Genomic DNA, 144,179 nt, shown 5'->3' with positions numbered 1-144,179 from the left:
TAATATATCTTGCCTTTGTGAGGAATAGAACTTTATGGCCTATTTCAGGTCAGCCAACACCAATTCCATTTTTCACAGCCTGACAACTTTCACCTTCACCCACACTCCAGATGGGTATTAAAAACTACTTTCCAAACAAAACTGAGGTTTGACTATATCCATGTTTTACACCTGGGGAGAACCCTTTGATACTTAAAATCTACAAAATTCAATTCAATACAATGCAATACAATGCAATACAATAAAATAAAATAAAATAAAATAAAATAAAATAAAATAAAATAAAATAAAATAAAATAAAATAAAATAAAATAAAATAAAATAAAATAAAATAAAATAAAAATGGGCAGCCCACAACAGCCACGTGTCACTGGCTTCCGTGGTGAACCTCCCAGTTATTCAAAGAGCAAAGAAAAGCTGCTCAGGTCCTGCAGGAGGGGCCATAAGGGAATTTCTGCAACTGCAACACTTGCATGTTCAACTTCTGCAGCAAGGATATGGCGTTAGTAAAAATCTAGCTCCTGGTTTGTGGAAAATGTCAGGTGTGTGCTAGGAGAACCACAGCAGCTCAATATAGCACCACCAAGAAGATTCATTCACCTGTTCAGGCCACCAGCACTTTTCTGAACACAGATCCAGATGTGTGGTAGTACACATGTAATGGCTTGTGTGAGAAGCTCCCTCCCTGAGCTGACTGCACCCTGAGTTGGTCTGTAAGTGTTGTTCCTGAATATATCTATGTATTTTTAAAAAATTACAACAAAGGAAAAGAGAAAAAAGGCACTGGGTGACTAAAGTGCATTCTCACCCATATATGTGCATGTTGTCTATATTGCAGTGCTTTCCCCCAACGTCCTCAGCTTCACCGCATAGGTACAAGGCCACTGATACAGAAAGCACCCATATCAGGGCCAACACAGCTTAAGGCTGTTTTAAGCAGCTCCTTTTCTTCTCAGAAATTTGTCTTCCAGCCTTTCAAAGGTAAAGGAATCTCATCCTCTGAGTGGCTCTGTACTCTGCTTTATCTGGCCTATCCCTTGGACTGTCTCACTCATCCCTAACTATTGCAGCTTGAGAGCTGCCAGTACTCAGGAAGTCTGTCTCTCATTTTGGAAAGATGACAAAGACCAAGCTAGGTAAGGGAGCATCCCCACTGGAGAAGGAAACTCTCCCTGCCTGCCGCAGTGGAATCTGAAATGTTCCCAAAGGGTGAAGTTCCAGAGATAAATGAGGGGAGCAAATCACACAGCACACTTTGAATCACTGCACACTCTTGTACATGCCTTGTCTCTTTGAGACTCTGCACTGCGTATGAAATTAATAACAGAGTGTATCTTGAAATTTGGGAATGGGGTGAGGGTTGGAGATGTAATGCAATTTCATCAATGTCATGGTGCGGTGTCAGGATATGGTGGATGTTATAGATAACATCTCTCTGGAGCTAAACATATTGGACTCACTTGTCTTTCTACAGGAGTAAGATAAACTTTCCAGCCTTTTAGTCAAGTATGAGAAGAAGTTCTCTCCCATCTTGAGCAGGAAGAAGTTCTCTCCCATGTTGAGCAGCGCCTTGACTGTAAACATGCCCTCTTTTTATACATGGATGAGACACATCAGATAGATAGGGTGCGATGAGTTAATTTCCTTTGCTGTTCACTTAAGACACTGGAGAGACATTTATCTCCTCACTTTACCACTGTCCTCATTTTCATGCTCATAGAAGACACTGAAGACCAAATTACACTCTTCATCTTAGCACGACAGAAATTCTAAAAACTTACCAGAAATTAATTTTCAGTTGGCCTGAGTCTCTGCAGGAATCCCTGTGCCTGAACCTTTTCCAAGGATGTTGTCAAAAAAAGAGGCCTGCAGCTGATATATCCCCACATGGCACAGATATTCCCAACAGAAGTGTCATCTTCCACTCCCTTTTTTTCTGCTTAAGGAGCGTGCAGGAAGAGGGATGCAGCAGACAGAAACACTGAATCCCCTGAGGAAAGGGGACAAAATCATTGCAAGAAGAAAGGCTCAAGTTCATAAATCTCCAGAAAAACTCAAACATATGCTGAATTTCAATTTTCTCATGCTCATTTCCACTTCTGAGAAGGCCAGCTAATAAACAAAGTCACCTATTACAGTTGTACAAATGTTGCATCCCCACTGTTTTATATTGTCAGGAAATAAAGCGAAACTAGTAAAAATTCAGTATCCCTGGCAAATATCTGAAACTCTTTTATGTGGAACAAGGATACAGCCAGGGCTGAAAGAACATGTGTTTTCAGTCCCACTGAAAATTTCACTGTCTTCATATTTGCTTTTATCCCAATTTGGAACAGAAAGTTAAACATTGACTACTGAAACTTCTGAAAATCACAAAGTTCAGAAATGTCAAAACATGCCACTTTAGTATTTCTGATCTAAAGGAAATGCTGAATATAACAAAACTGCAACAGTGAATAACATTTTCTGAATGAACCCAAAGCATTTCTTTTTAGCTCTGTTCAGTACCAATGTATGTCTCCCTGACATGATCTTGATACCTCACAAAAGCTGGAGATTAGATGGTTTGCATTATTAATTTTTGCTATGGACAGGTTTTCTAAGTGTGCCACAAGGTACACATCACCCATCATACAAATGCCCAGGTAAGACATCCAGTTGCATCTTATGAAATGTAATCCACTGAAGAGATGTTTCTATATGGATCTTGGTCATCAGGCTGTTAGGTAAAACAGCACTGCAGACCAGTACCAAAAAATGTCCAATAGAGCTGATATCAAATATTTAGCAAAGTTGAAGAAGGCAAATGCTTTGGGATTGTGTTGATCCAATCCCAAGCAAGACACACTTCTCCAGACTTATAAAAAGACATTCATGTAATTGTTAAATATTATACTGAATTACATTACATACTGTACTGTCTCTGTACAGTGATCATTCATAAAGATACTCTGGATTCCATTGGGGTAAAATAATGTGCATTATTGAGTAGTTCTACAGATGACTGGTGCCATTTTTTCGTTAGAGATTAAAATACTGTGAGGTTTTTGACTGAGATAAAGTTAGATAAGATAATGACAAGTTTTCTGACCACTATAAATACATTTTGCTGTCACATTTATAGCAGTAGATAATTAATGCAGAGCCAGCTGCTACTAATATACAGTACTAAAACTTGTTAATACAAGGCTATAATAAAGCTGTTAATACTGATAATATCATACAGCATTTTAAAATACAGCAAAATATTCCTTAGAATTGTTTCCTTGCTATGGAAGGGTTTATTACATTTTTGATTTCTTTTCCTAATTAATCTCCAACAGCATATATCATGTTATCTGTCATAAATAAAGTCAGCCCTTGCCTCAAGGGCCCTGCAGTTTAACAGGCAACAACAAGAAAGTCGAGATATGTTAGAAATCTAAACCAAGTAGGATTCGTTATTTGCCTTATAACAGAAGCTGGATACCCCATCAAGCACAGGACTTCATTGTTTGCATGTGCATTGCAGACAGATGAGGAAAGATAGTCTTCGTCCTGATGAACTTGACTTAAAATATAAATTTAGAGGAAAGTACAGCCTAAAAATTTGCTTTTTGCCTTTAAGAGACTCTCTTCTTTCTGCTTTTCACTTAAACCCAAGAAAACCTGGAGAGGGAATGGGTATTCAAAGATACAATCAAAACCTCTTGAAATCTATGAAAGTTTTGAAGTATTCTTTTAAAAATTGAACTCCAGTTGTCTAGATGTCTGAGAAATATCCTACTGTAAATGAAAGGAAGGCATTCGCTACTAATTCTCTCACTTTTACAATAAAGCTAACTGAAAATGTGAATAGTTCTGATCACCAGAGTCCGAAATTGGTATTCCAAGAGTTTCATAACAGAAATTGGTTTGCCTCCATTTTACTAAATTATACTGTTCAGTAGTTAGAAAGTCATTTTATGAGCAAATACATACTTACCTATTTTTTAAGGCTCTGACCCACTGATCATCTTAATGGCTTATAACTACGAGTGTTCCAACTGGTTGATACCATCTGTCTGAATCTGCTAGACAAAAGGGTAGTGGACTAGATCTGAGGCTTTAGCTCATTTAGTTTGTATTCAAGAAAATGTGACATTAGTCTTTGGTATGGAACACTGTTGAAATATTATGAAAGCCAAATGATTGTTCTTCTTTAACAGAAAAAGAAAAAGGCAGTGACTAATTAAACAGCAATAAAAAAGAATGACACGGCAGCTGTGGACTGTTATTCTCTGGTCCCTAGATACAGATAGGCACTAAAATAGCATGTCTTCTGGGAATGCAGTAAGAGACACAGAAAGGAAAAAGTAGGTTTCCAAGTGCTCAAAGTTAAAACTGTCTCACTAAAATAAAGGCAAGAAGGAAGAGGAGTAGATAGCTGCACTGAATTGTGTCTGGGGACCAAATCTGTGGGCTTGTGTATCATAGCTGCGGATGGTCCTGTGGTTGATTCCCATGTGAATTCAAGGAATACAATCACCTCCAATAAGCGGAAAAGAATGTCAGTGATAGATGGAAAAATCCTCTCTGCCTCAGGAGGTGTCAGAGGAGTGCTCAGCACATGGATGTTAACTGCCTTCAGGCATAAGCAAAAGGCAAGTTTCTGTCAGTGACCAACATAGTTTCTGACATGAAATGCCTATGACATTGAATATTAAGGGTAAGAGAGATCAATGCCTCATTTTATCGAACTCAAGGTCTATATTCTACAAGCGTGTTTGGATCAGGCTTGGTTATGGTTTTCCCCGTAACAGTTAAAGACAGACTAGAACCTTTTGAACATAAAGGGTTCAATTTGCTAATGATCTGTATCCATGTACAAATAAACTTAATAGCACTATTTCTGGAAATATTACAAGCAGAGAGATAAATTTCACATTTGTCAAAGCTGTTCAAAACCATTAAACCATTTGGAGTCTTTTTTTTTTTTTTTTTGGGAAGCATTAAAAAAATTTGCAGTTTAAGGAGAGATCAAGGCTGTTTTCAGGCAATTATTTGAAATTGTTAAATCTGCCTCTGCTTTTTCTAAAATGCACATTGTGACCCCATTAGGGCATCTCTTAAAGGAGTTTAGACAATTAATATTTTTTCCTCTTCCTTTTTTTTTCAATATTGTTTGGAGTTGCACTAAGGACTCTGACCATTTGGATCCACATCTGTCTTGTTCCCTCGAGAATTATTAGTAGCAATTCGTGAAGAATCAGAGATTCATTTGTCTTTTGATACTGATGAGTATACTTACAGTCCAAAATCTTTCCAACTGAAATGTTGTCTTTAAAAAGACTTGGTGTTAGCAGGAATTTTTTTCTCTTCAGCAGGAGGAATGTTCACAAAATTTAGATCAGGGTAAAGCTAAAAAATTCTTTTTCACCAAAATTAATTTAATGTATACTCAGCTTGGTGTATAATATAGTTTGCCTAGGTTTTATAGAGCTTATCAATCCCTGCGGCAGTTCTGAGCACCTTTGCTCAAAACTTATACAATAATGTTTTTCCCCAAATCTAATTTGTCCTGAATCAGGGAACGTAGTTAAAATACAATGAACAAAGTTTCCAGTAATTACATCAAAATTAAAATTTCCTTTTCCTCCAATCTAATTAAAATTAATTGAAAGCACAAGCTTTAAACCAGCTTGCCATACTGTCAATGTGATCAGTTTGTCTTATTGTAGATAAAGCCATACCTGCTTGCTAAAAGTACACACGTACTGACTTCTTCTCCTACCTTTGAATATTAATAAACTACCCAGAAGGCAGGTGAGAACAGTTTTCTCAGTCACTACTTTGACATTTGGTGAAAAATACTTTCAGAAAGTAAAACAGAAGTCATACTATCCAGAGACCTCAGCCAGGTCATGAAATGAAGCTGAAATGGTCTTTCAAGGGACTCTTCCTTCAGTGTCTTGAGAGATACATGGTAAGTGTGATTTTAAAAAGTGAGTTTTTAGGGAAAGGGAAGGGGAAGACAGACTCGAGGATGAGGAAAGGACAGTGGAAATGTTTAGTTTGCATAGAAAAACAACCAACATCTAATGTCTTCATAAATCACACGGCAGAACTCCTTTCCTCATCTGGCACCAGGACTGCCAGTTAAAACCACAGAATTCTGATTGTACATAATATATGCCTGCTTATTGAATGAAATGAGAGAGTTAAAAATAATAATCTGATAAATCTATCTAAAGGATTCAAAAAGGCAAGGAGCTGCCTTCTTTTCCTACACCTCCAATCTTTTCCCTTCCCTTCTTTCAATTGACAAACACAGCTCTCTAAGTGAGGTACAGACAAAAGTACGCACACGCACACACAGAAATACACACATGCATCCATGCATGCACACGTGTTTTAGCTTGATATTTGTTTTAAAGGCTCCTGTGCAAAGTCTGGTGGACTAATAATATGCATCTTCAGGACAAACACACACTTACAGTGTGTTTTGGAGGCACCACTTTGACCCAGAAACAAACCCACTTTTCCCAGCCTCAAGTAAACACGGTAACTAGGGGGAAAAAAATTTAAAAAAGAAAGAAAGAAAAGAAAAGAAAAAAAAAAAAAAAAGTGATTTAAAAATCAAAAGACAGAATTTCCTGGCACTGCCAGCTAGAGAAGGTATGTAGGTAAAACAAAAATTTCAACTTCTCCTATGTTCTTTTCTTTATGTTTTGTTTCCTTTTGTAAAAATGGATTGATTCTTTTGTTAACAGTTACTTGCTTTGCACTTTTTGCAATCAGCAGTGAGTGTGTAGAATCAGTCCACTAATGCTCTTCATCTCTACTGTCACTTTCATCTAAAGTTATCAGAGGATGCCACTACAATATGTAATCCCCACAATGCTAGAGTATGAGCCACTCTTTTTTACAAGTAAAATCACAACTGCTTTTTGGCAGCAGTGGAAATATAATTAACCCCTTTGCTTTCCCCTTCTCCCTTTCCAAGGTCCTAAGCACATTTGTTCTGACCTCTAAGTTTTGCACAAATGTTGGTGAGCCATGCAGTAGACAGTATCAGAGAACTGAATATGTTGAAAAGCTCCCTTTCTTTGGGGGCAAAGGAAGCTATGTTTCAACCAAGGCAGTCCACAGCTGAGTTTCACCGTGCACGTTTGTGCCAGGACAGCACCAGGGCAGAAACAATTTGCTGACAGATCAAAGGGGCAGTACTATGGCTGCTGAAGCTACCACTGCCTTTGCATATCTACCAATAATCTAAAAAAAGAATAACTTACATATAGGGTTCTAACTCTTCTAGGATCGAGGTCAAAAATCAAACCTTTATTTACCCAGTCAAGGTCACAAAGAAAGTCAGTAGAGGCAAGATATGGGTCCCAAGGTTTGTTTACTGGGTCTGCATCATCCTGATAGAGAAACACTATTCAAAATAGCTTTCAAAAAGTTTTCAGAAACTAGCTTCTCAGGATATATAATTGCACGTTACTGTGGCATTACAATCAGTTCTGAAAGTATTGTCTGGAACTGTAAAGTTATTTGAAGACAAAGCCATCTCCAGCAAGCATAGTTTAAAATGGGCTAATATTAGAAGTCTGTGCTGCTCGTGGGCACATTAGCCAGGCCCTTTTTCCCCCCTCCTCCCCTAAACTGCATGCCAAAAGATGTATGATGCACTTTCTGAGCCAGGTCACCTTTAAGAGCACAGTGACATGCCACAGAATTATTCACCAGTCCTCACCAGAGATGTCTGCAAGTGCAAAGCCTGTGACAAAGGACTGAAATGACAGCACTTTGACTCACTTCTACATTGTGTTTGTTTAGGAAGGTCCTAGAAATTGTATTTCACCAACCACATTCGCTATCAACACACAATTATCTGGCTTAATCATGTGGAACAGTGGCAAATTCACCTGGGGCTTAGGAACTAATGACATTCTCGTCTGAGCTGCTTTAGTGAAATGGCCTAGCACCTGAAGCAGGAACAGCAAGATTGCTCAAGAAAATTTGGTTTTCTTTTTTCATTTCACAGCATAGGGGCTCTGCTCAAATCAACAAACGCTCCTGATTAAATAGCTGTGGTAGTTGACTTATTTGCACTTGTGTGTATGGCTCTGAATGTACATTGAGAATCCCTAACCTTTACAGGAAAAGAATTGTCTGTGACTTGTTTTTAATATGTTGTGTTTTGACATAGAAAATAGTCAAATAATTTTGCATTTTATAATTTTGGTATGATGAGATCTGTAACTCCAAATGTTCCAAAACCAGCACGGGGCAACAGCAAAAAAATTCCACCTTTTCTCACACTGAATGTATTTGTATCTATTTTTGTCAGCAGCCTGGGCAGGGCCATTTAAATTCTGCTTGCTCAACAGAAAGTCAGATTCTTATGTTGGTCTCCCCCCTAGTATAAAGGAGATGGGATGAGTTGTGTTGCTGCTGACTATGCCAGTAAATCTTAAAAGTTTAGAGGCGGCAAAGATGAGCTATTGAATGTTCAGTCTCCTGAATGCTTAAAAAAAGGGATAGGGAGGCTTTGGGACTGCCTGACTCCTGCTATTTTGGCCATAGGAAAGAAGCTATCCCTATTTCCAAGAAAAAAGTCTTTTAAAAAACATTCCAAAAGATATAGTAGGTGAGGTTTTCATACTCAACTTTCATATTCATCTTTGGCATTTCATGTTCAAGGACTCCAGAGCAAAATACCCAAAGTCTGGCACAGGCAACTCCAAAACAAGGCAGCTGAATGTCAGTCTTGGTGTGACCACTTTGCCTGTTATGAAAATTAATTAGCATTAACTGCAATATGGATATCAGCTAAGACTGGTACACAGATGAAATTGAGTTTATATGGATAAGCTGCAAAGCCACCCACTCAGAGTTGATTCTGCTTTTGACTACTACTAATACTCTATCCTACTAATGCAGCATCAGCACAAAGCAGGATTTGTAGCAGAAGACCCCCCCCCCCCCAACACACACACACAGCCTCTATACCATCATTACTCCCACATCAGCAAGAGAAGCAATCACATAAGGTTGTGTATAAAGCAGTTTTTGCTAAGCCAGCCTATGTAACCCACATTTTGGAATCCTAGTGCCCTACAACTGATTGACTGGCTCATTGTAACAAAGCTCTGGCAGCAACAGCTTTGGCAATTGCTGGAGGAGTTGGTAATTCAGCATCTTCTCAGTAAATGGTACTGTTGCAGATAGTCCTGCTCGGTTATGTGAAAATATGCATTCCCCCTTTGTGAGTCAGTGCCTCAACATAGTCAGGCATAAATCTGGCCAAATGGGTCACTGAAAGACTGAAAAGGCAAGTCCAGTTCTGTAAATGCAAGGATAAAAAACATCCATAGTCTCAGAAGCCCACAAGGAAGTTATTCCATGTGGAGAGAAATGAAGAGAGTTAGGTTTGATGTTGATCTCCAGAGGAAGTGATTGCTGACATGCCACATCATTTAACTGGAAAGAGCTGAAGCTTTGCAGCAGATGGACTCAAATGGAAAAGGGTAGAAGGGAAGAGTTGTTCAGATTAGCTCTAATGTAATGTTCAAGCATCTCAGGAGGAGCCTAGACTATCCTTTTGTTTCTTGAGCTGTCTCAACAAAAAAACTAGGTAAAACAAGAATAATTTTGGAGGCTATGAGAGAAAATAGTTTTTTTATAGCAAGCCTTCTGTGCTGCAAATGCAGAGGCTTACCTGTTCATCACAGGACAGTCACCAGGATAAGCTGACACCAGTACCACTTTCAAAGCCTGAAGCATATTACACTGTCCCTGGAATTCCTCTATCACCCAAAGGCTCCATTTCTAACATATATCTCTATAGCACTACTATTGATCTCTTGGGGAGCTTGGGGTTTCTAGGACCCCCAAAGACATTCCATCTATTTCCTTAGCACTGGGATTGGCACTGTCTCAGCAACCACATGAAAGCCTGCCCTTGGTGTCTACAGCGAGCTTTGCGTGACTGCAGCGATTATTTCCCCTTGATGTCTCACTCTGTCATAATTGTAGGGTTTTTTAGCACTCCAGGTCATGGTGCTTTTTAAATCTTAGCTCACCACCAGTCTAAATCAGTATAGCTAGACTGAAGTCAACAGTTACAGCAGGTAGTATTGAGAGAGAATCCAGGCACTAAATCCAACTCACTGAAATGAAGAAAGTTCTTTCTCAATATATCTGTGTCACTGCTTCTGTAAGACCCCTATGTGCTCTAAGGCCATACTTTAACACTGGAATATCTAACATCTCAGGGGAAAGATCACAGTCACCAAACTGGCTGTATTTCGGAGACAGATAGAGGGATAAATGCAGTCAGCACGGATTTGTATGGCTTCTGTGACAGGAGTGCATTGCCATCAAGAGCAGTTAAGTCAGTGAGTTCAACAGTTGGAGGACACAATAAATTCACTGTATGCCAGCAGAAGAATGTCACTGATAATGGGGAAAACTTGCTTCCAAATGCTCTTCGCCTATGGTCATTTTGGATATTTTTCTCTTAAGGCTGTAGTACTGGTTCAGTAACAGAGAAGAAGAAAATGTGAGACTGGGTGCATTAATGCAGATATATATGTGAATCCTATCATTAAAGCATTTGATTCTAGTCCCTAGAAAGAAGTTACCATACATACAGTCACTTATCACTAATACTAGGTTTCATCAGGCATATCTAAATCAAGAAATAATATGGTAATTTTCACAGTCACCAAGTGGAAAATATTTATGGTGCAGTAGTTTAATATATCTGTATTTTATATTTCTAAGATTGTACCTGATGACATAATAAGAGTTTGAGTTTAAATAACAGCTGGATGATTTCAGAAAGAAAAAAATTGCACTGGTAGAAAGCTTACTCCTTTATAAAAAATCTTTTCCACGTTCATCAGGATCGCCAGCCTGGGGCAAACTTAATTAAAGTCAATGGAGAAAAAAATTGAATACTTAAAAGTGCTATTTGGGGCTCATAGAGCTTGAATGACTCAAAATATGAAATATTCAATTACTAATAATTGTGGGGTTTTGTTTGGTGAGCATTTTGTCACTCACTCCACACTTCACATCCTCCTCCTTTCATTCTCTTCTAGACAGAAGGGTTAAAAGAAAAGAAAATTAGCAGCTCAAGTTCCATTTCCCAGAGAGAAGAGGTACCCAGATTTCGCCAACCCATTGCTCTTCATCATCCTGGTCTTTCCCTTTGATTCAGACCTTGTGCTTGCTGCTGTCTTGCTGGCTCCTTTCCTCTCTCCCTAAAACATGTTCTCTCTCCTCTCAGTCTTTTTTTCACTTTTTCTGTGAAAAAGTGTGATCATGATTCATGAAGTGATGATATGACTTTGAACATGTCCTTGCATTTAGCAGCTCCCTGGCTTAGGTGCCAGGGAGAGTTTGAATTTCTTACTGTCTTGAACACACTGTTTAATAAACTCAAATGCTTTAAATGGAGATTTGAAGGAAATAATACCAGGAGATATTTTTCAGCAGAAGATCAACAGGGCTTGTAAAGGGAAATCTGTTGGGCAAAGGCAATGAAACTTGAAATGGTTTTGTTTACTGGACTGCCGTATTAGAGGAGGTGAGCTCAAATTTAAATATATCCCCTGTCCAAAGTGTCTTCTGATTCCACGTATTTAGTTTGATATCTTGGGGGACAGAGTTCATTGAGGTTGATGCTTCAGTAAAATACAAAATTCTGTGCAAGAGGTCAAGCAACTTCCTCACCTTTGAAATTAAAACCAAATCAAATCAATATTTAGATATATGTATTAAAATAGGACATGAAAGAACTGACATCAGCCTCACTGACCAATGTTAAATGTTTCCTAATTTCAAATATTCTCCAAGAACTATGAAAAAAAGGACATTTTGGGCTAAGTTATGAGATATTCAACAATTCCAGAATTACTGGAAGAAACAAGAGTAGGGTTCATTAAGTGACTGATGAGGACAGGCTATTTGAGTGAAATTTTAAAAAATATTTTACTGTCTTATAATAAAAGAAAATCCTAACTTGGAGAAAAGGCAAATTAATTAACATATTCTCCAGTACTTAGTGACACCTCAGTAGAAAGAAACTCTTAAAATGTGAAACCCTTGACATTGCCAGAATAGAAAAATAAAGTACATGTCTCTCAGTGGGTACCAGGGACCTATATTATGTCCTACTGTTGGTTACAGAATTTTCAATATTTTCTTATCCTTTTTCACTCATATGAACTGCAGCTTATAGCAGTGGTAATCATTTCCTGTGTTTGAAAAAGAGATGAAAGCATTCATGGATGAAAGCAAGTTGGATTTAATCTCCTTCTCTCTCATCCAGTGCACTGTACTGATCATTTTCCAAAAAAACAAGACTTAAGCTCATTTTTGTCATGACAAAACTAGTTTCATAATAATCAGATGGCAATTCCTAGTGTACACAATTCTAATATAATTACCAGGAGGAAATGTAGAGGGAGTTGCAGGTTTGAGATAAAGAAAAGCCTGTGAATTTTGTATTAATGTCTCAGACTCTCTTATTTGTGCAAGTAATCAATCTTTCGGGGAGTAGAATAGTAATTCTTTGTGAAAAAATGACAAGAGTCTGAGGAAGAAAGAAGATAATCTGAGTTTCATTCTGTACACAGCAGGTCAGCTGTGATTGACAAAGCTCATCACAAAACTATAGCTCCCGGAATAATCCCAATAGCAGAGTTTCATTTGCAGCCGAAGCAGTGTTAATGACATGTTTAACAGCTGCTTGTTGAAGTTTGGAATCTGCATTAACCTGCAGAGCAGTGAACAGAGAAATGAGGGGAAGTATTGAAATCAAGCCCTCATTATGCCGACAGCACAGGGTAAGGGGTAGCAAGGGGCCGGTGGAGCGGGAGGGCGGAGAGGCAGGTTTGGAGGGCACGGCTGCAGACAGGGATACTGGAGGAGATGGCAGCATCCCATCAAGGAACACAAAAGGCTGCACAAGGGAACTGACGGACTTGACTCACTGAGGAAGGGGGAAATTCAACAACTGGAATGAACAAAAAGGGAGAGGTGGAAAATGGAGGACTGGCAGCATGGCTTGTGAAGAGGAGAATCAACAGCACTGCTCCTTGCAGGTTATCACTCCCCTCAGCCAGCCCATTCTCCAGACTGGAGCTGTTCTCTTTTACCCAGGGGCCTTTGTCTACCCTATAAAGGGGACTAATTTCACAGCATTCAGTCTCCTGCTGATATTACTTTTAAGATCAGATGATATTCCCTAATGGAGAAACAAAGACAAGACACTGAATGCCTTTTCATGCCACACTGATATCCAGCAATCAGAAATTTATAAATGCTCATCTGACTCCAATCCTCCTACACCAATGCACATGTTAAGAGCCTGAGTGCACTTAGGCTGGCCATAGACTGTACTGTACTACAACTCTCTCTTTCATACTGCTCATACTAACATCAGTTTCACAAAAGCAAAGGGCAAAGGCCTGGAAATGTCTGATTCCTATGTGCATGTTTCAAAATGTTGGCAGTGCCAGTAGGCATCCTTTGATGGAGATGACAATTAATACAGACATATATACAGTACCTTCATAGGTTAGACAAAAAGGCTAGAGCTGGATGTTATTCCTAGAGCTGGATCAGCTATGGCGTTCCATTAAAAGTCATTTGAAGGCCATCCCTCACACCAATTTTACTGACTTTTCTTGTCTGAGGGGCTTCTTAGTCAGTGTTTTTCACTGGACTGGGTTCCTCTCTGTTGCTTACTGACATGAGTGGAACGCATTTAATCCTTTTAAAAATCATTTGATTTAGTCCATAAACTGTAGATGAACAGCACTGAACTTTCACCTAAATCCCAGATTGCCCTAGGCTTCCAAGCGTGTAAATTCATGCACATAACAGCTTGAACTGAAGTTTCTTCAGCACCTGGCTTAATGTCTTTTCAAAGACAGGCACTTAAAATGATAGGTACAGTACTGGTAAAGTCTAGCTAGGCTAGACTCAGCTAACCCCTCAAAGTATCTCTGATCTATTATATGGGCCCTTACTAACCCAAGTGGCTAGTCCTGGGGAGCTGGAAAAGATTTTTGTCTTAAAGAATATTTGTTTTTCAAAGCCAAGACATGCCAAGGATAAGTAATGGCCATGAAAAACAAAAACAAATTTTAGAGGTGCACAAGTTTAAAGGTCACACTACTGGTAAGGTCTACCATTCAAACCACCCACAATTTTCTTATCATGCCTGCATCTCCAGTGTTTTATTTTCTACCTCTTTTTTGTTGTTTTTTTTTTTTCAAATGTCTTTGTCTCCAGTGAGGGTCAAAATCTCTGCTCTGGAACAACATTGTCTGGGAAGCAAGCCAAAACACAGTTGATGCTCTCTGAAAAAAACAGGAGAAAGCAAAATGACATTGAACTGGCATGGTCCAGAGGCTAGAGCAGGAGTCAGGGACCTGTGTTATATAAATACCTTCACAGTGATTTACCATAGCACCAATGACAATATTTCTTGACATTCTTAGTCAGAAGAGCTTTTGTTTACAAAAAACCCATCAAAATTAGGCTAAATATTGACTGTTCCTGTGGTCATTTTCTCTTGCCTGGTTGGTTTCATGTGGTGAACATATTTGAGACCATTTTGGTTGGTAGTCTCTTCACAAACATTTTTGCAGACAACCTTCTAAAATCTTAAGGCACATAGCAACTCAAACACCGCATTAGGGCAAAACTGGAGGTAGATGCATATGTAAGGTAGAAGTAACCTCATCTTTCCCAGTTAAAATCTTCCACAACCTCAGAAAATACACGTGGTTTGTCATTCTAGTCTCTTGCCCAGAAAAATTTTATATCCTGCAGAAAATTTCACTTACTCTCTTAGCTGTTCTGTGAACTCAGGCATTAAAAATCAGACAATCTTTGGCAACATTTTCTTATGTTTAAACAACCATTTTCTGACTCTGAAGAATGTCAGATACTGCTTGTGGTTTTTTCCTTATGCATACCTGCTAGCTATTGCATTATCAAAAGACTCAGATAGTATTGTTAATTTGTCCCCTAAAACATATGCAATGGATTTGCACAGATCCTGATGGTTTTGACAGTAAAATCTACTCCTGGGAGAGTCTTCTTAATCCGGGTTCCCAAACAAACCTGAGGGCAAAGACTGAATGATAGTAAGCTGTTGAACATGAAAATAAATAACAAACAAAAGGAAATGAGATCTATCTATGGAACAATTTGGCAATGTGTTTAAACACTTTTGTTGTGATTTTCAGAGCTATTTTTTAAATAAAATTACTCTGTTAGATAGATAATTTTCTCAGAAAGGGCTTAGGAAGCCTCATTATTTTCAGCTCAGCCTTTAATTTGGCAGTGGCCAGGAAGTTTATTACAGAGAATATAAGGTCAGAAGAAGGGTTAGTCTTGGAATATAAATACACAAAATTCAGTCACTAGAAGTAACCACTGTTCAGTTGCCACTTCATTCTCCTTCACAGTATCAGAGGTCTATAACTTCTGTTGAATTTGAGCATAATTTATGAATTTTAATACTTTCTACAGAATAATAATAATCATTGAGGGGTGTTCCTAGCATTGTGTACTGCTTGTGATCTCCATATCTTACATTGTCAAGTGCTTTATCTTCTCCTATTTGGCTTCTCTGCAATAAATTCATTCTAGTATTACACTTCTAACAATAAAAGCTCAATTTCACCTGCCTGTGCAGAGTTTGGAAGGCAGGGATTTGCTGAAACTTGGAGATGGAGTATGTAGGAGCCCCAAACTATGAGAGTTTCCTTGGAGATAAATATTTCCCACTGTAAGTAGTACAAATTTGTTTTAGGATTCCATTTGGGAAATAATACTGCTGTTGCCATCTGCAATGACCATGACTTTATACCAGGTCTACTTAATGTTCTCCATTAATAGTACCCAGCTTTGCGAGTGCTTTAGAGAGACAGCAGAGTGCTTTAGTATCACTGTATCTGAAGCACAGAGAGTTGAAGGGACTTACCCGAAATGCCTCATCAGTCCAGAGGGATGCTCTTTCCCATTCTGCTGTCACACAACTTCCCTATGCAGAGTATTTTGCAACCTGACAGTTGAACTAGCAAGTCTTTCAGCTTTGCCAAGGTGAATTGTCAGCAGTGTTACAGGAAACAGGGATAAACATGTAGAAATTATGTTGAAGATATTGAAATGTCAACAAAGCCAGCAGCTGGTCTAAGATATAGACAAATGTATACATATGTAATGTATATATACAAAAAAATACATATTTTTGTTGATTTTACTGACCAACAAACACCCTTATCAAAAACCCCTTTGACACTAAAGATGTTAATCTGTGATTGTGTTTAGGCTTCATCATGAAGAAATGTCTCCACAAGCAGTGGAATTGACACCTTGCACAAGAAGGAATTGTCAAAACAGGGACTTCCCTGTAAGAAAATGGGAGTATGCACAAATAGAGAATAGACTGATTTTCATTCTGTTTCAGTGTAAAAAAAATTACAATCATCCTGTGGCTTTTCTGAAGTTAAGTTGTTTAATTTCAGACCAAGAAAATTTGAAATAAAATAAAATAAAATAAAAATAAAACAAAACATTTTTTTTAAAAGAAAGAAAAAAAAACAGAAAAGAGACTCAGCTTTTGCCTAAATACATGCACATTGCACACACACACTAATTTGGTGTAAGGAAGCGAGAAGATTTTGACACCTTTTATTGGGAACATATGCTATATTTGCCATTAGCATTTCAGGACCTTTTTTTTATAGCTGGATAAGAATGGGCTGGCAGAAACATAAATGAGAATCCAACTCCATACCTGTCTGAACAAATTTCTTGCACTAATGGGTTGAATTACAGGAGATGATCTTGTTGCCATATGTGCATTTTGCTGCTCTTAACCATTTGGCTTTACTGCTAAGCAAAATATTTCTAGATTTCTATTTTTTTCATCCTCAAGCTGGGACAAATGTCAGCTTTTTGAAATTTTTCCCACATTGAGAATCAGGGAAAATTTGTCTTAAAGCAGTTAAAATATTTCCTTTACATCTCAGACTTTCACAAAAGTTTACAGTAAACTACTCTAGCTTACTAAGCAATCAGTTATTTTGTGCTGGAAATAGTGATAGTTTTAATGCAGCTAAATTCAGAACAGACTGATAATCTATCAGGTTTTTGAAAAGTTTGAGTTCAAATGAATCAATAAATTCAGCAAATAAGTGCCATTTCAGTTGAAAACTTTTTCAAGTCATGTCAAATAAACGTAATGCATGCTTTATAATTAGAAGGGAAGCCAATAAGCTTTTTCTTAGTGCAGGAAGTGACTTAGCAAAATGTGAAAGTGGGAGGGGGAAGGTAGACAGAGGTAGATTTTGTATAAGATCAGAGGTTTCAAATCAGGCATGGATCAGGACAAAATTAAAAAGCAAATAAAATTAGCAAATAAATCAGGAATGTAAAAGCAGAAAACACAAAAGAAAAGGAGCTTTGGTAAAGACTGTGACTTCACCTGTGGCTAGGAGAGAAAATATGAAGTCTGTACTTTGTAACTAAACTAGCTATGACTTAAGCAAATTGCTGCCCTTATTTTGGATTTGAGTCATAAAACCATATGGTCATAACAGAGCATTCAAAAGGGCCACATAGGTGATAATGGCAAATAACTTCATAACTTGTGTGTCTCTTAGTTAAGTTTCAAGCAAAAGGGTCAGCTTCACAGATCCCTAGTCTACCCCTGGGTAGAGTGGTAAGAGCCTGGGACAGATTTGTTTCAACAGCATGCTTATGAGCTGGGAATAAAATGCTGATGCACCATATCCTTCACTAGCTTTGTAGAGAATGACAGAAGCAGTCAGAGCATCTCCCCTTTGAAATTACTTTCTAAATGGAGGGAGAAACAGGGGAGAGCTAGATGGAAGAGTGACATCCTTCTTTTAGCATTTTCTCAGCAATCTCCATCTCTCAACAGAATAAGAAAATATAAGTGATCCTTCATCTTTCCCTTGAGCATAGACACGAAAAAAAGATCAACACCACTGACTACCTGAAGAGGATGGTAAAAAAATGCAGAAATTATGTCCATCACATTGCAAGGCAGAAATACTCTTTCTTCTGCCACATTTTGGGGCAGAATGCAGCAAGAACTGCCCCTATCCACTGGCCATGGCTAGGAAGCATGTTATCCACCTACATGACAAAACACTGCAAACAATTTTCCTGGTTTTCTATTCCATGTTAAGAAAGAAGACACCTGGTATGGTCACCTTTGCGGAGCTAAAGGAGCAGAGAGGGCCTGCTCTTCTTTTCAGCAAGTCTTCCCTTTCCTGATAAGCCCTTAGAAAACTCATAAAGAGAGATCTTAGTCTGTTTAAAAATGCAACATGGATCTAAAAGCAGATGCATTCTCCGTATTAGTGGGAGAGAAGATGTGGGCAATTATTGCTTATTTCATAATCATTTTAGGTTTTAAGAAATCAATTAATGCAAAGCTAATGCATGTCTTCCCTGATGTTTTTAAAGGTTACCCATCCTTTTCTTTCACAGATCAAAAGCATGAACTAATACCATAGTAAATGTTCAAGCCTGCAAAGTGTCCCTCCTCTGTGACATGACTTAGGTGTTTGTTCCTTTCCACACTTTGATCTTTTCCCAGTAGCATCCAGGCATTGTAACCTTTAAGTCTGAAATGAACTTGCAAACTCCTAATGACTGAGCAGATTCAAAACTGAACAGAAGTAGTCTTTTCCATTCATTTCTAGTAGGAATAGAGGAGTTTTTCAGAGTTTACATTGTCAGCATCAAACAAGTTGCCTACAAATATTTACCTTCAAATTAAAGAGAATTTTCTACAGCTTCTGCTAAAGCTAAATTTTAGCCAGTTTCATAGTGAAATTGCTTTCACAGAAAGCACAGTTCTTGTCAGTATCTGTCAGGAAAGAGAAATATTATATGAGCACTTCAATAGCAACAGGAATTTACCCCTTTTTTTGCCTAGCATGGCAGCAAATATGCTCATGAAGCATCTTGTTAAAAAAGACTGCTGTCCCGGAGAACCATAAGCTAAGAATTTAGGGAAGAAATTAAAAGATATTTCTGGAGGCTAGGAGCTGATGCAATTTGGCCATTACTACCTCTGCTGGATTTTGGAGCATTATAAACTGTAGTGACGCTCTTGTGTCAGAGTCAGCTGCAATAGCAACAATCACTGAATGCACAGCTGATCTCCTACACCAGTTGACTCACACTGACCATGTGCTCACTACATTTCCAAAATTGATATTAAATGGAAAAAAACAAAACATTAATATTTGATGGTTTTTTATAAACAGATTTATTTTCCTGCAGGGATGGTCTAAGATGTTTCATTCTTGCTTAGGATGAAAAATTACTGAATGATGACAACCTGAATGCCAGTCTGCTCAAGTCACACTTCTTGTACATGCTAAAGCCTGTTACAAACATAGCAGCATTTTCTCCTTGAATTTAGAAGTATGACTTCACTTACGGTTCTGTGCACAGACAGTGACTCAGTTCCTAGGGTTTTTTTTTATTATGTGGGTAGAAGGCAAGGTACTACATATCCCCCTTTATTAGAACATTACAGATTTAGTTATTTAAGAGCAAAATAGTGAGCCACTAAAAAACAGATATCTTGGAGACTGGAGTGAGCAATAAATAACTGTGAAATTTAACTTTCTTTTTCACAATTCTACCCATTATTAAAATCTCTTTTCGAGTCTGTGAATTGATTTGAAGCAGAACTCTGTGGATATCCGATATACTCTCTTCAGGGGAATTTAGAGATTGCAGCATGTTCTGAAAGAGCAATGAACTTACTGCCCTTTTCCACGATGTCAAGAGAAACTCCTGTCCTAGACAGATAGCAGCTGCATCTCAGTAAGAAAAGAGACTGAGAACTGCTGTTTTGTTCTGGGGTGGTCAGTTTGGGTTTCTTATTCAATCTCCTTTCTTGTGGGGATGAACTGTGCTTCTAGCCAAATTTCACAGACAAAAATTGAAAAAAAAAGCTTTTTATTTACTGCATGTATATTTGTGTACTTGAAATCCACTTCCCATTAAATTTGTATATGTAATGTCAAACAAAAAGGACACAGATTACAAGAAATATTTTTTCTTGCACATGATCACATAAGTATACAGTAAGTGGTTTTAGCACACTTTCTTCTTGCTTTGTTTCAATCTGTGACTTTTTTATGCATTTGCCTATTCATTTGCCTCAAATTTAAGGATTATTTTTTTTTTAATAGTACTTAGCAAAGGGCACCAACATACACAGAATTTGCCCAGAAATAATCCTACCAAAAGTGGCTGATAACCACAAATTGTTTTCCTGACTCTGAAGTATTATGAAAAAAACAGCAGTCCTCTTGTTGCTCAGGCAGCCAGGATGCTGCACCAAAGTTAAAATCTTACTTGAGGTTTGGTTATCAGAAAGGAGAAAACTTTGATTCTCAAAGTCAGGAGTAGATGAGTGCACATCATAACAATGTTATGACCATTTAATCGTTTTTCCATAAGAAAAGATTAAAATGCCTTAGTTATGCTAGATTAAATGCTCATTGAATAATTGCAATGGACAGTATGCTTTCAGAGTAGGAGAATTAAATTAAAAGAAAGACAACTACAGAAAATGTACTAGTGGTAGAATTAGACAATGTTTCATCAGTCCCTGATGTCTCTACAGTAATGAACCTGTCAAAAGATAATAATATTTTAGTGAAAGGTATGATTGGATAAGTCACATTATTTATTAACTGTTACCCTAAAATATCACTTTTGTCTTATTATTAAAGAATGGTTAGAGGGCAGCAGGGATGCCTGACACAAAGCATTAAAACATGGATTATGGCTGTAACAGGCCATGAAGTGTATATGCTGTGCTGTAAACTCCGTAGCACAACTGGCTAATACCTGATGACTGAGAGCATTTGAGGAACCATAAACCAGCAGACTTTCTGCAAGGGCTGTGCATAGGTCTGCTAATTCAGTAGTGTATTTAGCTATCTTCCTGGAGCTTTGTCAAAACATCTTAACTATAAAGTGGCTACCACCCTGGATTCTAAATTTTATTTTCAAAGCACTGCAATGAAACACTTTCTTCTTCTGTTTTTTGTTTGGTTTGAGTTTTTTTAGTTATGGTGGTAATGGTACTAGGCAGGAGGGTGTTATGGAAAAAGGAACTATACAGCAGCAGCAAACTCAGCAGAAAGTCATCAGCCAGAGATCACAAGTTCTCTGGTATTCCCATACCACATGAATTTTGTTGCTAGTCCAGCCTAGGTCATCTAGTTGTATGGAAAAGAAGGGATCTCTGTAAGTCCACTACACAAGAGAATGAAGAGAAAATTTACACAGTGGTGTTATGGATGAGAGCAAAAGAGTTATTATGAGACAGGAAGGATGTCTCATAATAATCTCCTATAATGAGAAGGCCATATCTAAACCACGGATAGTACTGTACACTGAAAGTTTCACTCAAAACATTCCCTTTTTTATTTTCTTAAAGCAACAAGAGTGAAAAATCAGGAGTCCAGACTTCCACAGCAATGCCTGACATTTTTGCAAAAAAAAAAAGGCACAAATAATTTTGCATTTTTTTTTAATCCATATTTCCTTGGCTCAGCTCAGGATCAGCAATTACAAGTAAGATTCTGCCAAATCATATTGCCCTGTAGCAGTTGCTGGTTGCTCAGAATAATCTGTCTGTCCTGTGGCGGTTAGACCACATCACACAGATAAAATGAAGATGTGGATTTTATATAAAACCAGGTTTTGTGCAGCAAATGTACAACTTTTAACTAAGCATATGAGCTTGCTTAAAACTGGCCCTCAGCTTCATTCTCAAGCAAAATGTATCTTGCACTTCTAGAAACTGTTTTAAGAGAAGACAAAAAGTTACCAATTATATTCCAAGATAAAGCTAGCCTTGTGGAAAGAGGAAAAGCTATTTAAAGTTAATTCATTCCTTGATAAAAATGCAATTACTCCTGTTAGATGCAACTTGATCCAAAGTGCTAAGTGTGGGGTTAAATCCCTCATGTTCCTTGAAATACAAACCCTTCAATAAATCAGGGGCAGCAGCAAGGTGTTGACTTTTCCCATTACTGCCGTAAGAACTCCTGTTAAATAAATTAATTCAGGGCATAATAATGCAACACTGCACAACACCAAACTGGCAAACTCCTACAAGAACACCTAAATTTTTGTTAGAAAGGTTACTCATGAAAAAACTAAGATGAGTGACACGCTGAGGCAGATACCAGAAGTGTGCACATCACCTCAGCTTCATCAGCATCATTGAACGTCAGCACATCCCCTTGCCAGCCTGCAGATGGGGCCTTCAGGGCTCTTAGAGACACACAACACATATGCTTGAGCATACACACCCATGTGTAAAGACCAAATCCCACAGAGTGTCTATTTACATACTTAGTTCTCATGCCTTAATATTGAGCAAATTCCACCAGCTTTTTTGAAATGAATTAATGTTATCAAGAGCAAAGCAGATGCTGAGTTGCTGAGAAAACCCAAATCCTGGAGCTAAAGCTACATCCGTTTTTGGTAAAATACACAAAAACCTTGTCCTAGTTTCCTTTCCGTGAAAAACTGAAATCTTGGAAGGTTTCTTGAGCTGGTTCACCCTTTTGAAATTGTAGCTGAATCAGTACTCTGGTACCAGGATTCTGTCATACTCCAAATGATCATGAAAATCATTCCCATGGCAAACCAAGGCTCACTGATGCTGGAGAAATGATGTCAAATATTTTTTACTGTTTGACTCTTCCAAGGATGATTACTGCCAACCTAATATGCAAATGAGAGTATCAGCAATATGCAGATTATACATGTTTAAACTCTAATACAGGATTATATCAGAGTACTTACTATTGCAGTGTTTGCCATTGACACAACTTCACTGAGATAACTTGGCTGTAGCAACCAAGAACAACACACATACCATGATGCCTAGTTTCACAGGAGGGGAGGAGAATGGACACAAGCAAACCAAATTTGTGATTTAATATAAATCTGAATGAAGCATTGCCCAGAACAAACACACACCACAAAACACGATGACAGTCAACACACCCTGTAATTTGGTGACCTCCCCAAATACACTGCAAATCAGTCATGGCAGGAATTGGAGGTGTCTGAGGTGGTTTGTGCAAGGGCTGTTAAACACCTTATTTGCACCTTTATGGTTAGCAAATGCTCTTGTCCCAAGGAAGTCCTGGACCACACAATATCCTTTGGAAACAGATGCTTCAATGTAACAGAAGATAGCCCACTGTTCATGTTTCTAGAAAAGCAGTTAAAAAAACAAGGCAGAGGAAAGATTTGTTTTCAGCTCACAATAGATGGACTATTTGTAAAATGGCAAAGCAAGAGTTAATCTAATTCCCTAAAGCTCCTTATAAAATGACAGTTCTTAAAAGGGTTGTACCTACACTTATAGCTAATGATGCAAGTTGCAAGGAAGTGGAGAATCAGGCCCACTTGACTCTAATCCTACTGAGTAAAATATGTATTTGTACATTAATCAGAGTGTGCACAGAAATACCTATATGACAATACATAAGGAAATGAACGGATTAAAGCACAGAAAACTCCAGATGCTGGAAAAGATTTTGCGTCCTTATTTTTAGCAGTCAGCATCAGCAAGATTGTCTTTCAAAGGAAAGAGAGCAACTGACTTCACAAAGACACTTGCATTTCAGGTCAGCGGTACTTAGGGAGTATTTCGGTTCCCAGATGGCTTCCTGAGTATATTTATAAGATGCAGAAAAAAAGGACCTGCAAATATTTCCGCACTTACTGCATTTTACCCTGGACAAGGGATTAAAAGGAGGTGCTTCCCATTGCTTGCACAACAGTCACTAACACACTTCACATGCCCATGCCTGTCTGAACAATTTCCATGCCAAAAGGACAGAAGATACTTGGCCCTTGAAGCCCTACTACAGGAACCACAGAAAACCAAAGGATGCACATGCACATCAGTGCCAAGGATCAGACACAAGTTATTGCCACTCTCTGTTATTTACTCCTGAAATTCAAGCAACAACAATGTACTATGATCAGATAAACAGTACTGTTTTTCTTTTTTCTTTCAAGGTCAGTTCCAAGAAACCCTTGCTAGAATCAGCTAATTAATTTCTGGCCTCTTTAACTACAGGGTATTTGAAGCCACATGTTATGAATCATTTTCAGTTGAGATATTAAAATCAGATTACAACAGAAAAGCCTTGTAAATATTTGCCTTCAAATGAGGCTAAGAATAAATATATATTCAGTAATTCATCCATATTTAGCAGATATTAAAGAGACAAAGCATAGCTTTAAATTCACTTATCATTTAATACAAAGAGGGGAAAAATGAAACTTGGCTTGATTAGCTTGTTTCTTCCTATGCTTTGTAATACCTTATTAAAATTTGAACTTTGAAATTGATATTATCAGTCAAATAATGTCAGCAGAAATATTTAATCTGTGGTTAGAGCTTTATTAATAGAACTTTTATTTGAAGTGTTTTACGTCCAAAGAGGAAAAAAATAATAATTTTTTAAAAAGTCTGAAATGGACTTGGAAGGATGATTTGACTTCAGTGATCTCATTTTGAAACTCCACATAATGTGCTGTTAAAGAAAAATCTCTAAATCTAGCTTCCCACATACACACACTTCAGACTTCCAAGACTATAGAGCCCTCACTGAGTAACCTGTTCCCTTTTGACTGGCAGGTATTCAGGTCTTCATGCAACACAGGGTTCAACTGATCTTCCACATCAGGCAAGCAAAGACTGTTGTGCTCACTGGAAAAGATTCATAAAAGACATTTTCTCTCTTCCCCCCTCCTGATAATATTTTAACCATTAAAGAATGTCGATACAGTATAGAAGGGAAATAGGGAAATGATTGCTTCTTGTCTGGTTTTGACAAATGAGTAGTATTACCTTATAAAATAAATTTGTAGACCTTTGATAGACCAAACCCCAAAATTAAATATAATTATTCTGACAAAAATGAGAATGACATTACAGAGCCTCCAAGGGTGACATTAGAAATAAAAATCACTTCAGAATTTTGCTTATACAGGATCCACATTTATGAAAATCTGAGTGACTGTCATTCATATTATACCATTTTGTGCCATACCAATGACATTGGAAATAGATTTCAGTTTCCCTGTAAAGTATCTTTTCATCTCCACTGACACATGCACCAAATACTGCAGAACGCAACCTATAAAGAAATACATATGAGAAATAAAATCATGAAGTCTTGCTGTGTGTTCTTGTTTTTCCAGTAAATATTCTAGTTGTCAGCCCTGTCAAATATAAATTAGGATGGGATTTATCTTGAAAACAGAGGAAAGAGAGAGGGACAGAGAGGAGAGGAAGAGACAGGGGGAAGAAGGGAAGGGGAAGGATAGATGAAAGTGATAGGGAATGAGAAGAAGAGGAAAGGGAAAGGGAAAGGGAAAGGGAAAGGGAAAGGGAAAGGGAAAGGGAAAGGGAAAGGGAAAGGGAAAGGGAAAGGGAAAGGGAAAGGGAAAGGGAAAGGGAAAGGGAAAGGGAAAGGGAAAGGGAAAGGGAAAGGGAAAGGGAGGAAGGAAGAAGGGAAGGCAGGAAGAAAGGCAGGAAGGAAGACAGGAAGGAAGGAAGAAAGGAAGGTGGGTGACAGGAAAGAAATAAGGCAAATGGAAAGAATTAAGAGACAGAGAAAGAAATCTGCCTAACTAAACAAATTTTAATATGACTCCCAGTATTTTGGTGAATATGGCAAGGAATAATATGTTGATTTTACAGGGAATCTGATTTCAAAAGTGCTCAATAATCTTAAAATTTGAAAAATGTAATTCTGCTATTCATTACTTTGTTACCACCAAAGTCTTTGTTATGTAAGGACAAAATAGAAGAATTCTGCACGTAGTCAAAAAGATCCCCACTAATGGACCAGACTTTCTTTTTGTCACACATACATAGGTCTAGATATTTGATTCATACAAAAACTACAGGTCACAGCTCTTAGGAACGAAGAGGGAAAAGATAATGCTCACCACTTCATCAAGGTTTTATCAAGTCGAGTACAAAGCCTAAAACCTAGAGGTATTTGCAAAGAGCTGATCATCCTTCATCAAAACTAAAAACAAAACAAAAAGCCTTTCAGGTCTCTACCTCCCTGTTAATTTGCGAATGCCTGCCTTTGATAATGCTCCATTATACTGGTAGAGGTTATGGCATTATCCACTGTGAGCAGTTCATGAAGACAGACACAAAAAAGAGGACTTTGAATTCTCTACTTGACGTTTTCTTTCATAATGAAATTTATGAAATGTGTTAGAAGTCACTCTACAGTAGCAGGGTGAAACACATTGTTTCACTCCTGAAATCTTGACTAAAATCACACAGCCACAATTGAATTTCTGTACATAGCGAAGGGCACTAAATAAATTGCTTTCTCAACACTGTGAAAGTAACAGTGAGAAGGGGAAGAAGGGTGCTTATTACAAGCATGAAGTTTTAAAAGAAGTTATATAATCACCAAAGTTTGTAACATGGACTCTGCTGCTGGTGCTGTTTTGCAACAGGTTAGCAGAAAATCTCCATGTCTAATGCTCTTCCTGGCACTGCTCCTTTCACCCCTCAGCCCCAACCACAGGTGCTGGGTGCTATCCAAGGCAGGAGGATCACAGGCCATCTGTGGCAACCCTCAGGAGACCTCAGTAGATAATTGTAGAAATTCACTTGGATTTTTATTTCAAGGAGCATTAACCCTTAGTCCCCTTCCTAACCCTCCCACTCAGTGAAAAAAATCTTTATTCAGGTATAGAGAAAAAAAAAATACAGTTCCTGCCAACCAAACACTGTTCAGAGGCAGAAGATTTGGGTCCAACTGGGTCTCAATTTACAGAGACAAACAAGAGAAATAATGACAAACAAGAAAAATAAAAGAAAATTCAGCAGTGAAGGTTTCTGCTTTGTGCCCCTTCAGCCCCAGTCTGTTTTCTCTTTGGTTTGGGGATTTTTTTTTTTCCTTTCTGTAACAATATTGTTTGGAGCATAGTAGATGCTACTGTTTGCAGCTTTTATGCTGCAGAATTTTCTTTGTCAAGACAATGCTAGAACTCACACTTTCTTAGTAGACCTTAGCCATGTGACGTTACTGGTATACTAAGGCAAGCTCTGATATTTTAGTACTTTTATAACTGAAAAAAATGCTATCAGATTTGAAATCGGTCACAAACAAAAGGACTGAGAGCTGTTACATGACATCAACTTTCTTTTAAAAGCATACATTATTAATTATATAGTCTAAATATTTAGATATTATTTGGTTTATCTGAATATTATCTAAATATTCAAAATCTACATTTTTTGTGGGAGAATTTGAAAACAACAGTGACATTAAATGTGAGATTGTCAGAGAGAACCATAGAATTTGTGTCACTAGTCTGCAGAAGAGGTACTTCCCCGAAGAGTAACAGGAATTTTTCAGAGTTCTGCATCAAATTGGCAATAATATTAAATGGCAAGTGTTGCATGATTATATCAGCACTTCTCATATTTTCTCTCCAGCACCCCAGTATACTGAATTAATTCAGTATTTCCCTTGGGTTGGAGGCAGAAAATAGCATGAAAAAATGCAAAATAGCATGCCACCATTTTTAGAAGGGGACTTATTTGTGATGTTTTCTTTAGGACTGCAATCTCCTGAAGAGCCAAAGGGCACGGTTAGTTTAACAGGGTTTGTATGAGACAATGGCTCCAGTATGCATCCTTTGGGCAAGTCCGTGGGACATAGCAAGCTGGGATGATCAAGCCGAAATGTGCATAGACGTCTCCTCTGAAAAGTAGCTGTGGTCAGAAAAGCCCACTTTCTCAGGGACACAGGGCTGGCTGGGAATCATTTACTGCTGGCAGAGAAGCAGTAGCCTCATCATGGACCTGACCTAGGATTTACCTCCCTTCTCCTCCACTGAGCCCATGGCAGCAGCCAAAGCAGACACACAGACACACAGAAAACATTGTGGGAACTGGAAATTTGGAAATGTGTAAGGAATGGCAGGGAAAATGAATTCTGAAGGAGACATGAGGCTGCTCAGGAAGGGAGGGAGGGAGGAAGGCAACGGCTCACCAGGCTGAGCCCTCCGTGCTGCAGAAGAGGAGCAGAGGAGGTTGCGTGTGTGCTCTTCCAGGAGATATGCCAAGCATATGATTGCTGCTGATGGGGAAAGAGTTTCAGCGAACAAGCACATTCTTTGTAATGCAAAGGAGATGCTTCATTACTAACGGGTTGAGGAGTGTTACTCCGGCTCTGCGGGTGAGTGAAACGGAGAGGCGGCGTCCTGACCCAGCTGGCGTGACCCAGCTGTCGAGGCACCACGGCTGCACGGGCCAGGAAGCTGGTTTTCTGTGCAAAATACTGCACAGAGTCAGCATCTAAGTTTTAATATTTAAACCCCTGAATTTAAGTGTGCGGCCACTCCCAGAAGGAATAGATCATACAGTTGCTCAGTGTGCAAGACTAGCTATGACCTCAACATTGAAAACAATATCTGAAACACATTTTAGGCAAGAAAGTAGCAAAATCACTTCAGTAATGGCTTAGACAAAAACACAGACTGGCTGGCGTCTTTTTGGCTTATAATACCACCTACATGGCGACAGTGTGAAACTTGCCCTGGCAAAACCCTGCAATACTCGGGTTGGAAATGTTGAGAAATTTTAAGTCCCCTGAGGGGACTTTTGTTTTTAATCAGTTTAAAATATTTTCAACCAGCATTTCTATCCAGTTCTGCAGTTTTCCCCTCTAATGATTTACATCAATGCACAGGGCCCAACTTTTTTGCTGCTCTCCTACCACATGAAAATGATGCTGGTGTGTGCTTCATACTGCCTTTCCCCATCACCCAGTGGGTGAATTTTGTAGCCTGCCTTGTTAGTGGCACAGCAGGCCGCCAAAAGGAAACGGAGTTGTTTGTATGAGATGAGATGTTGGGCTGCCAACTGTTATAAATCTTGTGCTACTTACAGCTTCGGCTTTTCTTCAAGTCTACTCCACCCCCTGCTGTGGTTTCAACTGTTGGAGCAACATTAGGAGGCACAACTGAAAGCAGTAATATTGGCATTTGTGGGGAAAATAAGAGAAAATGCGAGACAAAAATGTTTCACTGCAAGAACTATATGCAAAAGACCTGTAGCCGCAGACATTTGGGCTCTGTGACAGTGGAAAGGGGATCTGCCCCCTGCAATATTTACCTGTAGCTGTATACATTGCCACCAGTTTGTTTTGTAAGTGTAACTGCTTGTAACCTTGCACGTGCTTCCCCACTGTCATATCATATTAAATGAGCTATAATTGTAGTCTATTAGAGTGCAATAACCTAAAAGTGATAGTGCATGACAGCACCTGTCAACACGTCATGGAGGATTGTACAGAATGCTGAATTACACCCATTTTATACCACATTAATGAGGCAGCTCATTCTTATCCAGTCATAAATAAACAGGTTTCAATTTCCTTATACACCATGAGAAGCTGGCTGGTTTTTTTGTTGTTTTGTTTTTTTTTTTTCCTTTTGCACAGAGAGCCACAGAAGTCATGATAGGGTGATCTATTGCCTTAAAAGGAGTATCAGAGTGTGGTCATTAATGACAGTGAGGATATTATTTTTATCATTATTAATTGTTTTATAAATCCATCTCAGTGTGACTGCTTCTTTCCATTTTTTTTCTAGAAAAAAAAATAGAAACACATAACAAAAAACAAGACTGGTTGTCCCTAGTAAACTTTTAATATAAAATAAAGCAGCAACCAAAGGACAGAGTGATATGGGCAGAAACTTGATCCCTTTAAGATCAATAGCTGTTTTGGGATCTGATTCTCGCTATAAACTCTTTAAGTCAGGTTTGAACTGGGAATGGGAAGAGAAAAAAGGAAAATGACAGTAGGGAGAATAAAGAGAGAGAATGAGAGGCTTTCAGACAAATCAAAAGAAAAGCAAATGTATCAAAGCACACGTATAGTGCCCATTATTTTCTGTATCCTAACTAGATCACGGTGTCTTCATTTCAGAGAGCTGCTTAGGCTTCAGAGCCATAAATAACTGCCTGTGCTCTTCTGCTGAGCCCACATGAGCAGGGGTCAATACAGTCCCTGTGAGCTAAGATCTCACCCCCTAACCCAGACAGAGGCCCTGGGCACCAAATATACTAGGTCAGTGATACTGAGAGATAGATGTGAGAAGGGTGGTCATGTTAGACAGCTCCTTTCCCCTTCTTGCTCAAAGTTACTCAGCTAATGCAAGAAGTGATCCATCCAGGAACTTTTTAAGTGTATATATAAAGTATAATGTGCAGAAATAAAGCACTCTTAAGAGAGAACCAGTAAAGAGTATATAGTATTTAAAAGAGATAAAATATTTTCAATGTAATGAATATTAAAGGACTGGAAGAAACTGGCTACCAAACAAAATGATCTTTAAATTCTGATCCTTTGCCAGGCATCTCCCACAGGGTCAGTGTGATGGGTGTCTTTTGGCTCCTGGGAAACAGCCTCTGCTCCTTCTTTGATCTTTGAACTGTTGCAGGAAGAAGAGCAAGCTTGAAAGCACAGCCCACAGGAGGCATGCCAGCTTTTCCTTTGGGAGTGAAAAAGAGAGATCCAGCCTTGGGAGCTGACACCTGGGCAGTCAGCATGACCAGACAATGATCTTGCCCACCCTCAGCTCCACACAGGACCCCCAAACCACCCTCTGCACCTCGGGTAGCCACCAGCTTGCCACAGGAATGATGACTTTGGAACTACAGGGAAAATCCCTGATGCTTATCTGAATACTTTGACACTACAGGCTATTTTATTTTTATTTTTTTCCTGAGGATTGGTGATTGGTAATTTTGCCAGTAGTGAGTGTTATGGACTGTTTAAGTAAAACTTCCTTCATTTGTCAAGCCTTATTTACATTATTTATTTATTACTTAAAAATAAAAAACTAAATTATTTCTTCACTTGAATATTTTCTCTCTAATCTTAGCTTCATAATAGAGGAATACATTTAGAATTATGTTGTTCATGTCCAACAGAAGTTTAAAATCCTCATTTAAAACTAAAGCCGTCAATTCCCTCAGAATTTGTTTACAACCTATCTTCCAACAAATGCACTGTCCTGTGAAAGAAGGGTTGAAGGACAGAGGGAAGCAGTGTTGTGACGTACTAGGCAAACAAGTTAGGTCAAAACTTTTCCTGAAATTGACTTGATTTGGCTAATAATTTTGATTGAAAAGGAACATTATTTCAAAAAAGAGAAATTATTTTCACAATATTTTCACATATTTTTTTAAAAAATTGTTCAAAAGTTATTTCTAAAGTTCTCTAAATTTAAAATGCATTTAATGAGCATTTCAATTCCTCCAAATAAATGAATCATTAACTTTGACTTCAACCCCAAATCATTTTCCCTAATTTTTTTTTTTAATTTTTCCGAGAAAGCCAATAAAATTTTATGCTTCAGGTCAATCCAAAATGAATGGGTTTTTTTCTTCAGTTTGACCAGTGAACTGAAAAATCAATTTTCACACAATTCCTCTTTAAAATGGCTTGGAACCGTCTAATTGTGCATGTAGGCAGTTACTTACTGTGTGATCTTATTACCGCTGTCCTAATTCTTGCTCTTTTCCCGCCTAGCTTTGTTGTGTTTTGTTCTATGTCAGACCATAGACTGTTGCAGTCAGGCATTTTGCTTTCCTGACATCTGAGATATGTGTGCAGGGCAATTATTCCTACACCAGTGGTACATAATCAGCACAGGGCTGGGTCCTTCACACGTCCATCAGTTCTCATGAGCATCTGGATGCCTTCCTTGTCACTGCAAGTGACATCCCCAGTACCCAGGATTCATGGTCTTCTATTTTCTCCTGAAATTAATAATTCCGTTTTACAAATTAACCATTTAACCTTTCCTATCTGGCCTGTCCACTGCCATGGAACTGGAAGCCAACTCCTGGAAGGGGACACAACAGAAGCCTTTCAAATGTCCACAGCAGAGGGAGAGCTAAGTGTTTGATTTCCAAACTGGAAAGCAGGTGAGAAGAGAAGGTTGGAAGAGTTTGGTTTCTACCTGCTCAACAATGTCAGCAAAGCAAGAACAGATTAATGAATGAGTGGTTCTTGGTGTAGATATAACTACCAGATAATTTAAATATTTCTTTATCTTTCACTGTCTTTCCCAGGGTTTTTGTTGTTTGGTTTATTAGTTGATTTTTTTTATTTTCTTTCCTTTTAAAAGAAACATGTAGTAGTGTTTTCTGGTCTCTGATTAAACCAGACTGAGTTTATTTCAGTGGACTTACACCTCGTTTACAGTGTGTCAGTAAAGGTTTCTTTGCAACATAAAAACAAAATTTTAACTGAGATTCACTGTAAAAATGCATGATTCCACCTCAAAATAAAATGGATATTTCACCTTGACCCAGACAAGCAACAGAAGCTGCCAAAAACTTACTGTAGGAAGCAGAGACAGAGGAAAAAGCAAGGTTTGATCATACACTGCCCTCAGATGACTATCAATCATCCATAAATTATTCCTATGTTGTTTAGATTTTGCTTTTTCTTTAATGATTTTTAGTGTCCTTATAAAGCACCAGTGCATCTCTCTTCATCCCAAACTAACAATGCAGTTGTAACCAATATTCCCTCAAACATGATGCATAGTCTGGAAAACATATTTCTCTCTGAAAGGGAGCTTATAAAACAAGAATCTTTCTATTTTTAAAGCATTTCCCATATATCTTCTGGACATGTAAGTCATAACTCTCTGCCTCTGTGAATGAATGAAGCCAACCAAGAATCTCTGCATTAGGCAGAGAACTGTGCACTGAAAAAACACTGGTGGGGATGAGAGTGAGTGATCAGCAGGAAGCTTTCACAGAAATCCTGATGCTAGATTGTTTTCCAGCAGCAGAAAACTACTATCCAGATCTTTGAGATCCTCGCTTAGAAGGCAAAAGATGTCAAAGATGGCCAAAGAAAAACCAACTGAAGTCCAGACTCCCCAAGAGTTTAGTTCAAAAGAAGACTTTACATTTTTGGTGTTAGTCATGGCCTCCTGAACCCCAGGTGCAGGCCACAGTCTGGCACAGAGCAGAGAGAAGGAATCAGCACCTGACAACAGGACCCCAAGGGACAACTCTGGGAGCAACAACCTCCATCACTAGCAGAAAACCACACACCATTCCACATGTAGGGAACAGACTATGGAATAAATTGTACCTACTTAATTAACTGTACTTTGCAGTTCTATATTATTAGCTTCTGAGGGCAACTGGTGCCTTGGCACTGCAGTCAGTGTGGATTGCATACACAGCCTGAACCTGCTAATTGAGCATGAGCAAGTGCACGCAGCTTGGCTGGCTGGCGGCCCAGGCTCTACCGCACAGCGAGAAAAGTGTCTCAGGGTCTTCTGCTGGACACCCAGCACAATTATGTGTGTTAGAGCAGTGCCACCTCTGTAACCTATGCAGGAGGAACAACCTGCCAAGCACTTGCTTGCTACATGACATCAGATTTGACACCTGATTTGCAGGGGCTGTGCTGGGTACAGAAGGAGGCTTCCTTCTCATCGGCTGCATTTCTAAATTTATCTGACACCCAAGTACCACCCACATTTGCCAGCTGACACCCTGCGTCAGGCTCTGCTCCCGGTTTTGTAAATTTCATTAAGACCCCAGGGACAGCCAAAGTGCAAGAGCAAACAGATCTGGGGGCCTTGTTTTGGAGTTTGGTGGTGGGTTTTGCTACTCTTCTAGGCCAGTGGAATTTAAAAAGATGAGTACATTTCTTGTGTAATGCTTGACAGATTTCTTCAACATCCGAGCTCTCTACAAAAGAAGTTTGCAGTTTAATTAGAATGGCTTACATCTAGCAACTGTATTCAGAACAAACAAAAATTAGAACATAAAGATATTTTCTTTCCTGAAAGTATCTCAAATAGGGAAGCGGGAAGAATTTATTTACACTCACACACTGTGAGTTTGTTTTAGAAGCATACTGCCAGGGCAGATACTTGTGGCTGGAGGCCAAGGGGAGACCCTGCAGGCTGTTAGACAGGGTCCTTGTTGTCCAAAGTGCTAGTGGGAAAAGGAGAGACTGATTTTAGGCCTCTGCCCAGAACCCTTTTTTCTTTATTGTGTCCCAACAGGAAAAGATATGTGAAGCCTGATTATCTTCATAGATGATTTCCTATCTTTTGAACTCCTCTTCTTGTTAAAGGTATCATGGGTAAATCACATTAGCTTTGATCTGAGCCTTTCCTAACACCCCATAAAACACAGCTTTGCATACCAGGGCAGGAACAACAGCAATAAAAGGGGTGCACTTACGTGTAGGATTTTATGGATCCATCTGCCAAGCATTTTTTCACAAGAGAAGAAACACATTATGAGTCTAAGCAGATGCCAGGTCTAACCAAATTGTTCATTGACAGCAAAACATCAAGCAATACCTATAATTGCCTGACCTGGTTGCTACACATTGGAGATGAAACTGAGGAAATCACTGATGCACTGACTCTGAGGGAGCACTTCAGGGATTGGAAATGTGAGGAGATGATGCTGAGGGCACTCAAGTTCTTTCTCTGTTTATCCTCGACCAAACATGGTCTTCACCGGCAGAGTTATCTGAGTTTCTCTGAGGATGCAGAAGAGGTAAAGATGTACACAAGATTTATAATCAGTTGAGATGTCACATTCATCCTGATCACATTCCTGACCTCTGAGAATGGCAGAGCAGAAGAATAGTCATTGCTTCTGCAAAAAAAAAAAAAAAAGAGAAATGGTATGCAGGAAAAATAAGGGCACCACTCAAGGATATGGATAAGTAAATATGACCCCACATTCATAGAATTACAGAGTTATTTTAGCTGGGACATTTGGAAGTCATCCGCTCTGATTACCTTCTCAAGACTAGTCTTGCTTTGATGTTAGTAAGTCGGACCTACTGTAGCAAGGGGGTTCAACCAGTCATAAGGGTCAACAAGGATTTTTGAGCCCTGGCAGCATCTTCTGACATCCTCAGTCCCCCCAAACACACAGAAGTTTTCTGAGTCCCTGATGAGAAGCCAGGGAGGGACAAAAGGCCCATGCAGTGTTCAAGTGGCTACATAGCACTTATTGAGCCTTCCCACTGGGATAAAACTCTTAAGAACTGGGTCTACCTCAGTTTTCCCAGCAAGTGAGGCAATCCAAGCCATGTTCAATGTTCACATACCCAGGTGTTGTTCAGAGCATGCCTAAGAGGAACTTTCTGTGAGATGGCCAATTCCCCTCTGCCTCTTCACATAGTCTGTGTTTGCTGACACAGAAGACATACTATACAAAGGTACTCTGGGGTCAAGACGTGTGAAATCTCTCTAAATGAATGTTGTTCCCACTGTCTCCTATTCATTCTTTTCCTCTCTTCTCTCTTCCCCCACTGCTTTAGCTGACGTATAGACTCCCAATATTGCATAGGAGAGGTGACCATTTGACTTCCATTTTCCCAGGCCTCCAAACACCTTCCCAGCTGCAAACACAAGGGCAGAGCATGGGCAAGCACTTGCCAGAAGGGCCCATGCCCTTAGAGAGAGACATTTTATTTGCACAGACTAAAGCTCCCCCTGCACACCTAGGTGTTATAAAAACCTGACCACCCAAACGTTTGTGCAAAGGGAATAAAGGGAGCAGGAACGTGATCAGATGGAATCACTAGCAAGCTTTAGCAAACATGGGCTCTAATTAATTTTTTCCTCCCATTGTTTACCCAGCTTTGTATGTAACTGAGAGCTGAACTGGGCTTATCAGTAATTACCAACAGTTCTGGAAACTTTACACATCATTCTGCTGTGTTACTACACAGGGTAGCGATCCATGAAGATGAGTGTCTCTACATTCATTGCTAAGCAATGCCTTACAAAAATCAAAATCTCCCCCAACCCTCTATTATGGTTGCGGCAATGAAGGGGGAAAAAGGAGGGAAAGCAGAGGGTGGCAGCGCGTCTGCTTCAGATCTAATTACGAAAGTTTCTGGGACACAGTGGCGCGCTACCTCGGCAGCAATGTCAGAAGATGCTCCGCCTGCAGCCAGACTTCTTTCCCAGCCCTGGAATTGCATTTCCCCATTCCATAGTGACACCTGCTGGGAGCAACTGAGCGGAGACTCCCCTGCTGCTCTGCTTGGCAAGGGGCTGAGCAGTGCAAAATGAAGGGTCTATGGCAATCAGGCAGATTGAGTCCCCTCCTTTCCTTACAGATTGAGCCAGGCTCTTATCAGAGGGAAAATGGATGTCTGCAGCATGATTAATGCTCAGAAACACCCCACATGAGCAGCCCCTGAGGCAAGACACTGGAGTATCAGCTGGAGGCCTGCAGGAGAAAGGAGTGAAGAATATGAGAGGGCTGTTTGCATGCGCAGGGCCAAATTTAGCCCATGTAGCAAAGAGATGAAAGCAGGGTTGAATTTTTCCCCTTTGCAGGAGCTGAAAGGTCATAAGAAAGGAAAGGTCATGTTCCACTTGCCGTTTGCTAAGAGTCTTTCTGTAAATATTGGACAGTGTAGGAAGAAAAGATCTTGGGCCAGTACCTTTGTTCTGATTCGATACGGTCATTGTGATGGCAGCCCAAACTGTAGCTTCTCTGTGCCTTCTATTCAGCTTTCCTCCTGAGAATTTCACTGTTCCTGCCCAGCATTTAGATTCCGTCATGCCTGGCATGTGGGCTGCAATGCATGCATGCAATAACCAGGGAAATGGAAAAATCTTGCCCTAACCCTGCACTTTCCTTTCCCCCTCTCGAATCTGAAGAGAAAAGACAACTCAGGAGGAAAAGTGCCAAAATGTTTTAGAAATAAACGACAGACACCAGAGTCATCACACTTTTTCTTAGGCAGGATAGTAATTTCTGTAATGTATTTTTAACCGTGAGGAGTGATGGGAGGGAAGCCACTTAAATCTAATGCAAATGAAGGATTTGTCAGTTACGCAGTTCATGTAATGTCATACGTAGAAAATGTTATAAAAGTGTAGGGATTATGGTGAGGAGAGACATTTCTAAAATTGGAGGCCTCCTTTTAGGGCTTTAGCCCCCTCACTCTTTCAGATCACTGGGAACGTTTTCCTCCAAGGAAGGGCAGGAGTCTCTCTCAAAAACTGTCACAGCTCTCTAAGCTACATGTTACTTAAGAAACTTCACTCTCCTCACTGCTACCTCTTCCAGTTTTTGCCAACTGCTGCTTCTCCTTATTTCAGTTCTCCAGTGATCCCCAACCACTTTAAGCACAGCAGGGCAGTTTCCAAATTCTTCCAGGCTATTTCCTTACTCCCTTCAAGGCAATGGCAGCTTCTGTGACCAAAAACCGTATCTAATACGGAAGCTTTCTGCTGTTTTGGTTTTAATTCCAGATTGGATTAAAGGTGCTAGAAACAGGACCATTTGTCCAGCTGATGCCAAGTTACAGGATCAGTTTATGGGCACATCTGGAATTTCTTCACAGCAGTGGTTCTACAGGGTTAATTGCACTGACCTCATTTATAAAGCACTTAGAGATTGTATGAATGAATATAAGCGTTCTTCAAAAAATCCAATGTATTATAGTTATTAATATGTATTACTCTCATGGATAATTATTTAAGCAAGAAATTATTGAAGCACCCATTTACCTCAAAAAGTAGAGCAGCACGGCAGTCACAGGAGCCTGGCAGGCTGGAAGGAACATTTAGGCCAGCATTTGGGGCCATCCTGCCCCACTAATGGTCTTGGTTGTTATTAAGGCTCCCGCGAAGGGTAAAACGTGCTTAAGCGTATTAGCCTCTGCTCGGTGAAGGCTGAAAGACGTGAGACGTTCAAAATAAACAGGGAGGCCGAGATCCCTTTAAATGGCTAAACCCTGAGCTAACAGCAAACGCTGAGCCGCGGGAGCAGAACAGCCGGGCTCTCATTAGCGCTAACAAGCCTCTTTCCCGGGAAGCGGCTGCCGGCAGAGCTGCTTTCGAGGGGAAATGAAGCCCCCCGGTGGCCGTCCGACGCCTTGCAGCCCCCGCTCCGGCACGGCTCCCGCACCGCTCCGGCACCGCTCCCGCACTTCTCCGCACGGCTCCTGCACCTCTCCCGTACCGCCCTCGCATGGCTCCCGCACGGCTCCGGTACCGCTTCCCCGCCGCTCCGGCACCGGTTCCGCACCGCTCCCGCACCTCTCCGCGTCGCTCCCGCACCGCTCCCGCCACCCCGCGCCTCGGCCCCGCTGACCCGCGGCTCTGCTGGGCACGCTGCGGGTTGGCCCCGGCCCGGCCAGCCCCACACAGCCGCACGCCCCTGGCCCACACATGCCCTCGCCAAAAATCTGGCCGCCGTCTTTCCCCGGCTCGCCGTTATGAGCGGCCAAGTGAGAGTAAGCACCTCTCAGGCGAGGGGGTTTCCGTCCTGTCTGCAGCAGGTTGCACACGGGGGACGTGAATGTCTCCCATGTTCTTACTGAGATAGACAATAAATACAAATCTCAACAAACACGACACAGGTTCTCCTTTTCACAGAGGATGAAATTGGCGGGCGTCCCAGTCTCGTAAGGGGAGAGTTTGGTTTTGCCAACCATTTCTCTTAACGCTGGAGCAGTTCAGATCAGACACTGATACAGTACAAGTCTTCTTTCCAAACTTAAAAGCCACACCTTTGGCATTCTTCACCAGCAGGATCCAGGTGCACTGAGAAGCTGGTGTGGGCCAAATGCTTTTTGTTAAATTGCTCTCTCAAAGTCCGATCTTTTTCTGTTATTGAGCAGTTTTTAGACAATTCTTGCATCTACTGCTATGCCTGAACGTAGGCATGCAGGCAACAACTGAACAGGCAGTTTGTTTGTACTGGAAAAAGGATCTGACCAAATAACCCAAGCAAATGGCTGATCAAGGAGTTTCAGATACCAAGAAGTAGGGCCTTAGCTTCTAACTGGAGCTTCTGCTTTGTACTCTCTAGTTCATTAATTCCTTCCTACTCTGACTGCAGAAGCTCTCAATTAAAATAAAGAGCCCATAGCTGATTCATGCAGTCTTCAATGGATTTGTTCATTTCACTGGAGCAGTGGAGATATGGACCAAGGGCAATCTGAAGAGTATTTCACTGCCATTGAAATATGCATAGAATTTGTTTGGGTTCTTTTCTGCAGAGAAGAAATGTCAGACATGCTTTTTTACAGCAACTCATAATTGGAATATAATTACTTAATATTCCCATACATCTGATGCAATGTTCTTATTGCAGAAAGGTTATTGAAATATTCACTGTGTGAATCACAGGTTAGACTTATAAGAGGGTCTTACGCAATAGAACCAACTGTCACCATCCTGTCTTTGAATGTGCATGTCACTGCCTTGTGACAGATTTCAATAGGATCATCTGTACAATAAGGTACTCCTAGGTTCTCATTAGAGCTAGAAAAATTAGGCTGATAGGAGCTAGTGTTTTTTTTAATCAGACTGGAACTTTTATTTTCTGATAGATACTAGAAGCAAGTGCCATGGATTGCATTCTCTGTAGATACAGAGAGTAGGCTGAAAAATCTTCCAAGGAAATACGAAACCCTGCACAGCTTTTCTGTAGTAGTGTACCAATCCAGCTAAAGAGCTACAACTTACACATACCACATTCTGTTCTGAATCCCACCAGTCTCATTTCCCCACGCACAACGAACACTAGGAAAACCCACAAATTAATGGTGTATTGTGCAACTTCAAAAACATAACAGGCATTTGGAGCTACAGCGATAGGATCACAGTACCAGTACCCTAGGCCTTGTTTCTGTGGGGAAGGCAGAGAGCATAACCCACATTATTGTTCCCCCTCTCCTTGTCTCACACACCACAGGCATAGCCACCATCAGCTGGCAGAGTACACTACTTAAACTAATTTTTTCAAGGTAGTTGTCCACTTGCACTGCTACATAGATCTATTGGAGACTGCATTCTAAGCTGTCCCACTTGTGAGTCCTGGAGCAGGTCACAGAGCTCTTCAGCCTCCTCTCAGCACCAGGCACATGCAGGACTGTTGTGTGCATGGTGCAGCACACCAGTGCCTCGAAGGATGAGGTGCCTCAAGGGAAGCTTAACACTTCCCTCACTAAAGCCTGCTTCTCAGAGAAGGCTGAAAGGGTGCTCTTGTACTGGATTATGTGATGTATGTGCCAAAGAACCAAGCTACTTAGCACTAGTCCCAGAACATACAGGAATATGCTGTACATATTGCTTTGACTAGCAACTTGTTATTTAAAGTTCAGGGCAAAGATTTAAACCCTGAAAAGATTTTTTCATAATTGCAGGGGGGAGTGGAGGGGGGAGGATGATGACATACAAAAATGGCAGTACGTCAGAAAATAGGAGTAAAAAAAGGATTACATAAAAAACTTCAGTTTCCTAATCAAGACTCACTGAAGCTTCCTTGAAAGCACTATCCCATATTTCCTAAGACAGGTTAAATGCAAGTTGATCACTCCAGCTCCTGAATTTAATACATCTATCAGAATTCACAATGAGCTGGGCATGGGATCAGTCACTTTGTTTTCCATGGAAAATTCTACTGTTCTCCATTAATCAAATAACTAAATCCCCTACTAAATACAGTGTATTTATTGGTTAATTCTTCCTGAGACTAGCTTTTCTTGACTTTGTTCAATGTTTTGTGAAATTCAAGATTAGTCTTATGATATTAAAAGCAGGTTTCAAATCTATTTCAAATCTCATAAAGATATCCTTTCCTGCTACAAAATCTCACCCTGAACTGAATATGGGAAGACAAAATTAGTCCTTTTCAAGACAGAATCATCAAAGATCAATGACCATCAAAGAGCTTTACTTGGAAGAATAAAGAAAGAGGCCAAATTTCAAGATAACGCAGACAGTCACTGAGACTGGAGTGCTTGAAGCTGCTGGAATTTTTTAAAGTCATTCACAAACACTATATCTACCCTTGACAGGTCATTTCATTCTATTTAGCACTTTTTATTCTCTGTGGTTTATAAGCTCTTAAGCAAATGTAAGACGGAGGAAAAGCTAACGTGTCTGATAATACACTATATCAGGCTGACAACCTAACTGAATTTCCCCTGTGGTGCTAGCAAAATGCTGTTCCAAAAAGTAATAATGCATATTTAAAAAAAAAAAAAAAAAAAAAAAAAAAAAAAAAAAAAAAAAAAAAAAAAGAGAGAGAGAGAGAGAAAAGGGGAAAAAAGGATCATAGCGATCATGCCGTCACATTTAATTTCAGAGAACAAAACCTGAAGCTGATTTCTCTTTAGATCAGTTGTATACCAGTTGGAACATGGGTGCCTAGCACTGCGACAGGGTAAAATGATCTGAGCTTTAAATAGCTGCCAAATAACCATGTGGTGGCTGGCAGCATTAAACGTGTTGCAACGAGAATGATCTGTTTCAAAGTAAAGCCACATAACAGAGGATTAGTCAATCTGATGTGGTATAGAAGAGGAGGGGGGAACGTTTTTCATTATCCTTCTGGGTTTCTTTCTGGTTTAAATGTGTTTCCAACTCAAAGATGCATTAATTTAAGGTCTTTCTCTCAACTTGTTTAAAACCTGAACCATGTCCAGGTCATTTCAGATAACATCTCCTAAGGTACCCGGGTACAAGGTGGGGAGTAACAGTGTGACAAATGTGAAGTAACACCACAGAGACTGTTCCCTTGATTTAACCTAGTACAGAGTGGCTGCCTCTCAGTGTGAAAGGCACCTTTCCCTGTGCAGAGCCGCTCTCCACCTCCCACCCCTCGCCCCGCCACCATTCCCCCACCCCCTAGTTTGTACCAAATGCATCCTTGCCAGATTTCAGGAACAGATAAGGAACAGAACTACAACAAGTAAAATGGGGTGACTTGTACTCTAAACCCTCTCCTTATACTCACAGCAAAATGTGGAGCCTTGCAGCACTCTATGAGGCCCTTCTGGGCTCTTTGGGACATGACATAGGGGAAAATCAGGTGCAGTTTGAAGATGTCTAATATAGGAGTTGCTGCCAGCCCTCCATTGCTTCTTACCTTCAAGTCAAAAGTAAATATGTCTTCTGGGTAAATAAGGCACATAAGGACTAAAAAGACAGACCAGTTTTGGTCTTACACTGGTAATGTGAGTGAGAGACACAGAGGGGAAAGTGGTGCTGTACTTACTTGCAATTCTTCATCCCTTCTGTCACTTTTGATTATAGATGACTGACTTCTGTTTTCAATTTCAGTGTCTCCACCAACTTCAGCTGCATCAGTTCAGACTTACTGTAAGTTAACAGCAGAGTTTCATGTGAACATACTTTATCTAGCCTTCACTGCCTGGGAATCACTGCCAAAAGGACAAATAGGAACAGGAGAGCTAGAGAGCCAGCTGCTGCATCAGAAGGTAAATAGCTCATTTAAGATGTTCAATATGACTTCTTAAAAGATAATAAGCACAACATACTTCACAGCCAGGATAAGAACGAAAACAACAATAGACACTACTTACAACTGTCTACTAGCAGTTTACTAGCCCACTACAGAGCACAGTCTCAGCAACAGCAGGTAGGCACCCTGCGGAGAAATAAAGCAGGCCTTTTTTTGCATTTCCTCAGAGGAGAACACTGTTTTACCTCACTAATGTAAATGCCAAAAAACAGACACAAATTTCACGAGGGTCAGCTCCAGTGAAACCTACAGCAGCCATCCAAATGAGTGAAAAGAATAAACTGGGGCAAATCCTTTTTTGACTGGTCTTATCCACAGCTGCCTTTGCCACATTGCATTGGTGCATCCCCCAGGGATCAACAGCAGCTACACAGAGGGCTGGCAGATGGCATCAACAGAGGGACACTCACCTGTCTTTTTCTCCCTCCTTTCTCACCTCTTTCTCCTCATTTCCACACTGCCTCCTTTGTGGGCAGTCACAGTCCTTGCCATGTTTGCACTGGACAAATGTGTGATTTACAGATTGAAAGTAATCAGAAAATGCTTTTTATTTACTCTTCTTCCTCACTCTTCCAAACACGTTTCTTAAAATATAAATCTCCTTTCTTCCAATATGATCACAGGCTATTAAACCAGCTAGAAAATTATTAAGGGAAGGGAAAAAAAAAAAAAAAAAAAAAAAAGAAAAAAAAAAACCAAAGAACACCTCCCAAACTCCTATGGATTTGTGAGAAACACAGTTCTTTGACCAATTTCACAGAATATTTTGATTAGCGTGTTTAATCCTCTTTACAATATTTTATTCAGCTCTCATGAAAATCCCTGCATCCCTGCCAAGGATTTTCTAGACAAAAGCATATCTGGAAGAATGCCACAAAGCAAGTCTCCTTAGCTGGCCTGTCTTCCCCAAGTTCTTACAAACCCATTCCCCTGCATATAGCTCTTTAATGAAATCAGAAGAACAAGAGTTTAACTGTGTTTTTAGGCAATATCCATCCATAAATGCCTCCCCACCACCCTTAACACCATTCCTTGGTCTGCAGGAACTACTTAATACATATCACATGCTTACCTACATACAATTTTTGGAGGGAGCAAACAAACCCCACCATTTCCGAAGGAACCTGACTTTCAGTTCTGCCACTTAGAGGGAGTCCAATTAAATCAAATTGATAGAGCTACAGACTGCTGCCAAAGTATGAGTTTGAGTGAAAAATTTATGAAGACTCAAGAAATTTCTACTGGTGTTGCAAAGGCTTCCAGGTATTTCCAAGGGAATCCTCAGAAACACCTTGGATCTCAACAGCCATTACATCCACGGTATGACCAAAGGGTTGCCTCCAAGAGAGGATGTCTTGTACACAAAAGTGTAACTAATTTAGCTGCATAATGGAGAGAGTTCTGAAGATGCATATGGGCTGAATTAAGGGCGCCACGGGAGCCTTTGGCTCAATCCTTGCAGAGTTTATTAGTTGCTGCTGCACACATGGTTGGTTGGGTTTTCTGGAAGAGGTCCAACTCTGAGGCACCTCTCAATTCCTCCAGCTTCCAAAAGCTGCAAGAAAGTGTCTCAAGCATATTGCCCCCTTTAAGCTCTTGCGGAGAAGGATGGTCCCCTGCAGAGAAGCAGAGAGGGTTTGAGAGGGGGTACCTAGTCAATAACTCTTGATTATTGAATTTACCTTCACAATTACCAGTGAGTGTCCTAGACTGTAAAGAGGGAAAATACCAACAGAATGTATTATTCCAGAAACAGTATGTGATTGTGTAATTAAGGGCAGGAATATAATACCATATGCACAACAAGCAGGGTATATTTCAGCATTTCCTGACTAACCAATGGCATTATGGTGTAACCCTAATGTTCTCCGGATGACTGTCATTTATGTGGGGTTCATATATATGCTTATGAATATTTGGTTAAAATTCACCCATCATACTCTCTGACACAGTAATTAAAAACATCGTGTTATTTGCCAATAAAAATATTTTTGTGAATTGGTAATTATTCTAAACCTCACAGTCCCAGCTTCCCTACCTCCCACTCTTGTTGTCTTCCTGTTCTATAATGTATAACACTAATCTTGATGAGGGAAAAATAAATAAGTAGCAGGAAAGGCTGGAAAGCTTCCAATCAAAAAACCTCCCAAAATGGAAGTAACATCCAATCTGGCCCACCACATCTTCTCTGTGGGCATTCCTTTCCTGCCTTTTAGCAATGCTTTCAGTATTCATAACAGCTGTGGAATTAAGCATTATGAACAAGAACAAACCAATATGCAGCCTTTACTTTTCCCTATCAACCCCAAACTATTCTGCATTGAGTTACAAAGTGAAAACCAGCACACTCTCAGATGGATATAATTTCTATTTGGGCCCAATGCCAGATGAAGTTTTCCCATTGTTAAAACTCAACCCCATCTTTTCCATACCATGGATACAGTCCCATCCTTACCCCATCTTCCACAAAGATGTGCATGCACATATAGACACAGAACCAGCCACTCCTACACTGCAGAACCAAATCCATCTCCCCTGCTGTCTTTGCTAGACTCATTGCTTTCCCTACCAAGCCTGGTAGGCAAGTTGGATTTGGTCTACAATGCAGATTTTTAATATGTGGGAAAATGAAGGCTGCATAAGACACACATTTTCATGTTCTAGATATTGTCTTGATATAAACCTTTTTAATAAAAAAATTAATTTTACACAACCATTAAAATATTTGTTAGAGGAGCCAATTGTTCCATTGAAAAAGAAAAGGGTTAAAACTTAACTAAAATATTAATGCTATAACTCAAAATACAATTTTGGCATAACTTTAGATAGTGATTGTACTATGGCATTTTGGCTTACAGAATCATGCAACACATGGATTTCAGAATACAGAAGTATACAGCTTTCAAATGCATACAGAAAAGAGAAATGGGTAATAGAACAGTTAAGCTTTTACACATTAACGGCAATTGTCTTCTCTCTCGTCCTCTTCCTATGGATGCTGCATGAACAACTGCGGTCTATTTTTATCAAGTGCAGACATGTTTGCTGCCATTAAAGCTATGGCAAGTACTGGAAAATAGGAGAGGAAGTAGATTGAATTACTGTGTTTGAATGTTTGCCTTCTTCTCTACCTTGTGCCATTCTCTACAAACAGAAGTAAAGTGTAAATGCTAAAAGATAAATGTATAAAATGTTGATTTGAGCCAATTCATGTTCATGTTTTATTTGTAGAAAATTTTTGTCTTCTTCTGTTTGTTAACCAACAAAAATGCTGCTAATAGTAAAATGTGAAGAACCACAAATGTACTTTCTAAAGAATTAAAAACAACTAGTTGGGACTAAAGGTAGTTTCTTCCTGTATTGAGTTTTGTGTCCTTTACCCTTAAACAAGTAATAGAAGAACTTCCAGAAGTCTGCCTGCACACTTAGGATTGCCATAATGGTAATAATTTACAAAATTGTGCTCCAGTTTACACTTGTCACAAAGTTTCACAAGTATTGTTGTATTCCCTTCAGCTGCATCTGACTAGTCTGAGTGTAAATAAATGTGACGCCCTACCAACAAGAACAGCATTCCTGCTAATAAAGCAAAAAATACTCCTATAGGAGCCAACATAAATGACCAGCCATAATGTACATAGACAGCAAAGTCCGGGCAATCCATTTTTTTCATGTTTGTGTAGTTTTCCAGATCAGCCATGGCCTGGACCCAGATGACATACATCACGACTACCAGCGAAAACAAGACACCTGGAAAAGAAACACCAAGTTTTGACAACAGAGTGTGAGACAGATGCTGGGTGCATTTACTGTATTATCTAAAAACCCATCAATGCTTGAGGTCCTATCTGCATGGAACAGTCAGCTACCACAGGACAATTTTTGCCTTTGGCTTCCTCTAACTAGCATTACCTCCACCTTGCTCCTTGCCCTGAAAGGCATACTCCCATGACAATGGCGATATCTGGGTTTGGTGGGCACACTTTGATGACAAAATTTATGCAGGTATTCACTGGTTTGAATTCAGGAGTCAAGGTGGGGGAAGGAAGGGGAATGGAATAGGACAATCTGGAAAAAACTGTACTTTTGCTTCCCAAATTCTGGAAGTGTCTTTATCAGTCTTATGGATGAGATACAGAAAGGAGTGGGAAATCTTCCTATTATCTTGACGTCTCTGCATTTGCTTCTTTATTCCTATGAAACAGGCTGTGTTTAGAACACAAAACTTCTGAGTATTCTACTTAAATATTTTGCGTAAAAATTCAAATATATTTCATTCAAAATCACCCACATTTAGAAAAAAAACTCTTAGGAGAGGAACAAAACCCAACAATAATTAAATAATAACTATGAAAAAGGCTATTAGTAATAATCTCAAACTGGATACAACAGTTTCCTGAAATTAATCCACCACATAATTCACAGCCTTTTCCCAACCACTCCTCTGAAAGGCTATGGAATTGATTATGTGTGATAGTAATAGGAGCACATGTCCTTACAAACTTTCATAATCTGCTTGTTACTATACACCAGAAGGAGATATAAGAAGAAAGTGCTTTCCAAAGTATCAGTTGCATTCCTAATATTTCATTTCACTTTAGAGGAATGTGGACACTTGAGAAATGCAAGCCTGCAGAGCAGATGCTCCAGAAGAGGATTTGCTGGAGGACTGAGGGCACGAGCCTAAATTTTTTGCATGCTTCAGCCTGTACCCATTTGCTCCCTGAGCTCCAGCTGTCACAGCAGAGTTACAGCAGTAGGACCATCTATTCAAACATTAAAATATTTGAGGGACTCCACCACCCCATCACGTTTTTATCCCAGAATGTTTAGGTGCCTCATTAAAACACAAGTCTGTACACAGTCCTGGGAACACCTCACTGCCAAACTTGAGGCTACAGGCTGTAATTCAAAGGTGTTTGTGGTCTCTTCTCCATCCTGCTACATACTTGCAATGCAGCCTTGAACAAATGTGACAATTGTGGCAAAATCCACAAGCGCACTTTGTAAGCACCCATGGCAAGGCATTTGCTTCCATATCCACAGGTCGTGGTAACCTTTGATGGTAACCTTTCCCCATCCCCAACCTGAGTTGTTGCCTCACAACCTCCTTTCCTCAACCTTTCTGCCCATTTACCAGGGAGCAACTGTTGTCCTCACTCCCTCACTTGATGCAGACAAAACCAGGCAGGTTAGATGCAGCAGCTTGGTGATCTGGTGATTTTCCTGTTACTGCTTTATGGACAAAACATAATATCTTTACATACATCCTGAATATCTGACAGGTGAGAGCTCATGGCTCAATCCTTATAAATACTGTCTTTTGAAGACCAACAAAAAAAAAAGGGCTGAAGTACTTAACCTGAGGCATAATCAAAACATTCCCAAAGGATCTGCAATTTCTAGGAGGCTGAAACAATAGTAGAAAAATTAAATAAAGAAGGAGGCACACACATTTCACGTCTATGAAATACACTTCCAGGATTACATTTTTTGCTAAAGTTCAAATTCCTAACAAAGTTTGAAAAAACCCAACACTCAACTCTAAGATGCATAAATTCAATTTTGAAACTATTTTACCTAAGTAAAACTCAATTTTGATGGAATTTAGTAGTGTGCTTGTATTAAACATAAAACCACTGAAACAATCAGAGAGAAGGATCGCCTTAGGGCCAGACATGAAGAATGAGAATTTAAATTGGAGACTCTTAAAATATAATTCAAATTGAGCAGAAGATTCCTAGAACAGACCATCTAATGATAACAGATAATGCAGAAAAAAACAGGAAAATCAGAACAAAACAGAGCTAGTAACTTTTGATTTAAAAAGTAGAAAGATTCAGGGACAAATGCATAAATTGAATTACTAGATATATGGATTTTGTTCAAGGTTTCAAAACTTGAAAAACAAATTATAGCCCTAAGATTTGGAAAGATACATTAATAACCTGACAAAATCCATAAGGACATTGGAATTTACCTCTTCAACTGGCTGTGCTTATGCATTTTAAAACTAGTCCTCTATTTAACCTCTACACTGGGGAAAACTTAATCCAAAACAATAATAATTACAAAAAGTAGTAATGTATTTTCCCTTGCTATAGCAGCAGGTATGTATAACCAGGCCTTGCACATCTGGAAAGCCCTCTGGCATCCTGGGTAGGAGCAAAGTTATGCAGAGCTGTTAGTCAAAAACATCTGTCATTAAAACAACACTGCATCAAAGGTGCTCTATACTAGAAATGGGCACCCTTTGCTTTTCAGGCACTCTGAAGCAGCACCTAGGTGGTTAAACTAGAATCAATACCATGTAGGTGCAAAACAGCAAGCCAGTAGTGCCAGTGGTAAAACAGCTTCAGGGAATCTATCATCCATCGGGTGTGATTTCACAGCAAGGTGTTACACCTGTGAGTGGCAAATTGTCAGGTATGGAAATTTGCAGAAAAAATATAGGTCAAGTAGAGATAAATGTTCCTCCTTAAAAGGAAAGAAAGGAAGAGTATGTAAACCCTTTCGTTAATTAAGGCACTAAAGGAGTATTTAAGAATTCTCATCACCTGCTAATGGAGACTAATTAATAGGTGTATTACTTAGCATGTTCAAAAAATATCTTGAACAATAGAATCAGACTAAGTAAAAACTGACCATGTCCTGTTGCCTCCACCAGTATTTCATTCATTAGCACTTATTTTGTCTAATTTTCACAGTTATGATTTCACGGGAGTTAAGCACTTAGACAGTTCACTGAATGTATATTTATCCTGAGAAATCTCCTCCTGCAGTCTTGCACTGACAATCTATTGTGAATGTCATGGACTCTCAAAGGCAAGCTCCAAGACAAAATTACTTAGATTGAAAAAATCCACAATTTCTTGAAGCAAATATTTTTAGGAACAGTGTGTGCTGTGATATATTTCTATATTTTTGGCATTCAGACCTTTTCCATAGAGTGCAGGCGTCCTTTTCCCTTTGCCTTTTAGTGAATAAAAAATAGAACAGCAGTTGCATGAGTCAGTAATGATGGGGGAAATTATTCCTAGAACATGAAATATGTCTGAGAGAGATTAAGACAAATAAATACTTTCCTCCTGCTCCTTTTTCTTTCTCTTTTTCCAGTTTGCTTTTTTTTTTAATAAACACACATGTTTGAAACACGGCTCTGTGCAGTGTGATAAGACACGGACTTCTCTGAGGTCACTCGTTTCTGTCTTTCATATTCATTCTTTTGAATTTCTTTCAAACAAATACTAGTGCATATTGTAGAGGAGAAAGAATACAGAACCTTTAGAAATGTCTGTGAATTCAAGAAGCAGTTTGCTGGCCTTTAGTACTGATTCTTCCCACGTAGAAATGCCTTTCACTTGTCAATGGTGAATGGCTGTTTATGGCATGAATCTTTTACTATGCAGACGTGAAGACAACAGGTGCTGGAAAGAATGATGTGAGCTTTTTACTTATGCCTGAAAGTTTAGAACTCTTTATCTCACTTAAAAAAAACTTCTATGTGTGTGTGTGTGTGTGTGTATTTTTTATTATTATTATTAAATGCATTTTTCTGTTCTTGTCCTTATTTCAGATTCTATCACCTATCTTGGCCTCTTGTGACCTTTATTTAAAAATAATGGTTGGCATTCTCTGCTGAAGTACATGCAGAGGACCCCATGCAAAAAATACGGGAGTAGCTACATGTCTCCAAAAATAGATTTTTGTCCTCATCTAGGATCTCGAATTAAAGTACCATCTCTTTTCGCCCTTTTGGCAGGAAGTAGCAGTCATACTTCTAATCTTGCTTCCTCACCAGGGTGTGATTCTGTAATGCTCTGTGCACATCCTGCTATATTGCTTATGGCAGGAGGACAAGAGGACAGTTTTCACCACTCCCAGGCAGAAAGAGGCACAAGGTAATATTGGACTTTATTGAAGGCTGCTCTAAGAGATCATTTTATGCCAGCTTTCCCTTCTTTTTCTATGGCCTTTGAAGCAACTATAAGGCTTCTTACAGTTTTCAGTACCATAGCGCTCTTGGACCATCCTCTGATGTTGCAGATACGGAGATGAGGCTGCAAAGGTATCACTCAAGTCACTGACTGCGATATCCTTGAACTGATACTCACTTTTCCCCACAGGTATTGCAGGCATAGTTTCAACTGTGGCCTCAGATGGTTAATAAGGTTACAAAGTTTTGCTACTCCCAATTAAGGAAAAATTGGTCAGGAAAATGATAGATGGTGTTATTTGTAGTTATAATGGCCATGGAATGACAAAGTTTAATATCCTATAAGGAATACAGAAGGTAAGACCCAGAACTTTGGAGAACACACTTCAGTCTGTGAAGAGAACTGGTAGGCAAGATCCCAAGAGGATCCTTAAAGGGCAAAGGGGCCCAGAAGTGTTGCTCATAGACAATTTCCTTAAAGAACAAGAGTGGTTACCCTTTATGTGTACAAGAATTCAAGCAGGTCTGGCAAAAATTAAAATTAACCTCATACAGAGCTGCATTATCAAGAACACAGTCATCAGATTTGAAAATACTACTATCACCCTTTATTCAACACTTGTGATATCATATGTGGTAAGCTATGTCCAGTTTGGGGTCCCCATGGGAAACAGAGATACTGATAAACTGAGCTGATGACCACCAAAATGGTTAGGAGAATGGAGAACAAGTAGAGGCTGAGTGAGCTGGGGAATTTTAGTCTAGAGAAGAATCCAGTCTTCATTTTTCTAAATGGAGTTGTAGAAAAGATGAGGATAGACTTTTCAGAGACCTACAGACTTGACAGGATGAGATGTAATAGTCACAAACTGCATCAAGGGCAATATCAGGTGAAAACAAGGAAAAAAAGAAAATATTTCTCACAATGAATTTGGTCAAACTGGGACAAGCACCAGTCTGATGCTGTGGAACATCAGTTACTGGAGATTTTTGAAACTTGATTGGATAAGGCTCTGAGCTGCCTGATCTAACTTTGAAGACAACCCTGCTCTAAATGGAATGTCAGATTTGATTGCCACAAGAGATCCTTTTCAACGTAAATTTATTTCTGTCACCTGGGATCTCTGTTCAGGCTTCTTGAATGGGTCCCTCCAAAAGACAAGTCTATCTGCCTTATCACAGAGAAGGTGAGGTGTCCGTCCATCTTAGTGTTCTTACTGTTGACAATAGAAATTTAAGCAGTTGGTTCATACAAAACAGCTTTCAGATGGCTAAACAGTTGGTATGAATCTCATTCCCAATAGTATCTTCAGCTACTTCCTGAACCCTAAGACATCACAGCAGATCATGCAATAAGCTGTACTTTTCAGTTGAAGGAGAGCATTTATCTGCTGCTAGTTTGTAAGTTAAGGTTGTGGAAGGATAAAGATATTTCTGTCCAATAACAGGTATTAAAATTATTTCATCTAACTTTAAGACATGTAAGAAGGAAAATTACTGATCTCCCTATCTTTTTCCTAACTTCAAAGAACAGTCATCTTGTCTAACAGTACAGCACATACTTGAATTTTGTGGTAAGACAGCATCCAGGCTCTTTCTAAACAATGTGTATAATTCCTTCTTTGTCTTTGAAACTACCTGCCAGTTTCTGTCTTAGAACTCTAACTTCACCAAATCTAAGTCACATTAACCTAAGTCCCATCTTTTCTTTTTCCCATTAGGTCTGTGTTTAAGTAGATGCACACCCTGGCTGCATCATGATCACATGTTGTGAAGTGATAAATATGCACTACTTCTCATCACTCTCCTCTTCCATGCCCTGCTTTGATTTGACAGGCAGTAAATGAACAGGCTCTCTAGTCCTGAAAGAGATGGGCAGAGGAAGGGATCAGGGCAGCAGGGACACAGTAGAAGTGTGTCTTTTGCATCAGATTCTATCTTATCTTACACTGTCTTGAGCAAGCTGAATGGGTCCTATTTTCTCCAGCCACCACTACTTTTTGCCAAATTATAGAAGGAGTTTTCTAAAGACCTTTGCTTTTCAACAACAGTAATGGTAATAGTAAAAATAACATACATTTTTTCTAAACCCCCTGATTGAGAACAGTCCTGAAGTTGAAACATGCTTCATACAGAGAGAGTAAAAAATCAGAATTTCCCTTGAAGAACTTTTGCTCTATAGGGACAAAGGGTGAAAGGGGCAAAGACACAGACCCAAGGTCACACACTAGGATAATAAATCTCACTTAACTTCACATATCTAAAGAAATAGTCTCTCTAGATTCTTCTAGTAAAGGAAAGAGAGGTGTAGGGTTCCTCCACAGTACATTCATCTGATCCAATTAGGCCCCTCTTTCAGTATGAAATGAATCCCCAGCTGGGGGAACTTCTTACGTACCTACTGTTTTTACAGTCTATGAATGTTATTGCCTCTTGCAGGCCTCCTAGGGAAGCCAAGGGAGGCTAGCACAGGCTGGGGGATCAAACTTTCCCCTACCTAAATGAGGGCAGATGAACTGACCCAGAGTGGAGAACACAGGCATCGCTTTGCACCTCTGCCCATCAGTTCCTCATCTTTCAAGTGCCCTTTTCCTCTCAAACAGCTTCTGCTACTTTCTACTGACAGCTGAGGTTTTTCATGCATTACAAATGCAGAAAAAGAGCAAGACTCACATGGGCTCTTGCCCTGCAAATTAGTGACAAAAAGCATTGAAATATCTTAGAATCTCCGTCGACCTATGAATATTTTTTGTATGTCTTTTAAAAGTGTGGAGGAGTAATTCTCAAGACATAAAATGTAAGTATGCAGGATTTTCTTCAACTAAAATATTATAAAATACTTTCCACACTTCACTGAGAGTCCTTTGGAAGGTCATAATGATCACTAGCTGTGTATGAAGAGCTTAGGGGTGCAGTGGGTAAGCAAGGTCAGGGGGTCAGTATGAGAAGCAAAAAGAGAGCCCAGGCCCTGTGGTCCTGACACAGGTGGCTCTGCCCTGTAACACAATATGTTCTCACAGGGCTGCCTCTCACTAGGCTTTAAACTAAGGAGAACAGCAAGGGAGCACACACTATCATTTACATTCCTATATAACTATATCTTACACACCGGTGTGACACCTTCACAGACTTTTCAAGGTTAAGCAAACAGCGTGCCAGCGAGCTGTCCGTATCAGCTGAATCCTGGGACCGTGCATCCTCCACCGTACGTGCGGGTTATGAGGAAGGAGGGAATTCAGTTATTGGTTATCTTTCATTCACAGAGGTTTAGGGCTCCAACTTACTCATAGATGACAACTATTTTTTTTTAGTCCTATCATATCCAAATCATTTTCCTGAATTGGTCATGTAAATGTGTTCTGTCTCCTAACTTCTTCAGAGTCCACTGTAATCATCTTTTGCATCACTGATAAAGGACAAAACCCTCTCCTTAGCTAAAGCCCTTGAGAATCCTATAAGGCAACATCCTTAAATATGCATTCTTTTTCCTGTTAAAAAAAGTAGATTTAGAAATTGCAGTGTAATTCCATGATTTGTCCTGGATGTGGGGGTTTTTTTAACCTTAATCCAAAACCAGCTTTTATAATAGCTTCATGACTAAATAACTGTGCAAAGAATTGTCTCCAAGACAGGCACTCCACAAGCCAAAGGACAGAAGCATATGCTTTCTCTTTTAACCATGATTGATACATTTTTTGGTTAAGGAAAATAGAAGAAATAACTTATCCTTTCTACTCTATAATTGATTGAGCAAACTATACCCACCAGCAATGATGAAAACGCCTCCTCCTGCTTTGTATAGAATGTGACTGGCAAAAGGAGCTGCACAGATGATGAGGAAACTAGCTGCCACAACAGTGAGCACTCCCAGGAGCATAAGAACTGTCCAGAAACCTCGATAAACTGGAGAAAAGGAAGAAGGAAGAAAAAGAATACAATGGTTTTTAGAACTTATCCAAGCTGGCTAACAAAGATTTTCCTTTCCCATTCTCTTATCACTTGCCTTATTAACAAATGAAATACTAATTCTATTTTGCATATATATTATATATCATGTGGATCAAAATAGGTTTGATTACTAGTCCGTACCTGGTCTTATGGAAAAAAAGCATGTAAGTTATTGTGAATGAAATCCATCTGCTGAATATTTAGCAGTACCTTGTAAGATAGCAATCTGACCAAACTGACACTCTTTAGAAGATGGTACAGCAAAGCTATAGTGATGATTCTTTGGGATAAATGATTGGACAGAATACAATTATTTTACCAAAACTGTGTGAAAGAAGCAGAGAGCTGCAACATTTTGACACTCTTATTGCCCAGACTATATCACCAATAACATTCCTTAAGTTCTCTACAATTTACAGCTGGATAATACTCCTTATATGTAGCCATATTCTGCAGAAAGAAACTTAAGTTAGGAACAAGGAGAAACTAAGAAAATGTAAACTGTATTTCTGAAAAACTGCTAAATGTCTTAAACCAGCCTATTTCTGCTCTAAAGCTCTTTGTATTTTATTAAATTTAAAATGTGATGTTTCAGAAGCCCCTGTTAGGCAGTGCCAAGCAGTGCTGAATTAATGGATGCAGCTGGTGATAAATGAGCTGAGAGTTTTGTGACATACTCTGGCCAAAAGAGTCTTTCTAACAATTAGTTTTTAGCTGGTTAATTGCACATCCATTTAACAAAGTCATCATTTTACAAATGCTACAAGAGTGACATAAATTTCTCCCATGAATTTAAAAATTGGTACATTAACACAACCCATTAGTAAAATTACGAGTTGTAAAGATCTCCATCGTCAGATCTGAAAATCTTGAAGCACTGACAATTCATTCAGTGAAAAACATTTCCACCCAACTGAGGGAAAGCATATAAGCCAGCTGGCAAGTCAGGAAAAGTGTATCACAAAAGAAACTGCCACTTATCATCTGACAGCACCTACTTACTGTTATGGAAAAACACAACCAAGCAACTATTATACTGGTTCATATCCTGAAATATTCAAATTCATACAGCTTGTTAGAGACAGCTATTCAGTAACAATTCAGGTTTGCTCTCATCTGAAATTTGGAGGTGCTCTAGGCATTAGCACCTCATGTTTCCCACTAATGTATTACAAAAGTCTACGGTTTTTAACTTGACCAGCTTAAGTCAAAGTATACATCATCAGCCTTGTAAATATATTAGCTAGATCACACTCGCCACATTACATTAGCCACACTTTTTAAATAACACCCTTTTTAATTCAGGCAAACATTCAGAGACATAATTTTCCGCGACACTGATCAGCAGATTTGGGCATAAAAAGGATGAATGTGTCTGAAAGTACCTGGCAGAAGGGTTAAAACTGGTTTGGTTCATACCCAAGTCTCCACTTCACATAAACAAAAAAATATTGGAAAAGTACGTAAGAAATAAGGCTATGGCTCAGCAAAGCAGTTAAATGTGTGTTTTGCTTTAAGTACTATACCTCTTATGGGATTTAGGCACCTGTTAAAAGTTAAACACATAGTTAAATGATTCACTTAATGCAAATGGACACTGAATAGAGACCTAAAAAGGTAAATCTCTCAAGTCCTTCAGTCTTGGGTTTCTGAAGCAATTTCATATTATTTTACTCATGAGGCTACTTTGATAAGCTTCATTGCAGCCTCCAAGTCCATGGGACATTACTTCCTCGTTTAAAGCCTAATACCACTAAATCAATCTATAACCACCCAACTCTTTTACATGGGTGGCCCAAGGTACTTCAAAGTCATACTACATAATAGAACACATTGGCCAAAATGGACCTTGAAAAAGCTTTCTTGTATATTATTATGGTCAGTCACCTAAGTCCTGGAGCAGTGTTTCCATTTTCTGAATAAAGAAGGACATGAGATTCTCTGGAATTACAAAACCAACATCCATTTTCATTATCTGCTCATCACACAGGAAGCTTTGAAGCCTGCTTTTAGTGAAATTTCATGAGAAAAGCTTGATTTGATGCTCAAATAATCTTAGAGCACAAAAGAAGTACAAATGTAACTGATGAAAATTTGTTTCAACCTCTCTGTAACTATACAAGAAAAAAGCTGTTTCTCTGCTCCAACACTGTGACCATTTTATGCATTATGTGTGAAATACTGATTTCACCTAGCTGTCACCTGACAGAAGCTTTCATTCTATTTCTCTAAAACAGTTATTTACTCTAAAGAATTATGGATAAAGTCTGATTATCCTAATACCTGTTTATTAAGCTTATTCAGTCATTAAACATCAATTAAAAAATAGAGTGCAAGTGACAGGTACAAAGTCTGCTCACAAATCTGTGGCTTTTCAAGCAAAATACCACCCCCTCTAATCTGCAAGGCAGAAAGTAATTTAGTTCATTTGTGGCACAGGTCTGAGGAAACATCCTATGAGCACTTAGAGTTTTACTTTTGTAAAGGAATTAAAAAGCCATAATTTTCCTGCAAAGATGGCTTCACTTATTTTATAATCTGACCATTTTTGCTTAGATCACATTTCCCATCTTCCTGCCTAAATGGGCAAAATCAATTTCTACAGGGCTAGTCATTCAAAATTACAGCTCAGGCCTACTGCTGTCATTTAGGTTAGCTGTCATCTATAGATGAACACAAAAGAGCTGGCTGAAATTAAATCTTCCTAAGACTGAAATTATTCTTCAAGTCAAAGACTTTGCTGCCCTGAAGTTGAGACACACAATGATAGATAAAATGCAACAAAAGATTCTGCTTTGAATTACTCTGAATTATTGAATCCCATGAAAAGGGCTGACACTGTGATCCAAACAGTCTGTTTCAAGAAACAATGGGTTGGTGAACCCATACAGAGTGTGTCTATACAAAGTGTTAACAGAAGTTTGCACAATTTCAAGTCTCACTGAGGTATTTCATAGGATAGCCCATGTTCTGGTCCAGATGACAAGGAGCACCCCTATCTCTTCCAGGTACTTCAGAGATATGTTAAAGTTACCCACCTCAAATACATGCATTATTCCAAGTGTTTCCTACAACAGAAGAAATAAAGTACAAGCACTATGGCAGAGTGCAAAGAAAACATATCTGTAGTGTTTAAAATCTTAGATACCATTGCTCTGTGTTGTAAGAGTGCTAAACAGAAGGTTTAGCAACACATCTTGGTAAGCCACCCCTTTGCTGAGTACAACATTTGCCTTGGAAATGGCAGACAGGCCTAAAAATAAAAAAGACTTAGTGGAAAACAGGAGTACACACAACTGCACCATCAGGCCTATATGGGAACATTATATTCCTCCAAAACTGCATGACCTGTAGTTTTCCCTTGCTACTTGTTTTTCTCTCTAAATATCCTAATTTAAGTCCCTCCAGAGACTTTTGCATTATTTGAAAACTAGAAGTATCTGGGTTTTTACAAGGGCACCAAATTTTAGAGAAATGGCTGAAAAATACCAAAACCCTTCTTTTCTACTATAGTAGATCCCAGCTGATTACAGACTGAAGTTACAGATTCACATTTTAAGATGCTACTGATACATGATATGAAAAGTTACAGGGCTGTGTCACCCACAGCACACACTTGTGTAGCAGTCATGGACACCTCTGGAGCTTCATAATCATTAGTCAGGAATAGCCTAGCTAATGTCAAAAAAGCAACACGCTTCCACTCTTGGAGATCTTAACATCAGCATCATGAAAGCATACCAAGTATTTCACTGCCCTTGCTGACTTAGTGTTTTCAAAACGCAGACATCACTCCATACAAGTACTGTGGTCTACCGTAAAGACCCCAGTCACTTAAATTTAATATCAATATGAATTATTAAGTGCTGTAAGGATGAAAAGCATTTTGAAACATACGTTAGTACAATGCCACATAAAAAAATTTCCAGGGAGAGGCAAAATGACTTGGAAAAGTTTCATTGAACTATCATGGACAAGCTCACATCTGAAAGGGAACATTTCCTGTGATATGACAGTGGATTGTATTTTAGAGTGTGTGGGTTTTTTTACCTCTCTATTCAATGTAAGAGATATTGAAATGCCTTTGACAAGAGTATTGCCACACACAGTGCCAATAAAGTGAAAGGCGAAGTGCCTGAACTGCTCTCAACCAGAAGTATCTTCTCTGCAGATGAACAACTGTAAATGAAATCACCTATCTCAGCAGCAGCACAGGAGACACACCTGGCAACACAGTAAACCTCGTGAGATTTTTCTCAGCTTCATTCACCACCCTTTACTATCCCATCATAATAACTTTTTTCAAAAATAACTTTAAGAGTAAAACAAATACAATATTCATAAGATGGATACACTGCTTCTAAAAATGCTTCTTTATTGCTGCTTGGGGGATTACAGAGATCACACTTATAAATGTACTGTATTAAAATCTCTCATGGGCAATTATATGACTATTACATAAAAGCATTTTTCCCCCTAGAAATAGACTACTGCTAACATTTCACTTGTACGGCTTTTTTTTTCAGATTTCATTGCTAATGTTTTCCAGATTACAATAGGTTAATTTCAATCCATTAACAAACCTGCCAATAAATTTGATCTCACCATTTTAAATTTCACAGTTGCTGAATCAGATTTTTGCTTTAGTCCTATAAACATTGTGTATTATCCATTAGACATTACTTCAAATGCTGGCAATGTGCCCAGTGCTGGACAAAATAAGAGACTAATAGTTGTGAAAAAAAATACTAGCAGCTACAAATCAGAGTATTAAACTAATGTGTCAGTGCTGCCCTATTAAAATGCTTCCACTTCAGCTTCAAAAGGTGTTGGGGTGATTTACAACAGTTAGGGAACTATTTTTTATTTCCAAATTAAGTTGAAAAAAATCCCTTCAAAAATAAAAATACTGAATTAGTGACTAAGTGTTATATTTTTCACTTCTTTTTCTTAGGCATAATATCACTATGGCAAATGGGACTATTTCCACAAGTAAAAACTTTGCACATTTTTCAAAAACAGGCCTAGTATTGTCCTATAGTAACAGAACTTTACGAAAGTGTGATAGCCGTTGAACATCAGTGTTAAGTAATCTAATGACGTGATATTATGCATGAATCTAGCTAGCAATGAATTAATATTAAAGCACTATACTATTATGTTTTCAGAATAACCTGATGGGGCAACTAATCTGTTTTTGATTATGCAAATATATGTTTATTTTAAAATATATAGGTTGCTGCTGTGGCATTTATATTTCATGTTCTAATTTTTTTTTATTATTCCCAGGTTGTAGTTTATTGCACTTATTTATTTGAATCATTCTAAAAATGAATCTGCTAGCAATACAATGAGGTGCTAAGTCGACTTAAGAGCTGCACACTATAAAAGTTGTCACTCTAAACCTCCGTACATCACAGAAAGTCTCCAGAGCCAGGGTTCCCCTGAATTAATTTAGAACCTGTTTCAGATTAAGATAAATGATATGGCCAACAAATTTATTTAAGTACATTAACCATAAACAATGGCTCACACAGCTTTTGATGATACTTTACACTAGTTAGGGGAAGCCCTCCCCACTCTGTCAACATATTTAACAAAACCAATGTGCACAAAAACATTATAAGCATGATTAAAAGATATGGCAAGCTGCATTTTCAAAGCAGTGCTATCTAACTCTTTGAAGCTGATCATGCATCTAAGAGTAACAATTAGAAGATATCTGATACATTAAATCATGCATTCAGACCTCCAGTATAAGCACTCCCCACAGGGTTTTCTATCTTTACATTTCTTTCTATCTTTTCTATCTTTACATTTCCATCTAAGGCTGTAGTCCATGACATCAAGAGCTCACAGTCCAGGTTTGTTCATCAGAATGTACTGAGCCTTTGGTCTAAAGTTTTGTAAGACACACTGAAACACTAGAGTTTCCTGTTCTCAGTGCTTTAAGGTTTTTGGGAACTATAATACAAACCCAAAACCAAGACACAAAAAGACATAAATAAACTACGAGAGGATAGGTGATCCTGTTTTGAATTCTGGCCCAGAAAAGCTCTGAGCCAAATTCCTACTAAAGCCAAAGGAGTTATGTCAAGAGAGAACATGGTCCAGACACTGCACTCAAAAAGCTTCAGAGATTTCATGTTCCTCAGGCAACTTATCTTTGTCTGAGCCCTTCTAGCTGGATGGTGACAGAGCACTCTAACAACAAACCACACTTGTGTCTCCACACAAGGGACTGCACAAGGGGCTAAAGTTAAATTCAAATTCCTCTGATAAGATCCAAAAGTTTCTTAAGCCAAACACCCTGTAAAAAAGTCACATGCCTTTACTTGTTCAGAAACTAATAGCACTCTGAAGAGAAAGTTAGAGTTAGAAAATGTGTTGTATATGTTTGATTTTTCTAAAGAAGTTTAAAGCTCTTTATTCAGCTGTTTATTTTTCTATGAAAGAGCAAATGAAGATGACAGAAAAATTCTTGTTATCTTATTATATCTTGTTAAAATGAACTTGATTGACTCACGAAAAACGCAATGATAAACCTAGAGAGAAGATTTGGGCTTTTATCATCCCCAAAAGAGAATATGTCAAGAAAGCCATGAGCCATGAAAATGGTAATATTTTTTCAAGAAACAGTAGCAGAACCAAAAAAGGGGACAATAAAATCAGTTTTTTGGTAGTGTCCTTTTATTCCATGTTTAGCTGATGCAAAGTATTAGATGTAGACAACTGGATATACAAATCAAAGATGAAATCTTGTTCTTCATGAAACCAAACTGGAACCTTTTGCAACTGGCTTTATAGAGAACCACTTCCTGCACTGGGAGTCAAGAAGAAGAGGATAACCTTCCAGCATTTCTTAATTTAGCAACTGCAGTTGAAGCAAGATTTTTAAAACTTGTTTGCCAAATATCATGAGCAGGATTGTCAAACTAGACTAAAGGAGAAACAAGTTTTGAACTAACAGGAGAGATGATGACATAACCTTCTTCATAAAAAGTTGTGAAAGACTCTTGAACAATCATATCTGTTCTAGTAAATAACTCAGCTTGGATGCTGAAAATGAAATGTAGGCATAAAAAACCCCAAACCCTCTTCAGTTTTAATGAGCTCGAAAGCAATCCAACTGTATCTATTTATATAGCAGGAATGGCTCTGAATATACTCTACCTGGGCCAGTATCTACAGCACAGTTCTGCCTACTTTTAATCTCCTAATATGAAATATAGATAGGAAAATTATATTTGAGCAGTGGTTCTTTTGGCAAACATTAACTAAAATTAATTAAACTTTTGATGATATTCCTTCTCCTTTCCTTTTTCTTTGTTTGTCCACTTCTGTGTAATCATGCAATATAATTTGGGGAACCTTTGTGAATGTATGAGTGAACGGTGGAATACAAACTCTGTCTAGGCTATTAGGAGCTGATGACTCTGTCACTCTCAAATGGAAAGATAAACTGTTCTAGATGTGCTGTGAAGTTACAGATTATATCTCTGAATGGTGAGGTCTGAATTCTTCCTGGACAAACAGTTCATAATTTCTAAAGATTACCAGAACCATTATAATTCTAGTTTATTTTCTTTTTCATGTCTGCAGCATAAAAATTGGATTCTAAAGACACTTCAAGGTTAGCAAAAGTATAATTACAGCTTCAGGACAGGAAGGGATCACTTAAGTCCCTCAGCGAGCTCAGAGACATAGCATGCACACATCACAAGTTGTTTAAAAAGTCATACAAAATAGGTATCAGAAGTTATTTACTTCAAATATGTTTGCACAAAGCTCTTAATCTGATGATGCATCTGATATTTTTAAGTAGTTTCTAAGTGTAGTGAAGACAGAGCTTTTTAGTCACTTTTCAAAGATAAAGCAATCTATTAATGTTTATCTTTCACATTTATATGAATATATACTTATATGTATCTCTGTTACAGTACAAGAGTTTCTCAGTGAAATATATCTGAGTCAGTTAAATAAACATAGCATCAAGGCTCTGCTCCTTCTTGCTCATAAAGTAAAAATGCAATACATTTCCATTTGTGGTTATTTATTTAGCAAAAAACCAAAACCAAAACCAAAATACAACCAAAACCAAAATCAGTTTTATTGAAATACATGACAAGAAGTACTAGTTTAATGCATTCAGCCCAAGGAAGATACTTACTATGTTGGACAAAAAAAGTACTAAAAAGGAAAAGTCTTTTTTTTTTTTCCAGAAATTACCTCCATTCTGCCGTCATGCTTTAAGCTAAGCATTTATCTATGTGCTTTTTAAACAGCAGCTTAAATATGCATGTTGTATAAATATGAGAAGTATGAAATACAAAAATTCTGCTCATTAAACTGTGTGGAGTGATAAGGCTGTTTTATTTTGAAGCATCCAAATTGTTTTCTTGAAACCATAGGCATTGTATTCACTTGCACCAAACAATACTTACTGATTGCAGAGTCATAGGAGGTTGAGTTGTGCTCATCTCGGAGAAGAGGGAATGGGGACAGGTAAGCATGAGTACAATTCTTAGAAGGTGACTGGTTGGCTAAAAATGAAAAAAAGCTAAAGATTAATATTTTGCTGCCTTAACAATATCATGTGTCTGCTCTTCAAATGGGCAAACTGAGCTTCATAGGTCAAGATTTCACGTCCTTTCCTAGGCCACAACTTACAGTGAATTTGGTTTAGTAAGAGATACAAGCCTTGTTATACAAACAAGAATATTCCTTAAAGAGCAATACAGATTTGTACTCTGGTACAGTAAACAAGCCCTGCTGAAAACACACTGCAATTCATATGTGATGCATATGTATGCCTTTTTATGCATATGTACCTTTCTCATCTGAGGGTTAATTATGTTCTCATTACATATGCAGAAAAAAACAACCAAACAAACAAAATCCAGGCAATTACTTTTTCTTTTGTGAAAGAACAATGAAAATATCAAGCATCTTCAGAAATTTTGTACAATGTCCATTAATATGAGTCTAGCCTACAGAATGAATATCCTCCAGAAAAGGGTAATTTCACCCTTTACATTAAATACTTCTAAAAATATCAACTCCTTCCTGACAAAAAATGAAAGCTGACTATAACCATCTAAATTTCAGATTCCCGACCACATAATTTTCCAGATAAACAACAAGGGGAAATTAACTACCGTAAATATTACATTTTCCACTCAAGACAAAGCAATATATTTAGCAAAATATGGGCTATTGAAGTCAAACTTGTATGATGGCCCCTGCTTTTCTCAAGGATTATGGAAATCTTGCAATAAGGTGAGGGAGCTCCCTACCTCAGAGGGAGTGCCAAAGACTAGAGAAGTTTTGCTTGACTTCTTAATGGGAGATTTTGATTGTAAAACAGTATCCGATCTTGGAATTCTATCTACCTTAGAATCCTGGATGTAGTGAAAGAAAGCAACGGGTCATCTGTGAGTATAATAAAGGAACTCTTCTGGAGACAGTGTGTCCTACATTATTTTCACTGTGGAGTTGCGCATTCCCTTCTTAACCCACTTGTAGTCATTTAAGAACAGATGGAGAAACTCTCCAAGCAAAAATTCATGGACCAGGATAACCACTAAGCTCTTTTGTCCTTACTTAACAGAAATAAACCAACTGTTTAACAGCAGAGTGGTAAAAGACTGTAGCTAAGAATGAACTCAGGTTAACAGGGCATCCATAACAATCAGAGTGTAATCTGATAGCTAAGCTTGCATCATTTTGTCCTGGGGTTTCCTATAGTACAGATTACAAAAGTGTGTGTCAAGAATTTATTTTAGGGTAGCTGAAGAACCTGATCCCCAAAGAAGCCACATGAAATCTAATGAATCATAAGACAGAAGAAAAAACAAAAAACATACCAAACCCCAACAATTTTGAGAACAAACTACTGTAGATAATGTAAAAGGTTAAAAATTACTTACTATACCAAAAATTCCACATGCTGGCATTATTATCTCCTACATTTCCACTAAACCAGCACCTCCAGAAGAAACCTTCATGATGGAAAGTGGCCTTTTCTCCCTACAGAGGAAGGAAAAAACAAAAGGAAAGCCATTATCATATGATTTTTGAATGGCTGAAAGAATTAAGTTCAATTAGATGTTGAGGAAAAAACACCAGCATTATAATGACACACAACCCATCTGAATATAGGTCAGCTATAGCATTTATAAACAGTCATTCTTCTTTTGAAAGAATATCATATTGCAAAAGCAGTATCACAAAATAAAAATTAATTTTAGAGCTGATTACAAATGATTATAAGAGGTCTTGAGGCAGGCTTGCAAGCCTCCAGAAGGTCAAAAGTAGTATATATTCAAAAGTATATAGAGAAGTAAATTCTCAGAAAATAAACACAATTAGTATATTCAAAATTTTATACAGAAGTAAATTCTTAGAAAATAAACACATCCAAGAATTCTACATATATAATTTTCATTATAAATTAAAACTTCATACTAACCCCAGCACCTTCAGGTGCTTCTGAACAAGTTCCTATTTCTGTAGCAAGAAGCCAATAATCAGTTCCAAATGCCACCAAAAACAGCAAAACTCCCAGAGCTGCAAAGAAACCTCCAAAAAATATCCCCACACTCAGTTTCATTATTGAAGTTATTTTAAAAAAAAATAACCTTAATTACTTAAAAGATTAGCAGTAATTGTTTTTTTTTTTTTGTGAAAATAACTAAAAAACTATTTGGAGAATACAGCTCATATCTGAGGAAGTTTGTCTTCACTCAACTTTCTGCCTGTGCCCTTCTTCCCAATGCCCTGTGAGTCGATTTGTGTCTCCAAATTTGTGTTCCATGTGGCTGACTCAAGTCCGACAGATGAAAAGGGCCTTCTATTTTAGGACACTGATGGCAGAGCTTTGCTCTGTTTCGCTGTCTGGGCGAGGCCAGTCAGAAATAGCTGACCTTCCCCTAACTAATCAGGGATTGACTTGAAATATTATTGCAGCTGGTGCATCAACATCAGTGGAGATGGAGTTGCAATGGTTCTGTCCATCCACAGAGCACACAGTAGTAGCAAGGACTTTCAAAGTTCAGGCCTGGTGGTGAATGTTTCCTTAGCTGCTAGCAGGAAAGGAAACACATGCAACACTTTGGAAGTTACTATAAGTCATGTTATATAAAAAAGGCTGAGGAATTCTTGTAGAATTTTAAAATATAGTAACCAAAATGAAGAGACTCTCTGAAAAATCCTATATAATAAAAACATAGTTATCTTTAAAAATTTAGATCCTACCCTTAAAGTAATAACGTTAGCAACACTAAACACAAAAACACTTAAATACTTTATTTATTCAGATGCATCTTTTTTGCATATATCAAAAATTTATGCAGTTAAAAATTCCTTCAAGCACCTGATAAAAAACTTCAATCTTTTTAAAACAAGAAGACACTTTCCCAAACATATGCTTTGGCCATTTTGGAAAGTGATGAGGTAAAACATTTAAATTACAAGTACTCACTGTACAAGAAAAAGGCTTTTTCAACAACTTCATTTCATGCCAAGCAGGCCTTCCTAATCATCTGTCATGGCTTACAGGGCATGCTCCTATAGAACTGTACAGAATTTGTAACACGTGCCAGATCCTACAATCCTTATCCAGTAAAATTTAATTGGAATTATTTATCACCAGATTAGAAAATTTCCATTGACACCACATAATGGGAAATGCTGGGGTCAAAATAATTAAGCCAGTTTACTTCAGAAAACACTTGTCACAACATTTTATGGCAATAGACTTAGGACTCCAGAGGAACTCCTACTTTCTATATGCCAGTATTGGTTTGGACAGTCCGGCAGCATGCTTGAGGACAGCAAGGAAAACACTGTTTCTACCACCTCTCTTCATTTCTACAGAGATGAACTGGTGTTGTGTCCTCAGTCGTGTTATACCACTACACAATCTGTCCAACATCATATTCACATTTGTTATGAATCGTATTTTATTCAAACCTGATACTATGCTAATTTCTTACACAAGCACATCTAATATTTTGTGGCCTTTTTCCGCTTCAGAGTTTCAGTGTATGCAGAGCAGCAAATGAATATTCAAACAGACTCTTTTTGTCATATTTGCTTTTCCTGACAGCCACTGATGCAGTTCATTTTGACACAACAGAAGAGAGGTGTTTGGAAACCTAATTTTGGAAAGTGATGTGTTATCGTTCATTACTAAAGAAAAAAAAAATCAGAAAAAAGAAGAACACATAGAATGTGCTATAAAATAAAATAAAAATGATTACTTGGAATTTGGAATATTTCAACTTTTGGTCAGCCCTAAAGTGGTCAGGCAGGTGGATAATAGTTGTAGGTTCCCTCTATTCTATTCTGTTCTGTTCTGTTCTATTCTAATGTGTCTAAAAAAAAAAACAAAAACAAAAACAAAAACAAAAACAAAAACAAAGGTAGGATTCAGTTCAGCACTAACATACCCAAATTTGGACATCTTCATGTAAGCTAAATGTCTTTCCGTTATAATTAATAGTAATCACACTCAGTGGAGCCAGAGAACAGTTCATCACAACCTAGATCAGAGTCACTGCTCAGACACCTAGCTCTAGCCAGTTCCAGAGTATCCTGCTAGCTCTCAGCTGCCATGCCAGAAGGGCGTATTTCCCTCTCTGTTTTAAAATATCTGCTAGCCCCAGACAGGATCTTACATACCCCCTCTCTCCTTGGATGACACTAGGACTCTACATGATGGTGACTGGATCATGTCTGGAAAGAGGGACCTGGTGTCCTGGTGGCCACAGTCAAGTGCTCTAGGGCATCTACATTGGGCAGGCAAATATGACAAGGGATTAGAGGAGGTCGACACCTTCCTTGAGTGATAACTATAGGCCAGGTTGACATCACCTGTGTGATCCAGGCTACCTCTGAAGCCAGGCTCCATTAGCTTGTCAGGCCATCCTGGAGGCACCACTGAGTGTTTTAGCCAGACCTCGATCAACTCTAACCTCAGAAAAGATCCATATTTCACATGGAGATGTCTGACCGCAAAGGTCTTAATCTGCAACTGAATCCTACTCAGTGAACTGGAGTTCCCAACCATTTCGCTGGCGCGTGGGTGGCCATAGAAAGCATTGGCCTGAAGCTCAAGAATTTTATACAGTGAAATTCAAAGATAAAGACAGTCACAACATAAACAAAAACCGTATGAAGTTATTTGTGATATCAATTAAAAATTAATTCTGATGCACTGTTTAACACTATGCCACTTTGCTCATCCTAAATAATGTGAGGTCTTATAACGCCACAACAGTGAACATTTCAACATTAAAACAGAAGAAAAAACATAAATCCAGGCCCCTGCCTCAGCCACTGAACCACAATTAATAAAACAAACAAACAAAAACATCAAAAGGCTAGTTCTAGCCATGTCCCACCTACCCGGCTTCAGGACAGAAGTATGTCAGTGATTCTGTGAGCCTCTTTCTGCACGAGAGCAACTTACTCTTGTGAGTAGCTTCACTGAAATCAGTTTGCATAGAAAGTTTCACTCTATTCAAATGACAGCTGAATTACTGCCTCTGCACTGCAAGTATTTATTTTAATATACTGTACATGCACTCTGGTCTCAGTTTAGCATGTTCATCCTGAGAGGATCTAATTTAATTATTCTCTTTTATATTTATGGCACATTCTCTGGCAGTGTTATCTCCCAAATACTCTAACATAGCCAGCATTATGCTCATCTATGTCAAGAATGAATCAGAAGCCATGTTAAGACTTGTTATGTCAGCTTAGAAATTCATGTTATCCACCACTTGAATACCCAAGGAAAGTCTCAGGGCACTTTTTCTTTAATTAAATTAAATTCTGAAGGTTCCTCAATAGAAGAGAAAAAGGTTGAAGGCAGAGAAAACAGGGCCAAGCTTATCAAGACAAAATAATCATTATTCTGAATCTGAAACAAATTCATTCCCCAACTCCATTCAAAACTCCTAAATTTCTGCAGAAATACTGTCATTTTAAATTAAAATGACTAAGCAAAATTTATCCCTACCATAATGACAATGAAGTAATTAAATCAGCTTTGATATTCAATCAATTTGGCTAATTAAGCCCAACATTCATTGGTTTTGTTGATTGGTAGTGTGATGATTGAAGGACCCACATAACGGCTGGAATCCAGTCTCATTTAACAGAGAGCAAAAGTTTTTTGATTTTGTTTCTGTTTATTCACCAGATAGATAGGACTAAACTAAGTCCTGAATATGTATTTTTATTTATGCATATAATAGCTCCAGCTTCAACATAGTATCTGGGCCCCTCCTTGTATTTAAAAATAGAAAAGAAAAAAATTTAAAAACAATAGCAGGCTGTTTCTTTTTTCCTTTTCCATCTGAAGGGGAAAAAATTATATTTATGGGAAGGGGATGTTGTTTATTTGCTTGTTTGTGTTTGTGTGTGATTGAGTAAGTGTCGGATGCGTATGTTTGGAATTGGCAGGCAGCTCCTTATCTGTGCTGGCAGATATGTCCATGATCTAAAAACAGCCTTTTAGAACTGGCTGCATGTCTCACTATATACTAAGAAACAATTTCAGCAACCGCCTCAGAGTCCTTCTGAAACCTCAATGCTCATTTACTGTTCTGAACAGTAATGGGAGTATCTCACCCACTGACTCCGATCCTCATCCTGTCCATCTTCCCCAGCTGGGCAGATGTTACCTACTGCACTGACACGATCACTTGTCAGCAGAGTACTAGGCACACAAACAGCCAGACACCTTACACAGCACACCTGCACACACCTTGTCCACTCAATGTGTGGCTGGAGTTCATCTTTAAGCCGGTCACTTCAGGTTTCCTCTACAGTCAAACGTTACCTCTATGGCACAGTCCATCTGACCTTTTTTTGGATGACCACCTCAATGTGTAAGCAACCATGCCCTAAAAGTACAATTACTTTGGTTAGTTGGTTGTTGGTTTGGTTTGATTAGTTCACTGACCAAGAGAGGGTCTGGAATAACTAGTCTGAGATATGATCACTTCATTCTTAATACTACAGTAAATCAGACCACGAGTCACACAGTCACAGAGTGATTGAGGTTGGAAGGGACCTCTAGAGACCATCTTCTCTAAACTCCCTGCTCAAGCAGGACCACCTGGAACTGATTGCCCAGGACCATGTCCAGGTGGCTTTTGAATATCTCCAAGGCTGGATACTCCAGAACCTGCCAGTGTTTGGTCACCTTCACAACAAAAAGTGCTTCCTGAAGTTCAAAGCGACCCTCCTGTGTTTCAGCTTGTCCCCACTGTCTCTGGTCCTGTCAGTGGCCATCACTGAAAAGAGCCTGGCTCCATCAGATATTTTTATAAAACTCCCTCTGAGCCTTCTCTTCTCCAGGCAGAACAGTCCAAATTTTCTCAGCTTTTCCTCACAGGAGAGATGCTCCAGTCCCTTCATCACCTCAGTTGTCCATCATTTGACTCCCTCCAGAGTGCTCATGTGTCTATTGTACTGTGAAGCCCAGAACTGGACACTGCACTCCAAGTGTGGCCTTACCAGTACTGAGTAGAGAGGAAGGAACCCCTCCCTCAACTTGCTGACCATGCTTTGCCTAACGTGAACCAGGATACCATCTACCTTCTTTGCAGCGAGGGTACATGGCTGGGTCAGATAAAACCTGAGTGGAGATTGCAGAAATGTGCTGAAGTCCCCCACAAAAGGAGGAAATCAAGCAATTCTGAACACAGGTATCACTGAGTTGTTCATTCTGCACGAGCTTAAATAAGGTCACAGAGATGATAGTAACAACAAAAGGGACATAAGCAGCCCATATGTCAGCAAAAGCTTCAACAGGAAATCTAATAAACCGACAAGAAAAATCTTATTTATGAGGCATTACTTCTACACATCTCTGTGTATGCAGGACCCACTGTTAGGCACCTGCAGGAACCAGACAGACTTGCAATCACACTGATGAACAAATCTGCAGAGCGTATTACCCATTTGGACCCTGCCTTATACCCTCTCTGTGTTCAGGACTTTGACACTACAAAGCATCGCATATTTATTCAGCCACAGAAAAGAGGAAAAAAACTTTAGTATGACTGAGTGGATCACTCTGTTTCATATATCCCATTCTATATTATATCTTGCATTAAATCTACATTAGATAAAATAGATAAAAAGATGACAAAGCATAATTTCTTTTTCAATTATGTCATAACACTGATTCAAGGTGTGATGAATCCATGTCCCTGCAAGTTGGGCAAGATAACTAGAATAATCAGAAGTACAAGAATGTGTATCTGAGTTTCTTTATCACATCACCAATGTGAGTGCTCTAAATTTTTCATACAGTTATAGGATAGTCAGGCCAATGCCATTAATGTTTCCGGCAACACTTCAAAGTCATGACACATCACATGTGCAATTTTCATAGAAATTAATGAGTTGCCTAATTATAGGAGGCATTCCAGAAAGTTTCCTTTGATAGTAGTTATGCATAAATAGTCAGAAATTAAAAGCTGGAGTCCTCTCCACCATTCTTGTTGCTGCCTTACATGGGTCCTTCCACAGCAGGACGCTATTATGAATCTCACTCTAAGCCTGGAACACCTTCCAGTTACTACACAGACACTTTCTGATATATATATAAATATATATAAATATATATATATATATAATTTATTCAGGAAGCCTGAGGAACTAGCCTTTAGGTCTTTCTGTGCCCTTCCAGCTTCTACAGAGCCACTGACCTTGAAATAAATAATTAAATAAATAAAATCATAGACTCGGTGCAGGATTGGGGGGGGGTCCAGCATGGAGAGTGGGGAATGATGTGTGTGATGTAAAGGTAGTCTAATACACCAGAAAAGAGACTGAGGTCAACAGGAGTCATCTTGGCCACCTTCTGCTCCAGAGAAGGATCAATAATATCTAAACCATTCCTGATGTATTTATTTTATCTGTTAGACATTAATTGAAAGAAACACAAAAAGCCATGTGGCCTTAGTTATGCTGCCAGGAAAAACTCCAGAAGGGAAGATGTAGACCCAATGCCTGAAATAATTCCATCCTTTAACAAGCTGTTTCATAAATGCTTTCTAAGTCTCTCTGACATACCAACCTGATTCATTTACAGCTTTGAGGGTGGCATCAATTAAAAGGTTTCTTTCCACATTCCTTAAATTTGCAGATCTCTTCAGACAGATTACACTTTAAATGTCTTTAAGATTAACAGCAGATTCCCAACTCGAGTTCATTTACAAGTACCTCTTAAAATGTTCTGGACCACTGGATTGGAACTCTTTCTACTTTGCTCAATTTCTGTATGAAAAGTTGAAATGACTGTTGAAGCTACCCTAATGATCTGAAGCGGTAAACCAGAATGAAATAAGTCATTGTTAGATTCACTAAATTTGATGACAAATTGCACATTTGGGGGTCTTGACCTTACCTATTTGTAATGCAGGAATTCAAGAATATACTCCATTTACTGGACTAAATCAGTGTAGTTGTCTTCGATCTGTCTCACAGAAGTATTTTATTTAGGAATTTATAACCTTTATAAGAACTTTATTTAGGAATTTATAACCTTTAAATTTTTCTCCACTATTGAAGTAATGTGAGGATCTTTTTAAAAAGAGTTTTACTAGATTTCTGATGACTTCCAGCAGTGCTTTTACTATGTCAGGGCTTGGAGCACACACAGCCACAGAGTTGGCTGAGGAAGGGCAGCTGCAGACTGCCTCAACCCCTCGCTTGGCAGGTGACACCAAATATTTACAGTAAATGTTTTCACTAAAAGGCTGAAGATTCCTCACCCCTTCCCCTCCCCCCATTTCCATGAGCAAATGGAATCTCAGACATTCTCCCACAGACTAGTTCTCCTCCCATTCATAATTTGAGGCAATAGCCCAACAAAGCTGTGGATCATCTGCTGGGCTCCAGCAGCTCAAAACTGGAAGAAATGTCCCTTCTGCCATTAAAATCTCTCTCTCTTTTTTTTCTTAACCCTCTATATTTATGTAAAATCGATCTCCAATTAGGACAGCAGACCTGGATGCAACGTTGTGTTAGTATACCAACTGAAAAACTGATACAAATGTAATAAAGTTTTCCTGCTTTTTTACTTCTGGCTTCTCTTTTTCTTATCAAAAAATGGGCACTTTTTTGGGGGGGCCACAAAATAGCATGAAAAATTTACAGTTGTTGGGTGAGTACTATGACTACCAAATTCATCTCATAATCACTGTCACAACAGAGGTGCACCTCCTCATGCTTTGTTTCTAGCATGATGCACTTCACATTGACATTACTTAAATATAATGGAAACAGAGTACTCTGTGTAGTGACAGTAGTCTGCATATTCTTCTTGGTTCTATCATTATCCATAAAATCAATAATTTTCATTCAATTGCTACTACCAGGTCATGGAAAAAAAGATAAGAAACAAAAGGATCATCTAGGCATTCCTGAACACACATGCTGCTAGCCACTTCCGAGTATTTATTACGTTCCTGTTTTTAGGAATCATCCAGTAACAAGTCAATCACCTTAAACTAATGTAAGTATACTATATTGATAACATCATTTTAATCAACCAACTGTGTAATTCTGCTCCCAAAGACATTAGACTAGGTCTATTTTCCTTAGGACTCTGATAAACAGTCTTCATTGTATTTCATTTCTTTAATTGCTAGTCAATGCCTTTATGAGTCATAAAACCACTCTATTTGAGAACATTTATCTTAAGATATCTCTATTTGGGAGCCTTTATCTTAAATTTTGTAATTGCAATTACAGAACATGAGTGGAAACCTTGAGGCAGCTGAAATCATCTGCCTTCAGTTCAAAAGTAACAGAGATATTTGTCCATTACTATATATTAATGCCTTTTTCTTATATATTATGTAAATTATTTAAGCATGTAAGATGCACAATTCTTTAACAATATGATCAAGTTTGCTAGGAAAAACGCAGTAAGAGATCTGTTAAAGGAAGAGACACCTATGTGTTCTCTAAGTGCTTGGTTTATTCCCATGAACAGTTTGCATTGATGTCATAAAGTTTGGCTATTCTCTGCTTTACAAATCATTGTGCAGGGAGGTAGCTTGAAATAACATACAAAACCAACGGGTTTTCATTGTCAGGGAATTCAATATTCCTTCCTGCAATATTCTGTCCCCATCAAATATGATCATTCTGATCTTCAGAACCTGAGAAAAATACAGAATGCTAACTGGTTTCAGAGGCTTATGGCAGAGAATAACACATAAAACCTTAAAAATTTCAGTTGGGCTCAGTGTTTGCATAGAAGTCAATGTACCTTAGACCCCAGGAAAAGTGCCTAAACCCTTGCAATATCTTTTAATCATCCACCTCTTTAATACTTTCTTCTAATAAATTTTAAGGAACTTTCAATTTCTTCTATGAGGCGAAATGACAAAGGATGAAATTAGCACAATATTGAGCAGACAATGTAGTAGCAATTCCCAGGATGCTCTAATATTTCAGCATCTTGTCACCATTTTGTCGATTTCAGAGAAATTGTGTGCAACTGATCTCCGTTAGTGCTGTATCCAGAATTTTAAAAACCTCACTGAGAGAACTTGTTATTCAGAGTGGCATCAAAGAGATAAATTAATAGGATAGATTGGTTAACCCAACACGAAAACATCGCAGCTACCAGGATAGTAAACAACTGAGTTATTCTTGTCTGAATTCTGATAACATCTTTGTCTCAATGCAGATACTAAGTTAAGTTTTGCCTTGGTATCTTATAAACAAGCTGCATATCTAGAAATATGTTTTTCTTTACAGTTTTGGTGGTTTAGGGTTTTTTAGCTTAATTTTAAATAATCATAAGAAAAAACACATTCCCCTCTCCTTTTGTTTTTTGCGACCTAAATCTGTAAAAGATCCTCAACCCTGTGATATTTCTTCCCAAAACATGAAGATAGAACTGAAATTATGCTATTGTCAGTTATTGAATGATCTTCCTCAAACTTTATAACTCATGCTAACTTTTAAGACGTAAGAGTCATCAACATTTTTCAAAAGATTCTTCTTAGTGATAATTAAAAACAAGGTAAAGCATCTCCTGTTCCCTTGTGCATTTTTAAAAGTACTTTAAAAATGCAGTTTTACTGACCCCTGGCCAAACAACTATATAAAAGAGCACCTCTGACTACAACATAAAGTTAGGTGGTCACATTTTGCATGGGACAATCGCTTCCACCAGTGCATCTGAAAGATTTATGAAGTTTCACTGCTTCGGATGCAAATGCATCGTAACGTTCTAGTCGTCAGCAATTCCAGCTATGACTGACTTTTACCAAAAATGCGGCACAGCAGCGAACGTGCTAAGCAGAAAGAGGGATGCCCTACTTCTTTGGCTCAGTACTACCACCATAAGCCATGTAACAAGACAGGAAAACACTGCTGCCAGTAACACTTGATGCAGGCACCGGGCTGAGCCCGAGAGATGGTGGGGGAACAGCAGCAGCGCTGGGACACGGCCCCTTTCCAGGGGATGGGTACCATGGGAGGTGCAAGGGCCGAAGAGCCGCATTTCTACAGCAACCACGAGAACTGTGCAGGGCATCCATTACCATGCTCCTATGGCATATTTGCTTCCAAAGCCCCTCGGCTCCACCTGGCTCTTCCTGCCTTCCACAGAGCCTCAGGCCCCGAAGGGACGGGTTGCAAAATTTTTCCCGTGCAAACACGGAAGAGGAAGGAAGGGCAAAGTCCTACAGAGCTGTGTGTGGGAGGGTGGAGGCAGGGATCCCGACGGCTCCCGTGGCCGGCGGGGAGCCTTACTCTCCCCCATCTTCGCCTGAGAAAAGCACGGGCAAAGAACACCGCGCCGAACGAAACAAGCCGAGGCTCGGCCCCGCCGCCGCTCGGTTTCCGCCGCGCCGTGGGCACTGCGCAGGCCCGGCGCCGCCGCCCGCATGGAGGAGGAGGAGGAGGAGGGTGGCGGAGGCCGGCGCGCCGCGGGGAGCGCGGTCCCGTCCGCCCGCTTCGTGCGGTGCCTCTACGCGGTGGGATTCCTGGTAAGCCACCCGCGGCGGGCGGCCGCGCCCGGGAACGCGAGTCTGCGCCTTTCCAGGCCAAAGGCTGCTGGTGTCTGGGCTGCATCGCGGCAGCTGCGGCTGCGGAAGGAACGCCGGTGTTGGTAGCGCTGGTGGTGTGTAGCGGCCGTGCTGTTTTACCCGTCCAAACAGCCAGGCACTTCGATAAACAGGTCGGGTTTTTATCCTGTGTATGCCATGGAATAGCTCGGCACCCGAAAAGCTGAGTCTTTGCCTTGTTGCTTAAAAGAGAGCTGCTCCCTGTTTCCATGAAATACCCGTGGTTCCTGTGAATTTACAAAAAAAAAAAAAAAAAAGAAAAGAAAAGAAAAAAAGAAACCCTAAAAATATGTTTTTCTGAGAAAAAAAAAAAAAAGTCCCCTGTTGAAAAAATAGACTTTAAAGAAGTTTCATATTCTGTCGCGATTCCTAAACTTCAGGAAAGTGCCTTTTAATTAATTAGAAATTAAAAGCGATGATTTGGAAAATGAATACAAAATGAGTATGAGTTTGCTCTGTGAAATGTAAAATCTTGTCTTACCTGCTTTTAGGTTGGACAATAGAAACAATCCAGTTGGTTTGTGTCCTGGAGCAAATATTCCAGGAAAACGGGTGTTAGAACTTTGCTCCTTTTTACTGACTTTTAGACGCTGTGGTTCTCCAGCCCCGAAATAGCTTGTTGACACTGAGCTGGGGCACACAAGAAAATCCACCAAGTGAATGTCCTTTTAGAGGATGTGGGAATGCAAACTTCCTGTAGCAGACAAACACAGCGTATCTATCACTCCACAAAAGGAATTACACCTGGAATGAGAGTTTAATAACCCATCAGAGAATAGCAGTTAATGGGTTTTGCTCTACCTGCATGCCTGTCCAGTGCTGTCAGGGTGTAGTCTGAGACTTGTTCTTTTTCATGTCTCTGTTGACAACCTGGATGAGGTCACTGAACCTCTCTTCAAGTTCTCAGTGTCGCTGAAGATTGTATCACTGAAGATGTTTGTTAGTGATGTGCTCTGTTCACGCTAATGTATTGAATGATTCTAACCTTGTAAGCCTGAATTTCAACCATCAAAAAATAATTGATGACAGCCTGTGAGATTTCACTTAGTGACACACATTGTTACAGTAATCAGTCTTTGAGGTAGTCTAGTTCAGTTCAAGCAGTAAGTGATGAAAGGTGATCTTGCTCCAATAGATCTCCAAGGGACACTGGATGCTGTGCCAGTTTGTAGTAGTACTGAAAGAGCTACTGGGTCAATGTGGTGAGCTTAACAAAAAGTAATAAAGCAAAAGGAATGAGTAGGAGATCCTTGTACTTCTCAGGATGAGCAATGCCCTTTACCCTCCTCTTACAAAATGTTTTTCAATTATGCTTTGCCTTTTTTTTTTTTTAAGTTTCTGTCTTGTCACATTTCTTAAGCTATACACAAAGGCAGTCTATAAGTAGGTTTAGATCTATTGTGGCTTCTTCCCTGTTGTGGTTATGTTAAAATACCGTTTTTCAAAATATATGTTCTTTGCGCAAATAAAAAGTATTTTTAGGTGATTGAAATTAGATCACTTTTAATTTAAAGCACTAGTGTGAAGTACTTTTCTTGATAAACAGGTAAAGTTTAATATATATTAAAGGAATATTTAGTGTTTAAATATATGTCTTCAGAAGGATTGTATCTAGAGTGGGGGGAGAGAATTGATGTTTTTATAGGTGTAACTCCTCTGTGAGGCGGTCCTTTATCTTTCAGTTTATGTGTTTTGTAATATGAAAAATTTTCTTTTAACCTGGTGTTGATATGGAGATAATGTACCATTTTTATTTCTTTTTCTGGTGTTGACTGTTATTAAGCCAAGTTGCTATTGTCTTTGTGAAAGTTACTAAAACTTTTCCTGCATTCTTTTCAGGACTTATTTGGAGTGAGCATGGTTGTTCCTTTAATGAACCTTCATATAAAATCTCTAGGAGCAAGTCATACAGTTGCTGGAATCATAGGTGAGTTGCAGTACTTGATTTACAAAAGAGTAAGATAAGGCCTGGATTTTGCCTTACTGTGAATTGGACATTGTAACATAATTCTTCCTTGCTAATAGCATAATAAAATTTTCCAAGTAAAACTGTAAGGGCATCCATACTGTGTTAGATCTAGAGACCGGTCCAAACTTGTGCACTGACAGTAGCCAAAAGTATGTACCTGGGAAAGTGCACAGTTGGAAAGAACAAGGAAGTGTTGCAGTAGCATTTGTATATCTACTTTTTCAGCATCCAAGAATTCACAACTTAGCAATTTAGGGAGACAGAGGTATTTCTTGTAGTTTTATTGTTGTTTACACTTTGAAAATGGTACTTCTGCAGCTGGTTATCCAAAGCTTTCCAATGTCCATGATTGCTCCCAGTTTGATTAAAACCCTTACAGCTGTCTTGGCAAAATATTTATTCACTTTTAGGAGTGTTTACAAGTAAGTTCTGAAGATTTGGAATTTTATCTTGAAGTGTTTAGTGCTAAGGTAAGTTCTGTGACTTTCAAGTACCTTTTATGGTATTGTTTATGGTTTGGAGTGATACAATATATTCTTTATTCCCAGACATGAGAGCTGTTATTCAGTTCTATTATTTTGCTTTTTTATTTAACACTTTTTAGGAAATAATTCTGCTGCTGCACTGAGTTGACAGTATTATTTTAAGCAGAAACTAGTGAAAAATATGTTTTCATTTCAACAGTCTGCTTTGATTTTTAACATTAGAAAAAAAATGGGTTTGAGGTGTATTCTTATAAGCGAAAGAGTCTGGCAGATGTTTCTCTCTGCTTCTCTTTGTTCCTTCTCTTCTGTCACTAAATGCTGCTAAACTCCTAGCCTCCAAAATGAGAAAGTAGGATCCATGTTTTCTTTAGGGCTTCTGTGATGCCTTGTAGTAGACTGAAGCACCAAGTGGAAAGTCCTTTCCAGTAGGGAAATTCTCTCCTGATTCTGAGAAAGCAATTATAAATGCCAAGATCTGTTTTGTTTAACCACCATGCAATGCAACATCATTTTACCATACAACTTTTCAGCACATTTTTCTTTTTTATTTTGTCATTCCCTGAAACTATTTCCTTTATTAAATGCTGAACTCCACCCTTGGTTTGTTCTCCTCCTTCTTCCCATTCTTCTAGTAAGCTGTTCCATGATTTCCCATTTTTAATAATTTAAAATTTTGCGCAATTTTCATTAAAAAAAAAGTTTAATTTTTAACACTGGTATTTTGTTTGTTTTAGGATCTCTCTACGGTGTAATGCAGCTATTTTCCAGCACATTTGTGGTGAGTTCTAACACTGTATTCCAGAGCATATTGGTATATCTATGGATTGTAGGGAGAAAAAGGGTAGGGCTAATAATAGCATTTTTTGACATTTTGAAAATGCATAAAGTGTTCATATAAGCATTTTGGTTGGAGGAACCAATTTTCAGTTTACATGAGAAATGGCGGGTTTGTTTATGGGGAATTGCCAGGTTTTTCAGACCCAAACAGGGTCTAGTTTTTAGACAAAAACTAGAATACAGATTTGGGCCCAGATACATTACTGAGCAGGTCACAGTTGCACAGGGTTATTCTCCTCTAGTGCTGGTGCTAGTAAAGCAGTTTCCTTCAGTGCAGTAGCCTATCCAAAAAGCAGTCTCATGAGTCAGCTCTTCATAGCCTGTGATCTGGTTTGCTTTCCCTGCTTAATGAGCAGTGCCTTGTAATTCACTGTATGGTCTAAATTAATCACCATCTTTGCTGATTGTTTTGGTTTGTTTTTATTAGCTATTGTTTTTTTAATATCCTAATATTACTAGTTTTCTAGTTTTGAGGCAAACAGATTATGAGAATGTAAAGAACTGTTTCAGGGTTTGTTATGCAGGATACTTGGGATAATTTCCTGCTATAATTTTGTGGCATTTTCTTGGAAGTCCAAGACCATTGTCTACTTTCTTAAAAAAACTATTTCCTCTTGGGAATAAAGCTGATTTATAAGCATGATCAATGCAAGTTTTTTGTTTGCCCTCTGCAAACTACTTCTTACCTGTCTGTGCTTAGATGACAATTTCTTCATAGCAAAATCATTGCTTTTAGGATGTTCAACAAGTGTCTAATACATAGCAACCTGGGTGACGCAAGCAAATATTTGTGGTTGGTATGGGTAAGGTTTTCAGAAGGCTTCTGCTGGTAATATTTTGTGGTAATTATTGCAGGACTGTCTTTTAAAAAGGGAAATTTTTTTTGTAAAAAAAAGCTGTATATACAACATTAAATGGAATCATAGTTTTGGCAGGTATCCTACCAGCAGGGCACAACTCTGCTTGTGACTTCCAGATTTTGAGCACTTAGGAATGTTGTGTAATAAGCTTATTAGGCTTTTATTGACAGTCCTTTGATCTCTTTTTCTCAATTTAATTTAGAAGTACTGATTGATGACTGCACATATCTTAGTGTTATAAAAAGCTAATCTTTCTTTCCTGCTTTGTGAAAGGGCTGCTGGAGTGATGTAGTAGGAAGACGGTATTCCCTGCTTGCTTGTATTCTTCTCAGTGCACTGGGTTACTTCCTTCTTGGAAATTCCACCACAGTGTTCCTGTTTGCTGTTTCTAGAGTCCCTGTAGGTGAGTAAACACTTGGCTTTTTGCGGTTTAAATTCCATGTTGTCTCAGCTTGAGAGACCTTACCACGGGAGAAATTGTGGTATATGGATGGCTGCATAGCATCATCACTCAGTAGCACCAACTGAACCTTAGTATTGGAAAAGTCTCTACAGATCAAAAATTCTCATGATTTTTTCCTGAAAATAATTTGAAATGTTGAGGCTAAACCCCACAAAGCTGCTTACTCTAGCACTTATGAATTTGTGATGAAAGGAATTTTAAATATAAATCGTACAAATTTGGACCATTGTTACTTGAGATAGCTCCTGTCTTTTTTTTTTTTTGGGGATGAGAAATACATGTTTATTGATTATTTATTTTGTTGTAGGTATTTTCAAGCACACACTTTCCATCTCTAAAGCCCTGCTGTCTGACCTGGTTTCAGAGAGGGATCGCCCTTTAGTGATGGGGCGCTTCAATGCAGCCTCCAGTGTGGGCTTCATTCTGGGACCTGTTGTTGGTGGCTACCTTGCAGAGTTTGAAGGTGGCTTTTACCAAACGTCCTTCATCTGTGCCTCTATCTTCCTTCTGAATGGTGGTAAGTTGCATGTCACATTTTGCATCTTGCGTCTCCTCATTCCTCATTTTTTCCTTTTAAGCCATCTGTAATTCCTTGAGTTCATAGTGCATTTATCATCTAAGGCATAAATATTTTGTTTGCCAATACTACTGTTTGAATTTGAACTTGTTTGGAAGGGTGGGAATTTTGAAACAGTTATCCTCCAGGTGCTTCTCCTTTGTTTCTCTCATATTTCTTTTACATTCAGACACAGATGGGAGTTTTTGATATGCCCAAAAGTGAAGACTAGAAATCAGAATTTTGGCTTTAGCCATTAGATTTGTTTATTTGGTGTGAGTGTGGCATTTCCATGCTTTCCTTTCTTGCTTTCACTGCATTTAGAATTGAACCAATACTATGAATAACACTAGACTTAATATTTGCAAAATTTTTAAGGACAAGTATTGTTGAAGTATTTTTTTAAATTGTCACAATCAAACTAATGTCTTCCATGTAAAGTTGATGCAGTTGAATGAAATCAACTGATTTTTTGATCTGTATAGGTCTTGTCTGGATGTTACCGTGGAGTGAAGAAAACACTAGCAATAGGGACCATTACCAAGACAAAGGAGCAAACAATTTCTCAGCAAGATCAAATCATGACCTTCACTTGAAATCAGCAACTAGTAGAGCTGTGTCAAACAGTAGTTTTTTCCAGTCTCCATGGATCCAAGTTGCAGCAGTGCTGAAGAAGATTAAAGGAATTGCCTGCTCTAATTTGTGGGATGTATTTTTGGTGCGGTTCTTGATGTCTGTTGCTATACTGCTGTACTACAGTAATTTTACTCTGGCCTTGGAGGAGAGATTTGGGGTGAAACCCCTGTTTTCTGGATACCTAATAAGCTATAGCAGTGCACTTGGAGTCCTGGCTGGTTGTCTGCTGGGACCAATAACTAAACTCTATCGGCACAACACTTACAGACTTCTGTTGCACTCCAGCACTTTTACCTGCGTGCTAATTCTCCTGTATACATCAGCACTGAGCATATGGATGGTCATTTTGTCCTCCACCTTCTTGGCCTTCTCCACTACCATAGGCCGTACGTGTATCATTGATCTGGAGCTGACCATTGGTGGGAACGAGGCCAGCGGGACACTTCTGGGTGTTGGACAGTCTGTGACATCAGTGGGACGAATTATTGCCCCACTCCTTTCTGGGATTGCTCAGGAGTTCAGTCCTTGTGGCCCTCCAAGTCTAGCCGTGGGACTGGCATTAGTTGCTATTGTGATAATGAATGCAAACAAACAAAAATACCGTAGCCATGGAAGTGTGAAGTTAAAAAGTCAGTAGTCGCAATTTTGGATTGCACAGATGTATCTTCACCTGCCAGGCTTGTACAGTAATTACATGATTTTTAAAGAGAGCACATTATGTTCCCATGGAAGCAAGTATATATATATGTATTTCTGCTGCAGGGATGTTGAGTCTAGACAGATGTTACTCTAACAGGTACCACTAGGACATTTCTAAGACAGGCAGATGTTGCTATATTGTACTGGCTGTGATTTTTTAAATGGATTTTTAACCTTTTTGGAGGGGAAAAGAAGAATGTCAGGAAACGCACAAATCCTGCTTGTAGCTCATATTTGTAACAGTGTTTAGATTGAAGGATTGTTTTTAAAAAGGAATCAGAGGTGAATTTTTGTTATTTAATCAGAAGGAGAATTTGCAGTCTGTTTGGCCTTAATTTCTTACGCTGTGGTCTGTTTCCTTTTGTCTGTTATGACAGTTATATAACAGGATGTTTGCTTATGTGATTTTTGTGTAGCATATTTTGTCCGCAAAACTTGCTGCAGACCATGGTTAGGCACTTCGGGGTAATCATGTAACCCCTGCTGATTCCTGGTCTTTCCCAAGTAACAGAATTGGGTATATCCCAACTTCATGTACTAGAAGACCTAACCTTAGACTAATACAAAGCCATTCAGACTGAAACTGAGGCTAAATTTAAGTTTTATTGAAATTTGAACTGGTGGCTTCTGTTTAGTAATAACTTCTTCTGAGGAACTTTGTCATAATTTCTTTATTTATATTTGTTGTCCAATTTTTCTACCTTCATTTTAAGAGCAAATTTCCTGCTTAATTCTCTCAAATGACTGTAAAGGTGTGAGCATCTAGCAGTAGTTCATAGATCTGGATTAATGCATCCTCATCTCATATGTCTCATCTCAGGCATAGGTGACATCTCAGTGACAAGATAAAAGCAGTTTTGTTGGTATTTTAGTCGTCATTTGTGTACATGGCTTAACTGAAGAGAGGTTACTCTCAGAGCTGTACAGAGTTGTAGCACTCCTGTGCTATTTACTGTTCAAGCTCATTACTTGCCAGTCACCATTGTTTGTGAAATTGTGTTTGTTTCCATTTCATATGAAACATGGAAAAAATGTATTTTGCTCTGATGATGTTCTCTATGATCTTCACTATATTACTTGATGAAAGTACAAAGTCAATTATGTAAGTGTTTGGTTGGGGGGGGGAGTTATGCAATTTAATTATTTCCTTGAAGACATCAGTGCTAATACCCTTCCTGCTTCAGGTGAGTCATGGATGGTGCTTGCATTTTTTATTTTCATTTTCTTCTTTACCTCTTCTACTGCCTACTAGCATTCAAACATTTTTTGAAACCTCAGTGATTCCAGTGGCAGCACCATAGGAATTCATATATGGAACTCTGAATTCTTTTTAATTTTATTTATTGACATAATCAATGTCTTATTCTTACTGTGATTTCAGTACATATCCTCAGAGTTCTTTATTATAGTAATATGTGTTTGATTTCTCCCAAGGAACGTGAGATATTTTCAAGTCTCTTACCGTTTCTTGCCTTTCTTGGTAGATGCCCAAAACATTATTGTTCTAAATTTCCTATTTTCTTTCTTTCCATCTTTTAATTCTCTTTTTCTTTACCTAAAACCACCCTTCTGTGAGTAAGGAAATTCTGTTTTGCATCTCTAGCAAGGGGTTAAGGAAGAGGGTTGGAAAAAAGCTTCAAAAAATATATATTAAATTTTTAGTAATTTTTCCAGTATTTGTTGATTATATGGCATAACATTTACCCTTCTGAATTGCTGCGCTGATTTAATCTCACTTCTGTGAACATCTATCCTAATAATATCTAACCAATATCTTAACAAATATTGGTTATAGAAGCCTCACAGTTGAGAAATCTGTGTAAGCCTGTGGTGTTGGGGACACACTGGAAGAGCTTTTACAGGAGTTTTTTACTTGTAGGCCAGAATGATTCCTGAAGTGCCACAGAAACATTTCTGTACAGGTACAGAAAAATTGCACTGTATTTTCTTTTTCTGTAAGGATTAGAAATAAAATGAAGTCACATTCCACATGGATCATTATGTCACTGTGGGGTTTTTTCCCATCTTCCTCTGCTGAAACTACAGCATACAATAGAAGTGTTCGAGTCAGTATGAAGTGTGGATGCTTTATTTTTTTTCCTCAAGCTGTGGTTAAAATCATTTGAACCTGTCTACATTTCTCATAAAGGGCACAAGGAACCAAGGATTCAACCAAGAATTAGCTTGGCAGTGAATGAAAAGAAATAAAATAAAATGGAGAACTCTGCAATTTTGAGATGAAGTCCTTAAGGCTACTATTCCTTGTGCCTGGAGACCACATTTGCACCCCTTGTGTTGCCTCTTTGTTGCCATTACCATGCAAGTTCAGAGAGTGAAAATTCAATGACATTCCTGCAGATACAGAGATGTGATTTCCCGTTTTGAGGGAGGAGCAGTTGCAGCTAATTTTGGCCATGATCTAGTGGGCAAACTACTGAATTACTCAGCTGTTTCTTGAACCCAGTTGTAGTATCTTCTGTAGAAGACTGTAACAAACTAGATCTGAATGTGGACTAAAGGAAAACAGTTTCTGCCAGCAAACCACGGCAAATTAAGATTTTTCTCTTCCTTACTGTTACTTTATTTTGGGTTGGTTTTCTTGGGCCTCTAGGAGGGGTTGGGTTTTGGTTTGGTTTATTGTGCTTTTTGGTCTTTGCCCTTCAAAATCTTCCCTTTGGTAAGTGACTTTTCTGACAATTTTGATCAGCTTATGTTGAAGAGGCTGTGTATATGTACTGATTTTGTTGCTTTTAAATGATGAAGCAAAGATTAAGATTTTTTTTTTTTTCCTGTTGGGGTAGGCTGTGTACTTTTGAAGAGATCCGTTATAAACATACCAGTTGGGGGCTTGACCCTGGCTGGACACCAGGTACCCACCAAAGCCACTCCCCTCTGGAACTGGACAGGGGAGAGGAGAGAAAATAAAAGACTCATGAGTTAAGAACAGGGAGAGATCACTCACTGATTACTGTCATGAGAAAAATAGACATCTCAGCTTGGGGAGATAATTGAATTTATTACCAATCAAAATCACAGCAGGATAATGAGAAGTAAAAAAATCTTAAAAACACCTTCCTGCCACCCCTCCCTTCTTCCTGGGCTCTACCTCCTCCCCTGCTACAGCGCAGGGTGACAAGGAGTGAGATGGTCAGTTCGTCACACAGTTCGTTGTTTCTGATGCTGCTCAGAGAGAAGAGTCCTTCCCCTGCTCCAGCATGGCGTCCCTCCCACAGTAGATAGTCCTCCATAGGCTTGTACAGTGTGAGTCCTTCCCATGGTGACTCACAGTTCTTCCCTACAGTTCTTCACTAACCTCTCTAGCGTGGGCCCCTTTCCACAGGGTGCAGTCCTTCAGGAACAGACTGCTCCAGTGTGAGTCCCCCACAGACCCACAAGTCCTGCCGGCAAACCTGCTCTACTGTGGGCTCCTCTCTCCATAGGTCCTGCCAGGAGCCTGCTCTCCTGTAGGCTTCCCATGAGGTCACGGCCTTTTGTGGGCATCCACCTGCTGTGACAGGGGGTCCTCCAGAGGCTGCAGGAGGATCTCTGCTCTCTCTGGACCTCCATGATCTGCAGGGACACAGCTGCCTCACCATGGTCTTCGGCACAGCCTGCAGGGGAATCTCTGCTCCAGCACCTGGAGCACTTCCTCCCCTCCTGCACTGACCTTGCTGTCTGCAGGGTTGTTTCTCTCACTCCTCTCTTCTCTGGCCACAACTGCTTCTACAAAATAACTTTTTTCCTTTTTTACTATGTTATTAGACACTGATTGTCTTGGCCTCGGCCAACAGTGGGTCCACCTCGGAGCCAGCTAGCATTGGCTCAGTTAGATAAAGGGAAAGCTTCTGGAACTTCTCAGAGAAGCCACCACTATATCCCCCCTGCTACCAAAACCTTGCCATGCAAACCCAACACACCAGTTCAGCAGACTTTCATTTCTTGTCCAGTTTTCTTTCTTGTGAATTTACTCACTGCAACACCATCACAGTGGTCAGTATCACTCTCATCTTCTGCGAACAAATTGAATATTGAGCAGATAATAGGACAACAAAATAGGACCAGCACTATTTATGATCTGGCTTGCTCATTACTTCAGGTTCTCTGTAGTGCCATTACATTCCTGCTGCTGGGAACTTCTGTGGGTACTGCCAGTGCCAATCTGGTTATGGGTGTTGCAGGATACCCTTGGGCAAGTGATCCTTTATAGCCTGGCACTTTGGCATTTGAAAACCAAGACTTGCCTGTGCTGTTATTGCTATAAGAAGACTAATTCACAAAGAGCTGATCATGAATCTTGTAAGCTCATGAATTTTGTAGGAGTGTACTGGAGCCTGAACTTTGAGAATCAAATGATTATGAATGGAGGTCAGACTGCTTTTAGAAATGAAAGAGTATACAGTTTATTTTTAAGGGAAGTCTTGAAAAACTTCTGTTTTAATTTACAAAGATAAATTAATTCAAATTTTTAATTATTTTAAATCTCAGAACCAAGGAACTATTTTTTGAGATGTGATACACAGTAAGAATCAGTCTTCCATTCTGTCAAATATCCAATAAATAGGAGGTCTCAGAGAGGAAAAAAATGAACTTGGCTGAAATATTTAAAATTTCTTTTCCTTTTGTGGCAAAAAATTACTTTTTGAAATAAAACCTATGGCAATTAGGGTGCCATATTTATGCACCTTAACTCTGATATAATATTTTTATTGGATCAGGGCTCTTGTGGTACAAAAAGCATTCCAACGTCCAATTTCAAAATCTTTCATCTTTTCTTCAGGGGCCAGGGGATGTTGACAGAACTTGGACAATTTTGGAAGTGGTGAGCAGCTGAAACATTTCTTGGAGTGTCAGCTGTCTGAATTGGTGGACTTGGCAGCTCTTGAAAAAGTTGGTGCAGGGTGCAGTGTGTTTGCTTCCAGAGCGCCCAAGATACCCTTCACAACAGCAAGCATGTTATTTTGGCAAAAAAAATTAACTTTGTTTTTCCATGTTATTTCTATGTGGCTTTAGCACAGAAGGATATTCTCAAATTTTTAAATTGTTATGCAGCAAGGTTTTCTTTTGTTGAACTGGTTTCAGTGGAATTTGCATTATACTTTAGTACAAAGTAGGACAGCCCTTAAAATTTTAGCTCTTTTAGCAAATTATTCTTGGGGTTTTTTCAAGTATCTCCCTAAAAAGGTAACTGGGTGTCTGTCTCATCTAGGCCTTGTTATACCTACTTTCTTATCCTTTTTCAATTTATAGGCCTCTCAGAAGCTGAAGGGGGAAATCCTGAAAAACCTAATTCAGTGTGGAACTGTATTTTCCCGCTGTCCCTAAAAGTGGACTTTCTTCATCAAAAATGCATTAAAATATCTATACTACAGAGTGCACTGGGGAGTCCATGTGGAAACAAAATATTTGTATGTGGCTTTGGCAAGTTTCCCAGTCACTGCTGAAGATCTGGTTTCCTTGAAAAAAGGAAGAAACATTGTCCTCAGTCAGTACATGACTTTCCCCATCAGATGGTGCTCGAGGACAGATTTATTGGGCATTTCATTCTCCAGCAGACAAACTGATAGATGAAGGATGTGTCTCCTCTGCAGGCTCAAAAAAAGTGCTCACGTGTTTTCTCTTTGCAGGGAAGGAAAAAAAAAAAAAGTAAATAAAAAAGTAGTAAATCTCTAACTCAAACCTGAGTAAGAGTTGAATGATAAGGGCTAACTGGAACAGTGCCTGTGTCACCTGCTGCTGTCATTGCTACTGAAAAGGAGAATACCCAGAAATCTGTTCCCAGACATGGCAAGGGTCTGATTCAGCAGTAGTGGAAAAGAACCTGAACAGGGGGGGAAGAGCTGAAGTGCGAAAGGCAGAGGGTACTCTCAAGGACACAGAGTCCCAGGAGATTTGCAATTCTGCTGCACAGTGTGACCATTCTGTGGTAATCTGTGGATTTCAAAGTGCTTTGGAAAGGTAAAAACATGCTGTCATGTTTTCGAGCACCAAGAGCTTAAGACCATATTTCATAAAAACGACCTTCAATCTGATGTGCTCGTACTATGGGGCACCATTTTAATCACAAGTAATGTGAGCGTGCCCTGCATTAATGGGCAACCAGCATAACAGTAAGGTTCCTGAAACCTGCATTTATTATTTAAAATTGTGCCATAAAAAATAACTGTTTGAAAAAAAAATGAAAGGCAGTTCTCCCCAGATAGAAGCCAAGTGCTTGGTCATTACCAGCACACGAACAAGAAAATTCCATGGAGAGTAAACTAAATGTTGATGTGAATTTCACATTTATTTATTTTGGTCAGATTTCAGATTGGTCTAATATAAAACAGCTAATCTAAACAGCCTGATCTGTAAGGACCATGTTGTCTCAACACTGAAATCAAAACTCGAGACTTTTTTTCTTATTCAAACATGATCCAAATAATGCAGTGACTCAGGATTCCCTGACAATTTTATAGATGAAAGTACTTTCCTGTTGAAAGACAAATTTAAATATCTTTTTAAAACTTGCTGGCTTTGTTTGAAACCAATTTTATTTCCAAATAGGAGATGATCATTAGGGAACAGCTAAGTATTGACTTCCACAATAATCATTTGTTGAGAATAACCATGAACATTTAACTGAGGTCTATAGGGTTCACACAGTCATTCCTCTGCAGCTTAAACTGTGCATTTGCCACTCAGCAGAATTTTCCATAGCTGGAAAAACACTAAAACATAGAGGAAAAACACTAAAAGACCTGTGCTAAGAAAACAGTTTAGAAAGGTTTGATATTTCAAATACATACATGAAATAAATATTTTGGAAATGCTGTTAGAAGGAGGAAAGTCTTACATTCCCATTTATCAACCCCCACCCATGAACATTTGAAAGAAATCTACTCTGTGGTTTTAAAAGGAAACTCCGATTTTTAATAGTTCTTTCAAAACAAGCTTAAATAAAAAAAAAATTAATCTTATTGCCCACAGATTTAGAAATGTGCTAATGAAAGAGAAAAGTTATGATTTCACAGTGTACATTCTTCAATGAAAGTTATCAATTTTGTAACAAGTAGAAAGAAAATTATTTCTGCATTGTACTGAAATGTGTATCTGTGCTAAAGCAAGCTCAGTACTTAAGTGGGACAGAAAGTGCAAATTCCTGAGAGCTACAGTTAAGTATCATTTATTTTAATGCACCCTCCCTTCCCATATGCCCTCAAATGGCAACCATTGATGCTAGGATCAAGAAGTCCATGTTATTAAGGTGAACACTGACTTCAGCTGATTCCAGGGCCCCACTGTGCTACTTTTCTGTAAAAACAAATTAGAGGGAACATTTTTGCTCCTGGGAGTGCATAGCTCAGACAAAGAAAAGATTATCTTTCCCCTTTTACAGATGAGGAAACAAAAAGTAAAACAATTTAACGAGGGTCACAAGCATGAGTTGAATGAGCTTTCTTGAGTCTCAGTGGTCCCTGACTCAAACAGGAGACTGCTCGCTTTGTCTATGCGCAGTGCTCTGCAACTATTCTACTGCTGTGTTTGCATAACATTGCAACCAAATAACTAAGGTGCAAAAAAGCAATTTTGATTCAGAACATTATTTATCCACGTGAAGTTTTCTCGTTTTAGGCTTTCTGGTGTCCTGCTAAGTTCTCTCAGTTCTTGCTGACGTAAGTGAAAGCCAAGGTAATTCAGTTTTTCTTTGGTGATACTTAGTACCTTCCGAAGGTAACATATTGCCAGAAATTCAGAAAGTAAAAATTCAAGCTATTCAGGTCTTTGTTGCAAGTCCTTTTTATAAGCCGTATTTGCAATTCAGCCCCTACAGCTTGTTTCTTCTCTTTTTCCTCTTTTTCTGCATCAGAGGTCTTTGAACAAACTAGGCTTTAGGAATATATTTATTCTTCTTTAGAAGTCTATATGATAGGTGCATTGTGCAATTTTCAGTGTTATTCTTGTTGAAGCTCTGGTTAAAACAAGTATTATTGATTATAAATAAAATCTGAAATGATACACGAGTTTGGGGGTATTTTTTAAGAATCCGTTCATCACTGGGCTTTCAACAATGATCTCAATGGAAAACTGGGTATTGAACCTTCATGACTTGGTTCCATGAGAGATGATCTGATAAGGCACATTTCCATACTATTTTAATAGTGGAAACAATGTATTTAAATTAAAGCATTGCCACAAGTTATTTATAAAAGAGAAATACATTTTTTATGTCTAACTTTGCAATTGCTCCAGTATTCCTTTCACTTAGGTAATGGAGTTGACTTAACTCAAATGGAAGTGGTTAGACCCAGACTGAGGCTTGTTTTTTTATTTTGGTGGATCCCATAGTCTGATCAGATAGTTTAGAATCCTAATTCAATATGCCCGTGGTTTATTATTGATAGTTCTCCTTTGGCTATGTTCAGTACAGCTGGTTCTCAGGCTTATTTCTCTGCCTGTCCCCTTGCGAAGCCTGCCTAACTAACCGTGGTGGTGGCATGGGTCTGGCTGAGCCATGGTCGGCTGTCAGGTCTTCCCTGCTCAAAGTGCCAAATCTTGGTCTGGTCAGCAGCGGCTGCCTGAACCCAATGGATGGCTGTGGCAAGGTGCTTGGGTCCTGCTGCTCCCCCCGGCCGTCCTGGCTCCCGTCAACTTCGTTCTTCCACTCCACCCTAAACTCAGGTAGTGGTCTCTGTTGTCTCAGTCTCTGGTCTCTCAAGATTTTCCCTGCTCTGGGCCTTAGATTGAGCACTGTGGTAGCAGCATCCAACTCAGAGTCACTGCTGTCACCCACTGTTAATTGAAAACAAAAGTATAGTTTTAGCCATAGAATATAACTGTTTCAGGAATATTTGAGGAACAACACACTGAGCCCTTGCAACCATATAATAATTTCCCCATGTTTTTCTATATTGAGTGCTTTCTGATTAGACCCAGTAACAGCCTCTTAACTCTGCCAAAATAGGAGATAGGTTTGCCTTTAAAACATCCCTATCCTCAAAAGTGTGATTTTTAGAAAGGCCTCACTCAGCTGCTTCTTGATTGCCAAGTGTTCCCTTGACTGAAGTAACATTTCCTCAGTTCTGGGAAATCTCCAGTTCTCTGGACGGAAAACAACTGCTGCTCTCTGAGCTTAGGGTATAGTCCCTTTTTACATCCAAGTAGGATACCAAAATTAGATTTCTGAGCCTCACATCTCCTGAAATCTAAACCAAGAGGCATTTCCAGAGCACAGCATGTACAGGGGCTCTAGAAACTTGACTTTGGGAAAGCAGAATCGGTACCAGGCAGAGGATCTCTCAAGGTCAATTTACAGAAGGGTGGAAATATCCCATCCTTAGTAAGGCTGAATGTACGACATGAAACAAAATAAACAGGACAAATCTTATAGGTTCAGGTGCTGAAGACTCCTCCTCCCACTCACAGCAGGGCAGAATACGCTCTAGGGAAAGCTGGGATAATTGTTTAGGGAATGCCCTTAAATGATTATTGTCAGGTAAACCAAGCTGGAGATTGCCTGGATGTGCACATGTGCATATATTTTTCCCCAGCAGACTTCTTTAAAAAGAATTAACATCTTCATCAAAACTTGCACACTTGAGTAATCTGATAATAATTTTAACAACAGTTTGTGAATGCCTCAGATCTGCTCTTAGACTTAAATCAGAGATGATGTTTTAAATATATCAAAGTAAACAACTGTGTATTGTGCAACTCTCATAGGAACAACTTGGATTAGTAGCCCTCATGTTACTTCTTTAAAAAAGGTGAGGAAAGGGTCAACAAAACATATCACTATGTAATTGTCCATTCACCCAGATAATTATATATCAAGGAAGGTCTTCATCAGACTGTGTTTCCAGGCTTTTTCCCTCTATATATGTCAAATAATATATTTTTTGACAAATGAACAATCTGGAGGCATATTTTCTCTTTAATGCTAGGTGACAGTAGGTGACCTCTTCAGATTAACTGCACAATAAAAGGCATCCTACACTCAGGAGAGAAAAGATATCATTATTAATAGACAAAACCACAGTCTATTGTTAAATTAATTGGGAATAGTGGAAAACTAATGCGGGTGGAGATCAGGAAATTTAGGAACTCTGCAGATATTTCTTCTTCCCAGAAAGAAATCTTGATGACAGCTCGTCATGAAAGAAAATGCTCCTGAGTATGATATAAGCATGGTAATAAAACCAGTAACCATCAAAAGTAATATATAGAGTTGGGCAAAATTTTCACATCAAATATCTGTGCTCCAACAGTTTTTTTAATTTTTGTTGTTGGTTTTGATTTTGGTTTTTTTGTTACAACTACAATATAAAATCTTTGTGAGTTTTGGCAGGGGAAAAAAATATCAATTTGGTTGTAAACCACAGCATTTTGAGCATGAGAACAATAAACTAGATCTAATGTCCTCAGTACCCTCTCTGGTTTGGTTCTCAGAGCAGTCTCCTCCACCCTGACCCCAGAGAGAAAAGAACCAAATAGGCTCATAATCCAAAAGGGATATCTGGACATTATGGAATAAAGATGAGGAGAATGAGCCATGGCAGTGTTCCTGGTGCAAAAGTGAAGCAGGCTGCTGCTTGCTGACATGAGGAGATGGGCTGGGAGGACTATGCCAGTATGGAATAGGAAGTGAGGAAGCCACACAAAACCCTGCTGTCCAGGGCATTTCTCTACACTCACATTTGTCCTATAGGACACACTGCTTCAAATGCTCTAATTTGCTGATTTCTCTACATCATCCCTAGAAAAACCTTCCTTCTATGTAAGCAAAATAACTGCAGCACAGTAAGAGAAAAGCAGAAAAAATTCATTACCTCTGGAAGATGTTTTATTTCTCACTCGTAGTTTCTCTGGGAGTTTAGTGTTTTTAGGAAGTGAAAGGAATCTTTTTGTATTTGCTGCAGCCTGCATGCAAAGAAACCCAAAACATTTTAAGTCACTGCAGCCTAGTGTACCTGCATAATGCATGTTAAGATACACACCTGTGGCTTGAACAGGTTTATGTAGCTAAAGGGCTGGACAGTAGTTTCGGATTAGCTAATGTGTGATCTTTTACTACACACTCAGTGCTGATTGCTGCCTGAAGTCTGTGCTAACTAAGGTAAAGACTGAATAATCTCAAGCAGTTTAATCAAATGAAAGCCTAGTGATATGCCCTCTGAGATCAGAGTTAATAAATATATGGTCTCTAACCTCAACCTTGCCTGCACAGGTTTCCCCAAGGAAGGCAAATGCTGCAAGCATGGCACTTCATGCAGCTCCATGTTTAAAACTCGATTAAAATTTTTTATTAGTCAGCTGCAAAAATTTGGGTGAGACTGAAGCTTGGGCTCAAGAACTAACCTGTATTCTGATCCTGCAAGCACTTTATACATATAAATGACTTTATACAGTTGACTAGTCACACTGAAGTTGATGAGGAAGTTAGGCACCAGCATGATCATTTACCAGTTCAGGGCATAAAATCCTTGTTTTCCCCAGACTAATATTTAAAGGCTCTGGGAATAGACCACATTTCATACTTCCTGGAACATGAGAGGTACTTTCCAGGACAAGTTGCTTTTTTTTAAATTCAAAAGTTTCTCAAGTACATCTTTCTTATATTTGCTACAAAGATTTTTAAAATCTTTATGGTCTACCACCTCTCCTCTGCTCATACTATTACTTGTGGCAAATCCAAAGGGAACGTGAAAGGAAATTTATTTTCCTCAGAGATTTTTCCTCTTTGGATTCTTATTCTTTTTCTCTTTCTCCTCTTCCCTCTGTGGAGGATTTCTCCAAGGATAATTATTCATAAAATTATAGCCAGTGTGTTTTAAAAAGTTATCAGACATCCTTTTCCTCTGCCCCAAATGTCCTGCTGAGTCTCCGCATTATTATACACAGTAAATAATTTAATTGTATGAAAAAAGATGATATATGTAACTGTGGTTGAGAGGAAAAAAAATCATTCAGGAACAGTCTTATGGTCACAATTAACGCCACAGTAGCTCTGGTAATGACCGCCTATGAGACACAGCCCTTTTGGAGACATTATTCCAGCCTCAACTAGCTGAAGGACAACTGTATCAATGAAGACAACAGTCACTAAGTATTCCTGTAACATGAAAATACATATTCACAGGATGGGTAATTTTCTTGATACCTGATATGACCCAAAGGATCAGTTTCCCTGCCTAATTATTGTGCTTCACTCCAATATGGTTGGAAGTTTACAATTGCAGGATTGCCTCAGAGAGCCAAATATTATCATGCCACAGCAATCCTTGTAAGTGGAAGGAGTTTTCCTAACCAGTGTCAAAATCTGAAGGCCTGACAACACTTTATGAATACTAAAAAGCATACAATATTTTTCAAGTGAAGAGTTTGTTCTGACTGATGCAGTCAAAACTTCTCTCCTATATTTTGGAGTAGCTTTTCTATCTCAAAGTCATTTTTAACCTTTAATGATCTACACTTCATCAAAATACTGATAGAGAATACTGATCATACCTACATTGTGTACAGAGCCTGTCTAGCTTCTCTGAGGTAAAATTATGGCAGCAGATCCCACTCCCATATCACATTCTACAAGACTGAAGCTTTGCTGAAGGTATCAAGACAAATTAAGGGGCTAATGTGTGCAACTCAAGGTGTAAGAGTGATATTACATGGGCAGTTGTCTTCCAAATTCAGGATCTTTTCCCACATGTCAGAAGATTGTTTTTTCTGCATGACAGTTAGCTACAAAGAGCTGCTTTCAGTAAAAATTAAAATCTAAAAAAAAAAAAAAAAAAAAAAAACAACAGACCAAAAAAACCCCCAAAAACACCACAAAATGCAAGTACCGGTCTTTCTCTTGACAGGCTGCTTGTTTTCCTCAGGCTCTCCCTAAGGCTGTGCCGGCGACGGATCAGAATTTCTTTGGCCTGCTTTTCACTTGCATCTGCAGCCAGGCTATGTCGGTTGTAGGACATTGTCTGAAATAGAAAAGCAGTGATCACAGCCTGGGAAGCACAATGTCAAATATGTTGGACTGTATGAACAGGGAAAAAAAGGCTTTTTGCTTTAATAAGTATCATAAATCCTTGTGAACAAGATCATATTGCAGATGATTATGAACAATAATTATGCTAAGAATGTTTCTATTCATCTGCTTCACAACCACTTGGTCTTTTTTTGTTGGTTTTGGTTCATTTTTTTAACCTGCTGATATTTATAGTGAAAGACAAAATGGGAGAAGCTGGCTTAATACTGCGTTCACCCCCACACTGTAGTAGCTTGGTCAGTATGTCAGTAGAGGACACATTTGAAAGTGATGAGTCCCCTAGAGGTAAGTCATTTTTACCTCCAGCAAGCTGAAGCTTGTTCAATTTTTGAATGTTTTCCAAGGGCTCAGGCATTCAAACTACTTAGCCACAGGAAGATAAATGTGAAATGTCCTTTTGCTTTTATTTCACTATTTTTCCAGCTCATCATCTCTGGCCTTAACACAAGCAACTTTACAACTGGAGGCAAATATGAAATCTAATCCCATATCACAAAGTGAGCAATAAACTTATACAAGTAGACAGTGTTGGGTGAATTGGCACCTATGATCCTACTTTAATACTGTAGGTACATCAGAGGTAATAAGACAAAAACATTAGGCTTTATCAAAAGTGTAAGATCAAGCACAAAAAGGAATATGAATACGCTACTGTACATATGACAGGACATGGATTCAAGGCAACAGAAGTAAACAAGAGCATTATTTTTTATTATATGATAGAGCAGATGTACTAGCTCAAAGATGTGTTAGGAAGATTATCAGTATATTAAATGAGCAGTGGGATATTTATGTGGCAAAAGTTCATCCTTACTCGATGTCGTATTTGGTAGAGATTCTTTGTTAATATTTCTCGCATGTTTTCCATTTCAGTGGGAGAAAGGGGCTTTATCTTTCCTTCATGATAGTCACTGTAGCAGAATGAAAAAAAAAAAAGAAAATAGGGGAGAGGGAGAGGGAGAGAGAGGGAAGAAGAGAGAGATAGAATGTTTTTATTTTTATGGTGAGGAATGACATTTGAATTATTTCCTTTGTTAGAATGGAAACAACATTTCAAAATAACCAAGTAATAGGTGATAATGTAACATGTAGAAATGAAATCTTGATTTCATTTGAATCTGAGGTAAGACACAAGATGTGATAAAATTAACAATAATTCATCCGTTGTATTTAGGTACTATTCAGAATGCCCCTCAGACTTCCCTCGTAGCTATTGTCAGCAGACAGGCAGGCACATGTTCAAGTCCACCTCCACTCTACATGGCAGATCAATGTTCCAGTGAGCAGCTGTCCCAGTAAAACTGCACACCCCGGAAGAACACAGCATTTCACGTGAAGCTACAGGCAAAAGGCTCTTGTTTCACATCCTCTTACCATCCTCTTACTGTTCTGGTGACATTAGGACACAAAGTATCCTAAGTCAAAGTGATTGTCCTGCCTACAGCCTGGGCTATGAAAGAAATTATGTGACCCAGCTGAGATGCTTGGCCACGCTGGCATCGCTTGCTTACCTGAGAGACACCGATGATGGGACTTTGCTTATCATTCCACTCTCTGCCATCTCAATGGCATGCTTGATTTCTAGCTTCTTGTATAAAGAAACAATGCTGGATTTGGGCTGGTTCTCACGGATTAGAAGTCTTCGCAGGTATTTATTGTCGAACTTTTTAAACCTGTACATGAGGCAAACCAGCCCAACCAGTTAATTTTTACAGTGCATAGGTAAGGAAAGCCAATATATTGCAGGTAATGAAATTTTAAAGGACCTTATTGTGTGGGAATGTGTCTGTTCATGTTAACAACCTAATGCTGAGTAACCTAAGAAAGGGTCAATTTCAACTTTACTTCAGATAGACAGTCTTAAGCTGTATTTTGGTTAATATGGTAATGGGCAGTCTCCCTAGAAGCAACTTTGAACTTTTAGGTATTCTATGTTATTAGAAAATATTATTTTTAATTCTCTGTTTTCATCAAGACAAAGAGAACATTAAATATTTACTGTAATAACAAATAAAAGGCCAAAATTTGCATCAACTTCTTTTTCTTTGAAATTTTAGCCTGCTTTTGTAAAACTTTAGAAGTTCTCCCTTTCACTAAAGCAACTGCACCCTCTTGGATGCTTAGTGAAAAAATAGGGATTACAGCTGGTGTTGATTTTGCTTGTCAGGAAATATTTTGCCCTGAAGACATTCTGAAATTATTCTTGAATTTGGGTGGGAAGGTCATGAAGAGTTGGGACTCTCCTTTGTTTTGCAGTCTTTTAATTAAAGATCTCACATAGACTGGAGAAGAACTAGGCTGAGTAAAGAAAAGTTGTACCCATGTCATGCATCTGTCAGGAAAGTGTCCTCACTTGTATTGTCCCCAAGCCATCTCGAGAGGGCTCTCCCCCCGTTCCTGATGGCGTTAATCTCTCTTTATATAAAACCCTTAAATTCTTCTTGGAGCAGAGACTAGAGGGTGGTGAGCAGTGCCCATGCTTTGGGCCTAAAGAATTTGAGTGTAAAAGGAATTAGATCCAACCTAATGACGATGATGATGACTCAGCAGATAAAGTAAAAATATGAATTATTCAGGTATTGCCAGGGGTAATCTTCTTAACTGATACTAAGTCTTAAGTAATACCATCAAGAGCTGTGGAGCTGCCTGCCATTAGGATCTCTCATGTATCTCATGCCAGCTCCTGCCTTGATCTTTTCTAGAAGAAATCAAATAGTTTCTTTATGTTTACCGTCAAATAGGAAACTAATCCATCACTTAACTGACCTAAGAAATACAGTTTGTAGGAAGACAGCTGAGTGGGATGAAAGGCTCTGCAGACAGACGGGAAATGCTCTGCAACAGTCAGAAACATGTACCCTCAGAAAGAACCATACCTCACCCTGGGATCAGAGGGCTGCCTTTCTTCCCAGATGGAGATTCTGTTCTACTTGCTTGTGGTTAGTAAAAGACATTGTTTTACTACTTTCCCTTTGAAACCCACATGTTCTAAAAACAACCATCCACTTTCAAGAATAAATGCTGAAAAATAAATATGATGCCAAAGAGCCTTTGTTTGTGCTGCAGAGCCATTTCAGCCTCTCCTGTATAACAGAGTTTCAAATGCCACTCTTACTTATCTCTCCAAAAGTTGTGACCCCAGTGTCCGCACACATCTTCAATTCCAGTCTTCACATGATCAAAGAACTAAAGGAAAACATTGGTTCATTACATAAACTCATAGACAACACTTGGTTTGTCCTTAGACCTTATTAGTTTCCAACATACTTTAAAACAGAAACATCTAGTCGCAACTCGGGACAATGCTTCAGTTTTACCAAAAGCAGTCCAAACCAAGCTCAAATACAGAATCTGTTTCTTTTCCCCTGAATCTTCCTTAGCTCACAGCCACAAAAGGACAATTGCTAATTTCCTCAATGTCAATCGTGCTCAGCTCCTGCCTGAAATAAAAGGTTTTCCCATATTTTCGCTTATTTGAAATTGTCTAACCACTCGCTGCTATGCCTAGAACTTACCCAGGCCTGACAGTGAGGCAAGTATGACTTTGTGGAGAAGAGAATCTCAGTGGACAGAAGCTCCCTACATCAGCACCAGCCCTTCAGGATGCACAGACAGAACTGAGAGCCAGCATTAGGTCCTGAGCGCCTGTTTTAGGAATTTGTATCATCTTAAAGCATCCTGTCCACCTAATATTAGAAACACACTCTTCCTGAGTCTATTATCAATTATGAAAAACTGAACCGGTTCAGCTGAGGTCTCACTTGATCCCAGGGGCAGCATGTTTGCATTTAATTCAAGAACCATCGTAGGGATCTCTCAGTCTCAGGGAAAAACTCTGATAGACATGTCCAAATGATAAGCTCTAAAAGGTCAGACTTTTAGATGCCTAGATTGGCTTCTTTCCCAAATGTGGCCCTTACTATTCCTCACTTTTGAAATTTCAAACCACTTGCCACAGGTATGCTGCAAAGAGAAATATGTTCAAGAAGATGCATGGCTAATAATCTGCAACAATTGGAGACACACATGTACCAAACATATATCCATAAAAAGGCTGATGATACGAGAGTTAAGTAAGTTTAAGAGTGTGTTTAAGAGAAGTTTGCATTTGTTTAATTAGATTAACTCAAATGCAGTATAATGTAATTAAATAAAGCCAGAGGTTTCCTGATGTAGCCAAACTATAAAATCACATTTATCTCATGTGTGAAATAAACTACAGAAAGTTAATTTACTTCTAGATCTGAACAATTAAGAAAGTGAGAGATTCCAAAATAATGATACGTAACAATAATTTCAGTAATTGCCAAAAGTTAAATATAAGCTTTACAATTATTGTGCTTATAAGAGCTATCAAAAAGAAACCTAGTACAATCTCTCCATAATACTGATGCTGAATGCTTGCCTGTCTGAACGTGACTAGGAATTTCATCTATAAAAGGGTTTCACCCATGATACTGAGGCTGCAACATACCCTGTTATAAATCTCTTCACTGACAGCAGGCTGCTTTTTATTTGACCTTTTGACATCAAGAAACTCCACTAGTGGTCGAATTGTTATTCCCTGTGAAGAAAAAAAGGACACAATAATTATAAAAATGAATTCATTGTTTTGATTAGCAGTTTTTGCACTTAGCCATGAAGTCCTTGTCAGCTCAGACTCCATTAATGCAATGGGAGGAAGAAAGAGGCACCCGAGAACTGAGAGCTCCAAGTGGGTCAGCCTAACAGAACCTATCAGGAATACATCACCTATCCCATCCACAGTAATTTTAAACTTTTTTCTTTTCAACAACACAAACAAGTTTTGTTACATGTTAGAAAAACATGATTAAAAAATAAACTGATTCCCTGTAACTTCAAGATGAACATGTAAAGTCCTCATTTCAGTGATTACTTCCAAAACAGGTATTCAAAGATATGTAAACAGTACTATTATTGATATCTAAGATCATGAAACTAAGGTTTTTTGTAAATACGTATCCTTGCCTGACCATTCTCAGAGAAAGAACAAAAAGTTTTGGCTATCCCTGAATAGTATAATGGTTTTCAACAATTATTTGTGGAAAAATTAAGGTAATTTGTTTACTTGTACAGACACACTGGCACAGGGGAGAGGAATGAATCTCCTGTGGTGGTGAGATCAGTCCCTAGTATCCCAGACATACAGGTCTTTTCATAAATGAATCGAGCTGTATCTTAAAAGTAGTTAGGTTTCTTTGCCCCATTGCTCATAATGGAACACTCATCTTGAACCTTATTGTTCTGATAATTAGAAAGCTGCTTCTTAATTGCATCATGGTCACTCTGTACCACTTTACTCTTGTGCCAACATTTGTCTTTTTAGTTTAAATAGTGTTCACTCCCTCATATAAACAGTAATTATAGTCCCTCTTCTCCTTCATCTTGCTAAGGCCAAGGCATCCTGGTCTCATTTCACATGACAGGTTTACCAGTCCTGTGATCACTCCAGAACATGCCACTATGCCCTAATGGAAATACCTGTCTCAGTGTGTTCTAAGATCAGATTTGTCTTTCTTCTGTCCCCATTGTATTGTTGAATTAAAATCTACCCCATTACCAACTAGTACACCTGCATCTTTTTCCCTTTCTATTCTTTCCCAAATCAAAGGTTCCCATTTCACAAGAGAAATTCCTCATAAGAAAGTCTTTGCAAGAACACCTTTGTACACATTACTGTTCAATTTCATTCTGTTCCTTCCATGTTAGCCTTCAGTTCTTTCTACAAGATTCTCTATCTCACGGTCACCCTGAGAAGTCTTTTCAAAATCTGTCATCAAAAAACATCATCAATAAAAACTCCTACCTTTATGTGCCATGGTCAATTAACAAGTGTATTAACTTATCCTTGAGGAATTCCTTTAATAATCTCATCAGCCTGTTATCTGGCAAGGGTGGCTGAACACTCGAGCGGGTGCCCAGAGAGGCTGGGGTATCTCCATCCATCAATATATTCAGAACTCAGCTTGACATGGCCCTGAGTAACATGATCTAACTTGAGGGTGGTCTTGCTTTGAGCACAGGGTTGGACTAGAGATCCCCAGAGATCCTTTCTCACCCACAGCACCATTTGCTTCTATTTCCATTTAAAGAATGAACTGTAAGCTCATTCCTCATTCATTTTACAGTCATCCTAATGTCAATCTAAACCTCTGTTTAATGAATAGTTACACTCACAATCTCCCCTGTAGCCCCCTCCCCAAAAATTTTACAATAGTCCAGCTAAATGAAATTACTCTAGAAAAAAAATTGCCTCATGAAAGAATGACACCATGTTTTTCTTTGATAAATCACATTGCCTCTCATAGCACACTTCATTTATCTCCATATTTTAAATGATTCTGTCCTTCAAAATTAGTTTTCACAGTAAAAGTCAACTAACTGACCTCCACCTTGCCCCTTTTCCCAAGCGTGAGCACAGATACTTGCTTCCCACAGCACCTTTTTCCATGTAAAAGGCAGAGTAACAAAACTCTAATTTTTTTCCACAGACTTGAAATTTCATTAATAGCCACTCACATCTCTCTCACTGCTCTAGATAATGACTAGACTGATATGTTTTTTTGATGGGCTTGGCCTCCTCTACATTTTGCAGGTTTCAGTCTTTGGTGACCCCTGACCAGGCCTCCATGGCCAGGTGGTCATCAGAGACAAGTTCTTCATGTCCTAAAACACACCTGATGCTTTTTTAGGGATGTCCAGCTGGTTCGCAGCATCACATCCTAACACCCAGACTCCAGTTTACCTGTCTGGGCCCTCAGTGTCTTTAGCTCACTGTGCATGATATCCAACACTGAACTCCTAAACACACAAATTTAAACATTCTAGAAAAAGGAATTAGTGCTGAAGCTGTACCCAGATTATCTTTAGTCTCTACTCTAACCTCACTAGTCCTAAATACTTAATACTACTTATATGTTAGCATAAGTATTTAGTGTCTGGCATACTTTCGCTACCTGCCTGTGGTATGCATAGCATTTTTTTCTACTATGACGATGCCGAGTACCTTCAAGTATGTTCCTTACAGTAAGTTAGAACATTTGTTTTTCTACCCATGGCTTAATTACAACCTGTCTGAGAAAGAAGTAGTTCAGGAGAAGAAAGGTAGTACCTGAATGAAAACGGTAAAGAATATCACCACAATAACGGCAGTGATGAACAATTTCTTCCTAGGAAACACAGCAGGAGGAAGCAGAAATACAAGTGAAAAACAAATTGCTCCTCGGAGACCTCCATAGGCGATAATAAATTGGTCCTTAAAAGTGAGAGGTATTGTCCGGAACACATTAATGATCTGAGTCAGAACAAAAACACCTGAAGGGAAAAAACAGAAATACAGAGAGGAGGGCAAAAAAGGGGAACTTAAATTACACAGCCCACGATGCTAATACTTGTTTTAAAAACCTTCTATTTGCTTCTTACATTTTATTTGCTTCTTCAACAGATATTACTGAAGAAATGAAACATTACTCAGCAGCTTGAAATACCATAATATTAAATTTAAAAGCTTTAGGAACATCATTTTGAATAAAATTAGTGAGCTAAACACCTCGGATCAGCTGGATTTAGGCCCTGAAGCAGCTAATACATCTCTACAAGACAGCTGTCTGCTAGACTACATCTCTAGAACAGTAATAATTCTCTGTGTCACTATAGACCAAGACCCCTAATTGCTTTTTAAAAGAATTTGAGGTGATTTTGAAAACTGCTTTGTCCCTTCCATCAATCTGTGTTTTGTACCCTGCAAACTCCTGTTCACTCAATTTTACTCACACAGACAGGAAGGATGCAGGACTGGGGATGGGAGGAGAAGATGCCAGTGCATGCTGGTGTACCTTGGAAAAAGCTTCCAGGGATGTGGCAGATTGGAGTAAAGGTATAAAGGCAGGTGAAGGGAGCAAGCACAGGGGTCAAGAGCTGCATGGTAATCAGGCTGTTTGGCTGCTTTTCAGGATAAAGTACTGACTGTGGGGTTGCATGGGGCAGTAGGAAAATAGTCCAGGTTCCTGCTCTGGAAGGAGAGTTGGAAGCTGGATGCAGGGTTGCAGATTAAAGCATGACCCACCTTTACATGTGCAGGGACTGAATCATTAGAGATGAAGCTGGGGAGAGGATCAGATTTAAGACATACTAGCCTGCCCTGCACTTAGCTCTCCAGGTAAAAGAAAAAGAGCTGTAAATTCAGGAGGGATCAATTTCTTACAGGAATTTTTCTTTACACTTCAATTATAGCATTTCCTGGTTTGAAACTATTTATGTCAATGACTGTGAAAATCCCAAAGCTAGTAAACATAAATTAAAAACAAAACAAAACCAAAAACACAGAAAAAAAAACCAACACCAAAACCACGAAAAAAAGAAAGCAAAAAAAAAACCACCAAAAAAACCCACCACCAAACACAAAAAAGGCCCACAATCAAACAAACAAAAACCCCCCACAACCTTTTTAATTGCTGTATGACTGCCAATTCTTTTTACCACAATTTGCTTATTTGTAAATAAATGTTTACTTAAATACATGCATTGTGATTTACAAGCAGACTGTTCCTCACTTTAGGTGAGCAGGATCAGGGCAAAACTGATTTTTAGGTTCCATTTCAGGGAAAGGTGGAAGCTGACCCTGCAATATAGGGTATGTTACTAATAGAAAAACCATTCTACAAACTGATGGGTCTCTGTCTAAGTTTTAGCATTTTCTACTTGACAAGAGATAAAATACTTAATTTACAAAGAATACTGACCCATAGTCTAAGACTTACTTACCCAGTGCCCTCCAGATTAAACAGAAGAGGAGTGTGAAGCTAACAAAGGCCCAGTTCCACTCGTGGTTCTTCCCAACTGTAGACACACCCATGAAGATGAAGATTAAAGTCTCACTGACACTGCTCAGCATCTTCATGAAATATTTTATCGTTGTGTAGGATTTCTGAGAAACATTTTCCTCCACGTATTTATTCATGGTCATGGCACAAGCTGTAATCCTGAAAGGCAAGCATTATCCCATGTTTTATTGGCTTTTTTTTTTTAGCCTCTCATATATCTACATAATATTATTATTTTTCCATAGTTCTCTTTAAAATACAAAGCATAACTTATTTCATATCCAATCTCAAATTTACAGGCTTGGTGAACCTACAGTTTTGGGCACGATTTTTTTTTTCTGCAATGGGCAGTTTTCTGAGAAGACATCAATGTACAGAGAGTTTTTTCACATACTAAATGCACATGATCTGCACAGGGGTCACTCCAATTCTGTTTTGAAAGAGGCAGAGATGAGGAGAGACAGAGACAGCCTTGGAAAACAGAAGTCGCTGCATCTCTTGCTGCTGAGGGACAACAGACAGGGTAGAAACTGCATTTTCTGGGGCAGGGTAGGACTTCTTCCCTACCAGCAGCTGTCCCACCTCAATGGCAGTGACAGTAGCCAGCTCCTCTTTCCAAACAAAGCAGCAAGGCTACAGACAATTTGTCATCCTTCACCAGTTTAGGCCTGCTCTGCCTGCACATAGGGCTGAACAGGAGAAAAACACCACCAGAAATCACAAAGGTGTTGCTGCACATTTAAAACATCTATAAATGAATGAAATGGGTATCTCAGCTGATACATGAGAGAAAAGAAAGGGCTTACTGTAAATGCACCTACAAGTCCATTTTCTGTGTCAGTAAACAGAGTTTGTTAACCCTCAGGAAAAGCAAGGAATGACATTACTGGTTGTACATCACTTGCTCAGTATGGCTGTCCACGGTACAGGAACTTGCTGAGGACCACTCAGCTACACATTTACAAGTTTAAAGGTAGTTAGCAGAGCTGGCTGGAGGATAACTTCAAGGTGGTGTCTCAGTGTAGGGAAGGACAGTCTGAGGTGACTAATAATTATCAGGGAGGACAACTAAGGAAAGATACATTGTGAAACAGATGTCGTTCCTGGTTCTACTGTCTAGGGCAACAACATCCGCTCTGATTTCCCAGTTAAAAACATTATAGTCATTCAGGTATGGGTTCTCAGTCAAACCATGCACACTGAATCTAAACAAAGAGAGATGTATTTACATTGTCTTTCTGATTACAGCCAACTTGTCTATGGTTATTTATTCCAGTTACACCAGGTTTTCAGATATAATTATTTGCTAACATAGAGGGTATTTCTTCACGCTGAAATCTCTTCACTAATCTCCCTCATGGGGGAAGAGGGCAGGTTTGCTAGCATCTCTGAAAATTTCTCTTGAAATCTCCCAAGTTTTGTGGAGATTTCACTGCAGAAAATCTTCTGCTAAGCATGCCTGCCTCTAAGCCAAGAGCCTCATCTCTGAACCTCTCTGAACCAAACATCCCTGAATGTGAATGTAAATGGAAAGGCAGACTGGGGCAGAACTCAGAAAAACTTCATTGACATTATGAACACACATGCCTGGGTTCCTTCTTCTAAATAAGGGATTTAAAATAAATTTGCAAAGCAGGAGGAATCCCAGAAACAGTAACTTCAAAAAGACCTTCATACAGTGAACTTTCCTTGCATTTTGCAAGAGGGAGTCTGTAGCAGCAGCTCAGATTGTAGTCACTGGCAGACTCTGAACACATTTCCCTTGATTATTTAAAGTTAGTTTTGTCCAGAAGTTTTGTTCTCTTACATGGAGCCACATTTACATCCCCAAAGTGGCTGCGCAACAAGACGTCTGAGGGGCAAGCCTGGAAGGATAGGTGGACACTGGGAGAAGACACAGTGTACTCTGTAGACCTCTCCCAAGCAGCAGAGGCCCTGAGTGTACATCAGAGTGAATAAAACCTAAAGAAGGAGATGTGATATGGGGACAGATGCAGTCTGATGGGGCTGATAGTGGTTTACAAATACAGGCAGAGTAGTGCACCTAACCTGGTCCTCACACAGCATTTTTGTCCACCTATACTTGGTGATGGAGAAGGATCTAGTCAGCACAAAATAAAATGTCCATTGACATGCAGAGACCAGCTCCAACCATAAGCAAACTCCAAGTCTAAGAAGGAGGAAAGCCTCACTAAGACTATCCCAGACCCCCACCTATACTTAGTATTGATAGAATTGTCTGCCCTTTCCTCAGTGTCAGATGATTTGACCATGGTCCTGAACAGAAGGATCCTATGCGGTCCACAGGCAGTATGCTGCCTGGGAAGCAGAGCTCAGCCTGGTTACACAGGGTCCACTGTGGAAGACAGAATGTAGATTTCATAAGCACGCAAGCTTTCTCCCTGAAACACTCAGTAGTTAAGGTAACATTTCTAGTTTGAGTACGTGGTTAGGATAACAGAGGTCCTGAATTTTTCTGCCAATACTGACAAACTGATGATGCTTTTCACAGCTTACCTCCTTGTTCTGATCTTACAGTTGCCCAGACTGGGGACTTACAACAGATCCCACATTATGTACCTGAGCAAGAAAGTGGGAGAGGACCTGGCACACACATGGATTTTGTCCTGACAAGCAGCAACTTGGTCAGGACATACACTCAAGCCCAGAATCTGTCAAACACTCCCAGGTTCCTCAGTTTGAACACAGTTCTGATAATCAACCACAAAAGTACATGCACAAATCTTCTCAAATCTAACAAAGTTAACACTTTGTTAGATTTGAGACTCTCCAAAAGTCTCATACTGAGTGGCAAACCAGCTCTTCACTGCACTGACACACCTACAAAGATCTCAGGCTATGCCATGGGTTGTGACAGCTCTCCTGTGTGTACACTGCTTATTTGCACAAGTGTAACAGGTCTGATGCAGCCCAGGTACTCCAGCCATGGCACACTCAGTGCAGCTGGCAGGTGCAGGGGCAGCAAATGCAAAAGAGCAAGAAGGCAGTGGGTGGGCTGGAAAACAGCCATTTCTAGGCCCACAGTCATTTTAGAGTCCCAAAGCAGCAGCTTAGTGCCCTGAAGCATTAGGACTCCCAGGTCTGCATCAAATGGACAACAAAACACACAGTACTACTTATTACCTTCTTACAGTAAATAGTTTTCATGATTATAGTAATTTAGGAAAGCCCTGCAGGATGGGGAACAGGGAATCATGCTCTGGACATGGTTTGGTTTTGGAACCTGAGGTAATGGAGACACTGTAAATAGATGTCTGATAAGAATCTGTCACCAGATTAATCAGGACCCTTGCAAGCTGTAACTTAAAACATCTACCACGTTTTACCACTAGAATTTAAAGTGACAACACTCTCATTTTCAGTCACATTTTGCATTCATTCAGTTAGTGTCAAGCAATTGAGAAGATGGTTCGATGCTGTAAGAAATAGAGATGTACATGACATGTTACTCTTCAGGTAAGTAATATTCCACAGCTAATCACTGCTCACTTTAGAGTATTTATGTACATTAGAAAAAAAAATGTTGAAGTCTTCTTCATTTGAAAATTGTGTGAGGATATAGTGTTAGAATTTAATATAAAATCAATGTCTTTATGCAAGATTTTATGTACATTATTATAATAAGTTCTTCACAAACTTAGCTTTTACTGTCACAATAACCAAAGCCAAAGTTTAGATGTGTTCTATTTTACATTTCTTATCCACAAACATTAATTCTGGCTTCCACTTCTGTGACCTGAGTAGTTGCCCTGGTCAAGAAGGGGAAGGGAAAAGCACTTCATTGCAATTAACCTGCAACATTCTGTACTTTTGAAGAATAAAAGTCTCACTGTATAAACAGTACTGTTTCTGTCAGGACTGCAATAAACTAGGCCACTGGGTTCAATCCTCAAGTTTCCTTGACCTACTAAATTTACAGTAGTTTCAATGTTTGCTCCTTTCAGCCTACTAATTCATTGTTTAAAAAAACAAAAAAAAAGAAACCTGTATTAAAAGTTCTGCTGCTTCACAGCCTTTATAAGAAATTAGTAAGCAGAAAATGCAGCATTATAATTAGAAATGGAAGCAAGCTAATAAAGTTCAGATTCGGAACTGTATGTTTTACATCTGTGCTCCTCACTCATGCCCAGCTCCAGTCACAGTAGAAACTCCTTCCTCTCCTTCTGAAGAGGATTTTCTCACTTCAGTTCACAGGGACATGGTTCAGTCCCTTCACTATGTCAGCCAAGTAACCTGGTGCAGGGGTTATATACGGACATTTCAAGAATCATTTGTCCTTAGGATGAGTACACAAACTTATCAGAAGAGGGACAAGTGCCATTCATTCCCTTCTATTCCTCTGCCAGTGAATTCCTACTTGCCCAGGAATGAGGCAATCTGTGTAAGTATCTTATTTATTTGGTAACACCGTACGTTCCTGCTCATGTCTTTCCCCTCAAGTATGGTACAGCATGTAACCACAAGGTCTCACTGAGTATCTTTATAAACCTGGTTGTGAAAGAAGTGGGAATCTGTAGTTTAACACTCATGTGGGTATGGGTAAAAAAGGGGAGACCAGGCAATTATTCCTCATAGGCTGAACTGTAAATGGTCACAGAAGCAAATAATAAATAAACAATCTTGATTATAAGGGACATTCCAAGGTCATTTGCTCCAACTACCTGCTCACAGGAGGGCTGACTTTTAAATCAGACCCAAGCAATCCTTACATGTGTCAGTTGCTGCAGAAAACACAGGGAACTCAACACTGCTGTGTGTTTTTGCACTGTGACACAAAGCAAATTACTTTCCGTAGTTCAAAGGCCAAAGAAAGGTGACAAGAACAGGGTAGATTTACTCCAAGAGGATGCAGAGATTGCAGGAGCTCCAAGGTTGGCAGCAGCACTGCTGGGAGGGGAAAAGCTTTATGGCTTATAGCATCTGAGACCCTGCATGGCAGCAGAGAGCCCTTCTGTCCCAGCCAGGGTGTTACTGCTGTACACAGCTCTGCCAGCTATTACAAAAAGTGCTTAGAGACAAAAACAGACAGAACATTTTAAAGATAACTCGTTTTCTATCATGCTGTTTGAGGGCAAAAGTACTTTGTGTTTCCTCTTCTGTTCTACACCCATTTGGGGCCACTGCACAAACGAAAATGAATAGGTTGTTAGTGCTGTGGGAAGCACTGGTGGGCTGGTGGCAGGCACTGGCATGTGGTGGGTCCACTGACCCACCAGCAGACCCACCATGCACTTTGCATTGTGTCCTGGATGCAGCAGGTCCAAAACAGTATTTTCATAAACACTGCCACAATTTTTTCCATGTACAGTTTAGCCACACGTTTTTAGTTTAGAAACCCTGTAAGTATTTGATCATAGGATGTCAAGGACATTTGGCTTCAGAGGTGGAGGAAACTAGAAACCACACAAATGCTATGAATAGAAGCTATGAAAAGAGATGGCACATTTATGAACTCGGTCAAAGTGGATGCATATGTTGCTTTATTTAGGCTCATATCAGAGAAAGAAAGCCATGCAATCTTTAGCTCTTTACTTACAATAAAGTTCCAACCCCTGTGGTTTCATGGCATGTTCTTATTTTTATACTACTGAAATCATCACCTGTAAGTTTCCTTATAAATTGCTTCCCAGGCCCAGAAAACCTTATACTGGCATGACTATGATATTAAACCTATCTTCACTTGCCTAAAAGATAATAATCAGATGAGGTATTATCAAGTATTAGTGACACTAAGCAGTAGCATCTGAGCTTACACAAAAAGCTCTGCTCTTCATGCCTGAATGACTCATATTTGCCACTAGAACAATAAAAAGTCTTTAAGGAAAGTTGACTTTAAAAATATTACTTGGAACTGGAGCAAAACATTTAATTATATCAAATGTCATCAAAGCTCTTTTTAATGTTGAAGTTGTTACAGTATAAACAGAGGGAAGAGAGAAGCTGTGCTCTTTTTTTACTGAAGACAAGGAGTGGAAAACCAGAAGTGAAAATATTTCTATCTGTTGGAAGTGGGAAGAAAAATATTATTTTATAAATAAGGATGTTTACAGAGAACATTGTAACACACGGGCACACGTATCAAGATACTAAATTATAGGATTATATTACCATTGGACTGCAAATTTTACAATCACCCAATCCTTATTGTGCCTGTAATCCAGCAGAGGTTTGCCTTAATGATATATACATTGCCTTCATTGAATGGTGCTGGCTGGCTGCTCACACAACTAACTGTTAAACACAGTTTCACAATATACTGGCATTGAAAGTGGAGGCAGCTCATGAAGTTCCCTGCTACCACTGCCACTCCCTCCTTGCCACCACTGCCCCAACATCACCGTGGGCCAGTCCTCACCCATGCCCTTATGCCTAGTTGAAAGGTCATATAAGGACACAGGTCACCAAAGTGACCTGGGTTAAAAATAAGCCCACTGAAAATACAAGTGAATATTTTTAACTTGGAACATTTCAAAGATATGGCTTATGATGTGATGCCATGAGAAGTTTTAGTGACACAGCTGGTGTGGTGGCAAGCTGAGAGAATGGGGTGGAAGCGGGAGGGAAGGGGCCGGAAATCCTCAAGCCAGCAGCTCTGCCATGCACCATGGAACAATGCCACATGGCAAGGTTTGCAAAATCTGATCCTCTCTCCAATTTCCTTTGTCATTCTTACTTGGATGCTATGAATACTGAAGTTTGGGGTACTTACGCCATGATGCCCGAGAGATGAAACATTTCAGCTGTTATGTATGACAAGTAACTGTACAGGAAGACAAAGAGTGGCTCAATCACACGGATTTTATGGGTGAAACGGGTGGTAAAGGCTGCTACAAATCCCAAAAGGATTCCAATCAATACTCCACCGATCCCCACTATAAAGAAGTTAGCAATCCCAGCGAATATGTCAATAACCTTAATTGTGCGCATCTGGCAGAAAGACTTGAACAAATTGTACAGGACCTATGAGGAAAAAGAAAGCACATTATCTTTTTTGAACTATTCCTGATTTCCCTTCATGCCATTATGTTCTGCTGCTTAAATGCTGAACTTTGAATTTCTCTATCTACCTTGCATTTGATTTTTACATATGCTGTTATTTATGTCTGACATATCATTTGTCATCCATATATACCAGGGAGATACACAAAGACAGATATATATAATTACTCCCATTTTTTTTGCAAATGGGACAGATTTCATAACCCGTGCCACTCTGGGGGCCAGAAGCATAAATCTACCTAATTCTTCTTTAAAATAATTTATTTACAGAGCTCCTAATTTCTCCACAAATGTCCATTTCAGATTTTTCCCAGATTAAAAGAAATAAAACAGAAGGAGAAAATAAAACCAGTTTCCTGACCAGTGAAAAATCAGGTTATTTTCAAATCTGTTTGATCTAACTGACACTGAGAGGTAGAGTACTAAACTAGACCACAGATTCATCTAAACTGCTGGGGTAGGAGGGGATGTAGAGGCAGATGGAGAGGAACAGTGACCACCTCAAGGAGTAAAAGAAACATGGTATTCATTAAGCCAGTGCTCTTTCTCAAAATTATTGACCATTAGGAATCCAATGGTTTAAAGACTGTTCAAAATATCAAGTATTTCTAGAGATTTGGATTTCACTGCCATTGAAAAACCTGTTGCTAAATGTTTGCCCAGTTTAATTTTCAAAGTACTAATAACCATCCCTCAAAACAAACTAGATCAACGGGATTATCACATTTTCTTAGCCAGAGGCCCGTTTTGTTTTATATGGGAAACAGAACGATCTAAAGTTCACACTTCTCCAATATCCAGTATTTTAGTTTCTCCAAAACAGAAACCAATGCAATCAGTTACTCTTAAAGAAATTTTAAAGGGTTGCCCCATCAGCAGATCCACTTGGGAGACAAGCATTCCCTGGTGTTGCATGTATGCTCCCAGCCCTGCAGTACCAGGGTGGCTACACTGTCCGCTTGTACAGAGCTAACTTTGGTCACAGGAACCTATTCCTGTCCCAGTGGGTTCACGGACTAAGCCAGTGAAGACCATTCATCTTAGACAGCTTGCAAGAGTTAAATCTCTGCTTTCTTTCTGGACTTCTTCGTACACCAAACAGGTTTCTCTATCAGGAATGCTATTTCAGAGAACAATGTTTTATCAGTATTTGCATTGTGCCAACAAAGTAGGTGTTTGAGTAGTGGCTGTGGAAGGATTTTTCATGTTTGCAGTCTTGTTCTCTCTCACAGGACAGAACACTAGCTGTTCAGCCTCTCTTAGTCAAAACTGGGTGTCTTACAAAACTGAAAGTTTAATGCAAAGACATGGCTTATTGTGTGCCCTTTGGGCTAAGGGAAAAGAAAGAACTGAAACAGAAAAGAGAAAACATATTCCAGAGCAAGCAGGAAAATAGAAGGTTAAATTAAACCTAGAATGGTCACCAGAAATTTTCATTACACAGCAGAACATACAATAAGAGCAGGATCATGAACTATTTACTTGATAGGAATGATACTCTCAGGATGAGTCCACCTGGGAGAAACGTCCTTTTTCATCTGGACAAACCCCTTGCTGCTCTGAGGCAGATTCCCAGCCTTTTTTCCCCATTCTTTGTTACTATGTTCTGTGCCAGACAGGAAAGCAATGTCATAGGCTTCACAGCTGTTCCACCTGTTTGATTTGCAGACCTCATGGATTTGCATGGAGAGAAGTATACCAGAATTAAACCTACTGACAGTAGGAGTGCCTTTGCTGGTCACTTTACAAGGACCTCTCATTCCACAGACTCCAAGGACTCCATTAATCACTGACTGAAGAATACTGTTGACTTGTGTTGTGTGCAAAGAGTTTCCCTGAGTCACTTGTTGAAAATTGGGATGATCCCAGACCTGCGTTCTTCTTTAAGAAACCTATAGAATTTGACCTGACAGAATACTCTCTTGGTACATATTAGGGAAGCTGATTATTTTATTTAATTGGAGTTTTAAATAGTATTTCTTCTATTTTAAAAACTAACTATATAAATCTATATAAGGCTAGTCTCTAAAGTAAGAGAACTGCAAGGTCCTTGTAAAGAAGCAGAGAATTTTGATCTATCCAAGCCTTTCCATAATGTCACTTCATCTTCACACCAAAGTATTCACCCTGCAAATAGAATGGAGCCTGCTGCTCTACATGGAGACATCCTCATAAATATTAAGTCTAATGCCATAAATTATTTGACAGAAGAAAAGCAATTTTCTTCTATGTACCTCAGCCATGGTTAAGGCAGCAGCTACAACTATGGAATGTCATGAACAGGATTTTAACCTCATTCCTATTGTTTTTTATTTACACTGTTGAAAATGAGATCAAAATCAAGTTTGCTTCCCTTTTACTTTACAGCAGTTTAGTTTTACTGAGCTTTCTCTAAACTTCCAGGTGCAGCAAACACCAATTCCAGTTACATTTTTAAGGCATTTGATGTGAGAACAGGGATGTTTTGAAGTTCAAGATTTTCATTTACTCAATAGCCTCCAGCTGAACTCACTGAAGGCCACACCAAGTAATATTTGTCACTGATCACTTTTCAATCTTGTCTCAGAGTATCTCTGAAACACTAATTGTTAATTTTCATCAGTTCTCTGTTATTCAGTTTTTAATTCTAAAATTACTTTAAAGCACACTAAAATAATGTTGTCAGCAGATGCAAAGTACAAAAGACTGCTGTAATGTTTTCCAACATGGGAATAATACCATTATAATGACACTGACTCCTTCTTTCTGATTTCAAGCCCAGAATTGGAGTTTGAACTGCTAACACTCAGATGTAATCTTACCATTTATTATCACCTTGCTCATTATGTCTGACTCAGCTTTTTGGTAAAGCATCAGCTCTGATCAAGAATCTAATTGTCAAACATTGTCCTCTGCCAAATTCAAGTTCCAAAATTCCACCAGTGGGGGAAAAAGAACATTCAGGTGCACAGACATATCACAAAAACTATTAGCCATGGAAGACCACCTGAAAAATGCAGCAGAACTGATACTCCTGAGAAAACACACCTTACCTTGTATACAAAATGAAGGTGTGGGAGCATGTCCTCTTGAAAGCAAAGCATAGATGACACTGCTATTCTAATAGGGACACATTTAACAAAGCCACTCTGTTTTGCACTGCCCATCTGGTTTTTTGATATTGCAGTGGCCATGGAATTAGGCAGCTTCCATGGGTGGCCAACCTGCATTCAACTCCCTTCTTTCTTCATTCCTACAACCCACTGCAGGCTCCTGCCAGGGGAGGTGGGACTCAAGGGCTCCAGAAGGTGAAAGCTGAAAGGTTCTGAGCTCTGCTTGTCTTGTCAGCTCCCCGTTAAACAGGGGCAGATGAAGGGAGAATAAAAAACATCACCTCTCCCAAGCACAGGGCTGAGTAGCCCAGCAAGGGCTGCTCCAGCAGTATCTGCTATGGGCAGGGAAGGCAAGGTCCTCTAAGGACAGCCCCAGGAATCCGTGTGATGGTCTGGGTCACATTTTAGGTATAATCACATGATTGCAGGTGTGCAAAAACATAATAAGGAACCATTAGCAGACCAATTCTGTGCATGTGGAAACAACTTGATCTCTGTCCAAGTGCTACCTTTAAACGATAGGAAGTAAGACCAAAGGTACTCTACATTTCTTTCACTCCTACATAAATATATGTAAGGTCAGTGCATTACTGGACTGTCCCTACAGACTTCTCAGATTATTTTCCCTCTGTCAGGACATCTGGGGTGGCAGGCCATAAGGAAACGTCCAGAGAAGGCAATAATGATGCCTACAGGAAGGCTACACATTAAATTGCCATGCCAGCCCCTATAAAAATGGTGGTTTAGATAAATTTGCCTTTGGGAAATAGCACATATGAATATGCCTGTTTTCAGGATGCAGAGTTTTCCTAGCAAATCATGCTGTATTAACTGCTGCCCCAGTGGCTGACCTTTTCATTGAAAAAACTGATTTTTGTTGGAAAAACAAGTTCTAAATAACCAGATTCTTTCCCCCCAGAAAAAATAATTGTATGAACAGACATCCATCGCACAAGCAGCCATTAGAGTGACTAGAGACAGACCCAGCCATGGCTGAACTGCTAATCCTTTAGAAACTCAGTATTTACTATAACCTATTTATTTACAGGACTGGATTAAAGTATGAGTTTAGCATTGGCACGCTGTTTCAACTCTAAGCTAATGAGAAAAGCTAGGTTTTAAGGCAAGCCTGTAAGAGGAGATGTGATTCAGCTGACTGGATAGCAACAGATTCAGGTAAAGAATGCAGTGTAAGTGAAAAAATAGTATTCCCACAGACGCACAAGAATTTTTCAGTATCAAGGCTCAGAATAAATCATGACATATACATGTGTTAGGCAGGTGAGGGAAAGTCCATGAAAAGGGAAAAACAGGTAAGGTAAAGTCCAAGAAAAGGGGAAAACAGGATAATTTGCATAGAATGGGACTGGAATAAGAAGACAGAGACAGGAAAGTGCAGACCCAATTCATGAATCTTTCTGATCCCTTCAGCATATGAAAAACTGGACTTCTATGTGTCACAAAACAGAAAGCATGCTGGACGTGGTTGGCATGGGCAGGATTTCAAGGCATAGATAAATGGGAGTAATGCCCTAGACAGTGTCATCAAGTACAAATGAGAGACACTGGGGGAAAAATGGAATTTGCAGATTGCTGTCCTCAGGTCAGCACCACAGCCCCAGTTCAGCTAGTTAATGATTAGAAATTATTGCCTCCAGGTGGCTGTCATATCTCATTCGTAGCCTGGGATACATGTATTGGTGATTTCAGGGCAGTTCCAAGTAATGGGCATATGCAAAAAGTTAACCTCAGCAAGGTCCTGTGCCATCTCCATGATTTGCCATCCTCCCCATTAACACACTACAAGACCCCACACTGACTCTTTCCCTTTCCTGTCCAACAACATTTCTGCAGGTGAGAAAAACCTACAGTTTCAGATTACAGAAGTAATAGAATTACAAAGATACAGAAACTAGAGTGATCCACAGTAAAATCCCTACAGTAAATATGTTACCATTACTCTCATGTAGTACAACTACCGTGGTTTCTAAATCTAAAGTTCAAAGAATTAGCTAGACACACTAGCACTCCTTGACTTCCATCTAGTAGCAAACTGTAATAACCAGATACAATGATATACAATGGAGTGGCACGTAAACAATCATTCATCATTTTTATCAATTAATCATTTATCAGGTAACTTACCACTGTTATAGCATCATTCAGCAAAGACTCTCCAAACACCAGGATATAAAGCTGCTCATTGACATGGATATTTTCAAAGACGGCTAGCACCGCCACAGGATCCACAGCTGAAATGAGGCTGCCAAAGAGCAAATTCTGCAGCAAAGTGATATCAGTCAAACCAAATGCACTGATCTGGCAAATTCCATATAGGGAAATTCCAATGCCGATGGCATTCCAGAGTGTGCCCACCACAGCATACCAGAATATGGTACCAAAGTTCTCAAAGAACAGACGAGTTGGCATAAAATATCCAGCGTCGAGTACAATAGGTGGTAACAGATACAAGAAAAACACATCACTGTTCATTACAGGTGGGGACTTCTCCTCTGCTCCAAAAATAATCCCACCAAGAAGCAATCCAACCAGAATAAGGAGACAGCTTTCAGGTACTATTGAGGGCAACTTGTGATAGAGATGAAAGCCTTCAAAGGAAATCCAAACAGAAGAAAGGGAAATGGTTACTTGTACAGAATCCATAAGATTATTCTGGATTCTGTTATTGTCATTTCTATACTAAACAAACAGTAATTTGATTTTCATTGCAAAGACTGAACTGGACACCCACAGTGGATCAAGGCAAATATGTTGGCTAGCATAGTCAATTCAACTGATTTGGTGGAGAGACAAACTAGTAGCTAGACATTCCGCTCAACAGCTAGGCTGGATGGTGCAACTGTGTGCAAGGGTTCTCTCTGTGAAACTGTGAGATTTGGTTTTTTTTTTAATGTAGAATCCTCTAGAAACACAATCCAAACACTTCTCTAGGGTAAATTACATCTAGATAGAGAAAAAAAAAATCATACTAACCACTGCTTCCTCTCTGGACAGCTTCACAAAGGAGTTTAAAGAGTACTTTAATTTCATTTTTACTTTTAGAGTCTCAAAGCTAGTGAGGGGAACTAGCACATGTGACCTCCACGCAGTCTCCCATGATCACTTCCCTTACCACCAGGAGGAAGCATTTACAGATACAATTATTATTTTTAGAGGAGCCTCCAAATTAATTTCACAAGAATCAACATGTTTTCCATAAAGTGACAGTAAGTTGTAGCCTGTATTATTTTGTTCACTCTTCTGTATCATATGAATTGCAGTAGAGTCAGGATTCTCTCATAAAAATCTGAAAAGTACTGAAGAAATTAATTTTAAAAGGTTCCAAATGAGGACTTAGAGGTTGAATGTTACTTAGCCTTCTAAAACTCTCAAGGCCATGCAGTTTTGATTCAAAGATTCCAATTACTTTTAGCAATGAATAGGAAAAGTTTTGAAGCAACTTAGTCTGGCCAATCTAATGGAATGATCAACCTTATACACCAAGGTCACATTCCAGGTCCCAGCGATGCCAATCTTTTCCAGACTCCTCCTTATCTATATTTGGCCCATATAATTATATAGAAATTGATCCACACCCACAAGATCCCACAATCCCTGCCTAACTAAAAAGCATTTTAATTATTTTAAATGCGAGCTGCACGGAAACACTGGGTGTGGTAATAACGGGCGTCTATTTCAGTAAAACTATTTCAGTAAAAATCACACCTGCAGTTGAAACAGTTAAATTACTGCAATCTTGCTATAGTTTACATCCAGTTTCACAGCTTCAGGGTTATGTATCTTGTAACATCTATTTTGTTAATTCTCCTTTCACCATGGACTTTTTTTTTTCCCAGTTAAAAGAAAGCCTGAACGTATAATTTGGAAAAACAAATTATTAAGAAGGAGCAAAAAGAAAGTTGTTTTAATCTATGGACTTTTTACTTATATATTCTGTAACTATTAAAGCTATTTTTAGCTTTTTTAGCTATTTTTAAAAGCAAGCAACTCAAATGGAAATTTTTCCCCCTTTTGAATGAACATGCTTTAAATAATTAGAAACACAGCCTATGTGACTTAGTAGAAGGACTGCCAAGTTCAATGCCATTCTTCAAAACCAGAATCGCCAATGTCCTATATCGGCAGAACAGGTAGTGATCCTGGAAAAATCAAGAATTTGCAGCTGGAGACCTGACTCCTTACCTTTCAGCTACTTCCACACAAACATTTTATAATTCATCTTAGTTTCTGCAGCGGCAGAAATACAATTCCAATACAATAGTCAGGAAGTTTCCCCTGAGGAAGTGGCTTTTGCCAAAAGTTTTTTTAAACCCTTCAAAAGTAAATTTCAAATCATTTCTGCAACAAAAATTCAAGAGAAGGGAAATTTTGTAAATTCAGCCTTTGACAAGAAAAAAAAAAATCCCAACCAGTTGTCATACAAGGGCAATGAAATGTCTACTGTGAATAAGAAAAAATTGATATCTTTTCTTCTTTACAAATGGCTCTGGAAAGTTCATAGTCTCTCAGAGATTTGGGATTCCCCCTCATTCTTAAAGGTAATGGAAAGCCTCCCACTAAGTTAAATATGCTTTTTATTCATGTAAACAGCATCAAAATTCCTGGACGACTTCCTGCCTACATGAAAAGTATTCAAGGGCAATTAGGGACACGCTATGCTTCCTGATTTAAAGGCAGAGAATGAGGATTTGGAATCCAGTGCATGTCAAGTCAGTAACACCAATGAAGGACATCTTCCCTGCTCTGATGGACTCACAGCCACCACGTCAGGATCACCCTGGGAGCAGATCCCCTGCAGTACAGGAACACTCAGACTTTCATGCTGAATGCAAGACTACAGCTACTTTCTTCTCCTCTGACCCTGTCCTTGAGCTTCAGGTTATGCAGTGACTCAGCTCCAGCAGCAGGGAAGATGATTATTGAGTAAGCATCCCCCATATATCATGGCAAAAATGGCAGTTAGGACGCTTATCTAAAGTCAAGTTAATATTTCAAGATAAAAGTCCTTAGAATCCCAGTTTCCTTCTTTTTCTTTTGGGTGAATTCCAGTGCTTTCTGATGCTGGAAATGCCACTGAGATGAGTACCTCTGAACAGCTTAAATCTTCTTTCAGGAGAGCAGGGTTGGAAGGGTATCAGCTCAATTGCCAGAAGAAACATTTCTCATTGTGCATTTGTGATTAAACGTAGAAGTAACAGGAATCTGAACTGGTTACACAATATTTTGTAGGTTTAGTAGCATAAAAATTCGGCAAAACTGGGGATTATGTAGACTGGTCTCACTGCTTAGAGACTCCAGCATATTCAGGTGCAATGGTCCCATCTAATATACATGTGAGTAACAGGCCTCTGGTATCAACACACAAAATAAGAAGTAGAGGTAGTCATAAAATAATTCCATTCAAGGCAATTAATTAGATTTCAAATTGTGCTCATGTTCTATACAGGGATAAAAAGCACCACGATCCTAACGTCCTTGTGAAAACGTACATTGTCAAAATGTTCAAGCTCTGTTTGACAACCTCAGGCTTTCCTTTCTTATGCTGTCCTTCTTGCTCCCTCTAAACCAAGCTTACAGTGACATGATCACAGGCAGGATCAGACAAATATTTCAGGTAAATTCCCTATAAAAATTAGCAAATGCTGGAACATTTCAGCACTGGTGAAACTACACTTCCGTGAAAATGAATTTGTTAAAAGATCCATAACTAGGTGCTGCAGTTGAGTATTTATTGGGATCTTTCACCCACTGAGAGAGCTGCTATTACACAGGACCCTATCTTCTGAGCTCCTCACAGCTGAAAAGACCTTAGGGATCTGTTCATAAAGGTTTGATACTCAGCAGTGCCAAATGTAAGCATTCAGTGCCTAGCCCCAGAAAGGAATTTGAGATGCCAGATTAAGCACCGAAGTTTCCTGGGCAGTGCGGGAGTCTCGAGGTGGATTTCACGCTGCCTGCCATGTCAGGAGCAAGATGCCTGTGCTTCCCAGCAGGAAATTATGAGGAGAGGAATGCATCAGAGAGCCTCCTCTCTCAGAGGGCTCCTCTTAGGGCCACAGGCAGTGAGTTGGGCTGGGAAACCCATCTCCATCCTTTTGAATCGACACACATGGCTCACTCCTACTAACAAGTAGGATGTGGCAGAGCACCATTTAGGTATCTTGGCGGTTCAAAATTGCCTATCTGAGCTACCTTCAATAGAAAACAAGGCATAAATCAACGAAAATTTGGTGTGGAATGTGACTTAGGAGAGATGGGAGCCTGACCTGGGAAGGTTTACCTGATGCACTCAATGGATAAGGAAGCACAGACAGAGCTCCAGGAGCAAGAACTGGATGTTCCTAATTCCAGTCCTGGAGTCAGGGCGCCTGCAGATAGGTGTGGTGAAGCTGAGCACTGCCACACCTAGGGCCACTCCTGGATCTGGCCCTCATTGCTCCGCACACACACACTGACAACAGCATGCCCTAGATTATCCACACTTGCTTTCATTTGGTGTAACTGAAAGGATTCTAAAACTATGTGTTTTTCTTCACCTATGCTGTTTGCTGGCTTACTTACAAGAATCAGACTGGAAAAATAAATCAGTCAAGCAACTTCTTTTTTTAAAAAACCTTTTATATGCCTATGCACTAGCAAAATACCATGATAGTTAGAATGTATAATTTAAGAAATTACATATTATTGTGACTGTATGTGTATTTACATGTTTCAAATGGCTTCCCTTTTAATAAAAACCTTTAATAAAGTAGAAACTTTTTCAATAGTTTTAGCTTATTCAAGAGTTTTTGCTTTATCTAAACTCAGAAGCCAGAGCAATTTTCAATACTCAACAGGCTAAATTCTCTACCAAACTCCCTATTTCCTGGTTATTACAGTTCATTATATATTTGAGTGTAACATATTTGAACTCTGTCCTGATTCTGCAAACACCTAAATGCGCACTTAGGACTAAGCAAGCAACTTTAATGCATTAAGGCACATGCATCAGGATGCATGCCTGCTTAATGGCTGCAACACAGTATTTCTGCAGGAAGTAATGACAGCAGACCCAAGTTACTTGGGTCAAGGATCAGGCCCCAAGGGACAATGTTAGACTTGGCAGGAGGCGAGTACAAATTTTTGGTTTTTTCAGAATCCTGATTACCTGATCACTAACCAAATAGTGACACAGTTTATTTAAATGCCACAAGCAGAGGTTGAAAGTTTTAACTTTGATAAAAACAATTTATCAGAATAAGCATGATGGTATTTTTGTTGAAAATCTGTGCTGCAAAGTCAGAGTTCTGAATGAAAAAACTGTAGTGTGGGTAAACTTACTTATTTTGTTCCCAGAGCTTTATTCCTTATTTTATCTTCTAGGTAAGAAAATACAAAGTTGAAAATTCATAGAGATCTACTGGATTTTAAATAGCTATCTAGCACACCATTACCTGACATTCTTTAGATTATTATGCTGCACGCATTTCTCTGTTTGGGACACAGAAGCTAACTAAAAACATGACATATAAGCCGCACAAAACTCAGTGAAACTATGCAATGCAAATGCTTTCCACATGAGGGAAGAGGTGGCCTTTCTTACTCTTACAGTGCTCTTTTATATTTTTCTCGGGACGTAAGTGAATGGTGGAAAAGCAGAGTAAGGAGGAGGCATACTCCAACCTCATAAATATTTGCTTTTCATCGATCCGTTGTTCTGCTTCGAGACTGTCATTATACCCGGCGTTATTTTAAGAAAAAGAAGACCGCGCTCAAATGACAGCAGGGCGATCAAGAAAAAGTCAGTCAAGCACCGGGTGAACTCCGAGTTTCACGGTCCTCCTAGCCCGGGGTTTACCAGTCTCTTTTCTCCTCCGCACCTTTCCTAACTGAGAGGACCCCGACTTCTTCCAGCCAAATCCCGTCCGGTCATCCCGCTCCGCGGAGGAGCATCAACCCCCTCCGCCCGCCCCGCGCCCCCCGCGCCGGCACGGACCGCCCCAGCGCGGCTCTGCGCGCCGGCCCCGGGAGCGGCGGCCCGGCCAGGTACTGGCAGCGAGGGAGGGTCGCCCCACGGCCCCGCTCACCGATCTTGGCGAGGGAGGCCAGCAGGATCCAGAGGGTGATCTCGAAGGGGATTTGCACGTGGGGGTAGTCCAGGGTGAAGACGTGGAGCCGCGTCTCCTCGAAAGCGGTGCCGCTGGGGCTCGGAGGGGTGCCGGTGCCCATCGCCGCGGCGCCGGGCTGCTGCCCTTCCGAGGTGGCCCGCGCCTCCGCCGCGCCGGCCGCCAGCGCCGCCAGCACCGGCAGCAGCGCGGGCAGCGGCAGCAGAGGCGCGGCGGGGCGCGGGGGGCGGCCGCGGCTGCCCATGGTCCCCGCTGCGCTGCCCTACAGCCCCGCGCCGGCCGCCGCCACCATCCCCGCGCCTCGGGCACCTGCCGCCGCCGCGGCCCCGCCGGCCCCGCCTCCTCCCCGGTGACTGGGCGAGTCCCGGCCGGCGCCGCAAGCTGCCCGCCGCGCTCCGCTCCCCCCGGGCCGCCCCCGGGGCCGCCCCCGCGGGGACAAGCCGCGGGGCCGCCCCGCCGCAGCCGCCCCCGCCGCCCCCGGGTCCGGCCGGCCGCCGGCGGGGCAGCGCCCGGGAGGGACCCTGCCCCCGTGTCCCGGATCCCAGCCGCCGCCAGGCGCTGCGGCCATTGCGGGCGCTCGGGTAACCCGGCACCGGCTCCTGCCCCCCAGCACCTGCGGGCATCAACGGGGCTGCACAGGTGGAGGCAGAGCCGGGGGGTTGTTCCTTTAACTGCAGATTACTCTAAGAGAGAGATATGTATGCGGTCATATATATATATGCGCGTGTGTGTGTATATATTTGTATATATATATGTATATATATATGTATATATATATATGTGTATATATATATGTATATATATATGTATATATATATATGTGTATATATATGTGTATATATATATGTGTATATATATGTGTATATATATGTGTATATATATATAAACAAATCTAAAGTGTTAACACACTCTATAAGAATACGCCTGTGAATACATATATAGTCTTTAAGTGCGTGTATCTAAAAACAATTTAGGGACTATACGTATGCCTGTACATCTATACAAATACATGTTAATGTGTGTATAATAATACATATAATAGTATATTATATAAATAATATCTATATTACATAATATAATAATATATATACTATTTTTATATATTATAAAATATACATGCTATGTTATGTGTCAATATTATATATTATATAGAATATAGTATTTAGTATATAGTATATATACATATAAAATATTATATAGTATATATACATATAATAAATATGTTATTTATATATAATATGTAACACACATATATTTTTAATATATATTATATAATATATAATGATTATATATATGCCTGTGAATGTTTATATATGTATTATTAAAGTAATTTTTACATATGTATGTGTGCGTATGAATATATGTATTTCTCCATTAGTAAGTGCAGAAAAGGTGCTTCTACCACATATATGAAAGGCAGCATTCTGTTCACACTAATTAAGAGTAAAACTCCATTAATTTGGAGAGTTAAAAAAATTTACACTGCATACATAAATGTATGTAGGTTCATATATATGTATATGCCTGATATAGATATTTTATATTCTATGATATATAGTTATATAGTACAGTATATATTTAATATATAAAATATATTGTCTATATGTTTCCCACTCTCAAACGTGTGATAGGCACAATCTCATATCTGTTAATTAAGAGATATACATTCTATTAATTCAGGCTGTTAAAAGTGTACACTCTATGAGTACATTTGATTGCTCATACATATATTCTCATATATGTGTATATAAATATTATGACTGATAATATATTCATGTGTGTCTCAGTGTGTGTTGCAAATATTGAACCTGTGCTTGTTAAAATCCTATTTCTAAAGGCACTGGGACATGATTCCAATGGATACTGCTGAACACCAGGTTTCTGTATTTCCTGAAAGAATGGAATCTCACCCGTGATTTACTCACGACTTCACCACTTGTGAGTAAGACAGTATTCCAAAGCTCAAACTCATAAATTCTGTAGAGCACACCATTCTGCATGCCGCTAGAGCAGAGCATGTCTTTCTTGCCTTCCAATAAAACTAAAGCAGGAAGTAGGAGTTATTTTTCCCACAAATTTATCAGTGGCTATTTCTGTAGAGTGTTAAAGTTCAGAATCAATTAGCTGAATATCTGTAGTTTTCATTTACCTTCAGAACCTCAAAAAAGGCAGTAAGCCTCTGGTTTTAATGACAAAATTTAAGACAGGATATTAATAAAAAATATTCTTTATTTATCTACAATTCAGTCATGAAACCATGTTACATTGTACACCATCTAATTCTCTAGCTTGATGCAATATCTTCATATCTTCTTTTATTTGTTTTATTAGATTCTCTGATGTAGGAGAAACACATAAATATTGCCAATTCTGAGGACATTTCCTTTACATGGAAAAGGAATACAAAATAAAAATGTTCTTTCATTTTTGAATCTTCTTGTCCCAGTCAGACCATCCTTAGGAAGAGAAGTCTAACCCTAAAGTGAAGGTGATAGCACTATTTATTATAAATAATAAATATAATTCAGTCTAAAATTACAAGATCTAATGTAAATTACAAGATGTAATGGTACTTGCATGTCTCATTTTATGACCTTTTCTGGAGATGAAGAAAACTTTTCTGAGAAACACAGTTATGAAAGCATCAATACCTGCTCTCCTAGGATCCCTTCTAGTTATCTACCTGCAGGACGCTGCACTGAACCGAGAGTTATCTTCAGTAATGTCAAGTATTGGCAAGAGCAAGCTATCCCATCAACCCTTTTCTCTAATATCACCTCATCATTCTCATCTATGCTGGAATTCATACCCGCCCCCTCCTCCATTAACACAGCCAAAATACACGGCAGAGCAGGGAACTGAGCCACTGTGCAACAGCCCTGCAGGTGCACCAGCCACCCGACCAAGGTTTGGAAATTTGTGAACAGCCTGAGGAATTTTCACTTTGCCATAAGAGGGGAAGGAAGACTTTGAGTAGGAAAAGACTGAGTCATACAAAAGTGAAGGAAGGTCCCTTCTCATGGAAAATGTTTCTCATTGCTGCCCTGTTGATTACAGGCAGTGAGGGATCACAGAGCACGGCTGCTGCATGCTGGAAGAGACAGAGATGCTTCAGCACCCAGGTCATGTGCTTTTAGTCACAGAGTCTCGCCCACACACGGGAAAACGGACTCTTCCTTGGGGGCACCATCTAGATTTTTGCCATTATTTGTCCTCTTACTCTCCTCAGCTCCAAAAATAAAAGGGCACACACAGTAGAAATCCTTTTTGTTCTGATGCTGTTGGGGTTCTGGTTAATAGGTTAACTTTCTTTTTATAATAAGAAAATGAGAAGTTGGTAAATGGGAATAAAAAACAATGAGGGAAAGTTGTCATTAATCTTGAGCCTGAAGACTTACTTGCCAGTAATAAAAATGGAAATAATGCATGGACACAGACCCCAAAACACTGAGAGAATAAAGAAAATGGGAATTGAGAATAATTATCAGAGATTATTAGTACACCAAAGTAATATATTTAATGGATGGATTGTATAGATGAGAATATCCACCATTTGAGTAGGAATTCCCGTTACAGAACAGAATGATGCAGCAGGGGAGTGGACCTTATTTGACTTTGGACCTAGCTGAAAGGGTTGCAGTGAAGCTTAGCATGGTATGAGGTACTGAAGTGCTTGTGAAAATTCTGTCAATATATTGACACATGCCACTTTTCATTGCCACCAGCCCTGGTCCCACAGATGCTGAGGGTTTCACCACGGGTGGAAGGTCTTTGAATCCAGGCAGAGCTTTGCCTAAGACAGCAATATTCCTATTACCTTTGCCTCACCCAGGCAGGCTGTACGAGATAGCAGCAGCAGCTTCACTCCACTGCCCCTCGCACTGTGCCAGCCCTGCAGGTTATCTGTGCAAGAAGCAGCTTCTCCTGAAGCCATGACTGGGGACCTCACCGTACAGGGAAAAATATCCCTGAGCTTCAAAGCTGCCCAAGAAGGGAAGGGAGGGGGCTCAGGGAGAGCTACAGGGGAGACGTGAAGGTGTGTTCCTGGCGCCGCGGTGTCTCGTCATGGCTCTGCGCCTGACAGCTCAATGCATCTGCTTCCACTTCAGAACAATTTTCTGTCAGGTCGCTCCGCACCATTTCAGTGATAGCACAAACAGAAAGCACGTACGCCGCACTTGCCTGATTCCAGCTGATCCACAGAGGGCCTTCCCCCAGTGCCCCCTCCGCCGCCTCGCCGCCCGCGCTGCGCCCCGCCAGCTGCGCCCGCTGTACTTTCATCTCTTTAATTCTGCTCGCAGGCATCGTCTGTTTTACCAGACACAGTGCGAACGGCATTTCACGTGACAAAGTGCATGTTACTTCATACATCAAGATGCTAACTCACATGATTCAGTTTGTTTACCTTTTAATCCGTTTATTGGTTATTACTGGAAATTGCTACCAGAGCAAGGGACTGCCCAGAGTACCCACAGAATGCTGTTTGGGAAAGGGAGGCATTGGCAGATACACCACACAAGTTTGCAGTAGCTTGAGTGGTTCAAACAGGTGTTAGGACAGTTTAGTTTTACTTTTTTTGGACTAGACACTGGGACTTTCTTATTGGAGGCATGGCTTTGTGTTACGAGGTTGTATGTTGTCTGTGTTTATTAATCCAGCTTTATCTTCTAAGTAGGAAAGATCAAGCCATTGCTGTTATAAATATTATAAAAACTTTGCTTTCACAATGAAAAGAAAAACAAGTCATTTGAAAAAAAGGAGAATTTTCACCGTATCATAAATTTAGCTCCATATTTTAGAGATTCCCTAAAAATCATGAAGTCATATTTTCATACTTGATGTTCTGACCTGTCTGGGTCATCAGAGAAGCATTCTGAAATGTTAATGTGACTATTTCAGTAACTGGATCTCCTACAAGAAATGTTATAGGTCTTCTCTTGTAAATATGATCAAAAATCAAAATGGTTGGAGGGAAAGTCATAAACATATTAATAAATATTTGTCCAAAATTTTCATTGCTGTTTTAGTTTGACTGACAATTTCAGAAGAATTAAAAAAAAAAAGTTATATTCTACTGCTGATGTTTTATTTTGATGAAAATTAGCCCTGTGCAGAGAAGCTTACTCTTGCATACTTCTCAAATTTTCCCTGGCACAGTCAATTGTTTCAATAGCAATATTGTAAAATCTGTGCTCCTTGTTCAGAGGAAAAGTATAAACTTCACCATTCTTCTTAGTGAGTTCTCCAAAACAGCCAAAGACTTTTTCCAGTTTTCTCCAAAAGTATTTTCCCCCAACGCACAGGACACTTAAACACAGACCACCTTTCTGAAATAAATTAATGTGTTGCTAAAATAAATTTGTTAAAAATCTAGTATTTCCATTAGAAAAAGAATGGAAGTTTCTGGGCTTTATCAGACAAATAGATGGTTCATCTTGGCATCTGCAGCTGTATGGGAGTCGCAATTACACAAGGAAAGCCTGTGCCCATAGTACATGCAACCGTGATGTTCCAGGAGTTAAATGAAAACATACACAAAAAGAGGGGACATAGATTTGTTTTCTACTTGTTTAGAAGTAGCCTCATTGAAGATTTAGGAATTATAAGATACAAACACACTTGATTGAGAGTGGTTTTCTCTGGGAGTGGGGACTGGTCACTCACCTACATGCATTATGTTAATAATCATTTCTCAAAACCTATTCCATTAGGGGTTTGATTCTTTTTATAAGGGCTGTGTCATCAGGGCCTTGGATCTGTCTGTAAATACATTAATTAGTGAATGAATATCTCAACTATCAAATGATTTATTATCTGAAATCAATAGTCCATTGAGGATGTGTTTTTCCACAGACCTTTCCAGGCTGCTTAGCAACCATCCCCATAAACCAGGTCCACCAGAGGCATTATACCTTTCTCATGCAGGCACGTTAATGGCAGCAATTTAGCTCTGCAGGTCTGAACTTTGGTTAGCCATTTTAAGGCCTTTGCTCTGTTAGCTGTTGTGTCTGCACAACTTGTTTTATTTAATTGGAAAGAGTTGAGAGAGGTGACAGTTATCATCAGGCACCTAATACTCTAGGCCTCCAGGAATGGTAGGAGCATCAGATTGTCTGGCAACAGCTGCAGAACATGAGGGAAGGAGCATAACTATTTTTTTAATCTTCAAAAGCAGCCCCATAAATGAAGTGCTGAATTCAGAGTGATGAACTCTGCTTTTCTGGGGTTTTCTTAGGCCTCACTCAGCATCAGCCACAGCACCAGTCACAGTTATTCCAGCATGAAGCCCTGAGGGAGCAATGTGTTGCTGCTTCTTTGGATTACAGACAACCACCTCCCCAAAGCCAGGACTAATCTGGGTATCAGAATAATTACACCCATGTGAACACTCTCCTAAAGACTTTTCCTAAGGCTTTCCCCAGCCAGCAGGTGTGTACACAGCACTCTGCTCACCATGAGTAAGCATCTCTAGCAGATTCAGCCAGGAAGCCCTGGAGAGCCTTTTGTGTCTCATACCAAATAACAGAGAGGTTTTAGAAGCACTACAGGGCATAAGAATTAAATATCACCCCAAAGAACAAAAAAGAGACCTGTCATAAACTGCTGTGGGAGGGTTAAGTGATGTTTTTAGCTCCAGAGGGACATATATAACCCAGGAAGACTAATAACCCATGAAGTTAATTTCTGCTCTTACTTCAAAGTAAAGTGCCCTTATGTTCATAAGACAGGCAAAATCAAGAGGAGTTGCCCAAAGAGTGGTTGTACTGTTTTTCCTTTTATTATTTCTCTTTCAGGTGATCTGGATATCACTGAAAAATTACCTTGTTGGGTACATTTGCTGAGAATCTAGAACTCGAGGTGACAGGCTGGTCTCCTTCTCTTAAGGCTTAGAGCAATCTAATTGTTTAATAGCTAAGCAACATGTTTAATGTTTAAACAGTAAATCCCCTCTTTAGCTCACTCTGCACCAGGACACTTAGTCATTGAATGATTTCTGAGGCTGTGTCCCCACTCTGGCTGTCAAAAGTAGCCACTGTTCTCAAGCTTAGCACCTGTCACTGCCATGAATACAGAAATACTAATTTAAATGTTTAACTTCTGGGGCAGAAAAAGTTAATGACTAAAAGAAGGCCACCAGTTTTAGCCTTACAGTGCCATCAGCAACAACGAGAATTTTCCTTTGAAAGCAGAGTTTGGTAGATTGTGGCAGATATGATAAACATATTTCTTAAAGCTTTTCCATGAGTTCAAGCGTTGAAATTGGAGACTGAAGAGATTCCTTTAGTGCTGTAGTCCATATTTACAATTCTGACAACCTTTGAAGTGGAGAGGTGTAACCTCTGTTTGCAAAGGGCAAGGTAAAGACTGACCCAGTCATGCTAAGCTACATTTCTGACTGTGTCTTTGCCACTAAATCAATGGCACAAGTGTGTTAAACAAGTGCTGCTTTCAAAAATGCTGAGAGGTTGTGGATTTTTTTTTCCCCAAAGAAGTTTCATTTTTTAAAAAAAAGTTAAAATGTTTCTCAAGCAGTTCTGAAGCAAGCAAAAAATGTGTGGAGGCTGTTCCCTGTCTTGAAGGAAATCAACTACCACCTTTATTCTCAGTTAAGCACAGCCCAAACTCTGCTTCCCCTTTCACCAACATAAGCTGGTTTGAACAGGTACTGCAGGTCACATTTAGGTCCTTGATAGGGACTTTTCTAAGAGGAGTCAGATCCTAAGCAGGAGTCTAGAAATATCTTCTGGGATGCCTACAGAATGCAATCCTGTAACAGTGATGAAGGTCAGTTGATAACAGTAGCTAGAACAGCATTAATGTGTGGTTTAGGGAGCTGTTCATTCCATGGCCTCTTTCTCACCTGTACCTTGTTTCTGACACCCTCTTGTTTCTCCTCTTTATCCCAAGAACCCACCTGCAAAATACAAATAAATGCTCCCAGTGCTTCCTCCGGTCATCACCAGCTACAAGGAACCATCCTTTAGCAAAGGCATAAAAACTTACCTTAGATTCTCTACAAACCTCAAAGCTGGCTCTATCTTGAGTAATGCTGTGTGTATCCCACTGAAGCCAGGGAAGTGTTCCTGACAGCTGAAGTAGCCCCAATTTAAAATAAATAAATAAATAAATAAATAAATAAATAAATAAAAAGGTGTTTTGCAATTGTGAAATGCTGCAGTGGTCAGCCAGAGAAGTGAGTGTCTGTACACTAATACATGCAGGACTTAAGTAGCAAGCATATGTTATCTAGAAAAAAATTAACCTATAAGAGGTGGTAATTTTTATAGACTATATATAAATTTTTGTTAGGATTCAGAAAGATGCATTTCAAGAGTTGATTAATTCTTCTTTTCTCTGGCTTTGTGTTTTGTTTATCTCTACTCAGTTTTCCATTACTTCTTTTTATCCAGCCTATCCACTGAAGTCAATTAGGCATTGCTTGCATCTCTAATGTCACTACATTTTCACTGCAGAAGGTTCATAAACCCTTGCAGAATCTTCAAGTGCTTATCTCAGCTACTTGGCTCTATGAGAAAAAGGCAGGTGGTGTGAACACAGGTTTTCCACTTAACTTGGTGGAGTTTGGCTTTAAATTTTACACAGAATGTTATGTGGGGTTTATTTTCAATAAAATCAGTCCAGTTCATTGTTCCTATGATTCATGTGTAAAAATAAATCTTCAACTCTTCATATAATCCTGTCCTTGGGAAAGTTAACACAAACAATCAGGTAAGAAATAAAAGAAAATAATTCATTTAAGAAGACATATCATGGGAAAGTCTACCTTTCCCACTGATTCTTAAAGAGGATGTGTGTTTGGTAGAATAGTCAGAGAGGCTGTGAGGGTTAGAAGAAAGCCTCTGATTTGAAGACACCCTGAATTTAGAGTCAAAAGGACTACAGCTGTTAAATTCTGTCTCTGCACTCCAGAGATAAAAGGTACGATATTCAGCTGCACAAGAATCCCTCCCCAGCCTACAGCCTGGATTTGAGCATTTCTGAAGTGGAATAGCATCAGTGTGTGGGGTTAAGAGAGCAAAGCTGCAGTGCTCAGAGCACACAGAAGCCAGGCATCAAAATCTTTTTCTTTCTCCTAGACAGATCCCTCTCATTATTTCAAAGGCAGTATTATTGAACCCTAGGATTCATTTAACATTCCATTCGAGTATCAAAAAATACACTTGTATTCTTGAACTGAGTACAACATTTTCATTATCAGAGTTTTCCAAATGAAAAAAAAGTAATAGCAAAATTTGCTGATATTATAAAAATTCTCAAAGAATTTACATGGCATTTTAAACTGGGAAGATGCATACAGGAACTTTGAGGAATGGAAAATGTGGACAGTTCTTCAGACAGCTTTGAGAAGAGTGGAATTTTTTGTTAAAAAACTAATGTTTTCTCTCTGGTATAGAAACTGAATACATTGGCATAATGAGGAAGATGTGAGATTTTCTTTGTCTCAGTGAAATTATTTCAGTTAACTTTCTCAGCATTTGAAAAAATTTGAAATGCAAGATATGCATAACATACCACTGAAGAGATCTGATGAACATTTTCAGCATTGACAATCCTTTGGCAATCACAGTATCTCTGGCTCCAGCACCCCATACCCTCTTCATCTATCTATACCCTGGTTTTGATTGTACTCAAAAGCTAATAGCTTAGTAGAGAACAAATTTACTGCTTCTTCAATGAGTACAGACAGCCTCTTTTCCTGTTATATATAGTTAGTATCTATATCAATACATTTACACACAAACACACGTGCACATATATATGCACATATAAATGAGTATAATTTTATTTATATTTTATATATCTTCCATGTAATTAGCTCTAATAAGCAATCCTATACCTTTTGTCATGATTGCAAACCTTGCAAATAGTATCTGCTCCTGTATTTATAAATCATTTCAACTAGGCATAGATTCTTAAATGTTAGAGTTCTCAACTTAATTGCAAGCATTTCAAAGTCATAAAAAAGCAGTAGAATTTGATCCCACAATTATATATGGGCACCAAAATGTGAACATACTTTTTAATCAGAGAAATGACTACACGGCGGGGGGAGGGGGGGGGGGAACCACCAGCAAACAAAGAAAAAACCGTAGGAAGGAAAGAAAAGAAAACAAACAAACAAACAAACAACTAACAGAAAACTACATCCTGAAGAAAACCATCCTAAGTACCCTAGCAGAAAAGTGGAGAGGAATGGTAAAGTGTGTTTAACGCCTACAAGAAACAAATCTACTCATGGTAGCCATGTTAGAATAGCATTACTTTATTGAGAAGATTGTATCCATTTCCTTGTAACTTAACCTGCCTCTGATTACTTTCTTATGCAACAGTCTCTCTTGGAACATTGCGTCATGGAAAAAAAAAAAAAAGGTGGAGCAGTTATATTCACAGTCATTAACTAACAGTATTTTTTTTTAACTCCTCCTGTGTGACACTCCATCTATACCTTCTGAGGAAGAAGCACACTGCCAAAAAACAGAATTAGCAAAATTTCTGACATAACTTGCAACAAGGTTTATCACCTCTTAATACTTAGAAATAAGCAAATCCCCTTTTCCATCTGCAGGTGCCTTGGGAAATGCCGGTTCTGAAGAGAGGAGCATAGGCTGCATATCTGTCCTGTGCAATTAACCTCTGCTTGTCTTGTGGTGAAGTAAAGTTGTCACACAAGCAGTTTGGTTCTCACCTCAGCTAGACCAGCATGTTGGTGCCAGTCCTGTAATGACAGCAAACACCACCCCTCGGTGTTTGAAATAAACCAGAGTAGTTGTTTAACAGAAAAACCTTAAAGTGGCAAGAGGAATCTGCCTGACCTGTGTTTTCTACTGCAGAAGTCAAACACCTTGAACCTCGAAGTGTATGACACCCAGTAGTGAAGAGCTAACAAATTTTTGATCCTGCATGCAGTCCAGTCATAGCAGAAGGATTCCCAGGCTAGCTCAGTGCCACACACATGCATTCTTAAGGCAAAATAGATGGGCTTCTTAAATGAATATGGGCATGGAGTCCATGATAGAGATAATGATACAGCTGCTCTGATTCCAGATACTGCTTTTTTAGAGCCCATGCAAGTATGTTGGTACAGAACTAGGGTAAAAAGTATCAGCGTGTTTTTTAACAACTGCTCTTGATTTCAGCCCTAGCATCACAACATATCTGCTCAGATGCTGGTCTGAAAAAGACCAAAATGTCTTAAACTCCCTTCAGCTGCTCAGAAAGATGTAATTATAATTTTATTTTTAGGGCGCTTCATCTGTCCTGTAGCAATGGCACCTTGGGATATATTTAGGGCTCCTGGGAAGCAGCAGCCACTTCAAAAAGGCCTGCTTGTTGCTACCCAGACCCATCAATCACTGCCTGTAGATGGTGCCTCCTAGAGCTGAGCACAAGAGACTCTCCGCCTTGATAAGCTGGGCACACATCTGAAGCCAAATGTGGTGGATTCAAATCCCACATTTGCACACAGCTACTATTAAAATATCACAGGCCAGCCTAGGCAGGGTGTCTCCTCCTTCATGGCTCATTGCATGTACCTCTTTTCCTGAAGATTTTCTTACAGTGCTGGGATGGAACATGAGTTTTGACCCTTGCTAAGAAACTTGTAGGTGTGTGCATTATCCAGGTATTTTCCAGTTGAGTACTCACTAGAGGGGAGTCATGGATGAGGGTGTGGAATAGATGACCTCCAGAGGTCCCTTCTCAACCATTCTGTGATTCTGTGACGATAAGAGACTTTACCTATTACCTTTGTAGTTGTTGCCTCTCTGGGAGCACTAGATGAAGCCTTCTCTCCTGGGATTGAGACTCAGGATTCTCTCACCTGCATCACACTAAAAGAGGATGAACAGAGAGATACAAATTGCCAAAATTACGAGGGTCAAAGGAATGGCAGATTCAGATGCAGTTTTTGGAAACAGGCATAATTGTTATGATTCAGAGCTGGCACTGAACAGAGAAGTTGGCTTCCAGCTCAGGAGGTCACTCAAATTCTGGGTTTGAACTGTCCAGTTTACCCTGAGAAATCATACCCAAATGCTTCTGTGTAAGGCCAAAACCAGAAAGTATGTAAGTCTCCTCACTGTAGAAAATCAAGCAATTGACCAAACCAGCAATTACTGCAGGATCCAGATAATCTCTACATACAGAGAGGAGAAATTTAGGGCTGTTTGAAGAGAAAATCCTGGTTTTTTTTAATTCAGTTGCAAAAAAAAAATCCAAATCTAAATATGATTTCACCCTACATTATGCTAGTGCCAGTGTGGAGATTTTTTGGTTATAGATAAGGATCAGTCAGGGTTTATTGCAAAGTTTATTTTGTAGTAAGCCTGTAGCAGCAATTAAAGTTCCAAAACAGTTTTCACATACTAGTAATTTAAAGAAAAGTACATCTCTGAAGATGTAATTTTCCATTTTTAATCTCTATCCAAAGATATTCATTAACTTTGAGCAAATTCCTGTCAAACAGTTATAATTGTATGAAAAAGATACTTTTGCAGATGTAAAAAAAGATGACTGTTGACTTTTTCCTTTCTCTTCTATAAGATAAGCCAAAAGAGATGACCTCTAAAGACTGGTACATAAATAAGAGCTCAGGAACTTGTTCATAAATGCACTATAAAATTAAACTTGAAAAGAACTAAATTATAAATCATGTTTGCTGGGTAATAAGAATGCACAGTAGAAAGCAGTGATATTTTGATTCCTTTCAAGTTGCAACCTGCTTTCTAAAATGATACCTGAGGTCACAAAGCTAATACATGTAGAAACTCAGTTTTAGCTCAGATGTCAGAGCATAGGTGATTTCTAACCACAAGGTAGGATAACAATTAGAAGAAAAAAATTTTCTTTATATAGAATGGTTCTATGTGCTATTCAAACATAGAATTAATTTACTTAATATATAAACTCCTCCAGGAATAGTCTTTTCTTGGTTTATATTTAGCATGGTGAGTGGGTATTTGGTTACTTTTAACATGTAGAGGTCTGTGTAGGATGATGACATACTGAGGAAAAGAAATCTTTGAATCTAACATACTACCCAGCCATACCTCATATCCTGACCACTGTGCACAAAAATTTGTCAGACTCATGCAGAGGCAATATCCAGACATAATTTCCCATCAGTCAATGAAAATCTTCACCAGGATAATTAATTATATATAGAAGATACATCAATACTTCCTTCATGCCTGGCAGCATGTAGTTCTCAAAGAGGCAGCTATAAATATTTGGCTTTACTCTGAAATTTGTATAAAGACACCATAATATTTATGGCATCTACAACATATGCAAACTGGGCTAGGTTTTAATTCTTTATACTTTGTGTATCTTGATATTCTTAGACTGACAGACCAAGTACACAATTAATATCTAGTTAATGATATCATATCATAGTGGACTGATGTATTATTTGGGGGTTTTTATTTATCTATATTGAAATAAGATATTTCTTTATGTACATTTCCTACTATTATTTTATAAAAACTAGAATGAACTTGGCATTTTTCCCTCCTTACACTTGCAGAAATCATTCTCTACAAATCCTGAATGAGAATACTGTAGTAGATACTAGTAAAATGTCATTAGCAATATCCATGTGTCTCTTGTGAGAAGGATGTTTTAGGCACAGCAATGATTCTGTAAAGTATACTAAAAAAAAACTTCTCAGGCTCTGGTACAGGCATTATCAAACTGAAATACCTGAACTGGGAAGAATTCCATCTAGGTGATCATAGTCAGACCTACCATAACACCTGACACTGAAGAAAACCGATGCCAATTTCTATCACTGTGGCTCCTGGAAAAGACAAACAGTGTGGGTACCAATTGTTTACTGGGCAGTTTGGAAACACAAAATAACTTTAAGAACACAAAGCCCTACCCTTTATTTATGCCTTTGTTTAATACTGAGTAGTTCTTAGCAAAGGCCCAAGTCTGGAGAAATTAAGGACATACTACTCCCATTTCCATAAACTACTTAGCTCTGAATGGAAGATTTCTTATTGATTTCAATAACTTTATTCATATGGGATGAATCCTTAAATGCTTCTAATAAGACTCCTCCCAGCCTTGAAGTTAAGCATTAAGGTCCAGATCCTTGTGGGTATTTACGTGTTTAATTATTTTCCTGTATCAGAACTAGCCCATAAAGACACGTTCCAAATTCTTGGTCATAAAGGCATGACAGTTCCTAGATATTTCTTTCTGCCACAGGCAGCCTGCCAATTGGAAAGCTTCTTTGCCTCAAAACTTCAAGAACACGAGTGTCAGTCTGGCACGGGGAACTGGTCACTAAATTCAGGTCATGTAATACATGGAGGCAGGATGTTTTCTTTTGATGATATACACTCCTGGAATGCACTATAGCACTGCAAAAACCCACACCTCCCTTCTGATGTCCTGTGTCTTTATGCCAATGGTTTTTAATCCCATACAAAAAAAAAAAAAAAAAAAAAAAAAAAAAAAAAAAAAAAAAGGGAACAGATTTTCTAAAAACAATTTTAAAAAGGCAACTACCCTGATAAGGTTTTCTGACTTCAGTGGGTGTTAAGTGTGGGTGTCAGTCTTTTTCATAGTCAGCCTGAAAGTTGTTTTTTCTTAGCACAGCTTGCTTTTTTTTCTGTTGATTTACAGCAGAGGATTTGAATGTGGCGCCTTTCCTTTTTGGCTCTTTAAACACATTGCTTAATTCCATCAACAGAGGTCACTGCAGCTCCTTTCCTCTTTGGTGAAAGCATTCCTCTTCCAGCAGATGAAGCATAATTATTGTTGTCATCTAGCAGAAGTTTAGTTTACCCATTATTTTAGAGACAGAAAAATTACTATAGGAAAATTTGCACATAATGGAAGGCTAAAACCCAACAGACCAAAACAAACTAGAACAAAACCCCACCAATAACAACAACAATGATAAATAAATGAACTCATTTGAGCTTTGGAACTTAACCTAATTCATGCAAACTTGTTAATATGAAGTTTTGAGCTTGGTCACTACATCTACCTTTCTTTACATTACCTAGGAACAAGACCTGTAAATCTGATCTTGGCACCAGCTGTTCTATCTGCTCTGCAGTTCTTGGTAAATCAGTATCAGGTATTTCTACAATATGGAAAGGTAAGAAAAAAGCTCCGGTAAAAGCTCCTTCAAATTGCTAAGACTTTTTTCAGCAGTCATCCCTTTCATTTGAATCTATGTTTGCATACTTCTGAAAATGATGAGGAATTATTTTGGAATATTTATCATTAAGTGGAATTCAAGCCAAAGGGTCCATCTGAGGCTTCAGTGATGTGAGCCTTGCAATTTTCTATTGCTAAAGCCATTAGAGCTGACAGAGCCAAATACACTTGCAGACATAGAGTCTTTTAGAAATGAAGAGAATATGGGAGTTGCACACAGTGAGATACTGGGAAAGATATATAAAAATGTATACATGTATATGTATATTTATATCTGTGTATATGTGCTTTATGTGTCCATGTGGAAATAGCTTAATTTATTGAGGAGAAAAAGAAGATTTGTCTCAAAGATAAAGCAGTCATAATGCCTTTCTTTGAAAGAACGCTTTTCTTTCATAAGTGCCAAAAGGATCAGGTCAGTGGAATGCTAATTCAGCCACAGAGAGTTGCATTCATATGTTCATCACTAAGGTGTCTGCACATGGGGTAGGTGTCTAAGCAATCGCTGGGGTCAGTGGAGGCAGAGCTGTTTATCAGGTCACTGCCAGGTAGCCATCCACATGTTCAATGGATTTATTCCCTTAAGTTCCATTGGCTGCCTTGAGCAGATCCCCACCAATTTCAGCCCCAGGGGTTCTGTCCAGCTGCCCTAAAGGTGCCCCAAGGGGCCTCTCTAAGCTCTGGCTGCTGATCCAGAGGGCAAAAAGCTTCTATGGTTCCTCTGCCAAACGAAGCAACTCAGATGGCTTGTGGCATCTGTATATGCCTTAGCCCTGAGTGTCTTTAGCCCTAAGAGGCTTGTCCTAGCTCTAAAACCTGTGCTAAGTATCTCCAGCTTCCCATCCCCATCAGACCAAAATGGAAGAGGAGCACCTTCCAAGAGTTTCTGTTCCATTTTCCAAGAAAAAAGTGGGTTTACCATAGTATATTCTCTTCCTACCATGTCACCAGATTTTGGAACTAAGCAAAATGTGCAGAACATACATAGGTTTTTTTGAAAAAAACTATAGTGAATGTGCAAGGGAAAAATGAGTGGATTTTTTTTTTTACATTACATATATTTCGTACATGTATCTTAGATACAGAAAAATTTTATGACATGTTTTAAGATACTGTTTTTGTAAGCAGCAAGTCCTGATGTCAGGCTTGAAGCAGTGCATTAAAAAATTCTGTATGAATTGTTTCCTTCTTTGTGGTGTGAGATGAATGAAAAGTTTCAGCCTGTTCTTTTGTTCCTTTCTGTTGGTTTCAGTCACCAGAAGCAAAAAGGGAAGGAAAGGTAGACTTGGGGTCAAAGAACCAATGTCTCTTGTTCCTGGAACTTTTCCTGTGTCACGTGTACACACAGATCATTTTTTGTGCAAGTTTTTCTGCCTCACACATAAGATTTCAACACTGGCATAAATCTCAGGATGCCCTGACACTGAACTGTCTGTGCTTTCCTTCCTGCAGCACCTGGAAGACACTGTGCACCACAGCAAATATTATCAATTTTCATCATCATGTAATATTGAAGCTGAATATATTTGGGGAGCTGACTTTCATTTACATATTGTTTTCTCACCCAGTCCAAGCTACTGTGATGGGAAATTTACTGTCCTGGTTTGGAACAAATTTGGAAGGCAACTTCAAAAAGGATGATTCCCTAAAGGGCAAAATTCAGTGACCCTTCCCTCTACCTGTTCAGAAGATAATCTCCTTCTAGAAAAGTGAAAAAACCCCTGTTTATTTTAAAAAGTATTCACAAGCACAAAAAATGAATAATATTAAACTATAAAACCTCTCGTTGTTCTGAACAGATGACAAATTCAGAAAGTCCTTCTGTAGTTCAGAGACAGTCCTCTGTGGGTGTTTCTTGGCTCACTGTCTCTCAGTCCCTCTGGTGCTGGGATGCAGCATCCCCAGACCCAGTGGGCAACAGGCGAGAGCTCCCAGTATTTTTTCTGGGTTTTCAGGCCAGGGCAGGGCTGAACAGTTCCAAGAAAAAGAAAAGCCACAGTCCAGGGAACTTCTCTGCCTCAAGTAGCTAAAAAACCAACTAAAAGCAAAGGAGAGCTCTCTCCCATTTTCCATGCAGCAAACAACATAGTCCATGTGAGCAAGCTGAAGCTCTTATCTCTATGTTTTTGAGTACAGCCTCAGAAAAATTCCATCGCTTTTCCTTCTCCCCCAGTTCCCTCTCAGATCTAGAGTTAAAAGCACAGAATACAACATCCAGCATAAGCAGAATAAATGGCTGGGAATACAATTCAGCATCATAAAGTCACCCCAGGTCATTTACCCATAAGTAAAGTCATGATTATAGCTATCTAAAGGGTTATAGGGTTTACTCCAAGATATCCTAAAAAATCTGAGACCTTTTTTTTTTACATTCATACATAACTCATTATTTTCACCCCTCATCACTGCTGATGATTCATTAGATCATTGCAAGCTTAGCAAATGGTGCCAAGCTTAGTACCGAATAATGACTCTAAATTAGTACCTGGCACAGGTGCCAGTAGTTTAACTTCAAGCATCTTTTATGATAATTTTATATTTAGCAGAATCTGTTACTGATGAGAAAGCATTGAGCAGATGTCTAATAATCTGACCTGTGTTTGCACATGTAAAAGGGATGTTGCAGATGCCTAACACCTGTGTCCACAGCTCACTGTGACTATCCTTGACAGATACTTCTTTTCTTCTACCTTTCTCCCACAAGAATAACAGAAAAATAAGTAAGGGACAATGTTCATTTTGAGTGTCTACTCTTGACCAGCTGTTCACTGTTGGTGGGGCTGCAATCTGCCCTGCCAAAGAAAACTCTGAAAATCAGAATTTGACATTGCTTTCTTTAGTCCATGTCACTTTTCTTATGTTTGAAAAGCAGCCAATTTTTTCCATAAAGATGGGTGGACTAGAAATAAACAAGAATCACTATTAACTTTTGAAGTTTAACACCTGTGAAACCAACGAAGGAAAGAAAAAGGAGTTTCACTTGTGATTAACGCTGAGAAAGATTCTCAAAATGAAATTAACTAGGCAACTTAAATCAATAGACTTCCAGTCATTTTAACTGGTCCAGAATATTACTCATATAACCTAACACCCCTAATTAAGTTCTTAAATATAGTGAGTTTGTCAAAAAAATAAATATAATTAGCCTACCTAAAAAGCAAACAAAATATAAAGATAAGGTAATCTGCTTTTCCACTCTCAGTGTTTGTGTTTTATGCATATATGTAAATAGAAAATTTTAAAAAGAGTACATATGAAAAAAGAAAGCTTGCAAATATTTGCTGCTATTTTCCAGTCACCCACAGGCTTTTAAATAGTAGTTCCACTCATATATGACAATAAAATGTGAGGTTTTGGGATCTAAGTTTTTGGGCAGAAAAAAAAATTGAAAATGTTAGTTCTCAAAACTGATACACCAGCAAGAAAATAAGGAACATTTCATGATTTTTTTCATCTTCTGTTACTTATAAGTTGTGTTTTGCATCCACAGCAGTTTGATGGTTTCCCCTATAGATACCACTGGTCCTCTTTCTTTGACTACCTCTCTCGTGAATATTAATTTTATCCTCCTCACATTAAACACGATCGCTACAAGCCTCTCCAGCCTGAAACTCTGACCTGCTTTCCTGAACGTCATATAACTTCCCTGTGCTGCTCTGAACACATCTGAACTTTTGTCATTTAAGCTGGTGTACTTCCTTGGCACATGCACAGCACTAAATCAGTCCACCTAGAACTCCTGCCAGGACATTTGCTCTTTTCCATCTGTTCCAGCTTCTTCTCTCTGGCTTTGATAGACACATGCCTGCTCCATTCACCGGTGTTTTGAGCCATGCCACAAGGGGAGATGCCTCCCCCAGCCCCTGGTTCTGCATCCTTTGCCAGTGTCTTCCCCTAGTGTGACTCTGAAACTCTTTTGGGTCTTTCACAGCATCCTGCCCTATCCTGCTTGCTGGCATTTTCCTGTAACCTGCAGTTTTTTCCCGTGGGTGCTGTACAGATGGCAGCAGCCTTGACTGCTCAGGGGTGGGCACCACTGTCTGTTGAAGAGAGACCACAGCAATGCCTCTTTCCAGGTGCACCCTGTTAACTTGTATTTCTGGAGTCACAACTCAGATGCTCCCTGCACAAGCTGCTATCTTGTCCTGATTGCTGGCACTCCCCTTGCTGCTGCATCCTTCTTGCTAAGTTCTCTAAAGGAGAGATTCTTCTTTTACTACACATTCTTACTCACCAGGGATGTTAATTGAAAAACAATAGCTGCAGCAAGAGCAACAAGATCTAACAGCTTATAAAAATACAATAAATATGAAAGTACTGCCAACTGCTCACAAAATATTACTGACCTCAATAAATCCCTCCCTTTTTCTGCAATATTCTGTTTGACCATAGTTGCTTTTACTACTAAAATACATTCTCATTATGACTGTTTTTATCTTATTTTTCTCATTGATTAACAAGTTCTGTTCAGGTGTGAGCTGGTTTAGGCTGGGATAGAGTTCATTTTCTTCACAGTTTCTCATATGGGCCTGTATTTTGGATTTGTGCTGGAAACAGTGTTGATAACAGGATGTTTTTGTTACTGCTGAGCTGTGCTTACACAGAGTTTTGTGTACACAGAGCACAGACCTGTTCTGCCTCTCACCCCCACCCCACCAATGAACAGGCTGGGGATGCCACGACAGGACAGCTGACCAACTGACCAAAGGGATATCCCACACTGTGCAGTGTCATGCTCAGCAATAAAAGTTGGGGAAGTAGGAAGGAAGGGGAGGACAGTCAGAGTGATGGTCTTTGCTTTCACAAGTTACTGTTATGTGTATGGGAACCTGGTTTGCCTGGAGATATCTGAACCCTTGCCTGTCCATTGGAAGTGGTGAATTAATTTCTTGTTTTGCTTTGCTTGTGTGTGTGACTTTTGCTTTACCTATTAAACTGTCTTTATCTCAATGCACAAGGTTTTCCTCCAGTTCTCTCCCCCATCAGATGGCGAGGGAGTGAATGAGTGACTGCATGGGACTGAGTTGCAAGCTGGGCTTAAACCACAACATGGTGTATCTCCTATTTTCTCTACTGTGAAAGGTAAAGGCTATTCATTATTATTCCTTCCTGAAACTCACCTGTCTTTCTCTATCCTTCTGCCCAAGGAAAAAGTCTTAATTTTCTGAGCTGTTATTTCCTCCCTGGATTTTGAATAATAATCTTCACCTTCTGGCCATGGGTTTCCTGTGCCAGTTCACCTTAAATCAGTGTGGAATTTAAATTCCTGAGTAAATAGAACTGTACCAGCCAAAAAAAAAAAAAAAAAAAAAAAAAAAAAAAAAAAAAAAAGTCTTGAATTAACTTACCTTTGTAAATTATCAGCACAAGGTTCCTGGATGTGACCCAGGTTAAAGAGTTTAAGAATGTCAACACACTGGATTTAAATTCATGCCCTAAACCATGTCAGCTTTCTTTATGGTGAGGCCTGAAAGCCTATAGACATGGATTAAGTTACTTGTAATAAGATATTGCTGTAGTTATTGCCATTTAAATGTAATGTGCTTCTTTCAGGAGAACATTTTTGTCCACAAGTAAGAAATAACTATGAAAAGAAAAATAAAATGTGCAATATTATATTTTGGAATATATTTTACATAGGCATTTGCAGCATTTCTTCTTGGCTGATGGCCAGCAAAGCCATTAACAGCAACTAATGGCACAGAAGGAAATTTTCTTCCAGTACTATTTACTAATTGCTAGGAAAGAAAACTAAAAATAGACTTTACAAGTTTAGGAGCCAGACTGCAAAATCTGAGAGCACTCTATTAACTTCTAGCTGCTCTACAGCTTTACACTCTCTGAAGTTCTGGGTCACTGATTTCATCAACGAGAAGATTAAGAATGAAGCAAAGGAGGGAGATTTGACTCCATCTATGCACTAATTGTCTTAGTATTTTATTATTTTTCTCTAGTCCTAATATAAAGCCCTTATTAGGAACAGAATGTTTTGCTCCTACTTCTGATGGGTAATTATACAATGCTCTACAGCTTCTACAATATTTTAAGAATTTAGGAGTCAATTTTGAACATATCTGTCAAACATACACTGGCCAAAATGCACAGCCTCCTCTTTTTCATGTTGTATGTCTAGTCCCTTCCCATGCCATTTCTGATATCCCATTAATCCTTGTCTCAGAGAGTTTGTCCAGTTCCCCCAGACAATTAGTTGATTAAATCTTCTTAAAGATGAAATGCTGAATTTGCAGCTCACAGTAATTCCTCCGTTAAGGCTGTCTCTCCTGAGAGAGACATCTCCCTTGGAAGATGAGACACTATCCCTTCTTCACCTTCCTTTCAGATTTCCACATTCTCTCTGTCCCCAAGGACTGCCAGCAATTCATATCACCCACCAGCCAGTTTTGGAGATCCTGGACCCCCACAGCTCGGCCATGCAGAAACAGGTTTCACACCTCTACTCTGTGCACCTCTGTGGCCTAAGACCACATCATATGGGTACTAATTTTGCCCTCAATTAAACATCATGTGGCAACCATGTGGCTCACGGTGCAATTTAAGACCTGAGTTTGTATAACGCTTTCCTTTAATATCATGTTTTAATTTAGATTTATGATATGTCAATATAACTTGCTGTAGGACTGAGATCTGGCTCAAGGCTTTTGTTTAAAAACACTGTGGAGAACTTCCTCCTTTGGTGGAGCTGGGTTTATTTGTTGATTTTCAGGTACAGAACTGTATTCCATTGCTAATTCAGTATCGGTACAGAAGAAAAATCCTCCCCTGTTTTAATAACGTACCACTGTTTTCATAAAAGGAAGTCATATAATTTCTCTGGCACAATAAGGAAATACAAACAGATCTCAAGTTCCATAAAGCTTTGTACAGTTTCAGTTCAGATGATTCATTATAACCTGCTAGGCATAAAAACCGCA

The 144,179-nt window shown here is 39.2% G+C and overlaps 3 protein-coding genes and 1 long non-coding RNA gene across 5 annotated transcripts; 1 reads left to right on the top strand and 3 right to left on the bottom strand.

Annotated features, from left to right (window-relative positions):
* Nucleotides 1-31,855: 31,855 nt before the first annotated feature.
* On the bottom strand, nucleotides 31,856-37,846 carry LOC136286054 (uncharacterized). The gene is made up of 3 exons (XR_010719714.1): nucleotides 37,681-37,846; nucleotides 34,370-34,795; nucleotides 31,856-33,868 (listed from the first exon to the last, which is right to left on the bottom strand). It is a non-coding gene; the product is annotated as an uncharacterized lncRNA (long non-coding RNA).
* Nucleotides 37,847-45,115: 7,269 nt separating this feature from the next.
* On the bottom strand, nucleotides 45,116-65,122 carry TMEM182 (transmembrane protein 182). 2 transcript variants are annotated; one of them, XM_066177493.1, is made up of 5 exons: nucleotides 64,804-65,122; nucleotides 64,262-64,361; nucleotides 62,777-62,875; nucleotides 54,150-54,287; nucleotides 45,116-46,198 (listed from the first exon to the last, which is right to left on the bottom strand). In XM_066177493.1, the coding sequence occupies exons 1-5, from the start codon at nucleotides 64,942-64,944 to the stop codon at nucleotides 45,975-45,977; spliced, it is 702 nt and encodes a 233-aa protein (XP_066033590.1). In that variant the 5' UTR covers nucleotides 64,945-65,122; the 3' UTR covers nucleotides 45,116-45,974. The 2 variants fall into 2 exon arrangements, with proteins under 2 accessions (XP_066033590.1, XP_066033591.1); XM_066177494.1 differs by having other exon boundaries at nucleotides 64,973-64,988.
* Nucleotides 65,123-75,089: 9,967 nt separating this feature from the next.
* MFSD9 (major facilitator superfamily domain containing 9) lies at nucleotides 75,090-83,945 on the top strand. The gene is made up of 6 exons (XM_066176629.1): nucleotides 75,090-75,367; nucleotides 77,285-77,372; nucleotides 78,634-78,677; nucleotides 79,870-79,999; nucleotides 80,367-80,576; nucleotides 81,101-83,945. The coding sequence occupies exons 1-6, from the start codon at nucleotides 75,266-75,268 to the stop codon at nucleotides 81,886-81,888; spliced, it is 1,362 nt and encodes a 453-aa protein (XP_066032726.1). The 5' UTR covers nucleotides 75,090-75,265; the 3' UTR covers nucleotides 81,889-83,945.
* A 1,001-nt stretch (nucleotides 83,946-84,946) lies between these two features.
* SLC9A2 (solute carrier family 9 member A2) lies at nucleotides 84,947-122,359 on the bottom strand. Its single transcript, XM_066176628.1, has 12 exons — nucleotides 122,011-122,359; nucleotides 116,069-116,532; nucleotides 110,542-110,792; nucleotides 103,753-103,970; nucleotides 102,101-102,303; nucleotides 99,443-99,532; nucleotides 98,084-98,154; nucleotides 96,480-96,641; nucleotides 95,783-95,879; nucleotides 94,769-94,900; nucleotides 92,756-92,846; nucleotides 84,947-90,719 (listed from the first exon to the last, which is right to left on the bottom strand). The coding sequence occupies exons 1-12, from the start codon at nucleotides 122,291-122,293 to the stop codon at nucleotides 90,349-90,351; spliced, it is 2,433 nt and encodes an 810-aa protein (XP_066032725.1). The 5' UTR covers nucleotides 122,294-122,359; the 3' UTR covers nucleotides 84,947-90,348.
* Nucleotides 122,360-144,179: the final 21,820 nt, after the last annotated feature.

This window comes from Chamaea fasciata, unplaced genomic scaffold (assembly GCF_029207755.1).
Source record: "Chamaea fasciata isolate MVZ Bird 193981 ecotype frontalis unplaced genomic scaffold, bChaFas1.0.hap1 SCAF_2, whole genome shotgun sequence".
NCBI classification, from domain to species: domain Eukaryota; kingdom Metazoa; phylum Chordata; class Aves; order Passeriformes; family Sylviidae; genus Chamaea; species Chamaea fasciata.
Note: the sequence above shows the minus strand (reverse complement) of the source record. Positions and strands in the feature narration are given on the sequence as shown.

What these genes read in the sequence shown, in the direction of transcription:
- MFSD9 (XM_066176629.1), top strand. Translation starts at nt 75,266, where the DNA reads ATGGAGGAGGAGGAGGAGGAGGGTGGCGGAGGCCGGCGCGCCGCGGGG. An exon ending in TCTACGCGGTGGGATTCCTG is followed by an intron (nt 75,368 to 77,284) that starts GTAAGCCACCCG and finishes CATTCTTTTCAG; the next exon opens with GACTTATTTGGAGTGAGCAT. An exon ending in TACAGTTGCTGGAATCATAG is followed by an intron (nt 77,373 to 78,633) that starts GTGAGTTGCAGT and finishes TGTTTGTTTTAG; the next exon opens with GATCTCTCTACGGTGTAATG.
- SLC9A2 (XM_066176628.1), bottom strand. Translation starts at nt 122,293, where the DNA reads ATGGGCAGCCGCGGCCGCCCCCCGCGCCCCGCCGCGCCTCTGCTGCCG. An exon ending in TGAATGATGCTATAACAGTG is followed by an intron (nt 110,793 to 116,068) that starts GTAAGTTACCTG and finishes TTTTCCTCATAG; the next exon opens with GTCCTGTACAATTTGTTCAA. An exon ending in CACAACTTTTGGAGAGATAA is followed by an intron (nt 96,642 to 98,083) that starts GTAAGAGTGGCA and finishes CCTCATGTACAG; the next exon opens with GTTTAAAAAGTTCGACAATA.
- TMEM182 (XM_066177493.1), bottom strand. Translation starts at nt 64,944, where the DNA reads ATGAAACTGAGTGTGGGGATATTTTTTGGAGGTTTCTTTGCAGCTCTG. An exon ending in CATGTGGAATTTTTGGTATA is followed by an intron (nt 62,876 to 64,261) that starts GTAAGTAATTTT and finishes TTTCATTTTTAG; the next exon opens with CCAACCAGTCACCTTCTAAG. An exon ending in CTCCTATGACTCTGCAATCA is followed by an intron (nt 54,288 to 62,776) that starts GTAAGTATTGTT and finishes CCTTTTCTCCAG; the next exon opens with TTTATCGAGGTTTCTGGACA.